Source organism: Vigna unguiculata, chromosome 11 (assembly GCF_004118075.2).
Source record: "Vigna unguiculata cultivar IT97K-499-35 chromosome 11, ASM411807v1, whole genome shotgun sequence".
NCBI classification, from domain to species: domain Eukaryota; kingdom Viridiplantae; phylum Streptophyta; class Magnoliopsida; order Fabales; family Fabaceae; genus Vigna; species Vigna unguiculata.
Window position 1 is genome coordinate 13,588,773 of NC_040289.1, and position 144,179 is coordinate 13,732,951.

Genomic DNA, 144,179 nt, shown 5'->3' on the forward strand with positions numbered 1-144,179 from the left:
TTCTTGGTTCTCTATGCTTTGTTCGCTGGTCTGCTCGTCGTTCAACTCGTCTATTGTCGTTTCTCTCATACTGGGGTCTGGATGGGCCTTCCCCTACTTCCCTTACGTAATGTTTGAGATGTCCGGCCTGCACGAGCTCTTCTATTTTGTCCCGCAGGGTGTTGCATTCATCAGTTGTATGGCCGTTATTGCGATGGTAATGGCAATACTTGCTCAAGTCCGCGTTAGGTGGGTTTTGGTACTTTCTGGGTGGGGGGATGAGTTCTGCCTACAGGACCTCGTCTAGTATGCGAGATCTGGATGCATTCAAGGGAGCGTAGTTGGAGAATTTAGCGGGCCTTCGCTCCATAGGACGGTTATGTTCACGCGCGGGGGTTCTTTGTTAGGCCTCCTGATGTCGGCTCGCGCCGGGGGAGCCTGAGCGTTGTTTTGGTATCGCCTCATGTCCTCGACTCTGATAAACATTGCTGCTCTTTTCCTAAGCTCCTGCATGCTTAGGGGGGGCGCATTGCTAACTCATCAGCGAAGGGTCCTGGCCGGAGGGAGGTCATCATATACATCAAAATGAGATTGGGGGTAAGGTCCTTGATTTTCATGGCGATGGCGCCAAATCTATCGATAAAAACTTGGAGGGGTTCTCCCTCCTCTTGTTTGAGGTTGAGGAGGGCAATTGTGGTGAGGTCGTGGCGACGACTTGTGTCGAATTGGGTGGTGAAGGTGGTGGTGAGCGTAGTGAAGGAGTCGATGGTGTAGGGGGGGAGGCTCATGAACCATTCTAGAGCTGATCCTTTGAGGGCCACTGAAAACGACTTACACAGCACGACGTCGTCCGTGGAATATAACCCTACCTGGTTGGTGTAGATAGACACAAACTCATATGGATCCGTTGTACCGTCGTACGTGATAGTGGGTGCCTTCCATTTATGGGGCAGAGGGGTTTCTATGATCCCGTCAATGAAGGGGTGGCGACGGTTCTTCCTCGAGGCGAAGGAACTGTAGTTACCACCCGTTGTTGGTCTGGTGGGTCTGTACTCGCTTTCATCCTCGGTTGGATGGATGTCAACTCTTGAATGAGGGGGAGTGTCGACCCTTGAGTGAGGGGGAATATCCGCCCTTGATCGAGGTTGGTAGGGCTCCCCAACTGCTTGGTCTGCTTCTATCTTCTGCCTAAGGCGGGAGTTTTCCTCTCTCAACGCTTCCATCTCGTCTGCGTTTCTCTTTTTGTACTCAGCAAACTCTTGCTACATCCTGGCTTGGGCCTCCAGAATGCGGGAAATCTCCGATGCTGGTCTGGGGTCCCCAACTTCAACAGTTGGGACCACGGGGGGGACATCCGATGTCTTGCTTCTCGTGGAAACCATCTTGTCTTCCTGGGTGGTTGTTTTGGACCTGTGAAGTACTCTTCGGTCCCAAGGTGGGCGCCAGATGTTCTTACGGAATCGAAGGTTGTAATTCACAAATCACTTGAGGGCTTCGGACGGTTGATCTCGGCTGTTCTCCTGTTGCTTCCAAAGGGGTTCCAGGGGGAAGCAAGGGACCTACAAAAGACACTCCGATGCCTAAGTCAGCACTGGTGATGTCAGAGTATTAGAATAATTTAATGTGTAATCAATGCATGGAATAGTGTGCTATTTATACCTTTTTTACCTGTGGGTCTTACCTGGAATGGGCTTTCTGGCCCAACATTCCCTTTTTGGCTATTCTTGGATCTAGTGTTTAGAAGGGAAATTACGAAGGGATCCTTCAGGGGTTGGCGGTATTCGGTACTCGGTCATAAGGATCTCTATGGGTGGATGGTTTCATGTTGTTGGTCGGAATGGCTACATCACAGATCTGGGCTGTCTCGTGGAAGGATACTTGCAATGCGGGGTAGGCGGCCTGTAGTGCGGGGTAGGCGGCCACCAGGATGGTCGCCAAAGACCGCGTAGTTGGCGAGATTGCCTTGTGTGAGTATACGGTCCCCGGTCTTGCTGTGGGTCGTGCTCTTCAGGGAGGGTGTTTGGTGTGATGTATACGGCTAGTGGGACTTTGGTCGAGTAGGCGGCTCTAAGACTTTGCTGGGGGCCATATATCAGGGGCTGGGATCTTCCATAGCGAAAGGTGATATGGGCGGCCATAAGCCTTGTTGGGTGCTATATGAACCAGGGGGGCTCTGTTAAGGTAAGCGGTCAGCGGGTGTGTCTGGTGCCGCATATCTAGGTATGGTTGGGACAAAAATATAAACTATATATATGAATATGAAGTTATGTTATTATTAATGTTCTCTAAAGGAAAATCTTATGGTAAAAAAAATTAATTCCATATCTTTTTATCAAATAATAATTATTTAGTATTACAGTCAGTGCGTCACATTTTTGAACCAGATCCCAAATAAAGTGAACATCTATGGCAGAGTGTTTAGTTTCGGAGTGCATAATTGGATTAGAAGTGAGAATAATGGATCCAAGATTATCATAATAGACTACTGGAGTTGAATGTGCGAGTCTTAAATCACGAAGAAGGGTTTGCAGCCAAGAGATTTCTGTGGTGATAGAGGCAATACTACGTGATTCAACTTCATTGCTGCTCCTAGAGAATGTTTTTTGCTTTTTGGAGGACCACGAAACTATGTTGTCCCCAAGATAGACACAATACCTTGTTGTGGATTTCCTATCATCTATGTCAGCCCCCTAATCAACATCAGCGAAACCATGAATCGATTAGTTGGTGGAGGAAGTAAAGCGAATACCAAAGGCACGTGTGCCGACAACGTATTGAAGAATCCTTTTTACTGCTTTCTAGTGGTGGATTTGAGGATTATGCATGTATTGAGAAACTTTGTTGACAACATACGTAATGTTTGGATGGGTGAAAGTTAAATATTGGAGAGCACCAACAGTTTGACAATACAAGGTTGAGTTGTGAAAGGCTGTAGAACCATCCGCAGTGAGTATAAGAGACGTCACCATGGGAGTGGGTTGTGGTTTGGCTTCTATCATTTTGGTTTTGTGTAACAATTGTTGAGCATATTTGTCTTGATGGAGAATAAGCAACCCATTTGAGTTCCACTGTGTTTCAATGCCAAGAAAGTAGTGTAGTTTCCCAAGATCTTTCAAGGCGAAGGTATGGCTAAGAGTGGAGATCAAAGACCTAATAGCAGTAGAAGAAGACCTTGTAATTAAGATATCATCAACATATATAAGAATAATGATAGAGGTAGTATGAGTGGAATGAATGAAGAGAGAGGGATAAAAAATAGTAGCTTTAAAACCAAGGTTAACAAGTGTGCTACTTAGCTTATGATGCCAAGCACGTGGTGCTTGTTTTAAGCCATAAATGGCTTTGTTGAGACGACAAACTTTTGTAAATGAGGTAGTGAAATCGTACGATTGCTACATATAGACCATCTCTTGAAGATCACTGTTTAAAAAGGCATTGTTTACATCAAGTTGGTGCACTGGCCACTTATGAGAAACAACAAAGGCTAAGATGGTTCAAATAGTAACTAGACGAACCACGCGGCTAAACCTATCAAAGTAGTCTACGCCTTCTATTTGATCAAATTCATAAGCTACAAGATGAGCTTTTCGTCGTTGCAAGGAGCCATCGGAATTGTACTTGTTTTTGAATATCCATTTGCAAGCGATGATGTGAGCATCATAAGGTGGATCTACCAAAGTCCAGGTGTTGTTTTTAATGAGTGGATCATATTCAACATCCATATCTTTCTTCCATTCAAGATCGTCGATGGCAGTTTTGGGATTAACAGGAACGAAATCACTAACAGTGGTTGTCCAAACTTTGGGTTTGAACACACCAGACTTGGCTCTTGTTTGCATGGGGTGCATGTTGATGGTTGAAGCCCGAGCTGCATTAGGAATATTAGGAGAGGAAATGGTAGAGGAAGATGATGCAAGGTAGATGTTGGGAGATTATTTATAATGAAAACAACAGCTTTGAAAGCATAACTCCAATATTTTAAAGGCAAGGATGCATGAGCAAGTAAACTTAAACCAGTCTCTACAACATGTTGATGCTTTCGTTCCACAATACCGTTTTGTTGATGTGTATAAGGAAAAGTATATCTGTGATGAATACCAAACAAGGCAAGAGTTTTATCAAAGGAAATAAACTCACGAGCATTATCACTTTGTATGTTTTTTATTTTATGTCCTAATTGGTTTTCAATAAGAAGTTTAAACTTGAGAAAGATATCTAACGCTTGAGACTTAGCATGCATAAGATAAAGCCACGTAAATTTTGAACATGCATCAACAAACGAAATATAATATTGATGACCATCTATAGAGTATTCATGGGCAGGGCCCCAAATATCAATAAAAATCATTTCAAGAGGTTTCATATATTGAGTATTAGAAATAGAATATGGTAGTTCATGTATCTTGGCAACAACACATGAGTCACAAAAAAAGGAATTCATTTTTACACCAATATTAGAAGCGTAAAGGGCACGTTTTACAGTGTTGAGAGTTGCATGCCCCATTATGGCATGCCAAACATCCAGAGGAACAGTTGAAGAAGATCCTGTAGTAATGTGTTGAACGGTTGGTGGTGCAGACCTTTGCAAAGTAGGAAAAACGTAGATGCCTTCCTTAAGGGTTCCTTGGAGTAAAATCTCCTTGGTTACCTGATTTTTAACAGTGCAATGATTAGGATAGAATTCAAAGAAAACATGATTATCTTTTGCAAATTGAGAAACACTAATAAGATTCTTGGTTATGTGAGGAATTTGAAAGAGACGAAAGAGATGAAAAACCAATGTGGGTTATGGATAAACCTGTTCCATTTCCTAATTTGACTTGTCCAGCACCATTATACTTTGATTTAGAGGTATAATTTGTAGAATCATTCGTAACATGGTGAGAAGCACCACTGTTTGGGTACCATAACGAATTAGGCATGGATGAAATGGTGGAAAATTGATCAAAGATATTAGTATTGGAAGATAAAACCTAAATGTTGTTGGTTTGTGTGGATGATTGTATTTCTTGATTGAATATGTGCCAGCAGTCCATAACAGTATGTCCCACCTTGACATATATTTGGCATTGAGGTTGATTGTTGGACAATTGTTGATACTGAGAGGGAATCGAGTTTGATCTAGACGATTGTCGACCAAAGGAAGGACGTCCACCTCGAGTTGAATTTGATCTTGAACGTGCACGACCACAATCATAGGACTTGTCATTATTTGAAGAATTCCAAGAAATGGTGGTGGAATGCAACTATGGCGATGAGTCGACCTGACAATGCCTTACCAATCTTTCTTCTTGATCAAGAAGTAAAGCCTCGACCTCTTCCACTGTATAAGGTTCATGGCGTGAGAGAATCTATCAAACTGTATAGTGATGACAAAAGGATCATATTCTTCAGACAATCCATCAAGGATATGTTCAATGTGTTCTTCCTCTGAAACAGATACACCTGCAGCATAGAGAGAATCAACGATTTTCTCTATCTCAAGAATGTAAATGGAGATGGAGCGTTCTTTCTTAGCGCTCTTGAGTTAATTTTTATGTTGTTTAATTTTTGCTCGTGACACTAGAATAGTAGATCTTGAGTTTCTGCCAGACTTCGTAGGATGTGTTTAATCCAACCATTTTTGTGAGTAACGGGGAAGACATTGACGAGAGGAGCCATGCAACAATTAGGTGATCTTGCTGGTGATAATGCACATATTAAGGATTTATGATATCACTGGCTCGTGACTCTTTGTTGAGATACTTGGGTGGGGCTTCTTTGCCTACAAGATATTTGAGGAATCGAAAACCATCAATGGTGGCCATAACCTGATGTTGCCAAACCATGAAATTGTTTTCATCAAGTTTGACGCTGACAAGAGTGGTGAACAAATGAGGAGTAGGTGTATGCATTGTGGAGGAAGAGGACTGGAATTCCCAGCAGGTGAAGAAGACATTGCGGAAGCAAAAAATTACGCTCTAGATACCATGTAGAGTTTTAGAGGAGAGAGAAAAAGAAGCTTTTATTATGATTATGAAAAGGTTACATACAAAGGTTATGCATGCAAGGTTATATAGAGACCTGTAGAGGCACAACAGAAAGGGAAACTAACTAATTGAAATACAGTAGTTAGAGTAACCACTAACAGAACTTAACACCGAGTCACAATCGAATCGTGGTGCTTGGGCTGTTACACTCTTAAGTAAAAAGAGTTCCACCCTGACTAATAGCTATAAGTTTTGGTCTAGTGGTAAGCGCTCGATCTTAACAACTGTAAAGGGTTGAAACGACACCAAATTCTTAAAAGTCTATGATATGCCCTCTTCAATTTCTGAATGGTCTTTCTGAATATGACAGTTTTGTTACCTCGATTTTATCTGTATTCATCCTTACATTGTTGAAGAGATTGAAGCCTTACTTTTGTCTCAAGAAAAAACATTTTGACAAACATAAGATCACTAATTAGATTCCTATCCAAGCTAATCTTTCCTTGTGACCCTGGTCTTCTAACCACATACAACTCCAAAATCAAAGGTTTTCATTCTCATAACATAACCTCTTCAAACAAAAGCTTTCGCACTTTAGGATAAAAAACCTGAACAGAGGTTCTTGGAGCTCTACTTCTTCACAAAATCACAAACAACAGTGTCAAATTTGTAACAAGATTGGTCATATTTATCTTCACTGTTGTTGGCATAGGTATGAACCTAATACTTAGACTATTGTCTTGGCTAATCTTCACAATTTCTTCCTTCAAAAGCTGGTGATACCACTATTCTTGGAACACCTTCAACCATTCATGATCCTTTATGTTATCTCGATACTAGTGTTTGTTATCATGTCACTAATAATCTTTGATGCAATGACTTTAGATACGCTCAAAATACGTGTTTATAGAGTGTTAGTAATTGGTAATTGAAAGTGAAACAATACTTATTATGCCTAGAAAAAAGAATGCTTGGATGTAGGAAGTTAGCATAACTAGATGTTCCATTTTCTCTAATTTATTGGCAACAACACATTCTATCTTCTTTAATTTATTAAGGATTCTACTTTTGCGTAGGGTGTCAAAGTGAGTCAACCCGACTCACCATGGGTTAAGCTAAAAAAGGGTAAGCTCAACCCGACTCACCTTTTTGGTGAACCAGAAAGTTTGCAACCCGGTGCGATTCACCATGAGTTGGTTGGTTAGTAGGTTGGGTCAGTTATGAATGTTTTTTCTTTCTTTGCAATTTAATTTATATATTTATTGAGTGAATTGACTTAATTTATTTTTAATAATAGTGGAATTAAAGTGTTCACCTAGTTATAGAAATTATATTATAAAGATATAGATTAGAGATTAAAGTATCAATGTATATAACTTGACAAACAAATTAATTAAACATTCCAACTATTCAAATATTATTGAGTAATATTTTAACATTTAAAAATATGAAATTGTAAACATATATAATTAGAAGTAGTAAATAATTATAACAAAATAAAAAATTTAAAAATTGTAAAAAAATGTTGGTGGGTTAAGTGGATCAATCCACCTTCAACCCAGCTCAAACCCATTTAACTCGTGGGTTAAGTGAACCGGGTTGACTCACGGGTCAGAATCCATTTTAACATCTTTACTTTTTCACATCTAAGAATCCATGGTATTTGTTATTCCTAACATTAAAAACCCCATATTAAATTTAGGTTTTGTTTTCTTTAGATTATTAAAGTTTGGTTAAAATATCTTTTTGGTCCCAATTTTCGTCAAGTTCTGTCAAATCAGTCTTAATTTTGTTTTTGTGCTCAAATAGGTCTCATTTTTTGTCAATTTTGTTTAATTTGGTCCTTTTTTGCTAACATCGACAGTGACTACCACGTGTCATTTCATGGTTTTTTAAATTTTTTTATTTTTTTTAATTTTTAATTTTTAATTTTTTTTAAGTGTCCACGTTAATGAAGTTCTATGGTGGAATTTGATTGTTGATTGAAGCTTCCTTGCAGCAAAATGGATGAAGCACCGAAAGTTGGAGATGTAGTGGCAACGAAAGTGGTTTGGTGAAGGTTCCTAAGAGGTTAGGCCAACTTAGGGAGAAGGGCTAGAGGAGACATCTAGGAGAATGCTCTAGCAATTTGGACTCTCAAAAATGCAAGTCATGGAGTGATCTCAACATGTATTTGCATTAACAATTCAAGAGTAACCTTACAAAGAGTGTGGAGTCTCTCATTTATAGTAGAGAGCATCTCCTAAAATGAAAACCAAATGCAAGACTAAATGAAATGAAAATACAAGGTGGCCATGTGAAGCACATATGTTAAATCTAGATCTAAGATCCACAAAAAGTGGATCACATGCCATGTGGCATGTCACACTTTCCTCATTTAACACATGTGCTAAATGTGCAACTCATGGCTAAGGCTAGATGCAAACTTGGTCTAGACTTTTGTAATTGGGCTTGAATGAACCTAATTACAAAAGCTAGATCAATTATGACCCAAAATTACTTCTAGTAATTTTACAATTTATTTTTAAAGCATGGCCTAAACAATGGGCCCAAAAATAAAGTTTAATCTTATGTCTTGACATGTCTCTTGTTATTTGGCCTTTGATTGGACTTGGGCATTGAGGTGCATGTGGGCCATGGAATGGGCCTTGACGTTGGCCCAAGCTATAAGCCTTGTTGGGATCACATCACACGTGTCAACCCAACATTGTGCCATGTTTCTGAGTCAATGTTTTATATTCAATTTGGTCCCTATATTGGTTATTTTTATTCAATTTAGTCCTAATTTTCTTTAACATAAACCAATTTTGTCTCTCTCGAAATTGAGACCAAATTTAATTTTTATATTAAAATTAACAATTTTTATTAAATATATTAAAATTCATATCATTATAACTTTTATATAAAAATTACATTTGGTCTCAATTTCGAGAGTGACAAAATTGCTCAATTTTAAACAAGATTGAAACTAAATTAAACAAAAATAATAAATATAAGGACCAAATTGAATATAAAACATTGATTCTGACATGTGGCACGCGATTGGGTTGACACGTGGGCATTTAAAAAAATTAAAAATTAAAAATTAAAAAAAATTAAAAAGACCACGAGGTGACACGTGGAAGTCACTATTCATGACCGTTAATGATATAAACGGTGTTAGAAAAAAAAATGATTAAATTGAACAAAATTGACGAAAATCAGGATCTATTTGAGCACAAAAACAAAATTAAGACTGATTTGACTTGATGAAAAAAAAAGGTATTTTAACCATAAACTTTATGTTAACATCTAACAATGATATATATTTTAAATAATTTCTAAACTGAAATTTCAAATAATAATTACAGGAAACAAAAATAGTTTTAGATAAGGTATAAATTAAATTTTAAAATATTAATAACAACAAATAAAATATTATAACAGTTTAAAAGATCATAAAAGTTATAAAATTAAATATTTATACGCACTACAACAAAAATATTAATTAAAATCCAAAATATTTAACAATTTACAAAAATTTAAAACATGCACAACAACTTAAAAGTCAACATCAATGCATATGATTTCAGAATAAATGGTAATTTTAAAATCAAAATATATAGTTTTTTTGGTTTTGAGTATTTATTTTCTTATTTTGTTTAGGTTAAGAGAATATAATATGTATTTTTGGTAAAAAAGCTTGTTAAAGTTCATACTCTAGGATAAAATCTCACTTATTGAAAATTCATGGATTTGAAATTTGGAATCAGCATGTGCTCAAATGTTAATGAATAATATTTAGTTGATATGAAATCAGTTGTTGAATTGAAAAAAAAAATAGAATAAAATCTAAGCAAATCTATTGCCCACCCAAGAAGACTTGAGAATCGTTCATTAAAAAAGAGGAAGAAGAGTGAACCTTTAATGAGGGCATTCAACATAGAGAGAGACTCAACACTCTCATAGTTAAAACATTCCACTTTTTTGGATTGCTTTTAAACCTTGTAACAAACCTCTATGATACGTTGTTACAAGAATACAAGATATTAGAGTCTAAAATATTGTGTGTGTCGATGAATGGAACGCTATTAGAGTCGGTTAGATGACTAATAAATTCACTAATGTAGGGTCCCATTGACCGACACAAATGAAAAAAATGGGAGTTTAAAATTTTATATTTTATTTTACATAAATATATTTATACTTAACCCATTATTTGTTATTTTTATCTTTTAAATAGACAACAAAATTAGAATCTATATGTTAGTAAAAGTAGGCGTTTGATTTTTATGAGTTAGATTAATTTTTGTTAATTAAAATATGATTTGTATTGATTTGTATTTATTTATGTTTATAGTAGGTGTGCATGGAGGATATTTATTTATTTATGACATAATGAAGCACTGCACTGGAAAATAGCTCCCGCCACTGTGAAATGGGACTCATGGAGGATATTAGTAAAAATTTGATAATATAATAGGAGGAATGAATTTATTTCTTGGTTTTAGTAACCAAAGCTTTTAATAAAAAGTTTTATAATCCTACATAGTGTTAAAAGAAGTTTTATAATATATTATTTTAAAAATTAAATAGTAAGCGATGCTTAGGCGAACTCTATGTATGTGATTAATTTTAAAACATAAATTAATGTAGTGTGGGTCTTATGTTGGCCTCATCGTCGTAAGTTGAGTCGGATACTACAACCCACTCAAAACTACCATAATTTTTCAGGTTGAGAGGATGAGCCATATTTTCATGCAAAGCGAATGTAATTGCGTTTGTTTTATGCTTTTGAATGGATTTAGACAGGAAGTTATTTTAATGTTTTATTGTAGTGCGTGAATTCATATTTGTTTGTTGCAAATCATATTCCTCCTAGGTATAATGCATTAAATAATTGTATTACAACAAGAAAAAACACATGTTGAGAGATTACTTAAACCAATTTTATGACCTTTAATTGTATTACTTAAGACCTTTAATTAATTTTATGATCACTAATGAGAGGATTCCTATTTTTTTAAAAGTTGTTGATGTTTTGGTGAAATAAAATATAAGCATTACATAGCTAACAAAGTGATTGATATTATTAACGAAGTAGTTGAATATAAAATGTTGTGCAAGTTATAATAGATAATGCTCTTTGTGTGTAAAACAGCTAAAATATCATTGAAGGTTTGTTTCCTAAAGTTTTTGTACATCTTGTGTTGTGCACACATCGATTCATGCTTTAAAGAACATATATGCAACTAGGGGTGGACATGGATTGGATTTTTAATGATCCAATCCACATCTATTTTAGATCCAAATAATTGGATTAGATTTTTGACCCAAATACATAATTTTAGCAAAAGTAGTTTGGATTTTTTTAAAATCCAGATCCAAATATTTGGATCAAGATTTAAATCCAATCCAAATATTTGGATCAAGTTCAAAATCCAGAATTCATTTTTTATAAAAGAAATTTAAATTAAATTTGTTAAAACTTGTGTCATTAAGGCCCGGATGACCCGGATGGACCCGACGACCCGGACGACCCAGATGGGCTCGACGACCCGGACGGGCCCGACAACACGAACAAGCTCAACGACGCGAACGGGCCGAACGACCCGAATGAGTCCGACAACTCGGATGGGCCAGACAAGCCAGATGACCCGGATAGACCCATCCAAACAGTCGGGCCAAATCAGGTAGTCGGGCACGTTCGAGTCGTGGAGCCCGTCTGGGTCGTCGGGTACGTCAAGGTCGTCAGGCCCGTCCAGGTCATCAGACCGATCCGGGTCGTCGGGCATGTCCAGGTCGTCAGGCCCGTTTGGGTTGTCGGCCCATCCGGGTCGTAGGGAGCGTCTGGGTCGTAATGCCCGTCTGGGTCTTCGTTTCGTCGTGTCATCTAGGTCGTAAGGCCCGTGTAGGTTTTCAGGCTCGTCCGGGTCATCGGGCCCATCTAGGTCGTCCACCCCATTCAGGTCTTTGGGCCCGTTCGGGTCTCTAGGCCTGCTTGACCCGTTCGGGTCTTTGGGCTACCTGACCTGTTTTCGTCAGTAGTCCCGCCTGGTCCGTTCGGGTCTTTGGGTCTGCGTGACCCTTTCGGGTCTTTAGGTCCGCTTGACACGTTCGGGTCTTTGGGCCTGCCTGACCCGTTCGGGTCTTCAAGCCCGCTTGACCCGTTCAGGTCATCGGGCCTGCTTGGCCTGTTCAGATCTTCGAACCTGTCTGGCCCGTTCGGGTCTTCGGGCCCACCTGGCTCATCTGGTCATTGGGCCCGCCTGCCTCGTTCGGGTCATCAGGCTCACTCGAATTTTCTGGATCGTTGGGCCCATTCGGGTCATTGGGCCCGCCTAGCCCGTTCATATCTTTAGGCTCGCCCAACCTCTTATGGTCGTCGGGCCTGCCCGATCCGTATAGGTCGTCGAGCAAGGCCTATCCAAGTCTGAATTTAGCATAGTCCATCTCAACCTTTAGTCTAACCCAACTAAAAATTTAAATTGAAAATTTGGATTGGATTTTTTGGATTATCCACATTTAAAAATCTTGATTTATAAAATGGATATCCGATCCATAAGATATATAAAATGTAGATTAGATTGAAATCCAGATCCATTAAATGGATTGGATTTTTAATAAAATGGATTATAAATGGATTGGATTGGAGCAAAAGTGGATTGGATCAAGAAAATTAGATTTTTTGCCCACCCCTATATGCAACAAAGAATCATTACAAAAAATCATTAAATATAACAATCAATTTAGATATTGGTTTGTGAATTAGAGCTTCAATTCAATTGGTGTCTAATATTAGCTACTAAGATTTTAACTTCTAACTATTATTAGATTCTAAATTAGTCTCTTTGGAGTCTTTAGAGACTAATTGATGAGTTCAAATTTTTACCCTCATTTAATATTTAAATTTGGGGATTTAATTGAATTTTATGTGCTTAAAGATTGATTTAATTAGGATTTGTGATTATTGGATTTATTGAGTAAGTTTGGTAAAAGTGGCGTAAAAATTGATTTTAGTTGCATAAAATATTATTGGATATTTTAACGTTTGTTAATGCAGCTGGAATTTATTTTTGGTCAATTAATAATGTGATTTTGAAATATTCAAAGTTACAAAATAAGTCCAAAATCAAGAAATTCTGAAAAAGAATAAATCAGGAGCTAAATGCACCCCCAGTTTTTACTTGCACACTCCTTTTAAAGTGGACCACAAAAAAAAACCTGTTCTGCACCCCCAGTTTTCACTAAGTTGCACCCCTCCTACCACTTAAACTCCACTCAACCAGATCATGCCATGTGGCAATCCCCACCTTTTAAAATTAGCCAACCATAAGCCGTCACGTGTCATAATCCTCCACTCACCAAATTGACCACTCAAATTCTGCCACATCATCATCTCCTCCATCTCACACATGAAACCCTAACCCTAGTTTCCCTTCCATCCTCCACGGCAGCCGCCGCCGCCAACCTCGCCGGCCACCACCAATTTTCAGCAGACCGTGAGTTATTCCTCGCGCCTCAGCCATGGCATCCCCTTCCACCGTCAACTCGCCGCGCAGTTCACCACCTGTTCTGCAGCACCACGCTGCTGCAGCAGTGCCGCCACTGTTCCGTCACCACCTTCACGCCGGAAAACGCAGGAGCAAAACCAGCGGCAGCAAAAACCAGAACAACAACCACGCACCACCAGAGGAGAAGAGAAGCTGCAACCTCCGCGCGCCACCACCATCTTCTCGCCTTCGCGCCGCCGTTTTCAGCCACGACGAACCAACCAGCAACCACGCACCACCAGAGGAGAAGAGAAGCTGCAACCACCGTGAGTCCCGCTGCCGCCATTGCATACCACGCCGAAGAAGAGAAGATCTGAAACCTCGAGTCCACCTTCAGATTCACGGCCACCGCGAGATCTTCACGTTCTCTCCACCTCGCGCATCTCTTGAAATCGCGTCATCGTCAACGAAAACCTGCATCTCGAACAAGCAGCCATGGTAGCCACTGCTCGCAGCAGCACCCACTGTGACCAGCAACGTTTCCGAACACCACCATCGCGAGTTCTTCTTCCCGCGAGCGCGTCAGCCACCACTGCAGCAGCACCACCGCGTCGCGCCACCACGCCGGAAAACGGCAGCAGCCGCCGTCATTGCACCTGCGCAGCCAAGGGAGGAAGGAGCAGCAAACCCTAATTTCTGGAGAGAGAATCTACACTGACACGTGTCAGCATCTGATAGGCAGTCAACTGGTCAAACTATGGCCAAATTCTGGTCAATTTTGTAAAAATGCTTAAATAAGAGGGGCGGAATTGGAAATTGGACAGAAATTGAGTTGCTAATTAATTAAATAAAAAATGAAACAATTTAGCGACTGACAGATAAAGCCCAAAGTCCAGTTGAAGCCTATATAAAGAGACTTAAGGGAGCAGAAACGGCGACTTACAATTTTTACAGCTGACAGCTTAGACACTTAGAACTCTCTGGTTTTGGCAGATACCGTCTCCACCACATCTCTCATTCTCTTCTTTTATTTTCTTTCCTTCATCATATCATCATGTATTCCATCAAAGCCATGGAGGGCTAAGCTTTTAGGGTTGATTCCACTGTAATTTCTTAAATGGATTCTGAGGTTAGATGAATTTATATGTTTTGTTATTTTGATTATTGTTGTGGTTTTTGTTTATCTATGTCCTTTGCTTCTTAATCGAATAGAAAATAATGATTTTGAATCTACATGCATGCTAATCATATGAGTTAAAAGGTTTTTAAATTAAATTGAGACTTTACTTTGATTTTGTTTAGAAACTTTCATTTGATTAAATAAGTTTTTGCCAATAATTGAGACTTTAATTTGATTAGAGGTAATTACTTTAACTAAAATTAGTCAAGACTTTACTTTGATTAATTAAGTTTTCTATTTGGTAAAGAAACAAAGGAATAGACATGATTAGGCATAGTAAAATTAATTGAGACTGTACTTTGATTAAATTTACTATGGACAATCTAAACAATTCTCACTTTTAATTGAGACTGTACTTTGATTAAAAGTGAGGATGCCAACAAATGAATTGAGTCTTTACATTGATTTATTTGTAAATCAACAACAATAATTAATTTAACAATAATCTCTAGATAACCAATGAAGAATCTTATTTAGAAAAAGCAGTGGAATTAACCTATTTACTATTACTGTGTTTACAATCTTCCGTGTCATTTTCTTTGCATATCAAAACCCCCCTATTTTTATAGTTGCTAGTTTTAAATTGCATTTTTGAGAATCAAATATTTGAAATCAATTCCGTATTCGTTGTGAGACGACTCAGGGTTATCTTAACCCTAACTATTTTCTTCACTACAAACTGGCAATACTGAAGTTGCTAAAGTAGTGGTAATTTGATCGCCTAACGACAGCGATATCAAATTTGACGCCGTTGCCGGGCAGTACGGTTAGTATTTCTTTTATTTTGATTCTGTTTTTATTTATTTATTTTATTTTATTTTATTTTTATTTTTTATTTTTATTTTTTATTCTATTTTACGCATATACGTTTGATATAGTTTGTTATTTTGTAGTATCTAGTTTTCTGTTAATATATTCCAAGCAAAGTTCTATTTTTGTTTTGATTAAGAATTTCTTTTAAGAAATTTTTGAGACTAGTTTGGAAAACTCTGTCTAGGAAAGACTTGGTATTTAAGTTGTCCACTGTGACGCACCTCTCTTTCCTGGGAGTAGACCCAACGACATCTTAACTTATTTCTTTCTTGAAATCTTTCTCCAAAACAAGAATAGGAAGAAAAAAACACACAGGGAAACACTTTTCAGGTGGACTGCATAGTGCATGACTCGGGCCAATCCGGGTCAATTTTATCAACTTGATTCAGAACTTGAAAGGAACTTGCGTAAATCACGTAGGAGACTTGAACTCAGGTGTTCTACTAAAGGAGCACCATCATCATCTGAACCTACCACTGAAAGTGTACCGCTAGAATCACCTCCGGTGATTAACATATCTTCTGATCCATCACCTGAACCAGAAATTCAAGAAGATAGAATGGAAGAAAGAACAATAAGAGAGTTGGCTTCACCGGATGCAGCCATTACACAAAACATGTGCATCCAATATCCAGATGGAGAATGCGAGCTTAAGTCTGGGTTAATCCATCTTTTACCCAAATTCCATGGATTAGCAGGAGAAGACCCGTACCATCATTTGAAGGAATTTCATGTTGTTTGTTCATCCATGAGACCTACGACAGTAACAGAGGAACATATCAAGCTTAAGGCTTTTCCATTCTCATTGCAAGATGCCGCTAAGAATTGGTTATACTGCCTTCCGCCAGGATCCATCAATACTTGGGAGACTCTGAAAAGATTATTTCTGGAAAAGTTTTTTCCAGCATCTAGAGTTGCTGCTATTCGCAAAGATATTTATGGGATAAGGCAACAGGAAAGAGAAAGTCTTCACGAGTATTGGGAAAGATTCAAAAAGTTATGTGCTTCATGTCCTCATCACCAAATAAACGAGCATCTCCTCATTCAATACTTTTATGAGGGATTGAGTATCATGGATAGACAAATGATAGATGCTGCAAGTGGAGGGTCATTGGTGGACAAAACGCCAACAAATGCAAGACAATTGATTGAAACTATGGCATCGAACCATCAACAATTTTCCACAAGGAGTAATTCTATAACTCTATTGAAGGGAACCCATGGAGTAGAAGCTTCATATGTTGCAGATCACAAGAAATTAGAAGGGAAGTTGGATGACTTAGCAGCCATGGTAAGGACCTTGACAGACTTACAGAAAAAGCCTATCCCTTCTACTTTATGTGGAATTTGTGCTTCTACTAATCATCCTACAGAGGCTTGTTCTATGTTAAAAGAGACAGGGACGTTAGACAATGAACAACCTCAGGCATATGCTGCAAACATCTATGGCAATAATAGACCACCTCGGCAGCAATACAACCATGATTTGTCCTCCAACAAGTACAACCCAGATTGGAAGGAATATCCCAGCCAGAAATGGGGAAATCAACAGCCTCAACACCAACAAGTCTATGTTCCACCTCAACAGAGGCAACAACCACAACCAGCTGCAACCTCTGGTGATTCAAACATGGAAGCAATGATGAAAATGATGGCTGACATGATGAAGGGACAAATCAATGAGTTGAAACAGACGATGGAAGCAACCAATCAAAACTTGCAGAACCAGATTGGACAAATGGCAAATGAGTTAAATCAGATGAAGTCTCAACAAGGCTCAAGCAATTTGCCTGCACAAACTGTAATCAACCCGCGAAATGTAAGTGCTATTACTTTAAGATCGGGTAAGCAAATACAAGGTCTTGGGGATGCCCAAGAAGATGAAGATAAGGACAATGAAGTTGTACCTAATGATGAAAGAGGAAGATCAGATGAAGCAACACAAGCAACATCTGAGATGCCTGCACCCAGTGATAACTCCAGGTTGGTATCCCCTAATACTTCCTCTGAAAATCCTTCTCCTTATTCTCCTCCTCCTCCCTATCCAAACCGTTTGAAACCAAAAACTAAAAAGATGGAGGAGTTAGACAAAGAAATCCTGAATACTTTCAAGAAAGTGGAGATAAACATTCCTTTGTTGGATGCTGTGAGACAAATTCCTAAATACGCCAAGTTTCTCAAAGAATTATGTACACATAAAAGGCGTATTATGGACAAAGAGGTAGTGAACATGGGAAGAAACGTCTCTAGCTTAATCAAGAAGCCTGGAGTCAGAATGCCGCAAAAGTGTAAGGATCCAGGTATGTTTTCTGTTCCCTGCATTATAGGAAGTACTAAGTTTGACAATGCTATGTTAGATTTAGGAGCTTCCATTAATGTAATGTCTTTATCTGTTTTTACTTCACTTCATCTTGGACCTCTTAAGTCTACTGGTGTGGTCATTCAATTGGCAAACCGTAGCACAGTTAACCCTGCAGGTGTGCTAGAAGATGTGCTTGTCCGTGTGGACAAGTTAATTTTTCCTGCAGATTTCTACATCTTGGATATGAAGGATGATGAAGGAATGGGTTCAACCACAATTATCTTGGGAAGACCATTCATGATGACAGCACGTACCAAGATAGACGTGCATGCAGGATCCTTGACTATGGAGATAGGAGATGAGAAGGTGCAGTTCAACGTGCTAGAAGCCATGAAGCACCCAATTGAAGACCATTCTTTGTTTTGCATTGATTTATTGAGTAATGTAGTGAACAATTATGCTTTTGGACTTTTGGACGTTTTATCTAGTTTTTCTTCTTCTTTGGATTTTTCTTTTTCGAATATTTCGGGCTCAATTTTAGACGAAAGAGAAAATTGCAAAACAGGTGATGTTGAGGACGCGGTGTCACTATTTGATACCTCTGTGGCGTCCAAGTGTGATGCTGAGGTGGCTGAAATTACCTTAGGCAATAAAATGTTGCCATCTGTGGAACAGCCACCCACTTTGGAGTTGAAACCTTTACCATCTCATTTGAAATATGTTTATCTTGAAAGGGATGGGAAACTCCCTGTTATTATATCTGCCTTGCTTACTGACGAGCAGGAACAAAAGCTATTGCAGGTTATCAAAGATCACAAGCGAGCAATAGGCTGGACTTTGGCAGATATTCCTAGTATTAGTCCTTCTTTCTGCATGCACAGAATACTCTTGGAGGAGGATGCTAAGCCAGTGAGGCAACCTCAGAGGAGACTGAATCCTCAGCTGATGGAGGTTGTGAAGAAAGAAGTCATCAAGTTGCTACAAGCAGGTATTATATATCCCATTTCTGACAGCACTTGGGTGAGTCCTGTACATGTGGTCCCCAAGAAATCTGGGATCACCGTGGTCAAGAATGAGAAGAACGAGTTGATTCCTACTCGTATTCAGAATAGCTGGAGGGTCTGTATTGATTATAGAAGACTAAACCAGGCCACCAGGAAGGACCACTTTCCTTTACCATTCATGGACCAGATGTTAGATCGATTAGCAGGTAAGTCTCATTACTGTTTTCTTGATGGATTCTCTGGGTATTTTCAGATTTGTATTGCCCCAGAGGATCAACATAAGACTACTTTTACTTGTCCATTCGGTACATATGCTTATAGGAAAATGCCATTTGGCCTTTGCAATGCTCCTGGAACATTTCAACGATGTATGATGAGTATTTTTACAGATTTGTTGGAGCATTGTATTGAGGTTTTTATGGATGATTTTAGTGTATATGGTTCATCTTTTGATCACTGCTTGTCTAATCTTGCTAGAGTCTTGGAGAGATGTGAAGAAACTAACCTTGTTCTAAATTTTAAAAAATGTCATTTTATGGTGGAACAAGGTATAGTTTTAGGTCACGTTGTTTCCAAGAATGGTATATCTGTAGATCCTGCTAAAATTGATATTATTTCACAATTGCCTTACCCCTCTTCTGTGAAAGAGGTTCGATCTTTTCTTGGACATGCAAGATTTTACAGGAGGTTTATCAAGGACTTCAGCAAGATAGCCAACCCTCTCTCCAACTTGTTGCAAAAGGATATAGTATTTGACTTTGGAGAGAGGTGCAAAGATGCGTTTGATACATTGAAAAAGGCGCTTACCACCACTCCTATCATCCAGCCACCTGATTGGACATTACCATTCGAGTTGATGTGTGATGCATCAAACTTTGCAGTAGGAGCGGTGCTTGCACAAAAAGATGGAAAGCTATCACATGTGATATATTATGCTTCCAGAACATTGGATACAACGCAGGCCAACTACACCACGACTGAGAAGGAATTATTGGCTGTTGTGTTTTCCTTGGACAAATTCAGACCGTATATACTTGGTTCCAAGGTAATTGTTTATACTGATCATGCAGCATTAAAATTCCTTTTGAAGAAAGCAGATTCGAAACCAAGGTTGATCAGATGGATGCTACTACTCCAAGAGTTTGACATTGAGATTCTAGACAGAAGTGAAGCACATAACTTAGTAGCCGATCATCTTAGCAGGATTGAAAATGGAGAAGATAACATTCCTATTAAGGATGACTTTCCTGATGAAGTCCTCCTAGCATTGACTGCTGTGAAAGGTATGTTTCCTGAACCTTGGTTTGCTGACATTGTTAATTATTTGGTTGTTTCTGCTATACCTCCTTCCTTCTCCAAATATGAAAGAATCAAGCTAAAAAGTGAGGCAAAGTACTATATCTAGGAAGACCCAATCTTATGGCGCATTGGTAGTGACCAAGTCATAAGGAGGTGTGTTCCAGATATCGAGATACCTCATGTGCTTGAGTTCTGCCATTCGTCTCCTTTTGGTGGACATTATGGCACACAAAGAACAGGTAGGAAGGTGTTGGATTGTGGATTATATTGGCCTACCATTTTTAAAGATGCACAGAGGGTATACGAAAATTGTGAGCAGTGCCAAAGGGCAGCCAAATCCATTACAAGAAGGGATGAAATGCCTCAACAACCCATGCTATATTGTGAGGTATTTGATATTTGGGGTATTGATTTTATGGGTCCTTTTCCTCCTTCTTTTGGGTTTTCTTATATTTTGCTTGCTGTAGACTATGTCTCCAATTGGGTGGAAGCCGTAGCTACAAGGACTAATGATTCTCGAGTTGTTATGAGTTTTGTCAGGTCTAATATTTTTTGCAGATTTGGGATACCACGAGCCATCATCAGTGACCAGGGGACTCATTTCTGTAATAGGCTACTTGAGAACATGTTGAAGAAGTATGGGGTGACACATCGCATTGCTACACCATATCACCCCCAAACCAATGGACAAGCAGAGATCTCTAACAAAGAGATTAAAAAGATACTAGAGAAAGCAGTGAAGCCTAGTCGAAAGGATTGGGCCACAAGATTGGATGAAGCACTTTGGGCACACAGGACAGCCTACAAAACACCTATAGGTATGTCACCTTTCAGGGTGGTTTTTGGAAAGGCTGGTCATCTACCTGTGGAGATTGAACATCGGGCCTATTGGGCCGTGAAAGCATGCAACTTGGATTTGGAAGAAGCAGGGAATGAGCGAAAACTTCAGTTGCAAGAACTAGAGGAGATTAGGCTTGCAGCCTATGAAAATTCAAAGTTCTACAAAGAGAAAACCAAGAAGTTCCATGACCAAAAGCTTGTGGCTAGAAAGGATTTCAAGATAGGCCAGAAGGTGTTACTATACAAATCCAAGCTTGGTCACATGAGTGGTAAGTTGCGTTCTACTTGGGAAGGACCATACATTGTTACAGAAGTCTTCCCTTATGGAGCAGTGGAGATCAAGGAAGAATCTTCAGCAAGAACTTTTAAAGTTAATGGGCATCGTCTTCGGATATTCAATGAAAATCAAGATATGCTGAATAAGACGATGGATGGGATGAACTTGACTTCTCCCTCATACCTTCCACCTTGAGGAGGTAAGTACACTTCATACTTTTTCTTTGCATTTTATACATATTGAATACATTGAGGACAATGCATGGATAAAGTGTGGGGGTGTGGGGAGATTTCCCCCTTTTCTGTTTTCGTTTTCTATTTGTTTTGTTTTTCGTTTTCTAATTTTGTTTTCTGTTTGTTTTTATTTAAAAAAAAAAAGTTTCTGTTTTCAATAAAACATATTGACATTGGATTTTTGGATTTGATTTACTAATTGGAACGGTCATAATTCTGGGAAAATAAGAGTCATGTGCTATGAATGGATTGTTTCTGTGATTTACTTGATTGAGTTGATTTGAGAGTTTCTGGAATAAATCTTTTGTGAAAGAGTTTTTGACCTTGTGAGTTTTGAGCTTTATTGTAAGGATGAACTACCATGTGTCATTCCTATTTTTCTTGTGTGATTTGCTCATGTCTTGTTGGTACTCAAATGTTTAGCTTGATTTTTTTGTTTTGCATCTTAGGTGAACATGCATGATTTGATATGACTGAGGCATTTCTTGTTTTTAGCTACTTGGCCAAATAAGCTAACCATAACATTGATCCATTGGTAGCCCCTTGAGCTTAAACCTCTTTTTCTTGTTTTGAGCATACTGTTAAACCTTAAAAAGAAAAAGACCATTTTTTTTCCTTACCTTAGGGAGAAAGAAGGAGCTAGTGGATTATGTTGAGATTGGTTGAGGAATAAAGTGTGGGGGTGTGTATTTCCCCCACAAAGTTGTAAAAATGGCAAAAAGGAAAATAATTGTTGATGACAGAGTGTTGAAATGAAAAATGATTGCTGTCTGAAAAAGAGAAACAAAGGATAAAAGAGAAAAAAAAGAAGAAGAAGTAAAGATTGTTTTTGAAACTGTGCTCCATAACTCTTTCTTCCTTACTATTTCAAAAACACACAAATCCTAAAGTTTTTCCTACCTTTGCCTTGGCCTCATTATAACCTGTTAAAAGTCCTCATGATTTTTGAATGCATGTTTTCTGAAAGCTGTGAATATTAGAGTCTTGCTAAGCATTGAGAGTGTTTACTTGCATGGGTATTTTGAGTGAAAACACAAGCCAAAACACTTGAGCGAATCTTGGTGAGAAAATATATATTTAACTTGAGTGTTTCTCTTTCATATTTGATTAACTTGTAAACTCAAAAGATTAACTCATGTGTGAAAAACAGAATTTTGTCCATTTGTTTGTGCATGACAACATGATTTCTAGAAGATTGATCTGTTTCCATTGGTATTCATTTCTTTAATCCACTGAAAATATGGAATACAAGACCTCAGAAAAAAAGTTTTGAAATTCTTCAATTTTGCCCAGGAGTGCAAAAGGATAAGTGTGGGTGTGTGATGAGTTCAAATTTTTACCCTCATTTAATATTTAAATTTGGGGATTTAATTGAATTTTATGTGCTTAAAGATTGATTTAATTAGGATTTGTGATTATTGGATTTATTGAGTAAGTTTGGTAAAAGTGGCGTAAAAATTGATTTTAGTTGCATAAAATATTATTGGATATTTTAACGTTTGTTAATGCAGCTGGAATTTATTTTTGGTCAATTAATAATGTGATTTTGAAATATTCAAAGTTACAAAATAAGTCCAAAATCAAGAAATTCTGAAAAAGAATAAATCAGGAGCTAAATGCACCCCCAGTTTTTACTTGCACACTCCTTTTAAAGTGGACCACAAAAAAAAACCTGTTCTGCACCCCCAGTTTTCACTAAGTTGCACCCCTCCTACCACTTAAACTCCACTCAACCAGATCATGCCATGTGGCAATCCCCACCTTTTAAAATTAGCCAACCATAAGCCGCCACGTGTCATAATCCTCCACTCACCAAATTGACCACTCAAATTCTGCCACATCATCATCTCCTCCATCTCACACATGAAACCCTAACCCTAGTTTCCCTTCCATCCTCCACGGCAGCCGCCGCCGCCAACCTCGCCGGCCACCACCAATTTTCAGCAGACCGTGAGTTATTCCTCGCGCCTCAGCCATGGCATCCCCTTCCACCGTCAACTCGCCGCGCAGTTCACCACCTGTTCTGCAGCACCACGCTGCTGCAGTAGTGCCGCCACTGTTCCGTCACCACCTTCACGCCGAAAAACGCAGGAGCAAAACCAGCGGCAGCAACAACCAGAACAGCAACCACGCACCACCAGAGGAGAAGAGAAGCTGCAACCTCCGCGCGCCACCACCATCTTCTCGCCTTCGCGCCGCCGTTTTCAGCCACGACGAACCAACCAGCAACCACGCACCACCAGAGGAGAAGAGAAGCTGCAACCACCGTGAGTCCCGCTGCCGCCATTGCATACCACGCTGGAGAAGAGAAGATCTGAAACCTCGAGTCCACCTTCAGATTCACGGCCACCGCGAGATCTTCACGTTCTCTGCACCTCGCGCATCTCTTGAAATCGCGTCATCGTCAACGAAAACCTGCATCTCGAACAAGCAGCCATGGTAGCCACTGCTCGCAGCAGCACCCACTGTGACCAGCAACGTTTCCGAACACCACCATCGCGAGTTCTTCTTCCCGCGAGCGCGTCAGCCACCACTGCAGCAGCACCACCGTGTCGCGCCACCACGCCGGAAAACGGCAGCAGCCGCCGTCATTGCACCTGCGCAGCCAAGGGAGGAAGGAGCAGCAAACCCTAATTTCTGGAGAGAGAATCTGCACTGACACGTGTCAGCATCTGATAGGCAGTCAACTGGTCAAACTCTGGTCAAACTGGTCAAACTATGGTCAAATTCTGGTCAATTTTGTAAAAATGCTTAAATAAGAGGGGCAGAATTAGAAATTGGACAGAAATTGAGTTGCTAATTAATTAAATAAAAAATGAAAGAATTTAGCAACTGACAGATAAAGCCCAAAGTCCAGTTGAAGCCTATATAAAGAGACTTAAGGGAGCAGAAACAGCGACTTACAATTTTTACAGCTGACAGCTTAGACACTTAGAACTCTCTGGTTTTGGCAGATACCGTCTCCACCACATCTCTCATTCTCTTCTTTTATTTTCTTTCCTTCATCATATCATCATGTATTCCATCAAAGCCATGGAGGGCTAAGCTTTTAGGGTTGATTCCACTGTAATTTCTTAAATGGATTCTGAGGTTAGATGAATTTATATGTTTTGTTATTTTGATTATTGTTGTGGTTTTTGTTTATCTATGTCCTTTGCTTCTTAATCGAATAGAAAATAATGATTTTGAATCTACATGCATGCTAATCATATGAGTTAAAAGGTTTTTAAATTAAATTGAGACTTTATTTTGATTTTGTTTAGAAACTTTCATTTGATTAAATAAGTTTTTGCCAATAATTGAGACTTTAATTTGATTAGAGGTAATTACTTTAACTAAAATTAGTCAAGACTTTACTTTGATTAATTAAGTTTTCTATTTGGTAAAGAAACAAAGGAATAGACATGATTAGGCATAGTAAAATTAATTGAGACTGTACTTTGATTAAATTTACTATGGACAATCTAAACAATTCTCACTTTTAATTGAGACTGTACTTTGATTAAAAGTGAGGATGCCAACAAATGAATTGAGTCTTTACATTGATTTATTTGTAAATCAACAACAATAATTAATTTAACAATAATCTCTAGATAACCAATGAAGAATCTTATTTAGAAAAAGCAGTGGAATTAACCTATTTACTATTACTGTGTTTACAATCTTCCGTGTCATTTTCTTTGCATATCAAAACCCCCCTATTTTTATAGTTGCTAGTTTTAAATTGCATTTTTGAGAATCAAATATTTGAAATCAATTCCGTATTCGTTGTGAGACGACTCAGGGTTATCTTAACCCTAACTATTTTCTTCACTACAAACTGGCAATACTGAAGTTGCTAAAGTAGTGGTAATTTGATCGCCTAACGACAGCGATATCACTAATTTATAATCTAATAATAGTAAGTAGATAAAATCTTGGTAGCTAATGTTAAAGAGCGATTTAGACTCTAATTCACAACCAATTATAAATTTTTATCAATAATAGAGATTATTTTAGATATCAATAATTTTTAGCTTTTAATTGGTCAATATAGTAACTAATTATTTTTAGTCTCTACTTGGTTATTATTTGTTGATTTTCTTATAGTGAATATTGAAGGAAATGATCTTGTTCATGATGAAGGTAGTTTGATTACAAAAATTATTGATGATGTTTCTTTTATCATGAACTACTCAATGAGATTGGTCATTTTCAATTGTTTATCATGTTTTAAGTTACTTTTTGCATATACACACTTTGTATGTACTATAATGATGATGAAAATATTTAAGTTTTTAGATCTAAGGTTTTTAGTGAAGAATGGAATTCTTATAGAGAGGATGATGTGCGTAAATCCTAATCTATTAAAGATTTTTTTTAATAATATACGGTGGGACAAAATTACAATATTTTGACTTTGATCGAGCTTAGTGTCTGTCATTCAAATAGTTATAGTGTGTGATACTATGATGAAAAAGTGAAGACAATTATATACATGCAAGAAGAAAAGGAAGAAAATGATATACATCAACATTTTTTGATCTTGTTTAAAGTATACTAATAACAAGGTGGACTAAAAGTTTCACCCTTCTCCATTGCATGACTCATTGTCTAAATCTTATGTAAATGTATATTATCAATACTAATTTGTTTTTAATAATTTATTTCTAAATAATTAGAAAGTTAATAATTTTTAAGGTTAAATATGTTTTTGGTCCCTCAAGTTTCAGTGAATTTTGAAATTAGTCCCTCTTCAAAACTTTGTACCAATTTAGTCCTTCATCTTTAGAAATGCGGGGATTTAGTCCTTCTTACCAACTTTTATTAAGTTTATTTGACATTTTAAGCACATTTTATGATAATATTTGAGTTAAAATTGAAGCAAAAATGTATCAAACAATGTAAATAACTCAAATACTATCATGAAATGCGCTTCAAACGTCAGATAAACTTAACAAAATTTTGTTAAAAGGACTAAATTCACACATTTTTAAAAATGAAGGACTAAATTGGTCGAAAATTTTGATGAGGGACTAATTCCAAATTTCGCTTAAACTTGAGGGACCAAAAACATATTTAACCCTAATTTTTATAATATAATTTTTTTCTTAATTTGTATTTATAGGTATTATAATGAAAAATGACTTCAAAAGACTTCAAATAGGATCCCCAAACATGAAGATGAAGAGATTTATAAGGAGAGGAATAAGTTCCTAAAAAATAATTTCGCAAGTGGTGAGGATAGAAGAAAGTTTATACTTGAATATGTTGATCTCTCATCAAAAAGAGCGTATGCATATTGTAACAAATGAGTTGAATGAGATAATATTAGAAGAAGCACACAAGAGTAGACTTAGTTTCCATTTTAGTTAAACCAAAATGTATCAAAATTTGAAGAACTTATGATGATATGAGATGAAACGAGTGGAACATCAACTTATAAAAAGAAGGAGAAAACCTCTTGATTTTCAAGAAAGAGAGCACATATTCATGAAAGTAGCTCCAATGATAATAGTTGGTAGAGCTCTAAAATCTCAAAAACTTACTCCCATATTTATTATTCCTTACCAAATTTTAAAAAGGGTCGACCATGTAAGGCCCACTTCTTTTATCTGCCCTTTTTTTTTATCTTAAAAGTTGCCCTAAACCTTTGGGCCTTAGGGCTGGCCCAAAAGGGGAAGACAGACCCTAAGTCTGTCCTAACCACCCTTTCCCCTCACTTTGCTGAAACAGATCTCCTACCACCTTTGAGCTGTCGCAATCATCTCCGCTAGGGTTCAGTCTTTGGTCTCCGCCGCGCTTGTTCGAGCCAGTTCCGTCCCACCTCGCTAAACTACTCTAGGAGCTGCTGTAATCTCTGTTCGTGCCCAAGCACCCAGCTGTTAGCCCTTTTTTCAAGGTAAGGGGAGCTAGGGTTTTGAGTTTTTATGTCATGCTTGGCCTGTGTTTGAGTATGTTTACTGTTGTATGGATTGTACGTTGTTGTGAACGTGTGGGGTACCTTGTGTGGGTGTTTGGATGCAAAAACGTGCTTGTTGCAGGTGAGATCAGGGGCGGGAGCTGATAATCTCGCCTAGGCGAGTCAGACTCGCCTAAGCGAGGCTGGCAGAGACTCGCCCACTCTCTTTTGCGCGAGCCGTCGCCCAGGCGGATGGTCTGGGTTTTGAGCGAGAGATTGCCTCGCTTAGGCGAGATGAGCTCGCCTAAGCGAGCTGATGCGTGTGTTCCTACCAGGTTTATCGAGCTCTTGCCTAGGCGAAGGGGAGCTCGCCTGAGTAAGATTCCTTCTCACCTGAGCGAGACCCCTTGGCCTGAGCGATGAGCTTGGGCGAGGGTACGTGCTGGTTGGATGGTTACTTCATTGCTTTGTTATGTTCTGCATGTAATGGATAGGGCTATGGTATGATAGCATGTGGGGTGTAATATGAATGTGTGACAGTGTGTATGAACCATGAATAACATTCTTGAATAGACCCTTGGGATGAAATGAGCATGAAATGGTTGGTTGCGGAAGTGGCATGATTATGAGATGTATTTGGATTCTAATTCATGGGTGGAGCATGAGGTGCTCATATTGGCGTGATCTGGAACTATGAAAAAGGGAAGGTTGGTTGCGAGAGTTGAAATATCTGTATGTATGCGCAGTGATTATTAATTGGTTGCTTGTTCATGTTTAGTAGTAGTCAGTGCATAATTCCTTGGAACCTCTAGGTGAGATTCCATGGTCGTGCTTCAGTGGTCGGGACGTAATTCCATGACCCCTGTTAGTGGGTGTTCATGGTGGTGTCCCATCTGTATAACTAGGTAAGGATTCAAGGTAAGGTTGCATCCTGACACTCTAAGGAGCCAGTTAGTCTCACCTAGAGCGGACTGACTCCTGTGGTGAGAGTAGCAGGAGGCCTGAAATTCATTAAGGGCTAACCTTGTGGTGAGGGAAAATTGATCCATCGTAACACCTGTAACACATAGCTCGGGGGTGAGAAGAGGTATCCACCACAAGTGCGGGCATCCGCTGAATCCGACCAAGTTATACCTATCCAAATGAGTCGAGTCAAGTCGTAGTGTATTGATTGAAAAGTCATAACATGCTTGGTTGTTGTATGGATATTGAATGGTGAAAGTATTTTGACTGTATGATGAAATATTGTTGGCTCTAGTTTACCCTGTTTGTCGTATGGTTGTCTTGTATGTGGTTCTTCTTTCTTGCGATGATCATCAATTTGATTGATGGGAGCAGATGGGCGAGGTTCCCGCGGTCAGCAAGGAAATGGCGACCCCGCTGCATAGTCTTTTGGACTGGACTTCACGTTTCTTGGGCTTTGTTAGGGCTAGGGCCCATGTATTGTTTGACTCTTTAATACTCTATTCCTCTTGTCAGACTTTTATCTTGTTCCCTTGGCATCGTGGTGTGCCTAGAATTGTAGGGGTTGTGTATAAGACCCCAGGACTGCGCTATTGATTTATTCGCGTGTGACATTTCTTTTAATTTCGATTAATAATTAAATGGAACGTTACAAACTGTTACTTATCAAACATCCTTACCACATGTTTCAAACTTACACCTTATTTTTCATGTTTCAACTTGGACTATACTCTGAACCCTTCACATATCATGCAACTAGATAAAAGTAATAGTTAGAGATAATCTTACTTATGATGTGAATCTCTAGTGAATTAGGTATTAGAGGATAAAGTTGCTAACTAGGAAGACCATGACTTCGAAGTCAGAGAACAAAAATGAAGGAATTGCTTTCCTAACTTTTCATACGAATTGTTTTTGAACCTTTATTAGATGCTTTCAAACTATTATCGAACTATTTGTCATTGTAACTTGTAGTCTTGACATCAAAGCATTCTATTCTTGATGGGATTGTTAGAGATTCAGCATCATCAAAGGATAATTTTTTCCCTAAAAAGGTATTAAAAAAAAATCTTAAATGGAGTGATTATTTTCTCAAATGGATCTATTTATAATAAAAGGGTGTTTTAATTTTTTTTATCTTTTTTTTTCTATAATAGAGATGTCAACACCTAATCTCATCCGGGTAACAATAATAAAAATAATAATAGAAAAAATTAATTAAAGTTCAATTGAAAAAAATAAATAAATAACTAATAAAGTAAAAAGGTAAAAAAAATAATAATAAATATATGTTTTAGTTTAAGAAAGAATGAATATCTATGTTTATTTTATTTTATTTTATTTTATTTTATTTTATTTATTTATTTATTATTATTATTATTACTTATTTATTTTATTTTATTTTATTTTAATTTAATTCTGTTTTTTGTTTTTTTTATTTATTTATTTGTGCTTTTTATTTTTATTATTACTATTATTTTACTATTACATTATTTTTCTTTCTGTTATTATAGGTCCATTTTGTTTTACGACTCTCATTCTAGTTTAATAAAAAAAAAGAAAAAAAATAACAAAATAAAAGAAAAGAAAAAAGAGAAAGAAAGCTAGAGGTAACGTAAGGTCTCTGTTATCAGACCCATGCCTGTTATGCTATCATGATTTCTGTATTGGGAATGACCTGTAATAGCTAGTTGGCCATGGTCATGATGGCTAAAGGAGCAGGAAGCAACATCTACTCTCAGCCTTATCCCACATCTCGAGATTGGAAGGTGCAGAGAAAAGTGAACAAAATAAAGGAGAGAATGACATAATAAAAACATGGAAGATTCATGAAAGGGGGATTGATTTTTTTTTACTACAGAGGGGAGAAGGCACTAGAAATCAGAGAGGGAGAGAATGAGTCAAAATTGAAAACGAAAGCAAAGCTGTTAATGCATTAAGTTTTATTTTCACGGTAAGTGTTCTTAACTCCTTCTTAGCTTATGTTACCGTGACTTGATATTGATGTTCATGAATGTATGAATTGGAGATGCTTTGAGGTGAGCATAGTTACATCTGTTATTTATTTTGTTTATTCCCATAGCATCTGTAACATCCCTAAGGAATATTACTTAATTAAAATAAACAAATATATATAGTGAAATTCAAAAGTTGTAATTTTATTATTCCCAAAGCAGAAAGTTTAAAATGTAAAAACACGCACCAAAATTTATGTGAAAGTAAATCATAATGTCGTTACAATTCCCAAAATTTCAAAACTTAATGAAAGCATAATAGTAATATCCCTAGCTCTAATCCCGACTAGCCCTCACTCCGTCGCCTGAGCACCCTCAGCATCACCTGCTCCCGTGTAACGAATTACACGATCATCGCCAATCACAAGACAAAAAGGGTGAGCTCAAAAGAATATAAGAAACATATCAATTAAATAATGTAAAACACCAGTTATATCATCAAAGCTAGACCATGGTCAAATCCTCAATAACCTCAAGGCTTTTCCACCTCCAATTCAACAACAAAGTTAGCCATGGACTCAGGATTTATGATGCTCACACGAACCTGCCCACTCGTGGTCCTGCCTCTACGAACATCCCCGTTCGTAGTCCTACTCTACGGACCTGCCCGCCCGTAGTCCAACACATGTGATCCACCAACTACGTACCTCCCCGCACGCAACATCTCTCAACTGTGAGCACGGAACATACGAACGTACCTCGCTCGTATCCCCACAGGAGAGTAAATATGTATGAACCTCCCTGCTCATACCATCACATATTAACCACCTCCATGAACCGACCTGCTCATGGCACAACATCTCCTGATCCACGTTCTCATCAATGCGTACTACACACACAAACTGCACTAAACTCGCTTAGGCTAGAAGTCTTAGCTTGAGCGACCAGGCCTGTCTCACTTAAGCTAAATTTCCTCCCTTGAGCGAGAGTGCTATAGGGACTAAATGTGAGGTCTCGCTTGGGCGAGCCCTTCTCGCTTGGGCGAGCTCGCCCTTCGCCTAACACCAAAACTCTCGCCTAGGCGGCGAGATAAACAAAACCACCAGACCCTGCACGACTTCTCGCTTAAGCGAGTACACCTCGTCTGAGCAAGATGCTTTGCTGCCCAAAGTAAGACTCTCTTCCTGAGCGAGGGGCTCAAGCAGAATCACACAACGCTTACGAGTACTCGCTTAGGCGAGATATGCTCGCCTGGGCGAAATGCTCGTGCACAACTGGTCTCACATTCCTGATATTCTCGCCTAGGCGAGCATTGCTCGCTTGAGCGAAAATATCAGACCTTTTCATTGTTATGTGCACAGAGACCCAAAATTTCATGCCTAAAACTGCTTCAAATCATTCCAAGCACTTCACCACAGAGTACAAGCATTATCAATGTGATTTAGACCCCAAATTTACCATAAACTTCGAGATTTAACAATAAACCATATGGGCTGTTTTTCTCAACTCGGTTGCCCAAGGCCCTAGGATTTTCCCAACCCTTTCACATTCAGACCACAATTATATTAGCAAAAAAAAGAGATTAATTTCATTCTGAACAAGATTTGAACACACACCCCTGCAATTCCAAAGTAAAGGCACAACTAATTCAACCAAGACATGTTTGTGTTAATTCCTCTAATTCTATAATTATGTTATCACCCAACATAATCATGCATATTATTAAAATTAATACTAAATCAAATAACAAATAAATGACATACATAGGACTTGAACCCAAGTCCTTTCACACAATCAAAGTACTCTCAACCACTTAAGCTAATACTTTTCCACATCACAACAATTAACATTAAATGCCATAAAGACTTCTTCTACCCGCATTTATTAAATAATTACTTATTTAATTATTTAAATTTCTCGGGTCTTACAGCACATGTGTAAAAACAATAAAGAATAGAGCACGAATTTTTTTTTTATATTTTATCTTCCATTGTTAAGACATGTTTTTGTTTCGGTTTTGCTATTGTTTGGGTGTTACTATTGCCCGAATGAGTGTTGGAAACCAATTTACTCATCAACCTCATTCTCAACCATTCACGTGTGTATTTCTTCTCCTTTCCTCTCACCGCCATAATCATCATCTCCTTTCCTGCCACATTCAATGCAAATTTTATCCCCTTCTTCCGGCCTTCACTCATTTTCTTCTCCTTTCCATCATTATGTTACATAAAAGCAGAAACACACATGCTTAGTTCACATTTCACTCCACTCATCATCACCCATTCAGCTCCTTCTTCATATTCGACCTTCATCTTCACCTACACAAAAAACTAGAGAGAACAAAAACCCAAAACCAGAACCCACACGCCCAGAACAGTAAAAATAGTGGTCGTTTCCAGAACCTCTTCACCATTAACTTATCTCCCCTCAACTCGCAACACATTCTTGCACCAGTAAAATTACAACGAAACAATAACAAGTCCCACCAGCACAAAATTGCACAATCCAATAAAAGTAGGGAAGAAAGGAAAATCACCACCGGCAATGCCGCTAGTGGTTCGGAGCTCGAATAGGATAAATGACGATGGTCTCCAAGGGACAGGGTCGCGCAGTCGTGAGCGAGGTGGTGCTCGTGCGAAAGCCATTCGATATCGCACCTGAGATGAAGGAGCATGAAGGACGAGCATCCCTGGGTTCTCGTCGACTTCTCCAACATCACCAGCAAGCTAGTCGCGGGATGGCACGATGAAGCAATGACGGAGGTGGTGTTTTGGTGGACGATGACGAGATAGAAGGTCTTGCGATAGAACGAATAAGAAACGACAATGGGAACACTACGGCTTCGACGGTGGCCAGCCATGAGTGAGTGAGGGTTGGTGCCGCTCACGTAGAAGAGGAAGAAACCCTCTTTAGGGTTTTCATATTATGAGAGTTGTTTTGGGTTGGGTTTAAATATGGTCTCGTTAACTTCCTGCACCACCACTTTTAATATTCTCACCCTTCTGTGTATTGGGTTTGCCTCCTTCGCGCACCCCATCTTTAATCTCTGCACACCCCTTTTTTTTATCTCTGTGCACCCCGTCTTTAATCTCTACACATCCCCACATTTTATCTCTGCATACCCCTTTTTTCTTGATCTCTGCACCCCTGTTTTGACTTCATACACCTCCATAATTGCTAACCTCGCACCCTAGCCACACTTGTTTCACATTTTACTCTGTGCACCCCCATTTCCTTTATCTCGCACCCCTGTTTTAATTTTATGCTGCGAGTACCCTCTGATATTTACTAACCTCGCACCCTTGCCTCACTTGTTTCATGTTTACTTCATGCACCCTCACATTTACTTCACGCACCCTGCTTGCTTGCTGCATGCACCTCCCATATCTGATAACTCGCACCCCTATGTCTTTGTTTCTCATTTTTGGGCCTGTGTTTATGCATTACTCGTTGCACCTCCCACATTACTCATGCACCCTACTATTGTTTTTTTTTTTTACTTTTATCTTTTTTTGTTATTAATTTTTTTTTCTTTTCCTAAAAAAGAGAAAATAAAAATGTTTTAAATTATAAAAAATTACAAAAAAAATAGAAAAAAATCTACGAAAAATGTTCTTTTTTGCTTTATTGTGTATGTCTGGTCGTCCGGACCGCGTGACACTCATTTTCAAAAATACCAAAAATAGATTTCTTTCTCTTTTAGTGTCTGTCTGACCGCTCGCGTTGTATGACACATATTTTCATGTAATTCAAAAAACACCAAAATATACAAAATTTTCAAAATGTAAAAATATTAATATTTCCAAACGAAAAAGGTCGTTTTTTAAGAACTACGTGATCCTTGATTCTTCCCTGTGAGATACGTAGGAGCAAGGTCAGTCTATGTCAGGTTCACTTCCAAAAAAATTAAATCACTTTTCAAATAGTTTTCCAAATCGTTTTTCTAAAGAACTATGTAACTCTGATTTCTCATTTTTAATGAGAATACATAGGACCAAGATCAATCCTTGTCGGGCCCAAAAATAATAAAAAAAAATTGTTTCTTTTTAGTATTATTTGTCTCTTTTTTTAGGGAAAATTAATGTTTGAAAACTGCATCAACTTTGCATGTTTAATTAAGGGTACCGCCCTTGGGCGGGCGCTGTAGGGTGCTAACACCTTCGCTATGCGTAACCGACTCCCAAACCCAAAAATTTGGTTTTTTCGTAGACTTGTCTTATTTTCATGGTTTTCCATAGTTTTCCAGAAACAACTATGGTGGTGACTCCAATTCTCTTTTCAAACTCGTTTCCTTTTTTGGTTCGTCGTCTCGTCGCGATTGTAGTTGCGACAAAGAGGGAAAATAAAAAATAAAAAATAATAAAAAAGTAATATAAAATGTTGGATTTAAGTTCTAATAACAGAGAACAGGGTTAAATATGTTTTTAGTTCATAGATTTACGTATTGTAAAATTAGAATTCGTCTCTTTCTCAAAATTCATATAAAGTTCATCCCTAAACTTTCAAAATGTGTGAAATTCATCCTCCGCTTCAAACCATGCTAATTTTTTATGTGTTGTGTGACCAGTGGGGGACCTAAGACCTCTACATCAGTGGAAACAATTAGGAAATAAATGATTCTTGTAATTGAATTTTGTAATTAGAAATTAAGAGGGACCAAATTAGAAGATTACGGGGCAAAATATTTGTTTCAAGATATTTGATAATAATTTTAAACAATTAAGGAGAGATGTTTATCCACGATCAGTTATATGTAGGTTCACCATTGTGTGTAACAGAAAATATGACTCAATTAGAATGTCCACATGAGTCTGACACATGGATGCCACATGTAACTTAAAACAATTATGGTTTATATTTTTTCTTTTCTTTTATATTTCTTTTTTTCTTTTTTTCCCTTCTACATCTTCATCATGCATGGTCATAACAGTACCAACCCTTCCACTCGTTGTTGCTTCTTCTTTGCCAAACCAGGGACGACAGCGATGACATCGACCACCACTAAAGGCCTTGCTAACATCACCACTTCATTTTCTTCCTCTATTTAGGGCCAACTCAAAGGTAAAGCCAGTAAAGTCACTCGCTTTAGACCTCCAATAAAATAAGATCTTAAAAAATATTTTACTACTAATGAGGAATCCACCCCAAGGCCAAATCCTTCACTTATTATTTTAAACCCCTCAAAAGATTTTCCAAAAACAACCTTTGACTTAGAGTTAACTTTTTGGTTTCAATTAAGTCAAAATGACAATCAAAATTTTTGTGAAGTGGGCTGAATATCACATTTTCCAAACTTAAAAGCCCATCTTCACACATTTCGCCTCCATATCTATTGCATGGTCTTTATGATTTTACTGAAATAATGTTTATGACTATTGCAGATATATTTTTTATCCTGGTGGAACCAAGCTTTTGTTGTTGTGGGCCTTGAAGAACCCTCTTGATTTGAGGACAAATCCTCTTCAAGAGGAAGAGGATGATGAATCCACCCCAAGGCCCAATCCATGGCCTGTAACATCCCTACTGGAATTTACTTAAGTAAATAGATAAATAATGATTGAAAACAATACGATGAAATTTTATTATTCCCAAACACGGGAAAATTTAAATCATTATTCCATGTGCCAAAACTATTTAATACCGGTATTAAATTTATTACAATTTTCCAAAATCAAATAAAAGAGTAGTAATATAAATAAATCCTAGCTCAAATTCCAAGCTAGCCCCTCTCTCCGTCTCAAGCATCAGCATCATCACCTGTAGCATCAACTACTCCCATGTAAAGAATTACACAATCATCGCCAAGCACCAACAGAAAGGGTCAGCTTATAATAAAAAAATTAACATATAACTTAACAGAATAAAATCAATACGCCCAATTGATTCATTCTAGTTAGTTCTTGGCCAAGTTCCTAATTCCCCAAGGATTTTCAACCTTCAATTCACATAACATAGTTAGCCTTGGACTCAGGATTTATAATGCTCACACGAACCTTCCCGCTCGTGGTCCTGCTTCTACGAACCTCCCCGCTCGTAGTCCTACTCTACGGACCTGTCCGCTCGTAGTCCAACACACGTGATCCACCAACTATGTACCTCCCCCGCACGCAGCATCTCTCAAGTGTGAGCACAGAACATATGAACCTACCTTGCTCGTATCCCCACACGAGAGTAACAGGATATGAACCTCCCCGCTCATATCATCACGTGTTCACAACCATCCATGAACCTACCCGCTCATGGCATAACATCTCCCGATCCAAGTCTGCATCAATGCGTACAACAACACACATAAACTACACTAATCTCACTTAGGCTAGAAGTCTTGGCTCAAGCGATCAGGTCTGACTCGCTTAAGCTAGGCTCTCTCGCCTGAGTGAGTGCATCACAGTGACAAATTGAGAAGGTTCGCTTAGGCGAGACCCTCTCGCTTAGGCAAGATCCTCTCGCTTAGGCGAGATTACTCATCGCCCAAAACCAAAGCCTATCGCCTGGGCGACGATTCGAGCAAAACACGCAAACCTCTCACGATTTCTCGCTTAGGAGAGGAACTCTTGCCTGAGTGAGATGCTCTGTCGCCCAAAACATTGGGCTCTCCGCTTGAGCGAGAGGCTCGAGCAAAATCAGGGTTGAGCCACTGCTAATTTCGCCTAGGCAAGCCTGGCTCGCTTGAGCGAGATTAGTAGTGGTTTTCCTTGTTTACGCACGCATAACACAGAAACAATGCCAAATCACAATCCAGACATTACCAAGCAACCTATTTCGATGACCCATTTACAAGGACATGTTATAAACCCAATTGGACCACCAAAACGTGGGATTAAGCCATAAACCATCATACATTGCAAAATCCTTCATCATATTCATACAAAACTTAGGGAATTGCTCAAACAACATCCAAAAACAATAAAACTCTGATCACATCGCATAGAGCACGAAAATTCAACAGAAATAGGATCTAATCATGCATTCCATACTATACATCATGCAATTTTTCACAAAAGTAACCATTAACAAAACTCAACTCCCCTAACCTGGAAATCACTGCTTAACAGTTGAAGAGTGATAGTTCTTCTTGACCCAAAATTGGCTCCTCTTAGTGCTCTCACAATTACGCTCCCTTGATTCACTCCAAACTCACTTCCATTCAGAATTTCGTGCTCCTTACCACACTCTCAGTTTTCAATCTCAAAAACCAATCTATAAAGCCCCTCTATTTGCCTTAGTTTACCCTGTCGATTGTGACTAGGGTTTCCCTACCCTTTCACATTTAGGCCACAATTATATTTAGCAAAAAAATAAAGGAGTTAATTTCATTCTCAATAAGGTTTGAACTCACAACCACTAAATCACAAAGCAAGTGCACAACCAATTCAACCAATCATGTTTCATGATAATTCCTATAATTTTAGGATTTCATTATCACTACTCCCATTCAATCATAACCTTAAAATAATGCACATAATAAAATATCATACAATTAGCATACATAGGACTCGAACCCAAGTCTTTTCACATAATTAAGTACTCTCAACCATTTAAGCTAACACTTTTCCACATCATAACAATTAACATTAAATGCCATAAAACTTTTACTACCCGTATTTATTAAATTATTTAAATTTCTCGAGCCTTACATGGCCCACGTGTACCTTAAGGCCCAACCCAATCAAAGGCCCAATAACAAGAGAATACATGACTGGAGCATTAGAATAAATTTTATTTTTTGGGCCAAATGTTAGGCCATGATTTGTAGAATAAAATGCCAAAGTACTTTATAATTAGCCTTCAAAATTGGGATAATCCAAGCCCAATTTGAAGCTTGGTCGAGAATGCTTGGAGGAAGCTATAGATTGGTGCACATATTTCACATGGAGCAAGGTATGGAGAGTGTCAGTGGACACAAGACTCTTGATCCCTAACTCCTTTGCATCTCACAACCACAAATTGAGCTTCTTCTCCAAGATACATTTTCATTACATTTCATGCTACATTTCCCATTTCATTTGGTCAACCATGATTCCTATAAATGGGGCCATTCTACTCTTGTATTTGGTTACTTTTGAATGGTAATATACTAGTTGTTGAGATCACTCCACCTTTATTACCATAAGAGTAGAGCTGTCAAAATGGGTAACCCAACCCGACTCGGCTCAACCCACCACAAGTTGATGATTTAGTGAGCCAACCCAACCCAGCTCACTTTTTAGCAAGCCAAAAAAATTTGAACCCGACCCAACCCACTACAGGTTGGCGGGTTAAACGGATTGGCTCACGGATTCACTTAATTAAAAAAAATACAATTTTTTTATTTATTTTTCAGTCAAAACTAAATTCTAATTCTAATTCAAATTTAAATAAACTTTAATACAATCCAAATACAAACCAAAATTAAAAAATACAAATTATTTATGTGTTGGCTAAAAAAACAACCTAACATATGACCCAAATATAAAGTCCAACTTAATAAAAAACACTTGTGTGACCCTCTTATTTGTGGGTTGGCTCACCAACCCGGCTCACCAAGGGTTCAACCCGGATGAGCCGGATAAAAAATCAACCTATATTGAAATTTGTAAAAAATTTTCAACCCAACCCGACCCGAACCCGTGGTGAGTCGGGTTGGCTCGCGGGTTCCAACTCATTTTGACAGCTCTACTCAAGAGTCACTTGCTAGACTAGTTTCTACTCTAAAATCCTCTAGCCTCCTTCCCTAGAATGGACCTCTATTCTAGACTTCATCTCCACTTCATCTCCATTGCTTCAAGGGCCTTCAAAGCTTGACTCCACTCCTCCATTCCAGCTCCATTTCCGCTGCAACCATGGACCTTCTCCTCTTCAATTTCGTGCTTCAAGGTCCATAAACTAATATTTTCATATTAATTAATTAATTATAAAATTAAATTTAAGAAAAAAAAACCTCAAAAAAATATTTTTTTACTAATATACCTTTATTAAATTATGTTTAAGATAAAAAAGGCCTAAGGAGAATATTTTATTATTAATATAGCTCTATTACATTAATTATAAGTTTATGTTTGAGAATAATGTGTAATTAAATTATTATTAGTGTATGTTAATTTTTATTGGTATTAAAAATAATAATTATTGAGTTAAAACATTTATTTAGTAAATTATAATTTTGTTTACGAAGAAGAGAATGATTATCTATTCTTATTCTCTTATAATTCTATTTTCTTCTTTTATCTTTTTATCTCTTTGTCACTTCTCTTGCCCCTCCTTACTTTCTCCTCTTATAAGAATCATTTTTTGAGAGTCTTGGTAGATTACATTCCTTCAATCTCATATTGTCCATGTGTACCAATTTTTCACCCTCATCTTTTTTTAGTATGTTTTTTCTTTCTATTTGTGTTGTTGTAGGAAAGAAACCATTTGATGAAAACATTGAGAGTGGAATTATAAAATCTCTTCAAGAATCATTTAGAATTGATTACTTTTTGTATATTGTAGATAAAGAAATTACCACACTTTAGAGTAGATTTGAACAATTTAAAATATATGAAGATATATTTTGTTTTTTATGTAGTGTTAAAAATTAAAGTCATTAGATTATACATTTTTGCAAGAAAACTGTTTAAACTTTGAATAATCTTTAAAACATGATAATTTGTTGGATAATGATGAATTTGATTTTTTTTTTCATAATTAAATATCTTAAGAGAAATTATAGGTTTGAAAAATGATAAACTAAATGATATTCTTAATTATATAAAAAATTAGATTCTTTTCCAAATGTATATGTAACTTATAGAATAATGTTAACAATTTCAGTGTCAACCATGTCTCAAGAAAGATTAAATGGATTAGCCTTATTGTCTATTGAAGAATAAATGTTAAATGAAATTAATTATGACAATTTAATAAATAATTTTACATAAAAAAAGCTCAAAAATATATTTTAAATAAAATATCTCCATTTTTAAGTTTGCTTTTAAGCCTTCCAAACTCTTGAGGTGCTATGCCTCTCTCTTTACTCCTTCTCTTCCAAAAACTCGTAAAGTCTTCTATTTAATCTTTTTATATTTTCTAAATAAGGAGGAGAAATAAAAATAAAAAATATTAAAAAACTAATTTAAAATGTTGGGTTTAAATTTTAATAATTGAAAATAATATATGACCTTATTTAATATAATTTGAAATTAAATTTGTTATTATTATTTTTTTAAACATTAAAACACTATATATGATTAATATTATTATTATTATTATTATTATTATCTTATAATAACAAATTATATTACAAATTAATATTTTTAAATTATTTTTCTAAATAATATATTTTCTGATAAATCTCAAACATACCAAATAGAATATTATTTCACCAAATGTATCTTGGGAATTCGATTCTCAGCTTAATTTTTTATGTCCAATATCATAAATTTCTTCAATTAATAATGTTTTTGTAACATGAAGGGAGATATAACCGTAAGAAAATACTATGTTATTGACGAAATGTTATCGACAGAAAAAAAATCATTAATAAATAAGATTTATAGATGGAAAAAATGTATCAACCAAATAAATTTTATTGACAAATTTTAAGATTTAAATTGTCAATAAAAATATTTGTTTACAATGAATATATTGATAAAATTTATCGGTTAATACTTAAATTTTATTATTGATGGATACTTCTATCGATAAAATCTATTATTAAAATGGGATCATATAAGTTGTGGTGTTTATTTTTGTATATTACAATATTTTCAAACATTGTTATTTACAAGTGTGACGTTTTTCAAAAACGTCGTAATTCCTATTACAACAACAAACGACACTTTATATATTGTATATAGTGCCGTTTTAAAGGGACAATTAAAACTTAAAAATATCACAATTTATATTATATTACGATATTTATAAATATCACTATTATAAATAATTTTTAAATAAAATATTTTATTGTTTAGTGTTGTCAACTATGTTTATAATTTCATAATTCAATAATATTTTATTATTTACCTATATTTATAATTTTATAATTCAATATATTTTTTGGTTAATAATGACAATTTAAATTATATAAAAAATATAAAACTCTAAAAAAATATGGCAATATAAAAATAAAAATGAACAAAAGCAAAAATTTCTCTGATTGTTCAACAATTTCAAAGTGCCCTAGAGTTGAAAGATCCAAACACAAAATAGACAATATTAAAAGTCATTGTGAAATCATAATATTAAAAGATCCAAATTAGTGAGCCTATTTCTATACAAGCAGAATTTAAACACTTAGATTTCATAGCTTTCACATGTCACAAATCATTTAACACTTCAGATAAAACAACCAATCACATTACAACAATTTTTTTTTGATTGGCAATTGTTAGTTGTTAGTTTTTGTTAGCAGGGGAATTGAACCCACAACCTCTCTCACCCTCCCTTCTAAACCCCTTCAAAGACACCTTATTTATCGAACTCACAACCTTCCCCTCCCTTCTCTTCCTTCTAACAACTAGGCCACCTTATCACTCCCACAATAGAACAATATAATCTGTAATTCTAACATTTTTGTAACTTAAAAAAATGAAATTAGCTTTTCTTATCTGATAACAACTCTATAAATGTCAATCAATTAAGTCAAGGTGACCTGACTTGACTTGGCCTAACGGGGACTTAACTTTATTTTATCAACTTTATTTGATCCGATATAGGCTCGATTCTAGTTTGACTTGATGTAGACCAAACTCTATTAGGTTTGACATGAGTTCAACTTAATGTAACTCGACTTCATTAAACTCGACTGGGTCATACTCAAGTTGATATGAGGTGTGTCCAATTTGCCTCATCATGAAGTGTGCTCATCTTGACTAATCCTACGTGAATTTGACTTGACTAAACATTTTGTGGACCTAACTGGAGTCGATAACCAGCCTCATTTAGACACAACCTAACTTGGACTCGACCTAAATGACCTACTTAACTTGGATCCTACCTAACCTTGTCTATCTTAACCTAAGACTAACTCAAATAGACGAATCCATGGACTTGTCCCATAGGATTTTTGTTGTCATTTTAGTTTTGTGGAATTTCTTTTAATGAGTTTTCTAGTTCTACGAACTTTTTTGGCCCTAACCTGTGTATGTTAATCATCTTGTAGATTAAGCCAAATTGACATATCAATAAAAAATAAATGATTGAAACAATTTTTTAAGAACACTGTAACAATATTTCTAGTCATTACATCTTATTAATAGTTTTGATCTGTTATATCTTTTATTGATGACAGTCCGATCTTTATTTTTTAAAACCTTCTATAGCCAACACAAAAAAGAAGGTATATTACTAAATCCGAAATGGGTATATAATAATTGGCTTCAGTTCTAAATTTGGGATTATACATAGGTCGTCAGTAGTAATTTGTTTGTTTACATATTCTATGCAAAACTTCTCTGGTTGGGAATGAATACAGAATCTTAATGATAAGATTGCAAAAGTAGATTATGTTTACTTATATTAATACATACACAACTAACTTCTCTACAAGCTTTTAAAAAACATAAAAAATAAATTCACTTTTTTTCTATAAATTAGAACCAACCACCAGACTTCTAAATACATACATTATTTTTATTTATAAAACTTGTTTAATGCATTTTGTTATTTTTTTTCTTTAATTTATAAAGAACTTTATTTAAACAACGGCACAGTTAGTTTTTTGAATCCATACATTTAAAAAGAGTGCATTTTAATCCTCAACTAACACAAAATAATCATCACTTTTTTAGATTTTAAAGACCAAATATATATATATAAGGCTAACCATAAGAAACATAATATCTTTTAACCTTATTTTCCAAAACTAACTTGAATTTTAGTTAAACATAACCACTTATTTTGAAAGCCACATTTCTCATCTTAAAACTCCGTTTCAACAATACAAACGTGAAAACAGAAGTTCTAAAACTTACCCCCTGATTTTCTTCTGCACAACATATTCTTCCAGCTAGTATTACACATCGGAGGTAATGAAGCAATTCTACTAAGAAGCAAACCTTTCATGGATGTGTAGAACCAATCAAGGAATTTGAGAAACAATTATCATATTATACAAGTACAAGTTAGGCACACAGGCCCTCCAGAAAAAGAAGAAAAAAAAAATAACAACAGTGATGTCCTCTGTGGGGTGGGGTATATGTAAGTACTACTTCTACATGAACACAAATTTGAATAGATGATACACTCGGGGGAACAGTACCCCTCTGTTTACAAATTCTTCACCCCTCTCTTGGACTGTCATACTTCTCTGTCATGAAATTTCATCTAATTTTCCTGTGATTACATAACTGATCTATGACTGAAGACTTTTATTCTAAAATTGAATAATCTCACTAGTCAAGCCTTCAAAAATCCTCTATCTCTACCAGCAAATCAATGATCTACGAAAGTCTATTATATACAGACTTTGCACCCCAGAAGAAGAAAAGAAAAGTCCAAGCAATTCTTTTGTAAGGGTGTTGTTCTATAGCACAAGGTTTCATTTGAAGAGAAGATGCAGAAACAGCTTATGGTGTTTAACAAGTAATTAAGCGGTTCCTCCCACGGCCTTTTCGAGAATATGCAATGTTAGCTACTAATGTGTTACCTGCTGAAAACAAGGCACTTGGTCCCATGAGCTTCAAGCCAAGGCTTTTGACCAAAAATGAAAGTCTTCTTTCATCTCCTCCCTCAACTAGTTGTAGCTGCTGGGCTTGTTCACGGGATAATACAGTGTACAGCTGCAATGGCCACTTAATCGAATTCTGATAGTTGTATAACAGCTCCTCATGGTTTTCTTCGGTGTCACCAAAAGTGACCTGCAGAAGACCCATTGAGGGTAGGCTTTCTGAGGAAGAATAAAAAATGAAAGCAAACTTCCCACATTCAAAATCGGGTCTCTTGAATAATTCAACTAGAATATCATGGTTTGGTCCAATATTCTTTGGCCCATATTTCTTAGTACTGTTTTGCAGACGTGATGATCTGTATATGCGTGAAGCTTCCCTCAAGCCACTCAAGAAAGCACCGTGCATAGTTGCTGGATACTGCCTGCTTGTAGCCTCACCAGCAAAGAACAGTCTGTTTCCCACGTTTTCGGCTAGTATATCATAATCATCACCAGATGAATGCACACTAACATGAGAGTAGGAACCGTAAGAAAGGGGGTCGCTTCCCCATCTTGTACAAATTGACTGAATTGGATCAGGCACAGTAATGCCTTTAGGATGAAATATTCCTGCAGAATAAGTAACATTTGAAACAAGGCAGATGAGGTAGTAATTAGAAATATCCATAGTATTCCACTAGCAAGTGTCACGAAATGAGAAAAATACATTCAGCATATATACTATCTATGCTATTATATAAAGAGAATTCGATTTTTTATGTATACTTTTTTTTCAATTTTATCCTAAAGTGAGTAATTGTTCACCAATTTTATCTTAAGTGATTTTTTTTTAATTTAACCATTTTTTTTAAAAATAATTTTTTTTTTAACTTTAACCCTTTTTAATAAAAATAAGAAGTTATTTACAAAATAAATAGAAATTATCTACAAAAAATTATAATTTTATATTTATTTTTATTTTTATAATTATAATTTTATTCATTTTTATTATATAAAAAGAAAGTGAACACGTATGCATGTAGGTGCACGTGTTTTCAAGCACAAGGACCTTAATATTACATATGTAGCATTTGACACACAAATAGAACATAAAGAAACAAAATGGAATGGAGTGAGACAAAATTGTTCCATTTAATGTTTTTAGTGTCAAGATATTGTAGAAAGTTTTAGATTCTGTTCCTATTGGTTTTAATTTTGCATATTTGTTGTATCTCGATTTTACTTGAGATTAAACAGTGAAAATATTTTTGAGGTCTTGTTCAGATCCCTTTATTGTTCCTTATATTTATATAAATGATAAAGGAGATACAAGGGAAGTTGAAACATTAAAGGCTACAACTAGGTATTAAGTGTAGAGGTTATCCAACACTCAACCTCCTAGCTTACACATAATGATTGCCTAGATATACTAATTATTTCTACACTCCCCCTCAAGCTGGAGCATACAAATTATATGTACCAAGCTTGAAACAAATAAACTCAATCCGAGGTCCCCTTAATGACTTGGTCAACATATATGCGAGTTGGTCATTCGATCCCACAAACTCGGTACATATTTCCTTTGCCAACAACTTTTCACGAACAAAATGGCAGTCTATTTCTATATGTTTTGTTCTCTCGTGAAACACTGGATTTGATGCAATGTGGAGAGCAGCTTGATTATCGCAATACATCTTCATAGTCTGGATGTCACAAAAATTAAGTTCTTGAAGAAAGTGCTTCAGCCATATAAGTTCACATGTTAGTGATGCCATGGCTCTATATTCAACTTTAGCTATTGATCTAACCACTACACTCTGCTTCTTACTTTTCCATGAAATAATATTACCTCCAAGGAATACACAATATCCAGTCTGTCCATAGGAGATCCTGCCCAATCCGCATCACAATATCCAGAGACATGAAAGCTTCCTCTATCTTCATATAACAACCCTTGCCCGAGAGCCTTTTTTAGGTACCTTAGAATGCGGATGATAGAATTCCAATGGCCAACACATGAAGACTGCATAAACTGACTAACCACTCCAACTGCAAAGGATAGATCTGGCCTTGTAATAGTGAGATAAACTAGTTTCTCGACCAGCCTCCTACATCTTTTAGGGTCAAAGAATAATTCACCTTCTTTAGTTGTTAACTTTTGATTTGGGCACATAGGACTCTACTGGTTTACAATCAATCATACCAGTTTCTTGTAGTATCAAGAGCATACTTCCTTTGAGAGATTACAACGTCATGTTTAAACTGTGCCACTTCAATGCCCAAGAAGTATCTAAGGCTTCCCAAATCCTTGGTTTGAAAATGCCTACATAGGTGCTCCTTTAATTGAGATATGCCAACAATATCATTTCTTGTAATGACTATATCATCAACATATACTATTAGATAGATACATTTTCCAGGAGAAGTATGTGAGTAAAAGACCGAGTGATCTACCACATTGCGTCTTAAACCAAAACTTTGAACAATGGAGTTGAATTTTTCAAACTAGGCTTGTGGTGATTGTTTGAGGCCATATAAAAAGCGATGCAATTTGCACACCATACCAGACTCCCCCTGAGCAATAAACCCAGGAGGTTGCTCCATGTAGACTTCCTTTTCAAGATCACCATGAAGGAAAGCATTCTTGATATCCAATTGATGAAGTGGCTAATGACGAATGGCAGCCATTGCAAAGAAGAGGCAAATAGTAGTGATTTTCGCCACAGGAGAGAAAGTGTCACAATAATCAAGACCACAAATCTGAGTGTACCCTTTGGCAACTAACCAGGCTTTGAGCCTATCAACCTGACCGTCAGAGCCAACCTTAACTGCATATACCCATCGACAACCAACAGCCTTCTTACCCGATGGGAGGGGCATGAGCTCCCAAGTATTGTTGTGTTCAAGAGCTTGCATTTCTACAATCATGGCTTGTCGCCATCTAAGATGATCAAGTGCTTCCTTCACATTTTTGGGAATAGTAACAGAAGACACTGAAGATAAAAAAGTACAATAGGAAGGCGTCAATCTGTGATAACTAAGAAAATTATAAATGGGATGGGGGTTTCGAGTGGAACGAATACCTTTTCTGAGAGCAATAGGCCAACCGGAATCACCTTCATCAGGAGGCAAGGGAGCAAGAGACGAGGGAGAAGAATCTAAAGTTGAGGATTCACCATATTCTTGGATAATTGGACTATCCATCGGAGTCCTGTGTTGAAGGTCGGGACTCGGGAGGGTATTAGTAGGTGGGAGTGGGGGCTCAGGAGGACTTTGATTAGCACTCGGGTTGACAAAGACATCCGAGATAGGGGACTCAACCACTGCAATAGGGAGGACCTACTATATGACATGAGCGTCTTAAACAGAGTAAGAGAAATAAGGGGTTTGTTCAAAGAATGTGACATTGGCAAACATGTAGTATTTCTTGGTTTCAGGAGAGTAACACCGATACCCTTTTTGAAGTCGGAAATAGCCCAAGAAGACACATTTGAGAGCACGAGCAGAAAGCTTATCTAGACTGGAGACAAGTCATGAACAAAACATACACAACCAAAAACCCGAGGAGAAATGTGAAAGAGAGGGTTATCTGAAAACAAGATGGAGAAAGGGACTTTATGATTGAGAGAGGAGGATGGCATCTGATTAATAAGAAAACATGCAGTTAAGATGGCATCTCCCCAATGATGGATAGGAATGTGGGCACCAAGTAAAAGTGTACCAGCAGTTTCAACCAAGTATCCATTTTATCTTTCTGCTATACCGTTTTGCTGTGACGTATGTGGACAAGTGGACTGATGCAACATACCATGTGAACTTAAAACCATAGACAAAGTACTCTTTGGCATTGTCACTTAAGATTTCGATTACTCGACCGTATTGATTCTTGATTTCATGTAAAAAGGATGTGAAGATGGATAACAATTCAAAAAGATCTTTCATAAGATAAACACAAGTACATCTTGAAAATTCATCAATGAAAGTAACAAAATACCTAAAACCAAAAGACGAAACACGACTAGGTCCCCAAATATCGGAATGGATGATAGAAAAACTAGAATTACATTGTGATTGAGACCTTTTAGGAAAGGCAGATCTAACATGTTTGCCTAATTGACATGACTCACATTCTAAGGTCTGGAGACCACTAAGTTCAGGACATATTTTTTTTAACTTGGACAGATGAGATGACCAAACCGATCATGTAACATTTTAAGACTAGGTGGTTGCAACACATGACACTCGCAAACGAGATCCAAAATGATATAATCCTCTTGCTTCATATCCTTCTCCAATCTGTCCCCCCGAACCACGCTCGTGTATAACAAAATATTTGTTATCGAAGGTTACTGAACAGTTCAACATTTTGGTCAACTGGCTTAAGGAAATTAAATTGAAGGGGCAATTAGGGACAAAATGGACAGATTTTAGATTTAAGGGAGGAGATAGGATGACTCGACCGACTCCCTTTGAGGAAGTTTTAGAGCCATTTGCAAGGGTTATAAAATGAGGTTTGTCTTGAAATGAAATGGTTGAGAACGAGGAGGTATTATCGGAGATGTGGTGAGAAGCACCGAAATCAATTACCCATGAATTGTGACTTTCCATAGATTGAGAGATGCAAGCTGTTGATGTACTCGGAACTTGAGATGACTGTGTCAAGCTGTTGGACTTGAGGCGTAGGTACTCTTGATACTCGTCCTCAGTGAACTTGGACTCAGTAGTTTCAACCTGAGAGACATTGGCAGTTTTGGAAGAAAAACCATGTAAGGAGTAACAGTTTTCCTGAGTGTGACCCATCCTTTTGCAATACGTGCATTGAGGGCGCCCGCAACCTCCACGTCCACCTCTTCTAGGTCCACGTCCTCCTTTTCCTCGAGTTGCGGCCATAACAAATGATTCTACTCGAGCAGGAGATTCTAGAGTTTCATGTGTTGGGACTTTTGGGACACGAATTATGCGTTGGATCAAGATGTCCATGGAAGGGACCTCAAGAGAGGTCAGAAGTTGATCTCTGATGTGATTGAAGTCTGGATGAATGGCGCGAAGAATCATCACCATATAGTATTTGTCCAGCTTCTTCATTTCATCTGAAGCGTCGACTTCTAGAAACATCTGTAGCTCTTCCACGACTGATTGTGCTTCATTCATGAAGGAGATCATGTCATGGTTGGTCATTTTCAGATATGCCAACTTGTCTGCTGAATCATATAGGCGTTAGATATCGTTGGCATATATATTCTGAGTCCTCTTCCAAAACGAGTGACATGTCTTAAAGGCCCTAAGAGACATTAAAAGTCTTGGCTCCACAGATTGCCACAAAAGGGCACACAACTGAAAATCTGCTTACTTCCACTATTCGACTTTTTCTTCAGGAACATGGCTTCCATCTTTCTCAAGATGGTCATGATATCCCTGACCAAGGAACCACATCTCGACAGCAGCGGACCAGAAGAGGTAATTTTGTCCATCTAGCTTCTCGAAAGTAATGCAGGGGCTTCCAGAGAATGAAATAGCACTCCCAGTACCTCCCGTGGCCATATCTGATCAAAGGTGGCGCGATGACGAATCGGAGACTGGATGGCGGCGCGTAGACGACACACGCCTAGCTACAACGGACTGATATGACGTGCGTGGAGGCGCGTGGCAACGAGTCTGCCTTCGGCACCACAGAATTGGCTGTTGCTTGGAGAGGCGGTCTAGATCCGATGGTTTCCGGCGAAAACTGAGGTGGCCGGAGACGGCAGCCGACGGTGAACAGTGGCGGACGGCTACGAAACAGTGGCAGACAACAACAATTTAGTGAACAATGGCAACTGGTAGCTTTGGATAGTGTTTAATGGCAGTGGGTAGCTGTAGACAGTAACGACTAGTGGCGAATGCCGGCGGACAACTGCAAACAGCGGCAACAAATGCCGGTGGATAGGACCAAACGGAAACCAGAGCGAGATCAACCCGCTCTGATACCAACTTGAGATTAAACAGTGAAAATATTTTTGAGGGCTTGTTCAGATCCCTCTATTGTTCCTGATATTTATATAAATGATAAAGGAGATACAAGGGAAGTTGAAACATTAAAGGCTATAACTAGGTGCTACGTGTAGGTGCTACGTGTAGAGGTTATCCAACACTCAACCTCCTAGCTTACACATAATGATTGCCTAGATATACTAATTATTTCTACAATTTATTATTAGCATAACAAGGGATTTATTTCCTAGAATAGATTGTACTTGTTTTCAAAATTATCCAATCAATTTTTGTATATATATTGAATTGAATGTATGTAGTGAAATAATAAAGGAGAGATTATTTTCTTCTAAACTTGAGATGTAGCAGAGCCTTGTGAGCCTATGATCATGTGATTTAATTGCAAGGTTTACTCTCGTGTAAACCTAATTGCAACCTTAAATCTCATAAAAAACTAATTGCAACCTTCATTGTTGTATAAACCTAATTGCAAACTTCATTGTTGTGTAAACCTAATTGCAACCTTCATTGATGCATGTTATGCATCCAATCAATCCTTCATTGCTGCATAAATGTAGACCTCCATTGTTGTATGTCTCCATGGACATGCCAAAGAGAAATGCTATTCCCACTACCAAGACATAACTTTACGTTGTATGTCTCCAATGGACACGCGGAAGAGAAATGATATTCCCACTCCGACCAAAACATAACTTTACTTGTTCAAATAACAATTAAGGTGATGCAGAGCGTCTATGTCTAGTTCACTTATCAATTTATTTCTTACATATTGCTGAACAAGAAATTGGAGAGGGCGATTGAACGTGTTAGAGAATAGAATGGTCATAGAAGGTCTGAACCTGCCCATCTAGAGTAAATTTTGATGTCTAAATCCTCCATTACCAACATAGAAAAAATTCAATTGTTTCATTGTCGTCTAGAACATCCTTCATTTCGTGTCATAAAGCTATTATTTCCTATTCTAAAATTGAAATATGTGGAGTCTACATAGTGAGATGTGTGAACTGCCAAAGCACAAATGTATACCTTTTCCCATGAGTAATAAAATAAGCACTTCTCCCTTTTTCTTGTTAATATAGATGTGTGGAATCAGCATACCACCTAGAATAAAGACTTAATGGGTGCAAATGGGAGAATTGAGAGGTATAAGGCTAGATTAGTTGCCAAAGGGTTCACTCAAACTTGTGGAGTGGATTACTTGGACATCATTGCACCAGTTGCAAAAATGAAAACAACCACAATAATTCAGTCTTTGGCAGTTTCTTTTAAAAAAGGTTGTGAAAATAATAAGAAACTACGTATAAGATTAATTCCCTTGTGAAGAACATACATAGGATAATGTATTTATCATTAAAAATCATACTAGAAAATATAGACTAAACCCAGATACACATAATATTGCAACTAACACAAGATATTATAACTAACAATATCTAATGATATCTTAACAATATGTAACTCTACCTGAGGTTGATGCATATAAATCATATGTACCAAGTTTGTTACAAAATATCTGTTAATTAATCACTTGAGTAGACAAACTCAGTCCTGATGTCTCCAGATATCATCTTTTCTCAAATCAAATAACAATCAACCTCAATGTGTTTGATCCTTTCATGAAGTGTCATTTGAGTGTCAATCTGAATATAACATATAAGTGTCATTTGAGTGACATCTTCAAATTGCAACTCTAAGGCAATTGTTTCAGTCAAACAAGTTCACAAGTTACCATAGCTTGATATTCGGCTTTTGCACTAGATTTAACCACAACATTTTGTTTTTTGCTCTTCCAATAGCTAAAGTTACCACCAATAAAGACACAATAATCGAAAGTAAACCTTCTATTAGAAGGAAACCCTATCCAATCAGCCTTTAAATAACTGACAACTTTAGTATGGTCATTGTAAACATATAGAAAACATTTTTACAAGAGAATTTTTAATGCACTTTAATATATGAATGACTGCATTCCAATGATCTACACATGGAGAATTGAGTAATTGACTTATCACATTGACTACAAAGAAAATGTCAGGACAAGTAATAGTAAGATAGTTCAATTCGAATTAATCTTTTGTACTTCTCGATACCTAAGAAAAGCTCTCCCTAATTATATAGGAGTTTGGTATTGGGATTTTTGTATTGAGATCAATAGATAAGTCAACAAATTTTGAGTTCATCAGCCTAGTTTCCACTAAAATATCCTATGCATATTTCCTTTCATAATCATTTTTCAATTGTGCTACCTCAATCCTCAATAAATATGAGTTTTCCAAGATCTTTGATTTCAAAAGTGATGACAAAGGTGTTGTTTCATCTAGGAGATGCCATGGTGGCCATTACCTATAAGAACAATATCTTCAACATATAATAGATACACTAACACTTGAATGACGATAAGAGACTAAATGATTTGTCTCACTACGAGTCATACCAAATTATTGAACATTGTTAAATTTTCCAAACCAATCCTTAAGAGACTGTTCCAGACATTATACCAATTGAAAAGACTCTCACTGAGCAACAAAACATATAGGTTGCTCCATATAAATTTCTTCTAACAAATCTCCAATAAAAAGCATTCTTAACATTTAGTTGCTAAAAAGGTCATTGTTGAAGAACAATCATGGTTATAAATATTGAAATAATTATTAAGTCTACTTTTGTTGTTGTAGTCAATAGGACTAAGTAACATAAGTTGGAGTGGTTAATCAATTTATGCAGGCTCCATGTCTTGGCCATTGGAATGTCATCATACGCATTAAGGGTGTCAAAATAAGATGACTCACCACAGGTAGGTGGGTTAGTGGGTTTGCTTACTAACGAATGTTTTTCTTCTTGCAATTTATTTTATATATTTATTGTGTGATAACAATGAATTGACTTTTATTTTTTATAATAGTGAAATTAAGTATTCACCTGATTCTCAAAATATTATTATAAAAATAATAGTTAAAGAATAAAGTATCAACGTATATAATTTGACAAACAAATTAATTAAACATTCAACTTTTCAACTATTATTGAACAACATTCTAGCATTTAAAAATATGAATTGTGAACCTATATAATTAAAACAGTAACTAATTATAACAAAAAAATTAAAAATATCGTAAAAAATCTTGGTGGGTTAAATGGGTCAACCAACCTTCAACCCAACTCGAACTTATTTAATCCATGGGTTAAGTGAGTTGGATTCAATTCAACTCACTTGTGAAAAAATTGAATTTTTCTCAACCCAACCCGGCACAAACCTGTGATGAGCCGGGTTGGCCCACAAGTTAGAACCCCTTTTGACATCTCTAATTCGCATTCTAAGGTACCTCAAAAAGGCTCTCAAGCAAGGTTATTATATGAAAATAAAGGAAGCTTTTAGGTCTCTAAGTATTGTGATGCAAATTGGACAAGTTCGCTTATTGACAAACAGTCTACTACTGCATATTGTGTTTTCCTTGGAGGAAACATTATTTCATGGAAAATTAAGAAACAGAAAGTGGTGGCCGAAGAAACAGTTGAACTAATGTGTGACCTTATACGGCTGAAGTACTCCCTTCAAGAGATTAACTTTTGTGACATCCAAACAATGAAGATGTATTGCGATAATGAAGTTGTTGTCCACATTGCATCAAATCCAGTGTTTCACAAGAGAACTAAACATATAAAAGTTGATTGTCATTTTGTTCGTGAAAAGTTGTTGACAAAAGAAACATGAACTGAGTTTGTTGGATCAAATGACCAACTCACAAATGTGTTGACCAAGTGCTTAAAAGGATCTCAAATTGAGTTTATTTGTTCCAAGCTTGGTACATATAATTTGTATGCTCTAGGGGGAGTGTTGGAATAATTACTAAGTCTACTTATGTTAGTATAGTCAGTAGGACTAAAGTACAGAGTATTGTGTTGGGTTATCTCTACTTACTTTACCTAGTTTTGTACTTAGCAGTCAAGGACAATCCTTTGATCTTCCATCTCCCTACTGCATCAACTTTTTATCAATATAAATAGAAGAACATAAGAAGGCACATGAGACCAATTTAGGCTTCGGGATCGGTGGTCATAGAGAGAAACTACGACAGATGGTGGCGAACAACGATGAACCGCAGAGAACAGTGGTTGACAACGTTGGACAGCGTAAAAAAGTAGTGGATGGCGGGAGATAGTGCGGGACACTAGTCCTGAAGCCTAAATCGATCCCACATGCCTTCTCATGTTCTTATATTTAAATTGATAAAGAATTGATAGAATAGGAAGATGGAAGATCAAAGGATTGTTCTAGACTGCTAGGTACAGTAAGTAAAGATAACCCAACACACTACTCCCTACTTTAGTCCTACTGACTATACTAACATAAGTAGATTTAATAATTTTACCAATATAAATATGCAAATAGAAGTCATCTTTACTACTGGAGAAAAATTATCAACATAATCCAAACAACAAATTTGTGTATAACCTTTGGCCACAAGGTGAGCTTTGAAACGATCAATAATACTATATGCTAAGGTTTAAGCAAGGAGAAAGGTAGATTTGACAAACTACGTGAGACTTAGCTTTGGATCAATTGGCTTAAGTAATAACATGAGGAAATTTTGGATGAGATATAGAAGAGAATAATGAAGCAATACATAAAATATGATTAGAAGCACTTGAATCAATTATCTAGGAATTTTGACACTCCAAGGTTTGAGAAATGCAAGCTTTTTACAAAATAGAATGAGTGAAAGATTCTGCTTGGCTACCAAATTTTAACCTAGAATATTCCTTACATTTTTCGTTAGAGAAATTGGCTCAGAAACTTTAGAATTGAAAATATTGGCTGCCTTGTGAAGGAAACCATGTAAAGAGTAATAATTTTTTTGAGTGCGACCCAGTCTTTTACAATATATGCATTGAGGACATCTTCCACTACCAGAACACCCTCCTCTATTGCAACAACCTCCGCATTCACATGTAGAAATTATGACAAAGGAGATTGTTCCTGAAGACATGTTAAGCAAGGTATGCAACAAGTAAACTTAGGGTTTCAAGAGAGAAACTAGGGTTTCAAGGAGAGAAACCATGACTATTTATTCTAATAAGAGCAAACCATGATTGGAGCTTCCATCAATTTGATGTAAAAAATAGATTCCTACATGGGGATCTTGAAAAAAGAAATATACATAGAAGTATGACTTGAGTATACAGGACAAATTAAGGTCAATACTATTTGCAAGATGAGAAAAGCATTATGAATTGAAACAATCATCTAGAGCATGGTTTAAGAAATTGAGCAAAGTCATGATGAGCCTTAAATACAAATGAAGTCAAGGGAACCATGTTTTATTTATCAAGCATTTTAATTCAGCGGGGTAACAGTTCTATTGGTCTATGTGGATGATAGCATTGTTACTAGAAATGATGAAATGGAACAACAAAGGATGAGCCCATTCCAAGACTTTAGGGAATATATTAATGACTTGCTACAAGAAATAGGTAAAACAGCCTGCAAGCTACCAAGCATACATGTTGATCCAAATACAAAGTCAGGCAGTGCAAAGGATGATGTTTTTTGGATAAAGAAATGTACCAAAGACTTGTGTGAAGACTTATTTATCTATCTTACACTAGACTAGATATTGCTTTTTGTTGTGAGCCTAGTCAATCAATTTATGCATCAACCAAAGGAAGGGCATTTTCAAGTTGCTCTTAGAATTGTCCACATTCAAAAGGAACACTACGATGAGGAATTTTGTTCAAGAGAAACAAGAATGCTAGTCTTGAGGCATATATTGATGTTGATTATGTTGGTTCAGTTGTGAATAGATCAACTACTAGATATTGCACCTTCCCTGGTGGAAGCCTAGTAAATTAGAACAATAAAAGACAAAGTGTGGCATCTAGATCTAGTGTTGAAGTAGAATTTCAAGCAATGACTCAAGGAATATGTAAATTGTTATGGCTAAACACTATATTATAAGACTTGAAGATAAAATGGGATGAACCCATGAGGTTATATTGTAACAATAAATTTGCAGTCTACATAGCTCACAATCCAGTACAACATTATAGAACTAACATATTGAAGTGGACAAACATTTTATCAAAGAAAAGCTTTATAGTGGCATGATTTCCACTTTGTATGTGTCTACTAAAGGACATCTTGCAAACATACTCATCAAGGAGTTCAATAGCAATAATTTTGAGAGAATTATATCCAAGCAATGAATGGAGAACACTTATTCACCAATTTGTGAGGAAGTGTCAAAGATATGTCGAGATATTTTAAGAACTTTTAGATTTAATTCCTATTGGTTTTAATTTTGTATATTTTGTATCTAGGTTATATTACTAGCATAACAATCCTGCGATCTCAAGGATTTATTTCCCGATATATATATATATATATATATATATATATATATATATATATATGAAAAGTTACTTTTTTTCTAAACTTGAGATTTAGTACCTACAAACCAAGCATAACCTTGTATACACACCAGAACAAGATCGTACATTGTCAAATCAAAGGTTTCAAAGAAAATTACATATGAATTGTTAAGACTTTAAAAGATTTAATTTTTTGTTCTCAAATTTGTTAATCATTAGTTGTTACAGATTCTAGGAAAAAAATTAAACAATAAGCATTAAATTGAAAAATATAAAGATTTTGAATACCCAATATATAGAAAAAAAAAATTAAAAGGAACTCAACTAAAAATACACAAATTTATAAGGGATTTGAAATTTAATTAAACCTTAAATTTAATTATTTAAATAAGTGTTTGTATCTATATGAATATTCGAAAACCTTCAAATATAAAAATTTTAATATTTGCAATAGAATTAAAATATTAAAATATTTGACAAGCATAGTACAATAGAACAAAAGTAGTGTCAAAATTAATATATAAATGAGTACAAGTACATCTCAAAGAGCAAGGTTACAAGTTGTGTTCCTTAGCCTAAAGCTACGTACTCCAAGAAAGGCTAATGTAAGTTGTACAATACTACATCAATCATAAATTTAACACTCTTCCTCAAGCTAGAACATATAAATTATATGCTCCAAGCTTGAGACATATAAACAAAATTCTACATCGTCTCAAAATGTCTATAAGTTGGTCCTTACAGTTTATAAATCCAATACATAGAGTTCCTTGGACAACAACTTCTCCATGATAAAATGGCAATAGATCTCTATGGATTTGGTCCTTTCATGAAACACAAGATTGTTAGCACTATGAAGGGCTTCCTGATTATCACAATTGAACTGAATCTATTCAACTTCACAAAATTTCAACTCTTGAAGGAGTTGTCCAATCCACACATGTTCACAAGTGGCCAGAACCATAGATTTATATTCAACTTCTACATGAGATTGACCATAATATCCTGTTTCTATCTCTTCCAGAAGACAATATTCCCTCCAATGAATACACATTAATAAGTGGTAGATCTTTTATCAATGGGAGAGTCAATCCAATATGCATCACATCGCAATAACCTACAATTTGAGTATTTCCTTTGTCCCCATACAATAATCCTTGTCTTGAAGCCTTTTTGATAATATCTGAGAATGATCAATGTGAGGAATTTTTGTGAATTAACTAACAACTACTACATAAGAGATGTCTAATCTTGTAATATTGAGATAAATGAGTTTTCCAACCAGCCTCCTATACATTTTTGGATATGAGAAAGTGGTAACTTCATCCGCATCATTATTTGACTTGGATATATGCTCCTTTACAATGTTAGGAGCATATTTTCTTGGTGAAATGACAACAACGTCCTGTGATTGAGCTTTCTTGATAAAAAAAATAAATTCCTCCAATTGAGCCACTTGGATGCCTAGAAAGTATTTTAGAAAACCAAGATCTTTAGTTTGATAATGGATGAATAAATGTTCCTTTAGTTGAGAGATCCTAGTGGTATCATTTCTTGCAATAACTATATTGTCAACATAGACCAAAAGATAGCACACTTTCGAAAAGAAGTATGATAATACAAAATTAAAAGGTCAGACTCACTTTGTTTCAATCCAAAACCTCACATAATGATGACTTTACCAAACCAAGATTGGGGTGATTGTTTCAAACCATAGAGAAAGCAGCTTAAATTACACACTAAACAAGACTCCTCTGAGCAACAAACCCAAGCGGTTGTTCTATGTAAGTTTCCTTTTCAAGATCACCGTGAAGGAAAGCGTTTTCAAAGTCAGGATGATGAAGTGGCCAATGGCAAATAGAAACCATGGCAAGAAAAAACCTACCAAAGTTGATTTTGGCCACTAGAGAGAAAGTACCATAGTAGTCAGACTCATAACTTTGTATACATCCTTTGGTCATCAGCTGAGTTCTAAGGTGAACAACTTCACCACTAGGTCCAATTCTAACATCATAAACCCAGCTAGCAACAATAGCCTTCTTTTCAAATGGAAGAGCAACAAGCTCCCATGTGCCATTGCTTGTAGAAGCCTACATTTCATCAATCATAGTTTATCTCCATCCAGGATGATCAAGTGTCTCATGAACAATTTTAGGAACAATGATGGCAAACAACAAAAAAGAAAAGAATATAATGGAGACAAACAATGATAACTCAAAACTATAAATAGAATATGAACTACAAGTACACTGAATATCGTTCCAAAGAGCAATAGACCAATTTGAATTGGAGCCATGTGAAGGAGTTGATGAAGATGAAGGAGGATACATAGCAAGGGAAGTTGATGGAGGAGGATCTAAATGACAAGAGATTTCACGAAGAATGGGAGGAGCTCTTTGTGTCTCGCATTCGTATGTAAGGGAAGGTGATGGGGGAAATGCCAGATTGGTGTACACTAAGGTTGGACGCAGAAGTCGGAATCAATAAAGGCCAAATGTTGGAAACAGGGAGAACTTGTTAAATGGATACAAGAGCTTTCATGGAGGATGAGAAAAAAAGTGTCCTCAAAAAAGGTAATTTCAATTTACAAATAGAATCTTCTTATAGTTGGAGAGTAGCATTTGTATCCTTTTTGAAAACGAAAATATCCTAAAGAAACACATTTAATAGCCTTTCCAGATAGTTTGTCTTAACTAGAAGAGACATAATGAACAAAACAAATACAACCAAGTACTTTGGGAGAGATATGAACTAAAAGGATCATTTAGAAAAAAGAGGAGTGAGAAATTTGATTTTCAAGAGAGGGAAAACGCATTCTATTTACTAAAAAACAAGCCGTGAAAACTATATCTTCCCAATGATGCACAGAAACATTAGTATGCAATATAAGTGTGCGTGAAATTTCAATGAGATGTTTACTTTTCCTCTCTACATTGTCATTTTGTTAGGGTGTGTGAAGACTAGTGGACTAATAAAAAATACCCTATGAGGACAAAAATATTCTTTAGCATTTTCACTTCGGAAAACTTCAATTATTTTTCCAAATTGGTTCTTAATCTCATTAAAGGGCATAAATATGGACATAAGTTCAAAATTGTCTTACATTACATAAACCCAAATACAAGAGAAATCATCAACAAAGGTTATGAAGTATCTAAAGCCAAAATATTTGACACGGCTAGGTCCCTAAATATCTAAATAAATGGTAGAGAAAGTTGAGTTACATTTGCTTTCATTTTGTTTTGGAAATGATGACCTAACATGTTTTCCTTGTTGACATGTTCACATTTGAACACTTAATGTTTCTCAACACTAGGAACTATTATCTTCAACTTGCCAAGACTTGGGTAACCAGGAAAATCATGCAAAAGCTTTGGGGTTATGGTAGCAAAACAAGACACAGGTGGGCTTACTTTAAGATAATATCCTCATGATTCATGTCATTCACCAACCAAATGACCCATACCATGTTGTTGTACGACAAAGGAATCAACATCAAAGGCTAATGCACATTTAAAAGAGTGGGTTAATTGGGTTAAAGATAGTAAATTATAAGAACAGTTTGGAATGTACACCACAAAATTGAGATTTAAAGGAGATAAAGAAACTTGACAATTCCTTGAGATGCAACTTTGGATCCATTAGCTACAATAACAAGGTAGGAAATTTTTGGAGAAGAGATAATGAGAATGAAGAACTATTACCAAAAATATGATTAATTGAGAAATATAAGTTGTTGAAACACTAGCACCAGAGAAGATTGACCTAGATGAATAAATTTTTCAAATATGTCTAAAATACCCTTGGTACTCCTCATCAAAAACTTGCCATCTCTTTTTCTAGAGATAGACATGAGTTTCCTTGTTTGCAAATCGTGCAAGGAGTAGCAACTCTCTTGAATATGACCCATTCTATTGCAATATGTACATTGTAGATGTCCACTCAGACCACCACATCCTCCTCAATTGCTATGTCCTCCTCCTCTTCTTTATGGTGCTACAACCATTGATGTTTCAATAACTTTAGCTAAATTTTCATCTTTTAAGGCACCCAAATTATTCTAGTGACTAAGTTGTCCATCAAAGGAATTTGATCACTAGCTAAATTTTGGTCACTTACATAATCAAAATTTTTTAGTGTAGATTTCTCAAAATTAGGACCATGTATAATTCATCATTTTTTTGTCAACATCCTCCAACAAATCAACCACAAGAAATCTCTTGAATTCTTTTACTACAGCCCAAGCCTTTACTACATGTGAGATCATATCATGATTGGTCTGCGTGAGACGCTACTCTTTAAGTTGTGCATCAAAGAAACTTTGTTACATGTGGGATCATATCATGACCAGAACTAATACTTTTGTATTACATGTCAAATGATTCATGTTTAAAACTTTGGTCAAGGTGGGTTAAGTTGGCCCCTTTTGACAACTATTCTAACAAGCTAACTTATTAAAAAAAGTTAAACAATTATGACAAGAAGAAAAGAGAGAGAAGGGGTCGAGCAAGTGGATTCCAGACATGCTAGATGGTGAGTGGGAAAATAGAGCAACAAATGCGAAGCAATAAGAAGGTGAAAATATATTAACAAAGAGGATTCTCGCAAACTTCTATGTGTTGGCAAGAAAACAAATGTGATCACTAGAAAATGTAGGTGAGGACAAGTAAAGGAGATAGAGGGTAGTGCAAAAGGCCATCTATTCAGTCTTCAGTAATGACAAAAGGATTGTCTACGCTCTTCCTCTAAAGAAAACCCCTATTTTACATTCAAACCCCCAAAATTTGGTTCTACAATGTTAACACTTATAACTTAAGAGCATTTTCTTGTTGATTGCTTTATCAAGACCAATCTATTCACAACAAGCAGCAATCTTGTCTACTACAGCAGCCAATGACCATGACACCATAACCCTACACTATAATCTTCAAATAGCAGATCAAGCTTCTAAAGCATGCTATTTTAAATCAAAGTAAGATCCCATGAATATAAAAGTACAACTTACCAAAAAGTACGAGAATATTATTAAATAATGCATGTAATACCCTTACAATTTAAGCAAGTTTATTTTGTAGTATTAATAAATCACAATCTATTTATTTGGTAGTATTATATAAAGATAAAAAACATATCCAAATTAAGGCCCAAAAGGAAAGGTTTAATTTCAAATGAATGCAAGCCAAAAGAACACTATTTCATGAGTTTCCAAAATAAATAAATAACATCTTTAATAGTGTTATGATGCAAGGGGATCAGCAAGTAAGTTGCAATAAACAAAGACTCAAGGGTGGAAAGGGACAAATTGGTGAAATCATCAAGGGTGTCTTAGAGATTGAGGCAGCCAAACGACCAAAACAAAGAAAGTTTCATGTGCTGAGTGAAAAGAACACCTAGATATGAAAGCTTCGAAGTCTGAGGGTGTTACATGAAGAGAAGATGAATTTGCGGAAAAATAATCCGCAGTGAATGAGTTTTTTCAATTTCAGATGGCACAAGTCTTGCCAATGGCTGATAGCATTGAAGGCAAACAGCAAGTTGCAAAGTAACTGAAGTATATGATATGTATCAATTACATATGCATAAAAGGTGGCATGCAAATAAAAATAAATTGCATAACAAATTGACATATTAAGTCAGTTTAATTTGTCAGATACCAGCTAGAGATGACAGCCAAATGAAGAATGCAAACCGCAACCACAACACTATAGTGGCCGCTATCGCATATCCAAGCAATTCAGTAACGCAATTGTTATTAAGGCTATTTCATAACACTGCTTTTATAATTAAAACAATATTGAATGAAGCTATTCTATCCTATTTTAGATAGTTCCCCCTTTTTAATAGAACTATGTTATATCACTCTATAAAGTCTATTTTCAGTTTTACTATATTTTTAAGACAGAACATATATGTTAAGTTTCATCCAGTTCAAATATGCCTACAAAACACCACCCTAATTGGATAAATTATACAATAATAACACAGGCATTCAATTTTTCATTAAAATTCATAAAATAGATCTGATACCTTTTAAAACAGTCAACACGCGATGGAGCAAAATGGAAGGATTTGTGGATTCAAAGACTTGTGCAGCTTCCCCAGCCACCAGCGCAACAAGTGCTGGGCCTCCAGAAACTGTGTGGTAACAGTAAAATAGGAAAAACTCCCCACGTTGATGACTATATTCATTGAGACATCCAAATGTGTCTTGATCTTCCCCCCAGAATACATAAGGAAAAACCATAGCCACTTTGTTCAGCAGCCCAAACCCCATCCTCTCAATTGCTGCCAGTTTCCTTGCAGGTAATTCTGGTTCAAAATTGATGGCCTTCTTTTTCAGAACTCCAAGGGGCACAGTACATAAGGCAATATCTGCTTGAAAGACTTGGTCCCCAGCAATGACCTCAACACCCTCGTCTCCATATCTTATAGTATTGACCGTCTTTCCATAGAAAATAGGAACCCCTTCACATAGAGCTTTTATCAACCTCGTATTCCCTCCAGCAAGAAAGCAGTGATCACCACTCATTTCATAAGGATCATCTTGATCCCAGTAGGCAGCCGAAAGATTTGAAAGGCACCCAGCATTTGCGTATTCCAAATTTGCAAGATGCCAATCAAGCAACTGCCTCTCGTCAGTACTTTTGGTCACACTATACAACTGCCTGAGCGTCTCCAAGACCGAACCAAGTGAGGTATCACTTGCAAACCCACCCATAATTTGCCTCAGCTCCATAACTTTGTCAAGCAACCTATTGAATACAAATTCAACCCTTGCATCCATTTCTGTATCAACCGGTGCCCCATTTGGCTTATATAAAGGGCAATTATCTCTGACTTTATGAAGTGGTATAGAAAGTTGTCTAGCCAGAACCCCCAAAGGGTTAGCATGAATGCCAGTGATAATACTCCCACCAAGATCAATGGCAGAAAATTTCCCCTCACGCCCTACCTTCTGAGTATAAACTCGCCCACCAGGCCGACTTCTGCCTTCCAAAACGACAACCTTGTAACCAAACGACAACAGCTGCCTCGCTGCTGCCAACCCTGCCAGGCCAGCACCAATAACAATAGCAGTCCCCTCATTTGACTCAGGCAATTGAGAAGTAAATGCTGGGGAAACCCCAAAATTTATGTAGCCATTGTACAAAAGGAAGTCATAAGCAGAATTAATCAAATGCTCATACTCATTGCTCACAGTTTCTCTAATCATCCCTTTACTCAACCACAACCTCACATTTCCCCTCCTCCACAAAGCCAATATATGATTCCTTATGACTATGTAATCATTCTGCTCCTTCCCACCCAACTGCCTCACAACCCCAGCCCTAACCTCCTCCTCAAGCAAAGCATCAATTGGGAAACCAAGCGACATCGCAATCATAGCCTCAGTCTCAGTCTCCTTTTCCAAATCCTCTTTGGTCCTACTCCTCTTCTTCAAACCGCCCCCCAACTGCTTCTCAAACAACTCATCCATCAGATCCTCATCATAGTTCCTCAAATTCACTTTCCTCCTCAGTGAACGCTTCGAAACCGATCCATTCGAAGACGGAGTTTCCATTATTATAACAGAAGTTCACAAAAAACACCAGAAACCCGAACACGATAACGTGCCTACCCCTTATTTCAACTGTTTTCAGAACTGCATGGAACAGCAAACTACGCTAGATTTGAGAAAAAGGGTATCCAGCATTCACCAACCAATACCAATCAACGTTAAACAAAAACAATCCTAAAAAAAAAATATTTCTACTCTTCTTTTTCTGGAAGAACCTTTATAACAGTTTTACATCATTCTTCTGCGCAGCAAAAAGGTAAAGTTCTACATCATAACGTAAGTGTCTGAAACCCCTGAGAAACAAAACGAAATCAATAACAGAAAAGGGAAGAAAAAGATAGGAAAGGGGCATACAGTGATAGGGCGTAAAAGCTCTTCTATGGAGTCACGACCTGCAACTGTGGGAAGGGCACTGTTGTAAAGGGGCATAGAAATGATATAACTGCTTATTAAAATGGATAAAATATATATATATATTGTATTGGGCCTATTGGGCTACTCTAACACAAGACTAAAGACAATTACTTTTTGTACCTCATGCCTTCTGTTTGCAGTCCGTCAAAGTGCTGGAAAGGTATAAAATGTTCAAGCTTTAGATTTTTAAATAGAAGAATTTGAAAATATGTTATAGATTTAAAACTCTAAATTACGCAATTTTCATATCTTGTATTCTTGATGTGGAATATATTTTCATATATTTAGACTACTAATTTAAAAATGTATTTTAAATTATGTAATTTAGAATTTGGAATAAATTCATAATTTAAAATGTATTTTTAATTTTTAGATTTTATAATTTGGAATGTATTTTTAAATTTATATAAAATGAAATACACTTACGAATTAGGAATTTTATAATATATTTTTAGATTATGTAGTCGACATGCATTTATGCATTTTGTGACATGAAAATATATTTTAGGTTGTACAATATAATGACTCTTTATATTACATAATCCAAAAATATATTTTGAATTATATGATGCAAAATGTTTTTTTTATCATGTTGCATGAAATATGTTTTCAAATCCATAATGTTTTTCAAATTGTATAATCTTTAATTTATTTTTAGATTATATTATTTGAAATACACTTTTAAGTTTGAAATTGTACGATGTAGATCAGATTTTCAAATTATGAAATCACAAATGTTTCTAACATATGGATAATTTAGTTTTTTTCTTACATATGAATAAGAATGTTAAAGTCAATAAATCCAGCTCACGTGACTAATATCAGACACTTATGTCACATTGAGTTAAAAGTAAATAAACTTAATCTCACTAAAGTTTGGGTGAATAAAAAATTTTATAGATACAACATATAATCCATAAAGGAAACAAATCAACTTAGTTAATACAAATATTTACATAAAGAGTAATGAATCATATGAGTATCAATCATATGAATCATATGAGTACATGTATCAATTCAATGGACAATCATTAATTCATAACACTCCCCCTTGAGTGTCCATTGATAAAAGAATGTGCCTTGTTAAAACCTTACTAGGAAAAACCCTTTGGGATAAAAACCTAGTGAAAGAAAAAGAGTACATCATTTTATATAATATTGTTCTTTGCATCTTTTATTTCTCCCCCTCATGTAAACTTACATCATCAAGATGACGAAGTCCAATCTTGTGAACCAATTGCTCAAAAGTTCTCCTTGACAAAGACTTTGTAAATAAATCTGCTAGATTTTCACATGAGCGAATCTTTTGGATCTCTACATCACCATTTCTTTGAAGATCGTGAGTGAAAAAGAATTTTGGAAGAATATGTTTTGTTCTGTCTCCTTAAATATATCCTTCTTTCAATTGAGCAATGCATGCACTATTGTCTTCATATATCGTTGTTGGTTTCATTTTTTCCAAGGATAAACCACAAGTTTGTCGCACATGTTGAATTATAGACCTTAGCCAAACGCATTCACGACTTGCCTCATATAATGCTAAAACTTTTGCATGATTTGATGATGTTGCTGTTATTGTTTGTTTCACAGATCGCCATGAAATCGTTGTGCCACCACATGTGAACAAATATCATGTTTATGATCGACCATTATGAGGATCTGATAAATAACATGTATCTACATAACCCATTAGATCTAGTTTTGAAATCATTCGGGTAAAATAAGCCCATATTCATAATTCCCTTAAGGTAACAGAGTATTTGTTTTACTCCATTCCAATGTCTTCTTGTAGGTGAAGAACTATATCTTGCTAACAAATTTATAGCAAATGCTATATCAGGTCGAGTATCATTAGCAAGATACATTAGTGCTCCTATAGCACTAAGATATGGTACTTCAGGACCAAGTAGTTCTTCATCTTTTTCTTGAGGTCTAAAAGGGTCTTTATCAACATCTAATGACCTCACCACCATTGGAGTGCATAATGAATGTGATTTGTCCATATAGAACTTTTTAAGCACTTTCGTTATATAAGCTTCTTGATGTACAAAAACACCTTTGTTAAAATACTCAATTTGTAATTTCAAATAAGACTTTTCCCTTCAAAAATCATTCATCTCAAATTATTTCTTTGAGTAATCAATTGCCTTTGTGAGCTCATTAAGAGTTCCAACGATGTTTATGTCATCTACATAAACAATAATTATGGCAAATTCATTTTTGGATCTTTTCATATAAATACAAGAACAAATAGGATCATTTCTATATTCTTATTTTAATAAGTACTCAATAAGACGGTTATGCCACACACATCCTGATTGCTTTAATCAATAAAAGAGCATGTTCAATTTTATTGAATAACTCTCTTTAGAATTTGTCTTGTTGAACAAATAAAATCCTTCAGGGATTTTCATATAAATATGATTCTCATTCGCAAAAGAACTGTACGAATAGGTTGTAACATCATCCATTAGATGTAAATGCAAACCTTGTTGTGCAAGTAGGATAATCGAATATTGCAATGTTGTTGCATCCAATACTAGTGAATATGTTTTTTTCACAAATCAATACAAGGTTTTGTGGACAACCTTGAGCAACCAATTGTGTTTTGTATCTAACAATTTCACCATTCTTAATTTGTTTTGTATCTAACAATCTTCAATGATCATTGCTTATTGATCCTCATTGTCATTCATAGCATTCATTGCTATGTTATAAGTAAAAGTTTTGTCAATGTTGACTTCATTTTGGTTCCACTATTATATGATTCATGACATAATTTATTGGGATCTCATCATTTTCAACAATTTCAGGTACCCGAGGTTCTTCTGGAACCAAAACATTATGTGAAATGAATCTTTTGGGATTTCAACCTTTTCGATTAGGTCATTTTGTATTTTAGCTCCTATTCTCATTCAAGAGTTTTTATTTTTGGAACCAATAGGTCTACTACGCTTCAAACGTGTCCACATGAGTTTTTCAACCTTTTTCTTTTCGCATCATAATAACTAATCATGTCAAACAAGGCAATCATTTTGATTTGTAAATTTCTGGTTTACCATGACATGCATTTCAATTGTACTAATAAACTTGTAGTACAAACTATAAGAGAATGTTGATAATTTCTCCAATACATTTTCTTTTTCAACTTAATCATAGAGATATAAAGATATTTCACATCTTTTTCATTGTTTGTCTCAATATAATATCCATTTAGACAAATATCCTTGAAACTTAATAAGTTTTTATTCAACTTCTTGGTAGAAGTATAATAGCTCTTCTAGAGTCTTCAAATATATTTGTAGTACTATAAATAATACAAACATTGATGTCTCGCATTATCAAACAAGAGAAAAATGTATTATTCTTAAGAATTGTATAAGTTGTTGCACTATCAATAAGACATATTTGGTACTAGTGCAAACATTCGTTTTTTATATAAATGTAAATTTTAATATGAGATTTTTTTTGTAACACTCTCATAATCAATGAGGTGATCAATGCTTCCATTTGCTTTAGCAAAGAAAATAATAATATCAAGATGAGTAGCATCCATATGGCCATAATCAGAATCATCATCTTCATGAGCAAAATGTGTTTCTATGTTCTTCTCGTTATTTGTAAGATGCTTTGGTGTACAATAAGTACAACTCAAATGGCCTTTACCACCATAATGATAATATATACTTTCATCTTTTTGTCAATATTTTCACATTTTCATTTTTCTCTTTTTCACATTATTGTGCCACTTCTGGTGACAAAACGTGTCTTTGAAATTTTCTTTATAACCATATCCATAATCAATATCACGATCAGAATCATGAAAATATAAATCAAATGTTACTGCATTCACTTCTAGGAATGGAGCAGAACCAATTTGGACAGGTTTCATGATTTTCTATCAATTGCTTTGTTAAGCCATACAAAGGCATGAAATAAATTCATAACATTGATTGTTGCATTCACTTATGGGAATGGAGCAGATTAGGCGGATCTCATGATTTTTCATCAAAAGCTTTATTGCTTTGTCCAGCCAGCCATACATAGGCATGAAATAAATTCATATTATTTGTGAAATCTTTTTTCACAATATTTTTGTCGCATGAGCAAATTAGTTGCTTAGATGCTTTATTTCTTTATTTAATGGTTTCCCAATATCCATTACATCTAAATGTATTTCAACATTTAAAATCCAATATAAGGAATTCTTTCTTGCAATATCAAGGGTCACAAATCCAAAATTTTGCAATGTTTTGCGTGTTTAGAACTAGCACATAAAATAATAATATTAATAATAATAATAATCACCGTCATAATAAAAATAATAAGACGAAGATCAAAATTGATAAAGTCAAACAATTCTTATCACAAGAGGAAGAATATAAGGTAAAATTATAAATTGAGGAAGGATTAGAAAGAGTCTGGATTGAGACACACAGAGTAATGTTGTTAGAGAGAAAAAGCTTCCACTAGTCCTCAATTGATTGGAGCATCGTGCTGATAACGTGTTATGAAATAAAGCGAATAACAGAGAGAATAATAGATAATAGAGAAGAGAAGAAACAATATAGAATAGAGAATGAGAGTATATGGAGCAACTCATATATATTATTATTGATAGGAAAAGTCTTATTTATAGATACAATATATAATCCATAAAGGAAACAGATCAACTTAGTTAATACAAATATTTACATAAAAAATAATGAATCATATGAGTATCAATCATATGAGTACATGTATCAAATCAATGAACAATCATTAATTTATAGCAATTAAATATTTAAATTATTCAAAGAGTATTATACGAACAAACGATATGTAAATTACATACGTAGAAGTAATAAATATTTTTAATGAAAATAATAATAAAAATAATAAGCAATGCGTGATGCGTGATAAATCAACTTAACTCAAACTCATTTAAAACAAAGAGTAAAACGAATCACATTCAAGAAAAAAATACTTACGAGGTAAAATTAGCAACAAAATAAGTGTATAAAAGAGGAATCATCTTTTGAAATAGTATAAATAGTATATAAATAGATAAAATTGGAATTAGTTTCTACTATCATCCCATGAAAATAAAAAATTTGCATAAACATTTTAACAGTTTATTTTTTATGATAATTTTGCTATTTTGAATTATTTAAGTAAATCTATTTTAATAGATTATCCCGGATAAATATTTTCATACTATTAAAATTATTATAAATAAATATTTTAAAATATACATGGTAAATAATATATCTACATTGTTTTTTTAATTATAATATTTTAAATTTATTAAAAATTAATTTAAAAAATCGTAATATTGAAATAATTGATAGAAACTTTTTTAATCTAATTACAAGATTATATGGGGTAACTAACTTCTAAAATCTAAAATATTTAAAGCATTTAATTGAAGAAATTTGTAAACTTTTAATGCGTTCTTTGTGAAAAAAAAAATGGCAGGATTCAAAATTTGCACATCTACTCTACTATATCTATAACAATATAAGAAAGAAAACTTGTAAGACTAACTTTTATCGAGTGCCCTAATATTAAGGGCTGCCACACTTTTGGACCTAAAGGGCTGGCTCATAGGGTGCCAAGGTCCCTAAAGCAGCCAAGGTCCCTCAATTGCAAGTTATTATGAAAAATCAGTGTCCTAACTCACCCATTTTCTCTCCACAGAACTTCTGCTAGGGTTTGGAGATCTACCCAAGTTCAAGTGAGCTCAACCTCCATTTCGCGTTTAGTTCTCAAACCTAACATTTCTAAGTTGTTTCCGTGGTTTATGTCGGGACTCATTGTGTGAATCTAATCTCCTTTGTTGTGCCACTGTTTCAGTTCATAGATTTGTCCTTGGAGCTACTGGTTTCGTTGGCTTAAGATTCGAAGTCCAATATTACCCCTTTTCCAGGTAAGGGAAGCTAGTATTTTCTCGTTATTTCTATTTTATGTGATTAATGTTTTGAGAAATATGAGAAAAGATTGGGGGATTTTGGTATATTTTTGAGTTAGGGGTTCAAATATTCATGAAACTGTGATATTTGACATTATTTCTCGTATTCTGATGCGTCGCACAATCACTAGGCGAGTGCCTTGGGTCGCTGGGCGACTGTGTGTTTTCTGATATGTGCAGTTTTAGTAAAATTGACTTTCCTAACTCATTAACAGTTGGATTGAGCTCAAATTTTGACATGTGGTTCATAATATGCTATTGTATGGTTTGACCGGTTGGATCGTCGATTAGATGTCTGTAGTTTGAGAAATATGTCATGCATTACTACAATGATTTTGGTTTTGTGATAATAAATTTTCTTGGGAATTTTGGTATAAGAATTATGGTTGTGGGTTGTGCTTGATTGTATGGAATTGCAAGTACTTAAACGTTGGCACTCATTTATTTGGGATGAATACTATTTTGTGATATATGTATGTATTGGTATGCATTTATAAAGTATGAGATGAATGAATTTGCATGAGTGATGTGATTCATGGATTGTGAATGATGAACTTGGATAAATCTTGGCATGCGATTTCAATGAAATAGTTGGTTATATATGTGGTCACGAATTCGGTATGAAGAATAATGTTACATTGATGGCATGGTATTGGTATGAGGTGAAGTTCTATATCCCCGAATTGGGAAGAATGGGATGGTATGAAATCAACATGGAATATGAATGAGGATGGGTTACAAAGGATGGCGTGAGGTGTTAAATGCATGATCAATATTATTTGTTTGTTTGGAATGTGATTGGTATGTTGTCAGTACGTAAATCCACGAGTCTCTAGGTGAGACTTCTTGGTCGTGCTTCAATGGTCGGGACGTAATTCCATGACCCCTGTTAGTGGGTGTCCATGGTGGTGCCCCATCTATATAACTTGGTAAGGATTCAAGGTAAGGATTGCATCCTGACACTCTAAGGAGTCAGTTAGTCTCACTTAGAGCGGACTGACTCTTGTGGTGAGAGTAGTAGGAGGCCTGAAACTCATCAAGGGCTAACCTTGTGTGTGAGGGTATTGATTCATTGTAACACTTGTAACACATAGCTTGGGGGTGAGCAGCTCGAGGGTGAGTAGAGGTATCCACCACAAGTGCAAGCATCCGTTGAATCCGACCAGGTTATATCTATCTGGATGAGTTGAGTCGAGTCTTAGTGTATTGATTTGAACGTCATAACATGCTTGGATGATCTGTGTATATTGGACTGTGAAAGTATATCTGATTGCATGATGAAATCTTTTTGGCTCTAGCTTACCCTTTGCTTGTTTGATTGCCTTGTATGTTGTTCTTCTACCTTTGCGATGATCATCAATTTATTGATGGGAGCAGATACGAGAGGTACTCGTGGTCAACAGGGGAGAGATGATTTCGCTGCATAGTCTACTTGGGCTGGACTTCACGTTTTATTTGGGCTTTTCTTTAGGGCTATGGCCCATGTATTGTATTATACCTAAGGCTTTATTTCGAATATTGGCTATCTCTTACTCCTTTTGGGTTGTAGGCATTGTAGTGAGCTTTAGTATTTTCTTTTAAGTACCTTGGATAACTGTAAGGAGTGACCTTATGCTCCGCAGCTTGGCTCTTTATATTATTCAGTGTAAGATTTCATTTAATTATGTTATTATTTAAATGGGATGTTACATTAATGGTATCAGAGCAGTTTGTCCTTTGGATGACCTGAGGTTGTGGGTTTGTCATGCCTCGAGGGCGTAAGTTGTCAAGTATAGTCAAGTTTGTTAGTGAAACCAAAAGTTTTAAGAACATAAAACGTCTTGATAAAGTGATGAGGGTGCACACTCATGACTAGATCAAAGGTTGTTTTTCCTTTCTTAATTCTAATGGTTTAGGGAAGGAAGGGTAACAGAAGAAAAGTTTGGTTGTCTGTAGATGATGGAGTGTTGCCTTGTATGTTCTAGTTTTTCCTGTTACGCCTCTGTGTTTTGTGTCTCGTGTCTGTAGCGATGAGGGAATGCAAATTTAAGCTCAACTTGACCTACTCACCCTTACTAGGGTTGGTGGGGCCTATGAGAAAATCTTTTGTCTCAAGGGTGCGAAGATGTAGAGGATTGTATATTGATAGATGATGAAAGTTGAGTCTTGGTTTAGAAGGCTGAGAAATGATGTTGAAAGTTAAGAAGCAATGCTTTGGACTGAGAGAGAGGTACAAGATCAAGTTCTAAGATCGTACACCACAAGTTTTAGGAGAAGAGTTGAGTTCAGAGATTAGTATATGAGAAGATATCGGGGCGTGCTCATGCGACAGGGTGTGAGAAATCAACTTGGTTTTACACCTTGACAATGTCTAAGGTTTGAAGTGTAATAGTGTGGGAGGTTTGAGGTTGAGGGTGGAGGCCATGAACTGTATAGGGAAAGTAGACGTGTAGTTGGAAGCTTATGAGAGGCAAAGCTTTGAAGATCAGCCAAGTGTGATGATGTTATAGGAGAAGGGAATATATTAGGAGTTATATACTAGATCAATTCAATAAGTAGTAGTCGGGTCTTCTCAGCAGTAGCAGTTACCCAAGTTAGGAGGAGAGTGGATATTCTAAGTAAAGTGGGCCACAAAAGAGGAAGGTTTGACATTGGATATGAGATGGACGATTTCAAGCATCAGAAGGAGAAGCACATGGTTAAGTTTGTTCTTGTAGGGAAGGACAATTAGTAATGTCACAACACGAGGAAAGGGGAAAGGAAAACAAAAGTTTTGAGTAGCTATGAGAGTGTTTGCGATGATTAGCACTAAAGTGGCTAACACGGGTAATCTAATTTAAATGATACATGTTACAAAGGTGGTGATTGGATTATGGGCTTTGGCTTCGCTTAGGGTTGTACACTCTTCGATGTCGCTAGTATGGTATAGGAGTCATGGTTGTCTGCAAGAAGGAGCTGAGTTTGAGAAGGTGGTTTTTGTTATAGTAGCGGCCAAGTGAAGATTCGCTCAGGTGTGTGGTGCCTTCGTGGTGATCAAAATGTTTAAATTCAAACCCAATTCGAATTGTTTCCTTTGCAAGGTTGGGACATAGTCTCAAGGGTGAATTGGTTATTTTCTCAATCCCATTCCGATGAGTTGAGACGACCAACAAGGTGATGTTCTTTGATTAAAAAAAGGATAAGTCAGTGATTGCGTATGAAGTACGAATCAAACTAAATAGTGGGGGGCAGAGTGTCACGTGAATCAGAGTCATCTGACAAAGGAAAGTGAATAATAGACGTAAAGGATCCCGATAACAGAAGAGTTTGTAGACATGTTCTGAAGCAAGTATTAGAATTTTAACCTTGGTGTGGTGGTTTTCACTTTTGCATTGGTGTTTGAAGGAGGACTTGTGCCAATAATTTCTAATTGGATGGTTCCTACTGAGAATTTGAAGTAAATATAGAGTGAAGGAGATGTTGGAGAAGTAGTGGCTTATACTAAATATAACGACAAGGATGACTATGAGTTTGGTGAATCTTAAAGGAGAGGTAGTGGGAGGATAGATTGTTCAAGGGTAAACGTTGGATAAGGGAGGATAGACTTTTTGGCCTATGGTTTAAAAAGGGTGGATGCGATGTTGAAAAAATAGGGGGTTAAGGCTATAAACAAGGGAGTCAAAAGGATTTTGCAAGTTCCATAGAAGTTTTGGAGGAAGGTTCCTCAGCGATGATTGATTCCTTGTCACATCAGACATGAAAGGAACATCATTTTCAGTAAACAAATAAGTGACTTTGTGTGTTGATCGGAGTAGCGCAACGGAATAATAACAAGTGATGCTTATAAAGGGTAAGAGGTGCGTGAAAAGAACTATCTTACTCACGACCTAGAGTATTACTACGACAACCAGTTCTTGTTGAACATCAAAAGTGTCGTTCTTATGAGTATCAATTAAAGATGTTTAAAGAATCAATTAGAGTCGGAATTATGGGGTTACTCAGAGAAAGTTGTGCAAGAGTAGTAGGAGATTTGAGTTATGATTTCAAGTTAGAGTGCCAACTTGGAGTTGATAAAGTGAGAGTAGATGTTTAGCCAGGGAATGGAATTCAAGATCCGTGATTTGACGAGTTAAGAGTAAAGGTTGATTAAGAAACCTAAGTGTTTGGGGTGGAAAGAGAATATGTGAGGAGATTTCATTAGTTTAGTCATTCGACTAGAACTAATGAGTCTCCCAACAAGGTTGGGGAAGATGCAATTCAAAGAAATCTTAGTTGAGAAGTATCTTAGAGTTGATAGGTAATCAAACTAAAAATTTCCAAGTCAAGGAAAGACATGGTTCTAAGACTTTTGTGGAAGGATGGTTACAAGTTAGTAGATCAAAAATGAAGGTGAGATGCCAAAATGAATTTGGTGGTTGTAAAAGAGGGAAGCTTAATTTGGGAATGGAATGACTTGGTTGTGGATTTTGTTACCATTGGTTGAAGTTAGTACAGGAGGCAAGATGTTATAAGTGTCGTTATGCATAAAAATGGTCAAGGGTGTTGATGGTGAGGTAGTATGCCATAACTCAATAGTGATCAAGTTAGTGGAGTGATGTATAAAGGGGTGAACAAGATGACGGGAAGTGATAACGAACATGCTTTGGTTTGAGAGTTAAAGTGATCTGAGACTGTGATAAAAACCTACAAAAGGTAGGGAAGAGCATATGGTGGGTGAGTCAATATATCAGATACAAGTTAGTTGGGCAAGTATGAAAGAGCAATTCCAGTGTTAAGGTTGCAAGTTAGAAGTTAGTTCGAGTGTAGTGACTAAACCAATTTACATTGTTGGAAACATATCGCATAGTACAAAGGTAAAGTTTCCAGTGACTATAGGTGTTGGAGTCATCAAATCTGTCATGTCTAGTGACTATAAGTGAGGGAAACGCGATTTTCTTTCTATCCCATCGGTGAATTTTCGAGGAAGAAAATTTTCTTGTTGGGTAGAATGTAAGACCTATTTTTATTGAGTGCCCTAATGTTACGGGCTGCCACACTGTTGGGCCTAAAGGGTTGGCCCATAGGGTGCCAAAGCCCTTAAAGTAGCCAAGGTCCCTCAATTGCAAGTCATTATGAAAAATCAGTGCCCTAACTCACCTATTTTCTCTCCACAAAATCTCTACTAGGGTTTGGAGATCTACCCAAGTTCAAGTGAGCTCAACCTCCATCTCGCGTTCACGTAAGTTAGTTCTCACTGTGTGAATCCAATCTCCTTTGTCGTGCCAGTGTTTCAGTTCATAGATTTGTCCTTGGAGCTACTGGTTTCGTTGGCTTAAGATTCGAAGTCCAATATTACCCCTTTTCCAGGTAAGGGAAGCTAGGGTTTCCCGTTATTTCTATTTTATGTGATTAATGTTTTGAGAAATATGAGAAAAGATTGGGGGATTTTGGTATATTTTTGAGTTAGGGGTTCAAATATTCATGAAACTGTGATATTTGACGTTATTTCTCGTATTCTGATGCGTCGCACAATCATTAGGCGAGTGCCTTGGGTCGCTGGGCGACTGTGTGTTTTCTGATATGTGCAGTTTTAGTAAAATTGACTTTCCTAACTCATTAACAGTTGGATTGAGCTCAAATTTTGACATGTGGTTCATAATATGCTATTGTATGGTTTGACCGGTTGGATCGTCGATTAGATGTCTGTAGCTTGAGAAATATGTCATGCATTACTACAATGATTTTGGTTTTGTGATAATAAATTTTCTTGGGAATTTTGGTATAAGAATTATGGTTGTGGGTTGTGCTTGATTGTATGGAATTGCAAGTACTTAAACGGTTGGCACTCATTTATTTGGTATGAATACTATTTTGTGATATATGTATGTATTGGTATGCATTTATAAAGTATGAGATGAATGAATTTGCATGAGTGATGTGATTCATGGATTGTGAATGATGAACTTGGATAAATCTTGGCATGCGATTTCAATGAAATAGTTGGTTATATATGTGGTCACGAATTCGGTATGAGGAATAACGTTACATTGATGGCATGGTATTGGTATGAGGTGAAGTTCTATATCCCCGAATTGGGAAGAATGGGATGGTATGAAATCAACATGGAATATGAATGAGGATGGGTTACAAAGGATGGCGTGAGGTGTTAAATGCATGATCAATATTATTTGTTTGTTTGGAATGTGATTGGTATGTTGTTAGTACGTAAATCCACGAGTCTCTAGGTGAGACTTCTTGGTCGTGCTTCAATGGTCAGGACGTAATTCCATGACCCCTGTTAGTGGGTGTCCATGGTGGTGCCCCATCTATATAACTTGGTAAGGATTCAAGGTAAGGATTGCATCCTGGCACTCTAAGGAGTCAGTTAGTCTCACTTAGAGCGGACTGACTCTTGTGGTGAGAGTAGGAGGAGGCCTGAAACTTATCAAGGGCTAACCTTGTGTGTGAGGGAATTGATTCATTGTAACACTTGTAACACATAGCTTGGGGGTGAGCAGCTCGAGGGTGAGTAGAGGTATCCACCACAAGTGCAAGCATCCGTTGAATCCGACCAGGTTATATCTATCTGGATGAGTTGAGTCGAGTCTTAGTGTATTGATTTGAACGTCATAACATGCTTGGATGATCTGTGTATATTGGACTGTGAAAGTATATCTGATTGCATGATGAAATCTTTTTGGCTCTAGCTTACCCTTTGCTTGTTTGATTGCCTTGTATGTTGTTCTTCTACCTTTGCGATGATCATCAATTTATTGATGGGAGCAGATACGAGAGGTACTCGTGGTCAACAGGGGAGAGATGATTTCGCTGCATAGTCTACTTGGGCTGGACTTCACGTTTTATTTGGGCTTTTCTTTAGGGCTAAGGCCCGTGTATTGTATTGTCCCTAAGGCTTTATTTCGAATACTGGCTATCTCTTACTCCTTTTGGGTTGTAGGCATTGTAGTGAACTTTAGTATTTTCTTTTAAGTACCTTGGATAATTGTAAGGAGTGACCTTATACTCCGCAGCTTGGCTCTTTATATTATCCGGTGTAAGATTTCATTTAATTATGTTATTATTTAAATGGGATGTTACAAAACTACCAATGAATATACGAAAATACCGTTTATTGACATGCTGACATATGTCTATTTTGTTGGTTTTTCAGTGTTTTGCCAAATTATCACTAGTGCAGTTTCATGTTTAGACAATGCCCTATATGCCTCGGTTCTCTCGCAAACGAGGTAGATAGAGACGCAGTGGCATTTTTGTGATTTAAAACAACTTTTATGCCTCAGTTTACATAAGAATTGAGGCCTATGAGTGTTTATGCCTCGGTTATATTTCCAACTGAGGCAGTAATACAATCAAAAAATTCTAACGTTCCCGCTTTTTTAAAATTCAAAAATAATGACGTAGTTTTATGCCTCGGGTCCCACTGAACCGAGACATATAAGTGTTACTGCAGCGGGCTTCTTCACCCGAAGCCTATAATTGGCAGAATTCAAAAATAATGACGCAGTTTTGTGTTTTTTTTTTGTATGTTGTTGAGTTTTCATAGTTGAATTTGAGTTTGATGATTTATGATAGAAAGTGGGTTTGTATTTTGATAGAAATTAAGTTTGTCAATTTTTTGAAGCTTGTAAAGCTTGATAGAAATTAAATACTTTGCTTTTAAAGATGGGAATGATGATGATGAACTATGCAATATACTTTCTTTGCTTTTTGAAATTATGCAAAATTATGGTATATGAAAAATTATCAATTTTGCTTGCTTTTCCAAATTTCATAAGTTAGTTTTGAGTATATTATTTATTTTTTGTATGTTACATGCTAAAATAAATGTATGTTGTTGTATGTTTACTTAATTATGTATGCTTTAATAAATTGATTTATTTTGTTTATTTAAGATTGTTGTTACATGGAGTTAGCTTTAGTTTCTCGTTTGAGATTGAATACGAAAATTATTTATTGTCTCCAAGTTGTTTTTATTGAAATAAGATGTATTTTTTTAAAAGGAGACATTATAAATAATTTAAATGTATTCAATCTTGAATTATCCGGTTGGACAGTTTAAGAAGATTAATCACTTTTTAATAGTTTATTAGTGCATTTGTCTATTTTAATATACATATCTCAATATTCATGAATATTTGTCAATTGTGTTTTATATTGATCACTTGCATTTCGTGTAACCTAAAGACCAATGCGAAATGTTGGCAAAATTTCGTGAAATTTTAGATATGTGTTTTAAAATTAATATGTACCAATAAACTAGAAGAAGTGAATCTTCTTGAATGAGATAGAGTCACACCTTAAATACAAAAGCGAGGTGATCATTCATGTAAAGATTACTGAAATTGTTCACACAATTTACTCACCACACATCAATGTTGAGTATGAGAAAGGAGTAGAAAAATTTATACAATTTGTGCAACGTCATGAAGGTAGAAGTGATGATGAAGTGAAGTTTAGATGTCCTTGTGTGAACTGTTTGAACGCAAGAAAGTTGAATGCAACCGCAATTAGGGAACATCTTATCTGTGATGGTTTTCTTCCAAGTTATACAATATGGACATGGCACGACGAATTAATAGACTTCCCAACTGTCTCCCCAACTGAAAATGTTGTGGATTTCATCATGGAAGATCGACGTGAAGAAGACAAATTAGAGGACATGATCCGTGATGTTGGTGCTGAAGCTTTTGCCCAAACGCATGTGTATGAGACATTGTCTACTGATTCAGAGACTCCATTGTATGTTGGTTCAACTAAGTTCACAAGGTTATCAGCGGTGTTAAGATTGATGAATTTGAAGGCGACTAATGGATGGACCGATAAGAGTTTCACATAATTGTTGGTGTTGTTGAATGAAATGCTTCAAGATGGAAATACACTACCCACTCGCAACTATGATGCTAAGAAAATTCTTTGTCCGATGGGTATGGAGTATAAATGGATACATGCATGTCCTAATGATTGCATACTCTATTGGAAAGAATTTGAAGGATTGAAAAAATGTCTAAAGTGTGGCTTATTATGGTACAAGGAGAAAATCAACAATGAAGATAAAGGTGGGTTAGAAAAGGATGGGCCCACTTTGAAAGTAGCACTAGTGCAGTAAGGGTTTTTGGCTCCGGTTGTTTTTTGTATTCTACCTCGGTTCTAGAACCGAGGCATATTGGGGCGAGGCCAAAAGGGGTGGCTTTTGACCTCGGGTCTCTAGAACCAAAGCCATAAATTCATTTTTCTGCCTCGGGTCTCTAGAACCGAAGCCATAGAGCAACAGAGTCCGACCTGTTCCTTCTGTCATTGTGACACCATCGTCGAAATCAGCGACAACCATATTGGCAACCACCGTAAACACACAACCAAAATCGCTAGGAACAGTGTGCACCACCTACAGAAAACCAAAACCAGCGAAATGTAGGTGTGAAACCCTCGTGTGAAGAACACTACACATCGCGCCTGAGCCACTGTCGCCTCCACCGTCACGAGAAGATGCAACCACCGCTACGAATCCGTTACCTGTAGATGAAACCATAATCAGAAGCTCTAACACGAAGCGAGACCTGCAAAACCCAAACCAGAGGTTGTCTACATTACGAAACCAGGCCGCCTTGACGAACCACCATGTTGCAAAGCAGACATCGAGCATATGTGCAAATGTGGTGGTTTCGTGTGGCTACAGCGTCGAGCACGGCCGTTCCTGCGAGGAAAAAGGTGTGACGCGCATGTAGGTGCTGATGCGTGCTTCAAGGTCTCGTGCTCCATCAATGGAGGTTGTCGCAGGTGCTGGTGCGCATTGATGCGATGTTGTCGGTGGTTTTGGGTTGCTTCGGCGAGTTGCAGACACGGAGCATGAAGGCTTTGCAAGCTCAAGTGCCGCATCAAGGAGGTTTTCCGGTAACGTGAATGACAGAGGGAGAGGGAGGTGCGACGAAGAGGAAATGGAGGCCGTTTGGTCTACGACAGATGACCTCGATGGTGGTGCGACAGAAAGAAGGTTGTCCTAGCGAGTTGCAAGCGCGGATGAGGAAGCTGATGGCAGTGTGTAAGACCCGAGAAAAATTAAATAGTTATTTAAATAATTATTTAATTATGGCGGGTAATAGAAACGTTTAAAGCAATTAATGTGTGGGACTATGACGTGGAAGAGTACTAGCTCAAATGGTTGAGAGTACTTAATTTGTGTATGAGGACTTGGGTTCGAGTCCTATGTGTGCCGTTTGGATGTTATTTAAAATTATGCATTTTTGTTACATATTGAATGCTTGACGTGATGGTAAATTCCTAAATTTGTAGGAGTTATCATAAATGTGAATTGGTTGAGTTGGTTATGTACTTGACTTGTTAATTGATTGATTGTGGGTTCAACCCTTATTAAGAACAAAACTAATTTTCTTTTTGGCAAATTTTTGGTTGCATGGTATTGAAGGGAGGTAGAAACCCTAGCTGCATAGGGAGGTAGTCTAATGGGTTAGAAACCATCCAATAATGGGTCATGAGTAGTCATTAACAAGATGCTTAAGGTATTTTCGTTTTTAGCATTAAGCACACTTAATTGGGTAGTAAGTGAGAGAGAAAAGGCTAATTGGAGAGGCAAAGGGTACTGCAATTGCGTGCAAGGGTTGGATACTGAGTTTTCAGAAGGGTAATACCGATTGTAAAGGGGTGGAGAGGCTGGATAATGTATTGGACGTGCAAGAGGGGGCTAAGAAAGCTTTTGGATTAGAGCTACATCAAGAATTCGTGTTTTAGCAAGGAATTCCAGGTTAGGGGAGTTGTTTACTGTGTTTATATTTCTTAATCGATTGATTATGTACTGCCATGTATAAATGTATGAGTTTTTTTCTGTCTGACGCTGTTTTCACGAAAATTTTGGGTTCTCACCCAGAAACCGCCTGGCAGGCATGAAGGTGCCGCCAGGCGGCACATCTGTTTGACAAAAAAAAACGTTTTTTCTGCTATGAACTGCCTAGCGGTGAGATTGAGCCGCCAAGCGATGTATGTTGTGTTGACACTATTTGATTGAAATGTGGTGTAAGTTGTATTGTGTTGATTGGCATTAACTGCTATAACTGCGAGGTTGTAAAAGACCATGATATTCCTAATGTTGGCACGAGTTGAATTGTCATTGGGGTAGAGAAGAGAGGAATTGTGAGTTAAAGGAAGGAATTCAATGGTTATTGAATTGTGTATATAATGATGTGTCTGGAAATTTGATGGGATACAATGAGTGATATGATTGAGAGCGGGTCTAATAAATTACGTAAAACTGATGGTGTGTTGTTAGAAGTCAAAGAGGAATCAAATTCTGGCATTTTGGTGTTGAGCGCGGGTGCAGAAATCTGGGTATGGTACCCATGATCTGATGCACCGCTTGGTGGCAGATAATTGGCCGCCAGGTGACAGTGTTTTATCAGAGTGGTTTTGGGAAATCTAGAGTGCATCTGACGGAGAATAAAACATAAGAAAAATATAAGGGAAATGTAGGATGGATTGCAGATCGAATAGGTGAAAATTTGAGCAAGAGTTGGGATTAGGAAATTCTAGGTCTTGGTATGATAGTTAAGAAAGACGGAAGGATGAAAGAATGCAAAAAGAGGGAATAAGCATATGAATTGGGTAAGAGAGAAGTACGTGACCGTGGAGTCAACAAAAGTATGTGGTATATTTAGGGGTGTGATTTCAGGTAGTGAGGTGCTAGCTGTTTTCATAGGGTGGGTGAAGTTGCTATTTTATGATAATGTTCTTATTAATTGAGGAAACTTGAATCTGATGGATTGATCATTGTAAAGTATAGGTATTTGATTACATATGATAGTTGTAGACTAACCATAATGAGGATTCGATATTGGAGTCTCTATTTGGTCCATGTAAGTGAGTTGTGTAGTAAATTGGATTAACTAAGGTGCCATAAATCAGTAAAGTATTGTTCTGGTATGGCGCCTGGCGGTATACTGATAACTGTCAGGCAATAGGTTTAACATGGGAGAGCGCTGTACTGAGGAGCGCTTGGCGGCACATCGAGCTCCGCCAGGCGGTAACTGGAAAACAATGGCTCTGGAAGAACGCTGGTGCCTGGCGGTGAGGGGGTACCGTCAGGCGGTCTGGGCAATTTTCCCTGGCGGCGTGTGGGCCGTGCCAGGTGGAAATGTTGTTGTCCTTTGGTTGTTTTGAGTGTTGTTTGAGCACTGACACTACACTTGGGTCAAGAGATGCTATGCCATGAGCGGGTAGGTTCATGGATGGTGGTTAACATGTGATGATATGAGCGGGGAGGTTCATATCCAGTTACTCTCACGTGGGGATACGAGCGAGGTAGGTTCATATGTTCCGTGCTCACAGTTGAGAGATGCCACGTGCGGGGAGGTACAGGGCTGGTGGATCACATGTGTTGGACTACGGGTGGGCAGGTCCGTAGAGTAGGACTATGAGCGGGGAGGTTCGTAGAGCAGGACCACGAGCGGGCAGGTTCGTGTGAGCATCATATTCCCGAGTCCAAGGCTAACCTGTTGTGTGATTTTAAGGCTACAAAGCCTTGGGGTTAAGGTCTTGGCCAAGAACCATGTAGATTAAACAAGATGGGTGTATAATTTATCTTATGTATTATATATCTGTTATTTTAATTTTCTCAGCTCACCCTTTCTGTGTGTGTATGGCGATGATCGTGTGATTCGTTACACGAGAGCAGATGTTGATATAGGTGGTGCTGAGGATGTCCAGGCGACAGAGTGAGGGCTAGCTTTGGGAGTAGAGCTAGGGTTTTTCTCATATGTACTTTATCATGCTTTTATTTACAAACACAAATCTTGGGAACTTGTAACACTTTAATGTTTAAGTTATGAGTTTTGGCGCATGTTTTCATAAATTTAAATTTTCCCGCGTTGGGATTATCATCGAGATGACTTTTGATATAATTTATTTCCTTTATTATTTTTTTTAAGTAATATTCCTTAGGGATGTTACACAGTGCGATGACGGCTGGCCTTAGGCACGGTAGTTGCGGCATGGTGAGGGTGAAAGAGGAGAAGAAATTAGGGTTAGGGTTTTTGATGGTGTGAATGAGAGAAGATGATGAGGTGTCATATTTTGGTTGGGTATTTTAGTAAGTGGAGGATTGATGACGTGGCAAATTGTAAGTGGTTATGTTAGTGAGTGGAGGATTGAGGACGTGGCAAACTTTAATTGGTTATTTTAGTAAGTGGAGGATTGCCACGTGGTAAAGTCTGGTTGAGTGGAGGTTAAGTGATATTGGGGGTGAAAATTAGTAAAAAGAAGGGGTGCAGAACAGAGCTAGAAGACGCAATTCCAAGAGGGGTGTGGAATAGAGCCAGAAGACCCAATTCCAAGGGAGGTTGGTAAGTGTACTTATTTGCCTTCCGTATGTTACACTATGTCTAGACAAGAAAAGATAAGTTTTTGCCTTTGTTTAAAGAGTGTCAAGGTACCACAAGGATACTCTTCAAATATTAAGAATTTAGTGTCAATGCAGGATTTGAAGCTTGTTGGCCTAAAGTCTCATGATTGTCACGTCTTAATGCAACAATTGTTACCGGTGGCTATTCGTGGAATTTTACCAAAAAATGTTCGACAAACTATAACTCGTTTGTGTTCATTTTTCTCTTCAATTTGTAGTAAAGTCATCGATCCTTTAAAGTTAGATGACCTTCAAAGTGAGATTGCTATCATCTTGTGTCAGCTGGAGATGTTTTTCCCTCCATCCTTTTTTGATGTTATGGTACATTTGCTTGTTCATTTAGTAAGAGAAATCAAGTTCTGTGGGCCAATATACTTAAGATGGATGTATCCTATTGAACACTATATTAAGATTTTGAAAGGGTACGTGAAAAATCAATATCGTCCAGAAGCTTCAATGATTGAAAGGTATATTGCAGAAGAAAGTATCAATTTTTGTTCAAATTACATGACAAAAGAAAATCCGATATGAGTTACTCCTAGATCATGGTTGAACAAGTGTTTTATAAGTAACAACATCTGGGGTGTGAATGTGGTAACCAAAGATCGTGTAGAACTATTGCAAGCACATCTATACATATTGAACAACACTGATGAGGTGATCCCTTACTTATCTGCACATAAAGCCATTGTAAAGAAACAACATCCGAGACAATTAGAGAAATGGCAATTGATGGAGCATAACAAAATGTTCATGCCTTGGTTTAAATATGAGGTTTTGAGAGATTCACAATCTTCTAAGACTTTGATGTGGCTAGCAAATGGATTGAAATTTGATGTCGTAACTTGTACATGTTATGAAATTAATAATTGCACATTCTACACAAAGTCTTTGGATGATAAAAGCACAGTACAAAATAATGGAGCGAGTCTTGAAGCTGAGTCGCTGCAATTTTCCACATTCAAAGATCAAAATTCGGTAATTGGGTCAATGACGTACTATGGTGTAATAAAAGAGATATGGGAGGTTGAGTATACTATGTTCACTATTCCACTATTCAAATGTAAGTGGATTGATAATAAGACTGGTGTCAAAATCGATGAATTGGGTATGGCTCTAATTGATTTTTGAAAGGTGGGTTATCGAGACGAGCCTTTTATCATGGCACATCAACCATCTCAAGTGTTTTATGTAAAAGATCCTGCAACTGAACATTGGTTTGTTGTTCTTCATGGCAAGAGACAAATTGATGTTAATGAAGAGAATTTGAGTAACCTTCATATTGCTGACACTCATCCATTTAAAATAACGATAAATTTTGATAAGGCCCCAGTACTTGACGTTGTACAGGCAATTCGGGAAGATCACGATGAAGGAATATACATATGACCAATCCATAACTTTATGTATGAATCTGAATTTTTTGTATAAATTAACGAGTTTTGTTAAATAATATGATATTTGTTATTTTAAATATTTGTTATTAATCTTTTGTATTTTTTTTTTCTTTTAACAACAAATATATGGCTGACCATCGAACTTCATCATCGGAGGATGAAGTGCCCAAAAAGAGAACCACCAGAGCAACCACTAGATTGAGGAAGCTCTTATTGAGAAAAGCTAAAGGTAAGAAGACTCATGTCATTATTGAGGTCGTCACTGGTCAAGCTTTAGGTTGTAATGGAGACCTCTTCATAAGCTATTTAGGAGTACTAGCACGTGACAAAATATCCATCCTTACTCCTAGTTTCGATCATGTATCTAAAGTTCAATGGAACATGATATGGCAGGATATAATGGTAAATTATGTCACATAATTTTTTTAATTTATATTTTTATGATATTGGTAAAGCACTTATTGATGTTCATTTTCTTTATTACATATGACATTTGATATTCCAAATGTGGCGACTGCTGTGGCGACACTTAAACATAGATGTTTGTCAGCGGTCGCCGAAGATTTTTGTGGTTTTAAGACAAAACTGACGTCTAGGTATATCTATGGATCTAAAAAGAATGAAGATCCACGTGAGCTATACAAGGCAATTGATGAAGACACTTGGTGTCAATTTGTTGAGTCTCGTACATCTGAGGGATGGAAGGTTAGTTTACTTGAATTCGAAAATTTGTTGAAATTGTGTACAAGTTGAACTAATTCATAAAATGAATTATATGTTAAAGGAAAAGAGGACAAAAGCCCGAGCAATAAGTAAACAAAATAAAAACCCACACGTATTGTCTTATGGTGAGTATAGAAAGCTTGAAGAAAAGATATTGAAGGAAAAAGAAAAGTCTAGGCCCTCACCTTCTGAAGATGATTGTCTTGCGCCTCCTTCACCATCATCTCATCATCAAAAGTGGAAGTTAGCCCGCCTACGATCATCGGGCACCTACACTTCTGAAATTGCACGAGAAATCTCTAAAAAATTGTAAGAGTTAACTTTACTTTAAACATTAATATCATTTTATACCGATTTTCTCTTAATTTTGTTTTGTTATATTGTAGGACTCCTTAGTTGAGCAGAGCTCTGAAGGTACTTTCATTCCATAAGGTTGTCATGATATTCTTGCTATTGCAATTGGACGTGTGCGTGTGCGTGTTGTTGGATTAGAAGTCGGCATTCGCCAATATTTTGGTGGCTCCTTTAGTCAATCTTCATCGACACATAGTGCTAAGTATGAAGAAAAACTAACACAACGGTTGATAGAACAAATCACCGAAAAGGTTATGCGTCAGTTTGAGCAGCATTTTGGTGGTCATGGCAACCCTCCACAACTAATGAGAAGCATATGATATTGTAATGAGTGCTACATCTACTATATATCTAAGAAATTCTTAGTGTAGGTAATTTATTGAGATAAACATCGTAACTAATTGACACCTGTCTCAAATTGAGGGTAATTTAGTATTTTGAGTTTTCTTTTTTTCCCGCTGAAAGCAGTAAATGGTGATTGATGTTTGCTGACAATCGGAGGCTTCTTCTTCAAGGCATTGCATTTGGTGGAGGTATTTGATTTTTTCTTCTCCTGTTATCTTTCTTCAAACACATCTTTTGCTTTCTTTCTTCTTCTTCTTCAAGTTCATTGCTTCTTCTTTCTTCTTCTTCATACCAGCGTAAGTTTTTTTTTTATGTTTTTTTGCCTGCTTATTTTTGTTGGCTGATTGTTGTTATTCAAGGTTCACAAAAGTTCTGCATCGTCGATATTTTTTTAATGCTTCTTCTTTTTGTTCTTCACAGTAGCTTAAGTTTTAAATTTTTTTGTTCATTTTTTTTATTATTTTGTCATTGTTGTTGTTGAAGGTTCACAGAAGTTTTGTTTGGTATAGGTAATTTATTGTTCTATTTCTTTTTTTTTTGTCATGGATATTTTTTTAATGCTTCTTCTTCTTTCTTCTTCTTCATAGCAGCTTAAGTTTATAATTTTTTTGTTCGTTTTTTTTTTATTTTTGTTGTGATTTTTGTTGTTGAATGTTGACAGAAGTTGTTGTTGGTGTAGTTAATTTTTTGTTGTATTTTTTTATTTTTTTTCTTCTTCTTACTCTGCTCATTTATATTTGCTTCATTTTGATTGTAAAGTTCAAAGATACAATTTTTCCACTATTTTTGGTGTCGAAGAAAAGGTTTATATTTTTGTTTTTAGAAACAAACATGTTTTGTTGTTTTAGATGTTGTTGGGTTTTGCCGCTTGAAGTAATTAGTGATTGACGTTAGCTGTCAACAGATAACATCTTCTTCAATCTGTTTTGAACCATTTGCTTCGTCAAGGTTAGGTTTTTCTCTTCTTCCGTCTTCTTGGTCCATCATTCTTTCTTCTTAAGTTACATTTTTTTAACTTCCTATTTATTGTTCTTCATGCAAAACAAAATGTTTGCTTCATCAAGGTTACTTTTTGTTGTTCTTCTTCCTTTTTTTTCTTTTTTTCTTCTTCTTCTTCGTGGATCCTTCTTCTTTCTTTTTCTTCGTACTCTGTTAATTTTTTTTCTTCGTGTTGATTGTTCTTCATGAAAGGTTTGGTTTTTTTAGATTGAAGTGCTTTGACATCGAACAAAATAAGGCTCAAGGATAAGGATCTAATGCCCTTTGCAAAAGCATATTAAAAAAGATTCAATTTGTAGTTTTTCTTTTCTTTTCTTTTTATGCTTCAAATGATTTTCTTTCTTCTTCTTTTTTATGAACTTTTTTATCGATTGTTAGTTGTTTGGATTTAACTTTTTTATGAAACTGTTTCCAACTTGAAGAATGTTGGATTCGACAAATGGGAGAAACTAATTGCGAGGTTAGTTTTGTTTGTTCTGATGAATCTTAAACTAAACATGTTTTTCATATGTTGTAGTGTTTGATGAAAACTTTTGTTGATCGAAAGAAAAACTATTTGATGAACACTTTTTGAAAAAATGGTTTTTGGGTGCAGGGATCCATCCATATACGTCATTGTCTTTATGCTTTTCTTTGTTGTTTCCTGCTCCTATGCTGAAAAAATCTGGCCGTGAATGTGCATTTAAGTTTTCCCGCTTCTTCCTTTAATGGCTGATCAAATCTTTAAATGATTCCATATTTAATGCTTGATTAAAATATTGATTGACGTATTGATTGACATATTGATTGACAGACAATTGTTTTTCGTCTTCTTCTCCCAAAAAATCTATTTTCATTCTTCTTCTTCTGCCATAAAACGACAAATCTACATGATCAGAAGAAAACGCTTTGGCCTTAAGGTTAGTGCTCCTTAAGTTTTTTTTTTCTTTTTTTTACTTCTTTTGCGATGAATCTACATTGAATTTTCTTTCTTTTTCTCCATGGTCTTCTTCTACTTTGGGTTCATGGTAATTTTGTGTTTTTGGTTTTTGGTCATTCCATAATTTGCCAAATATTGATTTTGTCTTTACCTTCTATCTCCTATATCAGAACTTGGGTGCATCAGACGGTTATTTGGTTAACACAATCCTCACACGATCCTGAAGGTTATTACTTTTTTCAAAGAACTTATCTTTTTTGTTTCTTCATCTTCAAATACCTATACATTTTTGCCATTCTTAGTTTTTGGGTTGAGATTATTGTAGGTATGGGGATGTTATGTTTAAACACTATGGTTGTTGGATTTGTTTTTGTAGTTGTAATGTTACTGTGGAGGGGAGTTCGTTATATAGTTATGTTTTTGTTCTGCACTTAGGTTTGCTATATTTTGTTGTAAAATATTGGGTTTGTGAATTTCGATTTTTGTTATTGTAAATATTTATGTTCAAAATCTTTTATATCTTTAAAACTTTCATATTATATAAGTTATTGTTATTATTATTATTGTTATTATTGTTATATCAATTTTTTTATTACAAATTAAAAGAAATAAATTCAATTGAAAAAAACTAAAACCAGTATCTTATATAACTACAAATAAATACAATAAATTTAATACAATAAAGTAAAACAAAAGGTCTATTATTAATTATTGTTTATAATGGAATCGCAATAGAATTTCAAAAAAAAAAAAAACTTATTATATATTGCTTACGGAATCAGTTGCATAAGATACATACAATTAACTATAACGATAACAACAAAATATACAATTCATTTTAATATAGTATATAACTATTCATTTTATTATTATTTATAATAATTGTGCTATTAAATGTAGAACACATCTTTCTTATTAATCGACCTTTCTATAATAAGTAATATTATAGAAGGTAAATGACTATTTAATTTAAATAATAATTTAAAATATTCTTTTTAAATCCTTTAATTAATTGATATTTTAATAAAAAGTAATATTATACATTTTATAATTATACCTAATAATCATTTTAATAACTGTATAATAGATTTCTTTTATTAATGGAATTTTCTATAATAGTTAATCTTATATCAGGTAAATTATTATTTTTATAACTATTAAATCGATCATAATATCACAGAAATATAATTTAAGCATTGAAAGTAAAATAAGTTTATTATAGTTAATCAATAGTCACACTTTATAATAAATAACGTCAAATTTGAATAGAAGGATTTATAATGGATTTGACCATACTTTATCATGAGAAGAACTATTTATAATTAATTTCAATTAATTTCACAATAGTTTATAATGGAACAAAAAAAAAAAACTACTTTAGACTATCAGTGAACCAAATTAATAGACATATTGAACCAAGTTAATAAACATACTAAATATAGTATTAGAAAATTGATTCACCAAATCTAAAAGGGTCTCCACGAAATCAAACTGCAGAGGTATTAAAAAGACACCTAATAAGTATTGCTTGCCGCCAAAATCAAATCCTTCTTATTGATTCTGAAAATGTAATGATTTGACCACTGTGAAATAAGTTTACTTCATAAAGCTTATTTAAGCTGTGTGAAATATGAATTATATTAATAATTAATTAGAATAGTTAATAGTTAAGTATTGTCAAACATTAAAAATTAATCATCAATTATACAATACAAAATAACTAACAATAATATATCATTTCATGTTAATTATACGAAATATATTTTTCCTAATATAAATTTATTATTTTCAATTAACACAAATCTATATTTAAATGTAAAAAATAACTAACAAAAATATATAATTATAAAAAATATATTTGTCCTAATATAAACTGATTATTTTAAATTAGCACATATATATTTAAATATAACAAATAACTAACAAATACTATAACAAAAACATACCATACCAAAAAAACTCATATTTCCTACCAATTTTGTTTTGAAAATCTTTCCGTAAGAAATACTTATAAATTTTGTTGTGAAAAAAATTTACAAGAAATTTCTACCAATTTTTTTTTTTGTAAAATATTTTGTATAAAACACTTTTTGCAACAAATTTTGTAGGAAATACTTGTAAATTTTATAATTTTGTAAACAATTATTACCCACGAAAGAATTGCTTGACAATTAAAATTTTTAGAAAAAATGGTAGAAAAAAATCTTTTCTTTCAAATTTTTTAAAAAAATTGTAAGAAATATTTCATGTAATATGACAATTTTTAGTAATAATCTTACAATGTCATATTTAAATATTAGTTACTTAATCATATTATTATTACTAATTGTATTGAATAATTTAGCTAATATAAATTTATTATTGTCAATAACCAAAATGATTATTTAAATAATATATTTATCACTCTACATGACATAACGAAATCAATAAATACACAAGTTAAATTATTATTCTCATAAGTTAATAATAAATTTCTTAGTTTTATTGAATTTCATATATATTGATTTACAATATATCAATCATAATATTACAAAAAATAATTTACACATTTAAAATAACAATATTATAATTACTATTTTGTTATTATTATTTTAATCGATAAATATATTTTGTTTTAAATTATTATTTTAATTATTATTCAACAAATTTTGAATCAATATGTATTGAATATATTTATTACATTTTATTTACAATGTCAGTTTTAATATTACTTTACAAGGTTATTGGTATAATAAACATTTTACTGCATGAATAAGCTATCTTTTCAAGATTTGTCCAAAATTTGTGGTTTCAAGGAAATATTATATGGTAACAAGTAAAATCAGGATATACAGTGTTAACATACCAAAGTGTTATATTGGTACTAAGCTATCTTACACTTTTATTTTAAATTGGGTTGATTGCAAAAATATTGGTCCATTCCACTCCTACTTTTATGATTTTTTGTTGTTCATATTGCCAAAATGATAGAGCTGAATTTAGTTATTTCTATTTTAAATTTGTATCAATTTAACCTTTCCAAAGTAATAATTAATTTCTTTTGAAATGGGATTGGGAATATTTAAAGCATTAAAACATTTATTTGTTGACTTATTTAAATATTTTAAATTTCTTTAAAGATGTCCAAAAATTATTTGTAGAATTATATTTTTTCAATATATTTAATTATATTTACATTATCTTCCTTAGTTTCCATATATTTATCATTACATTATTATATTATAATTTTATTCAACAATTTTATTTCATTTTAATATTTTTGTTCAATTATTAATGTTATTTTTATTATTATTATTTGTTATTATAAATATAATGAATTGTTCTATTTTATTTTAATTTATATCTTTATTTATTAATATTATTATTTTTAATACTTAGTGGAGGTTGAATTTGTATTTATTGAAGATTGGAAAGATTTATTATATTTTATTTTTGTATGGGATCATATTATACAATATGTCTACATTTTACTTTAGTAGCTACTGGTGCATATACATTTCATTTTAATATAATTCTATTTAAAAACTTTATTATCAATTTCACATTGTATTTATTTTATACAGGAACCTATTACATATTATGCCTAAATTTTATTTTAACAACAATACGTGCATATGCATTTCATTCTAATGTAATATACATGTGTTTGTATCTACATGTGCTTCTATTTAAAGATGTTAACATCAAATTCATGTTATATTTTTTTTATGGGACCATATTACATACTACGACAACATTTTACTTTAGTAGCGATCTGTGCATAAGTATTTCATTTTAATATAACATTCGAATGTTTATATGTACATGTGTTTCTATTTTAGAATTTTATCATCAATTTCACCATGTATTTATTTTATACAGGACCATATTACACAGTATGTCTAAATTTTACTTTAACAATAACTCATGCATATGCATTTTATTTTAATGTAATATACATGTGTTTCTATTTAAATATGTTAACATCAATTTCATGTTATATTTATTTTCGACGGGACCATATTACATTTTACTTTAGCAACAACCCATGCATACACATTTCATTTTAATCTAATATACATGTATTTATATCTGTATGTGTTTCTATTTAAAAATGTTAACACAATTTCATGTTGTATTATTTTATACAAGACACTGTTATATAATACGCCTACATTTTACTTTAACAAGGACTCATGAATACACATTATATTTTAATATAATATACATGTGTTTATATGTGTTTTTATGTAAAAATTTTGACATAAATTTCATCTTTTATATATTTTGTACGGGACCATATAACACAATATGCTTACATTTTACTTTAATAACAACATGTGGATACGCATTTTATTCTAATGTAATATACATGTGTTTATATCTACATGTATTCATATTTAAAAATTTTAACATCAATTTCACATTGTATATATTTTGTACATGACCATATAACACCATATGCTTTTATTTTACTTTAGTAACGATTTGTACATACGCATTTTATTCTAATATATCATACAAAGTAAGCATCTTATTTTAATATAACATTCAATATTTCTTTTTAAAAATTTTAAAATCAATTTTATATTATATTTAATTTATACAATACCATATTACATAATATATCTACATTTTACTTTATCAACGACCTCTTATTATTACAAATTGTTATAGTTAAATAAATTAATAATATATTTAAACAATAAAATTAATCATTATACAATTAAACCAATAACAATAATAATTATTCAAATCATTAATTTATATATACTAACAATAAAATCTGTTTTTAATATTAAAAAATATAAAACGAAAAAATACACGACCCGTGCGTATGCACGGGTCTATTGCCAGTTAATATGAATAATATTTAAGTATTGTAATGAGTGTAACATTCCGTCAGGATATTACAGATTTTAATAATAAATAAAGAAAATAATAAAACAACTTCATTTAATAATACCTCATTTCCCAAAATGCGGGATTTGCACTTTTGTTATATTCCAAAATAGTTCAACAACCATAATTAAAACCATATTATAAAATCCAAAGTTGGAGAAATACAGGATTACAGCTCATTTCCAAAAACAATAAATATAAAGTTCCCCATGCTATCCCCGCTCCGTAGCTAAGTCTCACCGGAACCACTTGCAACAACATCATCTGCTCCCGTGTACCGCATACACGATCATCGCCAAACACAAGCAGATAGGGTGAGCTTAACAAATTAAACATATAAAACACATATACATATAAAACACCTCTACACACACACACACACACACACACACACACACACACACATATATATATATATATATATATATATATATATATATATATATATAACACCCAATCACATCATAGAAATTTCCTCCTTTGATTCCATCTCACATGGCCACAACCATTGTACCGTAACTGTCCAACTCAACCAAATAATAACAATAAACAATCACCACATCTATACCGGAAACAACCCAGGTAGCCAGCTTAGGCCGACATAGGCATAACCGGCCTAAACCCATAACCAAAGCCGCTAAAGGAATGGTCAACCTAGGACAGTATACGAACAATGACGACATAAGCCAACTAGGGAAGTAACCAAATCACACCGACCACTCTAAAAGAACTTGACGAAGCCAAAACACCTAAGAAACAGCAAGCCCACGATAGTCAGGACTAGGGGCCTGGGCGGAGGCCCAGCCCATGGAATGGTCAAATACAATTAATAATCTATAAATACACATGGACCCCACAGATTAAAGGTACGCATTCATTACTTCATTAATCACCTGATTTGACTTTTGAGAGCTTTAACTGACTTAAGCTTCAGAGTCCCTTCTGTAGGTAACCCCTCCCGGGTCCAAGCCGATATATGCGAAATGGGAAGAGGCCAACCGAGGAGATAGCGGACTATATGGGTAAGGTAATACTTGTGCCTAATTGATCTTATTTGTTCTCTGCAGGAACAATTGGCGCCCACCGTGGGGCACGAGATAAACACTTTACTACCTGTTCTCTCCAAAGATGGTTTCAACCCGTAGCAGAGCAGGAGTAAACAAGCAAGTTGACGTTGGCCCCTCAGGAGCTGGCGGATCTGAAGAAACGCAGCGCTGATGAGATGGAAGCACTACGACAGGAAAACTCTCGCCTCAGGCAAAAGATCGAGGCCGATCCCAATCAAAAGGGAAAGGCCAAGGAAGCATCTGAAGCTGCAAGGTCCCCGATTTTCCAGCCCACGGAAGAAGAGAGCGAGTACAATCCTACCCCACACACCTTCACCACCACCCAACAAACTCCCATCCTCTCAACCCATCCCACGCACTTCCCCTACTGCCACCCTCCCCACCACTCATGTTCCCTACAACATGCCCACAACCCTACACACTACTCATATCCCACCCTATAACCCTCACCACCTCCCTACAGCCTACATCCCCCCTTATAACTTCAGCTCCACCTTTCCCACCCTTGTCCAGCATCCCATCCCCCCTTTCCCACTCCCATCCCATCAACCCAAACGTTGTCATCTTTTCACCGACTTCATTGCTAACACCCCCCTCCCCACCTAGTGGGAACCCTTCACACTGGAACATTACAGTGGTGAAACCGATCCCGACGAACACCTTAAAGTCTACATCACCCATGTCGCCCTACACACCTCCCAAGACGCCGTCTTCTGCAAAGCCTTTCCCACCACCCTCAAAGGCCCCGCTCTTGAGTGGTTCACCACCCTCCCACCTTACTCTATCGACAGCTTCGACACCCTCTCACACATGTTTACAACTCATTTTGCTGGCAGCCGCCGACACCAAACTACTACAATCTCCCTCCTCGGATTCAAACAAGAACAAGGTGAGACGCTCCGGACATCATCGATCGCTTCAGTAGGGCTGCCCTTTGCACCCCACACCTCAACCAAGAAATGATTCTCTAGTGCATGGCCCTCACCCTTCAACCCGACCCCTTCGCCAACAACGTCTACCTCCATCCACCTGCCTCTATGCACGAGTTGAAGTTGTCTGCTACCGACTACGTTTGTATGGAGGAAATGCAGACCCTCCATACTAAATTCTGCAATGATTACACACCCACCACTGCTAACCCCACCCCACAACCCTCTCGCCCTGATCCGAGACCACGAGAGCCCCAACAACCCCGCTTCACCAGATACGCTCCCCTTAATGTCCCTAGATCCCGCCTCCTTGATGAGGCCTTACAAGCCGACCTCATCCCACCGCCACGCAAGACCACTACTCCCCCCAACGCCGACATGACCAAATATTGTCGCTATCACCGCAACCATGGCCATACTACAGAAGACTGTAAAGCACTCCAGGATAAAATCGAAGAACTGGTGCGTGCTGGCCACTTTCGCCGCTTTATCCGCAGAGAAGATCACTCCTCTCGATCCCGCCATCCTCCTCGTCCTGACCACAGATTCCCTCCCCATGACTCTCATAACGATAAACGCCTCACCCAATCCACCAACCAAGACCCCCAATCGGTTCGCACCGATGTTACCCCGCCGATCCTCCCCTACACAGCACTATCAACAACATCTCTGGTGGTTTCGCTAGTGGAGGATCTACCTCTTCTGCCAGAAAGAAACACCTCCACCATATCCAATCCATTAACCATATTACCCATTCCCATCACCTACGCCGCATGCCTCCTATCACCTTCACGGACGACGACTTCCACGGCCTAGACTACCAACAAGACGACCCTATGGTCATCACTGTTGAAATAGAAAACTACGCAGTTAAAAAAGTCCTCGTCGACCAAGGCAGTTCCGTCGACATTCTCTACTGGGCAATATACCAGAAGCTTCAACTCCCAGACACAACCATGGTCCTATATGATGAACCAATTTATGGCTTTTCTGGAGAACAAGTTTCCACCCGCGACTACATTGACCTCCACACCGTCTTCCGTGATGGGGCCCAAACCTAGAATATTCTTATCTGCTTCCTCATCGTTGACGCACCCACATCTTATAATGTCCTCCTTGGCCGTCCCTCGCTCAACACCCTTGGCGCCGTCGTCTCCACCCTTCATCTGGCCATGAAGTTTCCCTCCCCATCTAGCGACATCCTCACCATCCATTACGACCAACGCCTTGCATATGAATGCTACATGGCCAGCCTACGCCCACAACTCCCTATCCAGCAAACCAATCACATCGAGCGGCCACCCGGCTCTGGGATCGCCTTGTCGGGTGACGATCTAGACCCTAGAGTGGGCCGAGATGTTCGCCTCGAGCCTGTTGAAGAAACCACCGCCCTGGAACTCCCAAATGGCCACTCCATCAAACTTGGCACCTGGTTGGAATCTGAAGAGCGTGCCATCATCACACTTGTTCTAGTCAGCAACATAGATCTTTTCGCTTGGTCAGCTGTCGACTTACCTGGAGTGGACCCTCAAGTAGCATCCCACAAGTTATCCATCTACAAGGAAGCCCGGTATATCTCCCAGAAAAAAATGCAAACTCGACGAGGAACGACGCCTAGTGGCCAAAGTTGAGGCTGATAAATTATTGAGCGTAGGGTTCATTGAAGAAGCTCACTACACCACTTGGCTTTCTAACGTAGTCCTGGTTAAGAAAGCCAATGGCAAGTGGCGGATGTGTGTCGACTACATGGATCTTAATAAAGCATGTCCTCGAGATGCCTACCCCTTGCCCAATATTGATCGACTTATTGACGGTGCGGCTGGGAACAAGGTCATTAGTTTTCTTGACGCATACTCCAGTTACAATCAAATCCCCATGGCCGCATCCGACATGAACAAAACCTCTTTCATCACAGACGACGCCAATTATTTTTACAAAGTTATGCCTTTTGGCCTCAAAAATGCCGGAGCGACCTACCAACGATTGATGGACAAAGTCTTTAGTCATATGATGGGCAAATGCATCGAAGTATACATCGATGACATGGTTGTCAAGTCTCCAAGCCATCACCAGCACGCGCAGGACCTCTCAATAGTCTGCTCCGCATTGCGGCAATACAACCTTCGCCTCAACCCCGACAAGTGCGTATTCGGCGTCGACCGCGGTAAATTCCTCGGATTCATGCTCACCCAGCGCGGCATGGAGGTCAATCCTGAAAAGTGCAAAGCGATCATCGAAATGCGAAGCCCCACCAACGTCAAAGAAGTCCAACGCCTCATAGGCCGCCTTACAGCCATTTCCCGTTTCCTGCCCAAATTAGCTGAACAAACCTAACCCATCGTACAACTCCCCAAAAAATCCGCCAGGTTCACATGGAATGACGATTGTGAACACATTTTCCAAAGGCTGAAAACCACCCTTACCTCACTGTAACATCCCTAAGGAATATTACTAATATTTAATATATAAAATAAGAAACAAAAATAAATGCCTCATTTAATATAATACCATTTCCCAAAAAATACACGGGAAATTTAAAACTTTAATACAATGTAATAAAAACAGGAGTCCATAATTATAAAATTGAAGTAATATTCAAATGGCTCCCAAAAGAAATTACAAAGTTATCTCCAACACCAAAATAATAATTATATACAAAATTCCCATGCTATCCCTCGCTCCGAGTCTATGCATCTCCTGGCCCACCTGTCACATCATCTGCTCCCAGATAACGAGTTATCCGATCATCGCCACACACACAGAGAAAGGGTGAGCTATGCACAATATATAAAACAGATACATGAAATAAATATGTCCCCCATCCCAAAATAACAACTAAAATTTCATGATTTGCAAATTACCCAACCATGACCTCATAGTCCTTCTTGAGTCATATACATGAACTAGGTCTTGGGACTCCACTATGCTCCCACGAAACTAACTCATTTGTGGTCCAACCCTATGAGCCTATCCCGCTCATAGTCATGCCCTATAAACTCCTCGCTTGTAGTAAACCATCCAAGCCTCATAACTTGGACCCTGGCACGCACACAATCACCATACTATGGACTCCTCGCCCAATAGTAGCCGACGGGAACATAACCGTTCCTTGCCCATCGTGCGCTTGACACATGTAATCACCATACTAAGGACTCCTCGCCCATTGGTAGTTGACGGGAACTCAACCAGTTCCATGCCCATCATGTGTCCAACCATCAAGCACATCCCAGACCCCTATTGGAGTTAGTCCTTCAAGCCCAAACACCACACCACATGCATATACTTCCTATACTTAGGAAAAAGTAGCCAAACCAACACACACAAGCATATACAAACATAGTAATTCGCATAAACTCGCTTAAGCCAGGGACTCTCGCCCAAGCTAAGCCCTTAGCCTCGCTTAGGCTAATTTACCTCGCCTGAGCGAGCTTAAAACAACAGCCTCATCACGTTATCTCGCTTAGGCGAGATCCTCTCGCCTAGGCGAGATCATCTCTCGCCCAAACACCCAATTCAATCTCGCATGAGCTACAATGCAAGCAACACATCCAACTTGATCAAGACATCTCACTTAGGCGAGACCATCTCGCCTGAGCGAGACACTGGTTCGCTTAAACCCACCAAACTCCTCGCCTGGACGAGGTTTCGCGCTCAAAACAAATCCAGGTTTCCTCGCGACCTCGCTTAGGCAAGTGTCTCTCGCTTGAGCGAGAGACTAAGTCGCTCAACCCCATCCAAGGTCGCCTAGGCGAGTAACGCGAACCAAGACCAAAAATGAGACTCTACAACTCTCGCTTATGCTAGATAGACTCGCTTGGACGAGACTTGCAGGGTTTCGAGTCTGATCACGCGCACAATGCACCAAACCAATACCAAAACTCTACTCCATCATTACCAAGACAATGTAATGGCAACCAAACATCAGAGTCATGCATTATATCCCATTAAGCTACCAAAACACAAGATTTAGGCTTCCACCACCATTCCTTTACCAAAAACCCTCATTCCCAAAAATATAATGCATTACAGGATTATGCGCACAACATCAATCAATTAAGCTTTCTATCACCACCCATAATGCACGAATTTCATGCCAACAGAAATCAATTGAAAACAGAATTGACCCAAAACCATAACACATGTCAATCAATTTAAGCGCATAAGGACAACCCCTTGACCTGAAATCTTGGTACCAAATTAGTAGCCTTTGAGGGTTCTTCTCCAATCTTCCAATCTGCCTAATTCTTCCTCTCAAGTCTTCTCCCAATAGCACCTAATTCTCTCCTCACCCACTCAGAATTCGTATTCTTCTCACAAGAAAATTGACAGTAGTGCCAAAACCCCATTTTTTCTTCAAAATGACCTTTTATATGCGTCTCATTTAGGGGTTTAAATGTTAAAACGAAATTAGGCTTTATGGTGGGATTAATTTTTATTAAAGGATCATTATACAATGGTTTCCAGCCCCTTCTAGGTTTACTGTTGCCCTCTCATATTCCCTCCAAAACTAAACTAAAAAAAATAAAGTTCCAATTTCATTCCTACCCAAGTTTGAACCCATGACCACTTAGTCACCATTCAAGTGCATAACCAATTCAACCAAGTCATGTTAGTGATACACTCCAATCATGATAAGCTTACAATACCAATTCTATACTCATACATATTATTAAAAATCAATAATAAACAACAACACATAATTGGCATACATAGGACTCGAACCCAAGTCCTCTCACACAACCAAAGTACTCTCAACCATTTAAGCTAGTACTTTTCCACATCACACTAAACAATAATTAATGCCATAAAGGCGCTTTCTACCCGCATTTGTTAATTAATTAATTATTTAATTAATTAATTTTCACGGGTCTTACACTCACCACCTATCCTCCACAAATCGGATACTCATCAACCATTGCTGGCTTATATCACAGCTACAGATCACACCGTCAGTGCCGCGCTGGTTCAGGATGTAGGCGGTACTCAGCATCCTGTTTACTTCGTTAGCAGAACGCTGCAAGACCTTGAAACCAGATACCAAATGGTGGAAAAGTTGGCCCTATCCTTGGTACACGCAGCCCGTCGCCTACGCCCATACTTCCAAAACCATAACATCATCGTCAAAACCGATTACCCAATTCAGAAGATATTGCAGAAACCAAACGTGGCAGAACGAATGTCGTCCTGGGCCGTTGAGTTGTCCGAATTTAACATTCGTTATGAATCTCATTGCCCCATTAAAGCTCAAAGCCTCATAGACTTCGTCAACAACCTCCAACAGACACCCACAGAGGACCAGTGGACACTTCACGTAGATGGTTCTTCAAATCCGAAAGGTACAGGTGTTGGCATCGTGTTGGAAGGCCCCAACGATATCCTCATTGTGAAATCCCTCCACTTTGCCTTCAAGACATCCAACAACCAAGACGAATACGAAGCCATCCTCGCCGGCCTATCCTTGGCCCGCGAGGTTGGCATCAAATCCTTAACATGCAAAACCGATTCCAAGCTCACTGTAGGCCATCTGAATGACGAGTTCCAGATCAAGGACCCCACCCTTTTACAATATTATCATCTAGTCTGAGCAGTCATCCAATCCGCCTTCGACCAAGTCCGCATCCAACACATTCCTAGGACCGAAAACATCAGGGCCGACATCCTATCCAAACTAGCCAACACCAAATTAAAAAGCTGCCACCGATCCCTATTGCAACAGATGCTATCCACCCCTTCCATCACAAATACTTGCCACAACCTAACCCAATCCCAAGCCGACAACTAGACCACTCCTTACATCCAATATCTCCAAACCGGTAACCCCCCCACCAAATGCCGATAAAACTTGGATAGCTAAAGCCGCCAGATATACCATGATAGGCGATGATCTGTACAAACACGGATACGGCCAACCACTTCTCAAATGCGTCACTGCAGAACAAGCCCAGTACATCATTAAGGAGTTACACGAAGGCATATGCGGCTACCATTCTGGCGCACGCACCGTGACCACCAGAATCCTTCGCGTCGGTTACTTCTGGCCGACAATGGAAGCAGATTGCCAAAACTTCGTCAAAAAATGCAAACCATGCCAAAAACATGGCAACTTCATCCACCAAAAACAATAACAACTTCATTCTATACTATCCCCGTGGCCCTTCGCAAAGTGGGGAATGGACATCCTCGACCCCTTCTCCCCCGGAAAAGGTCAAGTAAAATTCTTGATAGTAGCCGTCGATTACTTCACCAAGTGGATAGAGGCCAAACCACTAACCACTATCACAGCCCAGCAAGTCCAACAATTTGTTTGGAAGGATGTTATATGCCGATACGGTGTCCCACATACCATCATCACCGACAATGGCCGATAGTTTATAGATAAGGAACTGGCCAAATTCTACATTGGTCTAGGCATCAAACATATAACCAGCTTTGTTGAACATCCACAAACCAACAGATAGGTCGAGGCGGCAAACAAGGTTATCCTAGTAGCGCTACGCAAGCGGCTGGACAACGCCAAAGGCCGATGGCCTGAAGAACTAGTAGAAGTGCTATGGGCCTACAGGTGCACCCCTCAATCAGCAACAAACGAGTCTCAGTTCAGCCTAGTATACGGTGCAGACGCCATGATACCCGTTGAAATTGGCGAACCATCCCTGCGCCGAAAACTATATGACTCAACCCACAATCATCAAGACATGGCCACTCACCTCGACCTCCTACCCGAGCTAAGAGAAAAAGCTCAAATCCGCAACTTAGCCGCCAAACAAAGAGTTGCCAAGAAATATAACGCCAACCTATGCCCAAGATCGTTCATAAAAGGAGACTTAATTTGGAGAATGGCCAGCAGTGCAAGAAAGAAGGATGGCAAGTTCTCCGCCAATTGGGACGGCCCATACCGAATACTTGAAGACGCTGGGGGAGGAGCATATCGGCTGGAGCAGTTGTCTGGGGAAGAAATACCCAATACATGGAATATGTCCCATCTCAAGTTCTGCTTTAGTTAAAAACATGGATTGTATCACACTAAACACTTGTAACCTTGGGTGTACTCTTTTTTCTTACCTGGTCTTTTTTCCCTAAGGAGAGTTTTGGCCAGGGAGGTTTTAACGAGGCACCCCAGATTCAATGAATAATACGAAGGGTTCCCAACTTCACGACCATTCTTTACTTCACTTCTCACATTCGTTTAAGTTTCCCACCCTTACCACAAGTAAGCGGCCTGGGTCGAACACCTCTAACTTGTTGTTAATTCGTTTAAGTTCCCCATCCTTACCACAAGTAAGCGGCCTGGGTCAACACCCTTAACTTGTTGTTAATTCATTTAAGTTCCCCACCCTTACCACAAGTAAGCGGCCTGGGTTGAACACCCTTAACTTATTGTTAATTCGTTTAAGTTTCCCACCCTTACCACAAGTAAGCGGCTTGGGTCGCCCTTAACAAATAATAGCGTTCGAAAACATCCCATACATCAAACACCCACTCACAATCATAAAAGGCAATTAACCCACAAGTAATCGGCCTCAAACAAACACAATATAAACATAAACGGGCATTCATATGAAGCACGAAAGTAAACAATGTACGGGTTATTACAGACTTAGAATCATTAAGCAAATTGGAAATAGTAAATCAAAATTCCTAAGCCGCCTCCTGCTTAGCACCCTCTGCCACCACTCCATCACCACTTATATCGGCATTCACCGCCTCCTTCTCTCCATCCCCTTCTGGACTAGATTTCACCTCATTTACAAGTACCCCATCAACCACATACTTATTTACATCAAACCTCGTGTCATTAACGTCAACATTCTCATAGAAAAAGGTCGTTTGCCGCACACCTTTCTGAAAGCCGTTAATGTGTTCTTGTATAATGCAAGTCTTTAGGTCATTCAGTTCCACTTCCAGCCCATCATGTTTTTCCTTTATATCATCATAGTCGGCCTCAAGATCTGCAATCCGACCCTTCAACTTTTCTTTAGAGTCAAGGCAACGCACCCTCCACGTAGCAAGCCTCTTCCTCTCCACTTCCCAATCCTCATTTTCCTTCTTCCAAGCCTCTTTCTCCTCTACATGCTTTTCCACCTTTTCTTCCAGCTCTTCAACCTTTGTCCGGGTCCCTTCTTTCAACTCCCTCTGATATAAGGATCCAACACGCTGACTCAGTATTAATGTCTTGCTGCTAAACTCGACCATAGGCTTCACCAAGGCATTCGGCTCCATGTTGTCAATGGAATCTATCAACGACTCCGGCACATTAATCTCGATATCTTTCCGAACAATAGTCTCTGGAAGCTCAATCAATCCAGCTTCCGGTCCCTTCACTCCACTTGACGAACCCGCCCACATCAAGACAGCCCGCACCTTCTTCACATATTTTCCCTTGCCAAGCCTGCCCGACAACTCCGCCTTCCTTTTGGTCCCACCGTGCACATGAACATCTATCAATGACTCCTGCAAGTTGGGAACCTCAGTGCTTCCTGTAGCTCTAGCCCTTGCCACTTTCTCCTTGCGCAAAGTTTGGAAAAGTGTTAAGTTCTTCTCTCCCATTTGTGCCATATGTCCTGAAACACACAACACACAAACCGTCAAAATACTCGAACATATAACAATGCTCAAAATTACAAAAAGATACCTTCAATACCCATAATCGGGTGAACCGAATTATACACCCATACTAAGCCCTTAGTGGGCATCTTATTGCTAAACTGCATCAAGGTCTCAACCGATAAAGCAGAAAAATCCTCCCTCGATATCACCTTATACCTCCAAGGGTTGCCAGTCCAGAAAAATGGAAATTTAGTATTATCGCCAACTGTGTAGAAGTGTGACCGACCAACCGGTTTCACCACCACCTTGAAAAATCCATCTTTGAAATGTTTGAATGACTGAGTGAAAGCGTCAAGTCTTTTGAGACCAGGCTGACTTATTAGCGACAACCATGTTGTTGGACTTTTCGGCCTCGTAACAAAAAAGTACAATAATGCTCAAGGGCACGACTCCAAATACAACGCCATGCACAGCAACCGGAACGCTTGCAAGTATGCCCAACTATTTGGGTGAAGCTGAGTAGGAGCGACGTTCAACAATCGAAGCACTCCCATGGTGAAATCATCGAATGGCAGCCGGATGTGTAGCTGCGAGAAATGGCACATATACATGTAGAAAAACTCTTTGGCTGCTCTCGGCCGTGGCAAACACATTCCACAGCGGTCACCCTCTCCGGCACCACTATGTCCCTCCGAGCTCCTTTCTCAAAAAGTGGTGTGCAGTTCAACCACAATTTCAGTAAACGCGACCACCGAAACAACGATTGTTGTGTCCGCAGTCTGCCGCCACCCATTCATACTCGGCTTTCACCGGCCAACTGCTCTCCGCCAACTCCTCGGGTGGGTCTTCCTAACCTCAACCACCCTCTCCAATGGAATCCTCCCTATATTTCCCATTTCCTCCCTATCACTAGTATCGTCTCGACTACTTCCACTATTTCTAGACCGCTCACTACCCGAACTTGACAACGAAACCCTATGACTACTACTAGACATATCTGATTCTTTTAAGATGACGGAGGAGGTAAGGAAGATATCAAACAGCTCTAAAATGCACGCGAACAGATTTTTTGCAAATGAAACAAAGTGAATGCACTGCCAACAATATCTTCATTTATAGACACAAATCTCAAACGTCACAGCTCCTTCCCGCTAAAAGACACAACTTATTTCAATCGTCATAAAGTATCAAAATGACAACGTCAAACCTCTCTAGATTAGACTTCTGACACCCCTTCACCTGCCACAAACCCCTTCACCTTCCCAAAATCCCTTCACGTCTTTAGCCTTCACACTGTTCATCACATTTAAAGGCTAGGGGACTGGTGTATCACACCTAGCCGGTCGTGCTAGCATATCAGCACATATGATCCTTCACCAACATACTTATATCGGCAAAGGCTGGGGGGCTAGTGTACCGTAACTGGCCAACTCAACCAAATAATAACAATAAACAATCACCACATCTATACCGAAAACAACCCAGGTAGCCGGCTCAGACCGACATAGGCCTAACCGGCCTAAACCCATAACCAAAGCTGCTAAAGGAACGGTCAACCTAGGACAATATACGAACAATGACGACATAAGCCAACTAGGGAAGTAACCAGATCACACCGACCACTCTAAAAGAACTTGACGAAGCCAAAACACCTAAGAAACAATAAGCCCACAATAGTCAGAACTAAGGGCCTGGGCGGAGGCCCAGGCCCACCTACGGCCCAAGCTACGGCCCAACCCATGGTATGGTCAAACACAATTAATAATCTATAAATACACTTGGACCCCACAAATTAAAGGTATGCATTCATTACTTCATTAATCACCTGATTTGACTTTTGAGAGCTTTAGCTGACTTAAGCTTCGAAGTCCTTTCTGAAGGTAACCCCTCCCAGGTCCAAGCCGATATATGCCAAATGGGAAGAGGCCAATCGAGGAGATAACGGACTATATGGGTAAGGTGATACTTGTGCCTAATTGATCTTATTTGTTCTCTACAGGAACAACCATGATATTCGCGTTCTACATCTCCTAGTGAATATTTCAAGATGACCTGCTGCCATACCTATCAGCCACAACCGATAGAGCATGTGCGGGAAACCATTGCTACAGATCATACACCGTAATGCCAGGTGGAATTCCCAAATACAGACATAGTTTGCAACGTCCCAAGACTACCAAACTCATCAGTTAGCTACTAAGGAGGGAAATCTATCTGGACCCATCCGTACTGGCCACAACCAGCACACTCACACCGGCAACACTCGTCAACCCAAGCTCAACTCAAGGGTTCCTTGTGTTCATCCGCCATCCCAAGCTCAACTCGAGGGATGCCATTCCGAGCTAAACTCGAGGAATGCTATGTGCTTAACCCCTATCCCGAGCTCAACTCAAGGGATACGTTTTGAGCTCAACTCAAGGGATACGTTTTGAGCTCAACTCAAGGAACACCAACAAACCCACCTTTGAAGCATCACCAACAACCTTGTAGATCACACCTGCAGAACCAACAACCCAAAGTTGTAGCATCAAAATCGCCTGGCGGGGGACACGTACCGCCAAGCACTGCCGCTTCTGGACCGCCTAGCGGGGGACACGTACCGCCAGGCTCCAAGCACCTTAGAACACTTACTGGTTTCATATACCGCCTGGCGGAACCCTCCTGTCCGCTAGGCGCCACACGTTAATTGCCTCTCTGAAATTGTAATTCTCGCCTGGCAGTTTGCACTACGCCGCCAGGCGCTATACTAGAACAACCCCTATTCTGATTCTTCTGCACTGTTATTCAAACGTTGGCCCTCCATCGAGTCCTTGCACACTTCCAGAAAGTCAATTTCTCTTAATAGTTGTATTAATGCCACTCTCTATCCTCTACGAAACCCTATTCTCATTATATCCCCAAGTTAATTTACTCCATATCAATTGAATCACTAACATGTCCATAGTTTGGAATTTCCTCCAAGTGTGCCAATATATTCCCTTAGGTTTGTCACTTTTCACTATGCAGTTTTTCATACCATACCCAACTCTTAACACACTTAGGTCTTTGCCACTACTCAGTTACTCAACTCCCAACTCATTACTCAACTCCTAGAAATGTTGATTACATTCTGGGTGGATTTGGTGCCTAATATCACTTCCAATACCTCAATCTCTTCCTTTTCTGTTTCCTCCCCCCAAACTCCCTTATTAGTACTGGTTTAGGCAGAAAGTTGTATTGTGCTAAAGTCCCAATTCTTCCTATCTCAACTCAATCCCTCGCTTCACATATGCCTAATTCCCAAATTACATTTCCCAAGTCCATTCACTTCCCTATCTGAACATCAAAATTACCCAACAACAGCACTGTCTCTTGCAGGCACGCAAAATCAATGTTGTTGCGATGGCGCCTGACGGCAAGCCCCGTGCCGCCAAGCGACACATGTGTTTCTGGGCAATTTCCCAGACTTTCAGCACTCGCGAAGAATCTCCCACACCATTTGGATGCTCTCCTATTTCTATCTCAATCGATTCCCTCCAAGAACATGATGCTAGTGACACCAATAATCACTTTGCCTAATCCCAACAGAATTTGTTTTAGTATAATTAACACTATCAGGCTTAATTCTACCAAACCTCCAATATCAAAACCCTAAGACTTCCATTATACTATTCCATCAGATTACACCATCACTTACACTAAAAATCAATGAAATACACGTTATATCATCCCTTAACAACTACCACTTGGCTTTTCCCTGATCAAACTCATTCCAGAGCGCACAAAATCACAAAATCGAGCCCAACAGACTCACGTCGCCTGGCGAAAATTCATCACTGCCAGGCAGTTCATCATAGAACCCAGAAATGGGTTACAGGCTTGTGTCGCCTAGCGGTACAGGGCTTCACCGCCAGGCAGTGCCTCTAGGAAACTCAGAAAACTCACAAAAGGGTATGAGCCGCCTGACAGCTATGTATAGCCCGCTAGGCGGTTTCTGGAAAATTTCCAAAATTTAGAAATTCATAGATATAACAGGGATCATGCATTCAAGTTATCATACTTTTCATGTAATTATTGAGACGAATAAAGAAATCGGAGTTCGGCTCCCCTAACCTGGAATTCCTTTGCTTAACAATATAGAGCTTGAGTCCTTTCCTTGATTTCCAATAATTCCTTTAAGTTCTTCCACTGTCCAGACCCTCAATTTCACTCCCTAACCACTATTTCTCTCTGAATTCGTGCAGTTCTCAATACCCTCAATGTCCAGACTCCAAAAACCTTCATCTCTCTCTCAATTAGCCTTTTATTGGTGTCCTTAATGCTTGATTAATTACCAAAACGAAAATAAGTTTAATGGTAAGGTTAATTACCATTCAATGGTTTTTTATGGTCTGTTTTTCAGCCACTTCAAGGCTGCCCATTCATCTAGGGTTTACTTCAACTTTTCACATTCAAACCCATAATAAAAATTTGCAAAAATAAAGTTTAATTTGGGTTCTCCAAGGCTTGAACCCATAACCATGTAAATGCCAAGTCAATGCTAAACCATCATGCCAATTCATGTTTCTTGCTAACTAATATAATTCAAGTATTATATCATTCCACAATATGATCACATATATAACAAAACAATGACAAATAAATAACACACAAATGGCATATTTAGGACTCAAACCCAAGTCCTATCACAATATTAAAGTACTCTCAACCATTTTAACTAATACTTTTCCACATCATACACTTAAGAATTTAATGCCATAAAGGCTTCCACTACCCGTATTTATTAATTAATTAAATTTCACGGGTCTTACAATGAGTCCATCAATTGTAATATGATATTGTTTCTAGCTAGTTTTCTAGTTCAAAATTTGCAGGTTAAATGTGCTAGATTTGAATGAAATAAGACCAGAATTAAAAAAATATATATATACCTTTATGCCTGGGTTGTAACCAAAACCGAGGCAGAAGATTATTCGAATTTTTCTTTTTTTTTAAATGGTCATATGCCTCGGTTGAACCAGACCCGAGGCAGTAAATGTAGCTTTCTACCGCGGTTAAAATAGACCCGAGGTCATATTCAATTTTTTTTTGAATTTCTGCATTAGGCCTCGATTAGGCAAAAATCGAGACAGTAAATATTAAATATGCCTTAGGTTTGTAACCGAGGCATAAAGTACTACCTTTTTACCTCGACAATATATGTCTCGATTGCGTACCCGAAGACAAAAGTTGGAAATAACCGCTGTTATTTCTCTTCCCTGCACTAGTGTATATTCTCCTTTTACTAATGTACCCTTGATACCCCTGAACGTGTGAATCAAAAATTTTGGTTCTATTGTAATTGTTGATTTCCTGCTCTTCTGTACCGATGACTTTGGTGTTCTGTGATTGATTGATGGATGGATTTCTGAAAATGCAACAATAGAAGAAAATTAAAGAGGCTTCGAGGTTTCTTCTATATTTCATTTAGGATTTCAAAATTGGGTTTTTGTTTGAATTTCTCTCCATCTTTAGACTTTTGTTTGTCTTCTATATACTTCTTTATCTTTTTCTTTTTCTTCTCCAGTTTTGGTTCCGAAATAGATGTGTAAATCTTCTTTCTATTTCATTCTTCTTTTCATTTTTGTTTTTTCGGATTCTCTTCTCTACATCTTTGGAGTTTGTTATGGTAAGTCTCAAGTATACTTTTTTTTCTTTTGGTTTTGAAATAATTGTATAAATGTTTATGGGTTTATGGCTTCTTCTCTGTTTCATTTAGGGTTTCAAATTTGGGTTTTCATTTGAGTTTCTTTTCATCTTTAGACTTTCGTATGTCTTTTACGTTTCAGGTATACTTTTTATCTTCTTCTATTTCTTTTTTTGTTCTGGTTCCGAAATAAATGTGTAAATCTTCTTTCTATTTCATTTAGCTTTTCATTTTTGGTTTCTTTGGATTTTCTCCTCTACATCCTTTGAGTTTGTTGTGGTACGTCTCAAGTATACTTCTTATCCTTTTTTTTTTCTTTTGGTTTTGAAATAATTGCATAATTGTTTATGGGTTGTGTGATTTGTATTATTATCGTCTATTGTTGTCATGACTGATGTGGTCTTTTGTGTTTCTTTAATAATCATGTTTTTTTGTTACTTTTGGTCTTGTTTCCTCTCAGATGTAGTCAAGTTTTAATTTTTTGTTGTGTATTGTATGTTGGTCTTTTGTTTTTCTTTCTCGGTTAGTAGTGCTTTTTTGGGACAATTTTATGTTATTTTGTCTTTGTTGTAGTGAAGTGAAAACATTGGCAAACTCAGTAAATTGCATAGATTGTATATAGGACAGGTAACATGTTTCTATTTTTGCACTTATTATTGTATCACTGATGAAGTTGTACTTTTTATTTAAGGAGTTAAGGAGAAAAGGAGGGGAAGTCTCAAGTACTCACTTTTCCTCAAAACAAAAACTGATACAGGATCCAAGTTTGTATAAAAAACCATAATTTATCTGTTTTTTATTTTCTGTCTTTACTAATTTCTGCAAATTCTATATTTCTTTGTTGCTACAAACTTTGATTAGAATGTACAATGTTATTGAAACAAAAAAAGCTAGAGTGAAACTGAAGCACATTTTTATCTCCTTTTTTTACTAATTTGTTTTTGAGTTTTTTATTCAAGTGCTCCAGAAGATTCACATTCAACTACATAAGTAAAGGTACTCTATTTATGTAGGAAAATTATCTTTTGTTGTAATACTATTAGTTCTAATTTTAACTCCTTTTGAATCCTATTTTTGGTCAAACTAATCCTTCACTTTCATTGCTTAGAGATATATCTGCTGATCAGTTATATGACAAGTACAAGGGTGAACTACATGATTTGCAAATGCAACTTGATAATAAGTTTGAAGAGCCTAAGGAGTTAAGGAGAAAACAAGGGGAAGTCTCAAGTACGAACTACCTTCAAGTGTATGATTATCTTGAATTTGTTTGTACTTGCATCTATTCTTAATATAGTAATACAATGTATAAGAAAAATTACCTTATTAACCCATCTAAATGTCTGACATGTGTCCAATTTTCCATTGCTTGCCCTTGCTTTAGTGAGCAACACGTGGTAGTGCTCTTATATGGTTTGATGTAGTGATAGACTAAAGATACATATGGTGCCAACACTGTAGCTCGTGATGGTTTCTTTCAAATCTTCTTGCATATTGTCATTTAAAAACAATTTTCTGCTTTCCTTTTTCCTTCATCAGCTGCTCCATCTCAATTTTCATTTATGCTTCTACTTCTTCTTCTTCTTCTCCTTCTTCTTTTGTGTACTACATTTGTTGTCCAAGGTGAGTGGTTTTGGTTGTGGGATTTTGTATGTTTTTTAAAAGTTGATTTCTTGGAAAGGGGTTGTGTTTTAGCGCTTCTATGGAATGCGTTTCGGTGCTTTTATGGAATATGTTTCCGTTTGGTTGTGGGTTTGCAAGAATATGTGGTTCTGCTTTTGGCGTTGTTTGTGATTCCGTGTTTGGGTTGAGGGTTGTGGGTTGTGGATTCTATATTTTGTTGTTGCTTATTTTAATTTTGGAGTTGTTTATTTACACTATTTGTAATTGCTTCAAATGTTCTACTGTAAGTTTGCTTTCTATTCTCTTTCATTTTTGTAGTGTATATACAAACGGGTATGGTTTTTTGTTTTGGATTTCTGTTTGGTTGGAATGTGTACCGTGTTTCTATTTTATTTCATTTTTTTGTAGTTTTTTATTTTGGTTCTCGATCTCGACTATTCCTATGGAAAAAAATTTTGTCTTATGGGTATTTTATTTTTTTACTTTTGGTTTTGTTTGGAGTGTTGTTTGGTTGGAAGAAATTTTGGTGTTCGTAAGTGGGTATGGTTGGAATGTGTGTTTTACTGTTTGGATTGTGAATCTGCGTTGTGTTGGGGTTTTAGCGTTTAGCATTCAATATTTGTGGTTTGATGTTTTAACATTTACCATATGGTTTATGGGGGGTTTTAGATGGTTTGATGTTGATTTTTTTCTTTAAGTGCATAACCGCATTTGGCAGGGTTGTTATGTTCCATTTTACTTTAGTTGATTTTTTTGGTATTCAAACCCTTTGTATTTGTTTTCATCTAGCAAAATGGTTAAATTTTGGGATTCTTTTGTGTAGTTATGTTCATCTTGGAATTGGGTTTGTGGTTGTCTTTCATTTTATGATTGTGTTCATGTTTGTGTGCAGCTATTTTTTATGGTTATGTTATTAATATTTACATTTTATGTTATATGGGTAAGTTTGGTTTAGCTTAAATATATGCATTTAATTTGTTATTGATACAACTTTTCTTATTTTTAGTTGCTTTAGTTGAGCTTTGGGGTAGTTAATTTTTGCTTTCCTGTTTGAATATTTTCTGTAACACCTTGGCCGGATATTACTAAATTAAATAATTAAAATAGGGATATAAGTATAAAATCGCATTTATGATAACTTCTTTTTCCAAAACGCGGGAAAATTTAAAACTTTATTTCAACGCCCCAATCATAAAATCCATACGACATTCAATTATTACAAAAATTATTTGTTCATAATATTCATTACCAAATAGTTCATGAAGAAAAATGGTAAAAAGTCCCATAATGGCCCCACTTCGAATTTAAGCATCCACGTGCTCACCTGCATTCACATCTGTTCCCATGTAACAAGTTACATGATCATCGCCAAACACACACAAATAGGGTGAGCTCAAATACAAAAAAGATAAATACAACATAAGTATAAAGCAATTCAAACTATGACCCAGGTTAGCACCCCAATCTTCAATCCTCAACTCTTAAACCTTAGGGTGGACGCATCTTGATTCTACACCCTTTGATGAGTACACTAATCGATCTTTGTTGCATGAGTGTCTACTCGCCTCTCCGACTACAAGCCACCATCTAATAGTCCACACGCGGGAATAAATTGCCACGACCATAATCTGCGACACCAAGTGGAGTTCCCCAAAACGAACTGCAGTCCGTAGTTGTCCTCAGACTACCAAACTCAATTAGTTACATTGCAGAGGGCAATATTCCGGAATCTCGTCGTACGAGCCATAATCTCGCACACTCCACTAGACTTCCAAAACCACCAGGCTACAACCTAGAGTGGCCACGTGTTACCCCAATACAAGTTACACTCGTAACTAGGGCCCCCAACAAAGCATCGCCTCATGACCTCAATACAAAGTGGTGCAGGAATCCTCCTCGCGATCCAACTCTGTACCCAAAACCGCCTGACGCACCTCTCGCGTCGTTAGGCGGAACTTGAATCCAGACCACCTAGCGGACACCTCACGCCGCTAGGCGCCATACGCTTTTCAGAGCCTCTACCAGATCTTTTTCGCTTGGCAGGATCACATTTTCCGCTAGGCGCCATGCGTTCTAAGCTTCTCTGGTTTTCCCTTATCACCTAGTAGCACACCCCAAGCCGTTAGGCAGCACACCCCAAGCCGCTAGGCAGCACACCCCAAGCTGCTAGGCGCCATACCAGTAGTGTCACTGCTATTGGTTTTTGGCACTTTGAAGCAAGTTCCAAAGCACCCCAAGTACTATACATACAATCCATAACATGAAATATGCTTATCCAGTCATAATTACATGATTGGATCATAATCCAACACAATCCTGACCAACCAAACAATATACAAAACTAGGAAAAATACAAAACCATTGTCCCAAAATATCGCACAGACAATAAAACAATAATAATGATAATAATAAAAAAACAACAATAACAATAATGATAATAATAATAATAAAATAAACAATACAAATCGAAAAAAAATAATGAAAATAATAATAAAATAAAATGAAACAATAATAATAAAACAATAATATTAACAAGATAAAATAATAAGATAAAATAATAAAAATAAAATAATAAAAATAAAATAAATAAATAATAATAAATAATACTGATAATAAAATCATAAATAAAATAAAACAATAATAATAATAATAAAATAATAGTAAAACAAAATAATAATAATAATAATAATAATAATAATAATAATAAAGATAAAGATAATTATAAAATAAAATAAAATAATAACAATAATAAATAAAATAAAAATAGTAATATTAATAATAAAAATAATAACAAAATAATAACAAAATAATAATAATAATAATATAAATAATAATAATTATTATTATTATAATAATAATAATAGTAGTATAAAGAAATTTTAAAAATAAAAATAATAATAATGAAAATAATAATAAAATAAAATAAAACGATAACAATAAAACAATAATATTAATAAAATAAAATAATAATAATAAAACAATAATAATGATAATAAAATCATCAATAAAAAAAACATGATAATAATAACAATTAATAATAAATAATAGTAAGATAAAATAAATAAAATAATAATAATAATAATAATAAAGATAATTATAAAATTAAATGAGAATAATAGTAATAATAATAATAATAATAATAGTAATATAAATAATAACAATAATAAAAATAAAAATAATAAAAATAATAATTATTATAATAATAATAATAAAACGAAATTTTAAAAATAAAATTAATAATGAAAATAAAAATAAAAATAAAATAAAATAAAGAAATAATAATAAAATAGTAATATTAATAAAATAATAATAATAATAATAATAATAATAATAAAATAATCAATAAAACAAAACAATGATAATAAAAATAATATAATAAAATAATATTAAAATAATATAAAACAATAATACTAATAAATGAAATTATAATATAAAATAAAATGAAATTAATAATAATAATAAAAAAAATACAAAATACAAAATAAAAAATAAAAAGAAGAATCATGATAATCATAGCAATTATTAGGTCACAAAGAGAACTCAATACAACGTGAACCACAAACACGCACATACTCTCTCTAAAACCACATACAACAACCATCAAGAAGTTAAACGATACAAGAATTTGATTCAAGAGAAAGCTTTCATGCATCAATATATAACATAATTGCATATAATATCATTAAAACAAGAAATTACAGCTCCCCTAACCTAGGACTCCTTGCTCAAACTTGATGATTTTAGAGTTTCTTCCTTGATCACTAATGACTTCCTTTGCTCTTCCTCAATTCAGCTATCCCTCTCACTCGCTAAACACAATTGTTGTTCTCCAATTCCTCTCTTCTCAGTACTCACCAAATGCATCCTCTAAAACACACTTTATCCCTCTTAATTTTCCCCTTAGCTATCCCTTAATTGTGGTTTCTGATCCCCTCATTCATGCGAAAAATAATTTTAGCAAAAAGAAAACTTAAGGTTTGAACCTATAATCATGTCAAAGCCAAGTCAATGCACCACAATCAAGACAATTCATGTTTCTTGACATTTCATGCGCACCATGCCTTATAACCACTTATCCAACAACCATGCTTGTATGCAAAATAATTAAATAATAAAAATAATCCACAAATGGCATTCACAAGACTCAAACCCAAGTCCTCCCCACATCCTCAACATACTCTATCACTTAAGCTACCATTATTCCTTGTCTTCTCTCTCCATATTAAATAACTCAGGGATTCCCGCTTTCACATTTATTAAATAAATACTTATTAATTTATTTAATTTCGTGAGTCTTACACTGTCCAAGTTAAGCTTGTGGTTTTTATTATGTGTCATTGATTCTTTTGTGTGGGTTTTTAGCAGGTGGGGTTTTGGAGAGGTGATGAAGGAGAAGAAGTGATTAAAGTTGAAACTGAAAGTAGTCAAAAATTTCTTTGTGTTGAAGCATGAAAATTTTGTTTAGTAGCTTGGATATTGCATTGATGGAATTCCAATATTCTCGCTTTTGGGTTTGCATCTAATGGATCCCATCATGATATTTCCACACCTATAGGGTGCTAAAATAATTGGCAAGACTTAATTATTGTGTGCTATTAAATGGGCTTCACTCTCCAATTACCATTCACTTAACTTGGGTACGGCCTTCTAATTTAACACATTGTTTTTTCTAATGGGTTCTTTTTTCTTTGTCTACATACTTTTTCCATGGAGTGTCAATAAAGACGAAAATATTCCTTTGTTATATCTATATAATTTTTCCATGTAGCTTATATTTCAAGTAATGATTCAAAGTTATTGTTCTTTTAGTAGCTATACATTTTAATTATCTTTATACTATTATCAACAAATTTGGAAAATTTTGAATATATTTCCTCTTCTACCTTTACATTCCTCTTACTTTATGAATTCGTTTGTTTTTTAAGTCATTATTGGAGCAACAAAAAAATCACAATAAATCATTGTAGAAACACTTCCAAAGCTCTGTGGTAATTTTTTTAATATGTAATCTTTTACTTTTTTATGTAGTTTAGTTTTCATTATGCAATTGTTACTAATTAACAAATTTGATTTTGTCTAACGCTACAACAGTTAACCAGGTACCTGCTAGATTATTTGGGGGGTAAGAAACATATGTCATTGGTATGTATGTATGTATTGCTTTCAAACTTCATCTTCTCCAAGCTGATCAAAGTTATACTTACTAATATGGGGTTTTCCTTTCATGACAATGCTATGTATTTGTGGTATAAATTTAGTTTTTCTTTTTTCAAAATCATGAATTTTACTAATTCCTTTTATTAACTTTTACTTATTATGTTGGTACATTTCAATAGCAAAACCTGTAATGCTTTTTAGGGTTTGTAGTTTTGTTTCATTTTTCAGTATGTGATAATGATTTTTTCTTTGAATTGTTCATGACTTTTGAATCCTACGGGTAAGGCATGCTTGCTTTTAAGGTTAGTGTTTTCTTTAGCCATGTTTGATTTTTTATTTCAATTCATGTTTATTCCATTTTCTAGGTTTTCTTATTCCCTTTACGATTTTTAAGTTATGTTGTTTTTAGAGATGAGGATCATGTTTGTATGTGCTAAACTTGGGAAAACTAGGTAATACTATGGACTTTCCTTTTGGATGTTCATTATTTGCATTTAGTTACATTAAAATTGTTGCTTTCTTTTAATTTTTAACCATAAGAATAAAAGTTTATTTTCTTAAAAGCCTAATGGTAAGTGTTTTCTTCATTCATGTTTGATTTTTATTTCAGATAAGAATACCCTATTTGTGTGTTCTAAACTCAGAGAAAACCAGGTAATAGTATGGGCTTTTGTTTTAGTTGTTCTTTATTTGCATTTAGTTATATAAAGCGTCTTCTTTTGGTTTTTAACCATCACAGACCATTGTGGTTTTATATTTATTTTATCCATGGAAACAGAGTAAATGAAGAAGAGATAATATGTGGTTGTATAATGTAGCTCTTAAAGGTCTTTGATGATAGTAGAATTGTAAAAACCCATATCATGCAAATTTCATGATAGTTTTGATCTCTTCTCTGATTTAATCTATTCAAATGCCCACAATATGGAATATTATTATAACTATGATTATAACTAATAGATTCACTTACTAAAACGTTTATAGTGACCAACTTTGTCCACTCTAAAAAGCCTTCCTTTGCTAATCCTTTTTCTAATTGTAGTTTGTGATGTATGATTTTGTTCTGCTGCTTACATTTAATTTAATAAATATTTTGAATTACATATTTGAAATTCATTTCACTACTTTACTTCATCCTGCTTATATGCAAGATCATGTGTCAATTATAAACTTCAATGATTTGTTGTTATGATTTTCAAATTTGAGAGACTTGTCAAAGTTATTATCTTAATCCATGATGGCAATTTCTTTTTGCCTTTGTAGTATGACAACAAGAGAAGGCAATATGTGTTCTCTATTGCAAATTCAAAGTTCGTATGGTGTATATTTAATCCCCTCACCTGGAATCTTCATTGGTCTTCATATTTTGTTTAAAATGGTGAACAAGAATTCCAAATGATGAGTTACTGTTGATTTGTTTCACAGTGGGATTGGGGTGGTTTTGCATGTTGGTTCCATTCCATAAACCCAAGTCTCAAACCAAGATCATCTTATCGTGCTTATCTTCAAATGGTATGTTTTTCTTTATATTTTTATCATAATGTTGGTATTTCATGCAACTAACTACTTTGTACTAAGTAATCTTATGGTCAAGATTGTATTTTTTTATGTTTTTTATTCTATAATTCCACATTTTATACGCCTTTCTGTTTTTCTGCTTTGCCACTATGTGTTTTAATTTTGGAAACACAACTTAACATGGCTCTTGGTGTTTTATAAGTTATTAATATTTTATTAGATATTCTCTCTCATGTTTTGTACCACACCTAGCCGGCCTAGCCAAACACGCCAACACTTATCATCCTTTATCGTCCTAGCTATACCGGTAAAGGCTGGGGGACTGGTGTTGCACACCTAGCCGGCCTAGCCAAATAATTACCATAAAACCCATCTATGTAACCACCAAGGATGTAAATAATAACAATCACCATACATATGCTGAGTGAATAAAAGTAACCGGCCTAAGCCACTAAAAGAGCAACAGCGGCCAAAGCCACTAAAAGAGCAACAGCGGCCTAAGCCGCTAAAAGAGCAACCGGCCTAAGCCGCTAAAAGAGCAACCGACCTAAGCCACTAAAGAGTAACCGGTCTAGGTCGGTAACTCTAGGAAACTAAGCAAGAACTTGACAAATTCAGAACATTAATGGTAAGTGTAACATCCCTAAGGAATATTACTTGATAATAAATAAATAAAAATGGAATTACAATAAATTCCACATTTAATATAAACTATTTCCCACAAACGCGGGAAATATAAAAACTTTAATTGCAGCATAACTCAAATATTCGCAATTATGTTAATACACAATATACCAAAATTCAACATATTTATAAATTACATCAAAATTCTTTAAATGAAAATCCTCTCAAAAGCCCCAGGTAGACCCTGCTCTCCGTCTCTAAGAAGCTCCTGGCTCACCTGTTACATCATCTGCTCCTGGATAATAAGTTATCCGATCATCGCCATACACACACAAATAGGGTGAGCTATGCACAATAACAATATAAACAGATATATGAATTAAATTTGTTTTCCCCAATCCCAAAAATTGTTAAGAATCCAAGTGTGAGTCTAAGTCCCACATTGACCAAAAATGAGAAAGTAGAGCACTATATAAGAATCAAGACCCATAAACCCATTGCCTTAAGGTTTTGGGTTGAGAGTGGTGTCAGTGTCTTATGTGGTTAGGCTCAGATCTCATTGGTGTTGTTCTCCCCAGTGAAACCCCCTCTGTAAAACCTAGCAAGTGGTATCAGAGCCGATGGTTAATACCGACTCAGACGAGTGCAGTATGGTCCTAGTATCGAAAGTCTTCCTGGCAAAGGTCCCAGGTAAGGGTTCCAGGTAAAGCGTGTCCCGTTAAGAATAACGGCGGTAGAGAAAAGGGCAGAAAAGGAGTACTCGTGGTTGGGCAGCTTCCGCTGGAGAGGGAGTGTACCAATGTGGTTGAAGGGACTCACCCTTGAGGGGGAGATTGTTAAGAATCCAAGTGTGAGTCTAAGTCCCACATTGACCAGAAATGAGAAAGTAGAGCACTATATAAGAATCAAGACCCATAAACCCATTGCCTTAAGGTTTTGGGTTGAGAGTGGTGTCAGTGTCTTATGTGGTTAGGCTCAGATCTCATTGGTGTTGTTCTCCCCAGTGAAACCCTCTCTGTAAAACCTGACAAAAATACATAATTAAATCCTCATACTTTTCAAATCACCCAACCATGACCTCATAGTCCTTCATGAGTCATATGCATGAACTAGGTCTTGGGACTTCCCTGTGCTCCCACGAAACTAACTCATTCGTGGTCCAACCCTATGAGCCTATCCCGCTCATAGTCCTGCCCTACAGACTCCTCGTCTGTAGTAAAACATCCAAGTCTCATAACTTGGACCCTGGCACGCACGCAATCACCATACTATGGACTCCTCGCCCGATAGTAGCCGACGGGAACATCACAGTTCCTTGCCCATCTTGCGTCCGACACATGCAATCACCATACTAAGGACTCCTCGCCCATTAGTAGCCGACGGGAACTCAACCAGTTCCATGCCTATCATGTGTCCAACCTCCGAGCACATCCCAGACCCCTATTGGACTTAGCCCATCAAGCCCAAACATCACACCACATGCATATAAAGTCGATCCTTATGGTAAACATCCAAAACACGCTCGCAAGCACATAGAAACACAATAATTCACATAAGCTCGCTTAGACTAGGAACCCCTCACCCAAGCTAAGCCCTCTGCTTCGCTTAGGCTAGTTCGCCTTGCTTGGGCGAGCTTTAAACAACCACAATTACACGTTATCTCGCTTAGGCGAGATTTCCTCGCCTGGGTGAGTTGCACCATTGCTCAAAGCAATACGCTCCCCTCGCCTAGACGAGGAACCACTTAACCATGTCATTTCACATCGCGACCTCGCTCAGGCGAATGTCTCTCGCTGAGCGAGACAGAGTCGCTCAAAACACCAATACTTCTCGGTTGGGCGAGATATCGCGCTCAAAAGCGCTCAAGTTTCCTCGCGACCTCGCTTAGGCGAGTTGTTCCTCGCCTGAGCGAGACTGAGTCGCTCAACATCAAACCAAGGTCGCCTGGGCAAGCAGCGCGACCCCACATCAGACGTGAGGTTCTGCAACTCTCACCTAGACGAGATAGACTCGCTTGGGCGAGACTTGCAGAGTTCCCTCACTGTCACACGGATTTTACCCAAAACAGTGTCAAACCATACCCAAAAACATACCACAAAACATGCAATCGATACCAATGTTATTGTAATGGCAATTAGCGCCCAGAACCATGCTTTTCACACGAAATTGACAACCACATTCGAACATACAATCACCAATAACCTGAAAGGTCAAAACCCTTCTCCCACAACACATTACCCATACATGATCATGCATCCAAACTCAAAATACCCCAATTCCCAATCACAATACATCAGTGATTCGAAATCCTCGGTCTAGCCCTTCTGCTAGGGTTTTCTTTACCCCTTCATATTCATGCCACAACCAATAATTAGCAAAACAAATAAAATGCTTTACCCACCAAGGTTTAAACCTATGACCTTCCACTCCTAAGGCCAAAGCACAACCACTATGCCAAATCACATTTGATAATATCCTCCCACCCAAACAGTTTACATCATCATTCCCATACTCATACGTATTATTAAAAGACAATAAAGGCAATAATAAAATAACAACACATAATTGGCATACATAGGACTCGAACCCAAGTCCTTTCACACATTTAAGTACTCTCAACCATTTGATCTAGTACTTTTCCACATCACATTAAACAATAATGAAGGCCATAAAGGCGCTCTCTACCCGCATTTATTAATTAATTAATTTTCACGGGTCTTACAGTAAGACCCATAGGGCCCATGACGTGGCCAGACATAATTAATAATATATAAATATGCATGGACCCTACGAATTAAAGGTACACATTCATTACTCTCCTAATTATGAGATTTGACATTCTAAGAGATCTTGTTGACTTGAGCATCAGAGTCTCTTCTGCAGGTAACCCCCCTCGGGTCCAAGCCAATTCATACCGAGATATCCACAGGCGACACGTATCGGCCGGGAGGAAGCCTACTGAGGAGATTACGGACCGGAATGAGGTAACGCTTGTGTCTGACATATCTTATTTGTTCTCTGCAGGAACATGTTTGATATTCTTTCCTCATCATTTAAACATAAGTTCTTTTAGTCTTAATAATTTATGTTTTATCTGCTTGAGAATTCTACTTTCAAAGAAGAATGTGAATTCAATATTCTTTTTTATATTCGGGAATTAAACAATGTTAAATGAATTACAATTATGTTAGATCATTTCAACATCATCCTTATGCCTACTATAATGGGTTGTAACCCCTTACTTGATTCCACGAGTGTTTCAGTAAAGGAGCTTAGAGGTTGAGATTGTTGTTACCTCTTATGAGATCTGGCTTCTTGGGCCTATTCGCCTTGCTTCCATTGCATCATCTTAAAGTTAAATTAAGATTATTATAACATGCAACCTCAAGAGTTGATTTAAACTCAATCAGTAAGTGACAATTAGAGAATGTTGGTATATGATGTTCTTTCTTCATTGCATTATTTCCTGTTTTGATGTCATTAATAACTTGAGGTAGCATTTTAGAAAAGGATGTTGAAGAAGCTCTTCGTGAAATCAACAAAGTAAAGCCTTGATCCTTAGCCTTCACATGAATGAGGATTCTTTCATTAAAAAAAATTAACAAAACTCATAAATATGAAAACACCATGATAGTTCATAGTTAGGTAGAATTTAAAGGTTGTTTTTATCTCTTTAGAGTATGTAAGATTTATATTGTCTTTTCTAATTCTTAGTCTCTCAATTTCACCATCTTTGGCAAGCTATATGGTCCATTCATTTTCATCATTATAAAGAAACAATGGTATTACGAAGTATTGGATACAGATAAAAAAATTTTCAAAATTTATATATTTGTATTGATTTGACTTTTTGTGCTCAATATGTGTAGGGAGAAATATCAAGTAGGATTCACTGTTCAGGGTCAACTTTAGAGTGATGTATGATTACTTTAGTTAGGTTCTGTCATAGCCTTGAATGGGTTATTCTTTAAAATTACTAAGAGACTCAACTCAATAACTTAATTTTTCCTTTATTGCGTCTTTAAATTTATTGATATGTTTACACAATAAAATAATTAATTGCTTTTTTTCAAATCTTGGTTAGGTAGGTGCCACCACTGAGAACACTGAAGAAAGTTTTGCAACCATGAAAATCATGCCTTAGGATTGACAACTTCCTTTGATGACTACTCATCGAATTGATAAGTGCACTAAAGGCTAGTAGTGCATTTATGTTGATAGTAATTACAACTCTTTGTCATTATGTTTGTGCTAAAAGGTAAAGTGTACTGAGTCCTTTGTATATTTAAACACAACCCTCTAATTATATTTCTGCTAATTTATATTTACACACAACCTCTATAATTATATTGTATCTACACTTTTAGATTTTAACTGAAACTTCAAAATGCAATTCCTTTTACATTCTAACCAATTCGGTAGTTCATTATTTTGATTATATTCCACTTTTGCATACATGTAGAATTGTTTGGTTTTTCTCAGCTTTTTTTTCTTGAATTGTTGAACTCTATGGGATTCTATGTAAATTAATTTCAATTTTAACTGCTCTAATTCTTTATAGTAGTAGTTAGTAGTGAGTTTACAAAATTTTAAGCAAATGAACAGAATTTAGCATCAACATGATGGAGGCTAAGGTTATACTGGGTTCTTACGACCAGAATGGATTCTTTTCCGCCACTGGAGTTAAGCCCTGGATATGAAAATTATCGATGATGTTATTGTGAGACTCACTACATAGTGCTTGGGATGATTGTGATTCATATGGAAGTTGCAAAAATTGATGGTGCCCCGAGAATGATATGTTAACCTTATCATTTTGAATCTATAATTAGCAAAAACTTTTGGTAAGGTTGTGGACTAGAGTTATTATTATTATTATTATTATTATTATATATATATATATATATATATATATATATATATATATATATATATATATATATATATATATATATATATATATATATATATATATATATATATATTATATATATATATATATATATATATATATATATATATATATATATATATATATATATATACATGTGTGCGTGCGTATGTGTGAATGAGCGACCAAAAGCCAAATTATCAGATAATGAAGAGATAAGTTAATGTTTGGTTTGATTAGATGATAAATAATTATTTCACTAAGCAAGAATCCAATATTTTTAACCAATTCATTTTTAATTATTTTTCTTTACCAATAACAATGTATAAACTAATTAAATATTAGGTGAAATATAAGGGTATAAATGAAAAAGAAAATATTAATTACGTTGTGTTGAACTTTGTTGAATTTTGAACGTGATAGTTTATAAAAAATAAACTTTTTTAAGAAATGCAATATTTAAAAGTAAACAGAGAAAGTTTTTGTTATACAAATAATACATGACTCTTGATTAAATAGAAGTTTTGAATAGAACATGGTTAAGACAGTAAATTTGAATTCAACTAGCATTGATTTGGCATAAAATGGTGAATTTGAGCAGAATGATTTATTTTTTATGAAAAGAAAATGAACAACAACTTTTTTTGTCAAGAGCAAAATCTATAGAAATTTTTATGTACATAAATGCTTCTAATGCTTCAATTGGAAAGTATTCAACAGGAGAGCAATTGTTTCGTCAAAGTATTACATGCATTTCTATTTAAAAATGTTAACATCAATTTTATATTATATTTATTTTGTACGGGACCCTATTATATAATATGACTACATTTTACTTTAGCAACGATCCATGCATACATATTTTATTCTAATATAACATTCAAGTATTTATATGTATATTTGTTTTTTTTTAAAAATTTTAACATCAATGTCATGTTGTATTTAATTTATACCGGACCATATTACACAATATGTTTACATTTTACTTTAACAATGATTCGTGGATACGCATTTTATTTTAATATGTGTTTATATCTACATCTATTTCTATGACTACAAAAAATCTTGAAAATTATGGCAGTTTAAATATGGCGGTTATTTAAAACAACCATTTTTTACAACATAATATGACATTTTTTGAACTACCATATTTTACGTGTGATATACGACGGTTTTAACCGCCATTTATTAATAATGGAAAACTGCCATATTTTATATGTAAAATATGTCAATTTTCACTGCCATATTTTAATAAATCCCATCATAAACATTTTCCTGTTCGAATTAATTAGATTAGTGAATATTGACTATATTGAAGCCTTCGAGAAAATCAATTTGCACATTGATTGTATTGAAGCCTTTGAGCACACTGCACATAGATCTGAAGCCTTCGAAACCATTTCCCACGTAAATTTGAAAGGTCGTCGTCGCCTTTCGCTCTTCAATTTCTGGAGCTCACTGTTTGGTTCGTTTTTGATAATGTAGATTTTTACCATTATCTAGGCTATCTTTTGCTAAGAAAATCAACTCCTCTTGAGCTTTTTACCTACTTAATCCTCACTTTTACTTTGCTTTTGTGAATAAATACAATATGGGTTACATAGATCTAATTATACCACTAATGTCTATTTTTGTGTCCAATTTAATAATAGGAAGCTTTTATCTCAAGTCAAAGAAGTTGTCAACCAGAGAAAAAAGAAGAAAAAAGCAAAAATTGAAGATATGAATATAGCAGAATTCAAGGCTGAGCGCTAGAACACAAGGCTGAGCGCCAGAACACAAGGCTGAGCGCCATTCTTCTCGCATTTTTTGGCGTTGAGCGCCAAAATCCAGCGCTGATTGGCTCGCATTTTTGGGACGCTGAGTAGTGCGGGGATGACGCTGAGCGGCACCTGTGCTGATGTGGCAAAATTTAACCTATTTCTTCTGGATTCTTGAGGGGAAACTATCTTTGGCAGTGGGAGGCGCGAGCAAACTCATTTTGGAGAGCTTGGAGGTGTGCTAGGGCTTGTGGGAATGGCTCCTTCTTCTCCTTGTATCTCTTTCTCTTCCATTTCTTCCATTTTTAAGCTTGAGCTCTCCATGACAATGGAGAGCTAAACCCATTTTTGTTGGGGTTAGATGTAGCCATTGCACTCTTATGTAATTGCAATGCTTTGAATTTATAAATGCCTTTTTCATTGAATACTATTCTTCTTGTTTCTTCACTTAATGCTTGCATTGATTTAGCCATCCATTACATGATTTTTGGTTCATTGGGTGTGAAAATATCTTTTGAAACCTTGATTTGGAACAAGAAAACTCAATGGAGCTTGTACCTAGGAATGGGGCTTGACCCATTGGTTGTATTAAACCCTAGTGCATAAAGCAAATTTTGCTTATTAAGAGTTTAAGGAATTGACTCTTAATAAGGAAATTTAGGCTCAATCCATTAAGGAATTAGGGTTTGAGTAAAATTGTGGGTTGGCATTAGCATATTAATGAAGAGGATATCAGATTGTAGTTGCATGAGAGCATAGTTGGTGAATTCTAACCCCGACAATACCAATTCATATAATTTCTAATCTTTTCCATTCACTAAGTGCCTCTAACTTCCAAAGTTCAATTTTAATCATTTATGCAAAATTTAATTTCATACATGAAACTCAAAATATGGATTCATTCTTTAGTTTAAATTAGTCACTAATTACGCAAATATTTAGTATACACGAGTCTCTTGGGAAACGATATCTCGGTCTTACCGGTTACTACTTGCGCGACTTGGTACACTTGCCAAAGTCTCAATAGTTTTGCAGAATATAGTTCGTTTATGGAGTTCATTGTTTCGTTCGTGGTCGCGACACCATAACCCCTTTCATTCTTCAATTTCTGAAGTTCGTTCGTTCTGTTCGTTTGCGAAGCTCGTCGTCAACACTGTTCTACGAGGGAAGTTGTTGGTTTTAGGTTTTGGTAAGTTTAGCAAAATAAATGGTGATTTAGGGTTCTGAGTTTTGAATTTCTCGTTGTTCACTTTACTAATTTCTCGTTGTTCTAGTGCTAGGTTAATTTGCTCATTTAGATTTCAGGTTAGATGTTAGTTTTGGTCTCATTATTGTTCTGGATTAGAACCATTGTTTTATTTCTTAAGCATTAGGTAAAATCTTTTAGTGTATCAGGTGTAGCTATATGTAGTGTAAAACTAACTAAATTGATGACATCACATGTTAAGAAATTTTTAGCAGTTTACAAGTTTTGGTATTTTACCAATAATGGTGGACCATTTGTAAAGAGACAAAGGTAGTAGAATATTATGTAAATAATTTGAACATTTAAATTTTACTTGAAATGTATGATAAATGACATGAAAGTAGATACCTTATCTACAAGGACGGTACCATAAATAAGAAAAGTCAAGAATAAACAAACAAAAACATATCATATATATTAAAATGTAAGTACGTGCATATAGAGGTCAAAATAATAGATCTAAGAGCTCAAAGTCAAGTTAAAATAATAAAAATTAATATTAATAACAACAATATATAATATTTTGTACATGACTTTTAGAAGAAAAAAAAATCTTGAGAGGTAGGGCCATGTTAATTAACTCCCTTTGTGTGTCCATGATTGCCTATCATTTAGGCCTTGGATTAAAATCAAAAACAAGTTACAAATTAAAATTAAAGTGTAGTTTATGTGAAATTGATAGAGTTAATCTATTTTATTACTAGGAAGAATCAGAGAACATGGAAAGCAAAAACATGAGAGAGATCCAGTGTGAAATGGTATTTATAGTGGCTATTGAATCCTCAGGGGATCGCTACTTGAACTCTGCAAAAGTGAAAATGGCAAAGAAATATGTTATATCAGTATATAATATATAGCATCTGTTTCTCTCACAGATTTGGGACCAGTAGATACTAAATAATTGGCTCAGATACCACATACACAATATCACCATTTCGATGAAAAAAAGTTGAAACAAACAATATCATGATTATTCTATTTAAGTATATCTATAAGCATTGGATTATTAGGTGTTTTTTTGTATTATAGAAGAATGTTATGTTTCTTGTGTTTTTGATTAAATTTAACCTTTTAGTTCTGAATTCTAAATTTTGCCTGATAATTGTAGATTCCACATTTGAGGCTTGCAGAATATAAGAGGTCAAGGCTACCTAGAAACCGTAGGAGTATAAATCGTTCATATGGAGGAGTTTTTGCTGGAATTGCTATCGGGGAGAGGTTTGTCTTCACTTTTAACAGTTAGTTATATTTATAATAACTTTTTTCATTTATTACCTAGAAATTATTTCATTGCAAGTTGAGGAGTCTCATTAAATATTATAAGTTCTTTTACCTTAAATAATTAAGAATCAAATGTTATAATTGACTAAAAAAAGAAAATGGTGTAAAGAAAATAAATTAGTTTTTCTTTACTGTTAGAAAATGGTGTAAAGAAAATAAATTAGTTTTTCTTTTTTATTACCTTGGGAACATTTACAACCGGGTAGAATTAAATTTTTCAATAGTGGGTCCATTTCTTTATTACAATGTGAATTTATAACGTGTGTAGTTTACATCAATATGATAAAGATGGTTTGGATTAAATTCTTATGAATTGTTTGACATGGAATGGCAAAGGGGAGGGGACTCATTATTTTTTGCTTTCGAAAGTGATTGATACTAATTGACAGACACAAGATTATTTCACAAATTCTTCCGAAAGCTAACTACAAATTAATTTAATCTAATAATATCATCTAACTGCCAAAAGGAGAAAAATGAAGTTGAATAAACATAAAAAAACTTAGTGCATCCTTATTTTTTCATTTAACTTTTGTTTTTTATTATTGCAATAATTTATTAGTTATTATTAATATGTATAATTTACTTCTCTTTTATAAGCTTAATCTCATAACATTAAACCATTTATTGGATCAAAGATAGTTATCTAGGTGATTTCTCACTCTCTATCTTACTCTATTAGTTAAATATTCTTATGTTCTTCGTATTTTGGATTAAAATATTTTTTTCAAAATAATTGGTAATATAATTAGATAGTCAGCACACTCAAAATTTCTCTCTCTCTCTCTCTCTCTATTATTGGCCTTCAACCAGTATTTGTTATATAATTAAATTTTGTTTTTGTATTTTTTTGTGTAGTCATGCCAATAGATAAATCGTGGATTTCTAAACCACGAAACACCATTGAATATTCAAAAGGATTGAACGTCTTTTTGGATTTTGCTTTTGAACATGGTAATGGTCTTGTCATCAAGTGTTCATGTTCAAAGTGTGGTTTTAGAAAATGGCAAACTAGGGATGTTGTTGAAGAACACTTAACATGTAGAGCTTTTCCTGAAAACTACAAAAAATGGTATTTTCATGGTGAAGGATCAAGTGTAAGCGAACCTTTGGCTGCTACAAGTGCAGATGTGGTTGAAGATATTTTAGAATCTCGAAATCCAATGGAAGATATGTTGAATGATGCCTTTAGGTTTGTGGGGCATGATGTTAATGATTTTGACGAGGCTATTGAAGATGATGATGTGCAAAATAATATGGTGCGTGATGAAGGAAATACAAACTTTGATGCTCTTTTGAAGGACAATAACCAACCATTATATGAAAGTTATACAAAGTATTCGAAACTATCATTCATGATTCTAGACTTGCTAAAGGATGCATTTGAACATGCTAAGTTTCCTAACTCCTTGTATGAGGCTAAGAATGTTATTACCAAACTTGGTCTTAATTATGTCAAAATACCAACTTGCTCAAAAGATTGCATGCTATATTGGGGGTGAAGAGAATGAAGGCTAAAAAGAATGTAAAAGGTGCAAGACGTCTAAATGGAAAGATATGAGAAGCAGTATGCAAAGATCTTGCGTTACTTTCCATTAAATTCGAGATTGCAAAGATTGTTTATGTGTTCTAAGACAGCTGATTCAATGACATGGCATGCACCCGAAAATAACCAAGACGAATTAATGAGGCATCCTAGAGATTTTGAGGCTTGGAAAACATTTGATCTATTGCATCCAGAATTTGTAAATGATCCTCGGAATGTACGATTAGGATTAGCTACTGATGGTTTCAATCTTTTTGGGAACATGAGTACAAGTCACAGTATATGGCCAATGGTCCTCATACCATACAATCGCCCTCCTTGGGAGTGTATGAAGCAAACCTCCTTTATCCTCTCTATGATAATTCCAGGTAAACAAATGGTAGGGAATGACATTAATGTCTACTTAGAACCACTAATCTATGGTATGATGGAGTGCAAACATTTGACTATCTGGAAAAAGAAATGTTTACACTACGAGCGACTTTGATGTGGACAACTAGTGACTTCCCTGAACTAGGAAATTTATCTAGATGGAACACACATTGTTCTTGCTTGCAATACTTGTAACTTTGATACAGACTCATGTTGGTTGTACAGAGGCAAATTTAGTTTTATGGGACACCGTCGATTTTTACCAAAAGACCATAGATTTAGGTTGAGTCAAACTCTTTTCAATGGAAGTACTGAATTAAGGGATGCACCAAGTTCTTTGTCAGGGTCAGACATATTTAAACAAGTTGAGGGTGTGAATCTTACATTTGGGAAACCATTAGAAACTATAAATGCAAGTAAGAGGGCTCGAGGAAACAATGTTGATGTTGTTGGACCAGATCAATGGAGAAAGAGAAGTATATTTTTTGACCTTCCTTATTGGGAGACCAATTTGTTACGCCATTGTCTAGATGTCATGCATATTGAGAAGAATATATGTGACAATGTTTTGTACACTTTACTTAATGATCCTAAGAAATCAAAAGATAATATTAAAGCCCGAAACGTTCTTAAAGAAATGGGTATAAGGAAGGAACTTTGGGCAGATGATAAAGGAAGATTTAGGCCAGCTTTGTTTTCATTGTCAAAAGAAAAGAAAAAAACATTTTTGCAAACATTGAAAAATGTTAAAATGCCAGATGGATACTCAAGTAACATTTCCAGGTGTATTGACATGAAAAATGGAAAGATCTTTGGCCTAAAGAGTCATGATTTTCATATTCTTATGGAACAATTACTACCTATTGCGATACGTAATGTTTTACCAAACAATGTGAGTGTAGTGATAGTAGAGCTATGTTCCTTTTTCGACAATTATATGGTAAATCTTTAAGTCAATTAGATCTTGATAAGCTTGAGTCTCGCATGATTCAAACTCTTTGCCACTTGGAAATGTTATTCCCTCCTACTTTTTTTACAATCATGGTTCATTTAACTTGTCACCTAGCTGGTAAGGCAAAACTTGGAGGTTCGGTCCATTATCGTTGGATGTATCCCATTGAAAGGTACTTGTGGCTGGCACACCTTTCTATTTTTTTAAAGTGTAAAGCTTGTTTATCCTAATTGTGATAACATTTTATAGGTATTTGGGACACTTAAAATCCTATGTTCAAAACAAGGCACAACCCGAAGGTTCTATTGCTGAAGGATATCTAGCTGAAGAGGTTTTAACTTTTTGCTCTCACTATATGGAAGGGATGGAGACAAGAATTAATATACCTTCATGTGTGGACGATTATTGTAATACAAATTTTCCCCAATTAAGTACCCTATTTCCACCAATTGGTTGAGTAGTAAGTGCCTTTTCAACTTTTGAGCTATCAACCATTGAAAAAACTCAGGCACATCGATATGTGTTATTTAATTACCCTGAAGTTAAGCCTTATATTGAGTGAGTATTAACATAAACCATACCTCTAATTATTGGGACAATGTGTTTTTTTATATGGTATTATTATTAACATGTTGACATGCTATGTTAGGAAATTTAAAGATCATTTACGAAGGCGGTCTAGAGGGCGAAGAATTTCAAATACAGACATAGAAAAGATTGTTAATAAGGATTTCATAAATTGGTTTCCTCAAAGGTTATGAAAAATATGATTTTGAAAATTTTAAATTAATGCTTTGAAAACCCAGATAATTTCAAGTTCAGTGTCAAATGATCTCAAATATCTAGCTCAAGGTCCAACACCACATGCTAGAAGATTTACTGCCTTCAATGTAAATGGATTCAAATTTAGAACTTAAAGCCGAGAAAAAGGGAAGAAAACCCAAAATAGTGGAGTTTTCTTAACTTCTTCGACATCATGTGTTGCAAGTAGTGCAGACGATAACATTAGGCAAGCGGATTTGGCCTATTATGAAAAATTAGAAGATATAATTGAGTTAAATTACTATGGTAATTTTAAAGTGACTTTATTCAAATGCAAGTGGGCTGACACCACAAAAGATAGGGGGTTTAAAAAGGATCCATGGGGTTTCAATTGTATTAATTTTTCACGATTAATTCACATTGGAGACCGTGAGGAGAATGATCCCTACATTGAAGCTTCACAAGCTGAAATGGTGTACTATGTCAACGATGAGGTGAATAAGGATTGGACAATTTTTGTCCATTTGAAACCAAGAGACGTTTATGATATGGGAGAAAGAGATAACGATGTGTGTGAAGTTGAAGCGTGTCCGCAACAAGACTTAAATCATTTTTTCACTAATTCTGAACAATTGGCACTATTTAGGGATGATGAAGATGATGAATTGTTAAATGGGGACAACAATAATAATGAACTTGATGAAAATGATTCAATGTCAGAGTAATATATAATGGAAATAGTTTGAATACTTCAGCATCATTTTTGACTTGTTTCTACAAGGTAGAATAGTGAAATATAATTTTAAATGGCATTTGATCTCATATTTAACCATTTTTTTCTAAAAGCATTGGTTTGATGTTTTTACTTGGAGTTTTCATAACATGAAGCTTGTTTCATTTTTATTTGCAGAGATATGCCTATACCAAAAAGGATTAAGAATTTGCTTAAGTCAATTCTTGGAAACTCCAAAGATCAATATATTACATCTAGTTCACAACATTATGTGTTACAAGCTACCCATGAGCAACCAATACATGAACCTGTACAGCCAAGACAACAACCTGCACAACCAAGATAGCAACCTGCACAAGTAACTTCTCAACCTACACAGCCAAATTCTGAAACTGCACAACCAAGAAAGCAACATGCACAACCAACTTCTCAAGCTTCACTGCCACTAACTCAATTTGGACAGCCAAGAAAGCAACCTAGACAACCAAGACAGCAACCTAGACAACTAAGAAAGCCACCTATACAACTAAGAACTCAATATACTCAACCAACTGAACCTACTCATCCAACTTCTGAACCAATACAACAAACTTCTGAATCTGCACATGCAACTTCAAAATCTACACAACCAACATCTGAATCTGCACAATCAACATCTCAACATGTAGAACCAAATTCTCAATCTGCTCAACCCACTAATGGATCTGAAGAGGAAAGAGTGGAACCAAAAAGAGGAAGACAGTCAAACAACTATTGGGTTGTTGATGCTATAGGTAAAGAATATGTACTTTTAATATTATAGTTTCCTTTTCATTTCTAATTCATGGATTTAATTTTTTTTAGACAAGGATGGAGGTACACAAAAGCTCAAGCTCAAGGTTAAAGATATTCATAACTTGCCTAATGCATTACGTGTGTTGGTGAACTATGACGGTAAATATCAACCGATTGGAGAAGCATCTGCCTTACTTGTTGGAGTTTGTGGCCAACTAGCTCAAAATCACATTTTCTTTCCTATAAGTTTTGAAAGATGGAAAACTATGCCAAATACTTACAAAGATAAATTGTGGGAGAGTACATTAAAGGTAATTTGACCTACATGTTGACATCTCTAGTATTAATTTATTTATAGAAAAGTGTGGACTAACTTTTGTATTATTTCAAGGCTCAATTTTGTTTCAAGGTAAATGAAGAATTGGCAAAAAGAGATGTCATGTGTAGAATTGGAAAACTATGGAGGGAGTATAGATGCAAGCTTTGGAATGAATTTTATAATCCACTTGTTAGTAAAAATGACCTCATCAAGAATGTGCCAGAAGGTCATAACATGGATCAATGGGCTATTTTTGTTGATTATCGTCTCAAGCCTTCCACAATGGTACAAACTAATTAATTTTATTATTTATTATAATAAAATTTGAGCACAATGGGTATGAATACTATAGGGAAGATATTATTTATTAGCTTTGCTTAGTAAGCTACTGAGTTATTTGTTGTAACCATGGTCAGTAATATATGGAGAAAAATTGAAAATTGTCACACACCAAATGAGGCGATGAAAGCCATTATGGTTAGTGCTGAAATAAGGGGCAAACAAACTCTCTCGTACACACTGTTGCCACTGTTTGGATTATGAGTCGTAACATTTGTATTGAAATATGCATTAAACATTTCCAAAAGATAATCTTTTAAAGTATCTCTCATGGAACAAAGCCTTTTATTGAATAGCACAGTAAACCAAAATATCAAAGAAAGCATTACATGACTAAATTAGATTGATTTACATTTGATAGCCATAATATTGGCTCGGTTAAGTTGTGTTCCCTATCCTAAAAGATTGCAATTTACACATCAAATATGGAGAAAAATTCCACCCCATGTGTTTTTTAAATTTTAATTAATATATTCACTATTTGATTCATTTATTTGATATGACTTGGTATTCTAAAATTTTACTTAGATCTTCATTTTCAATATCAATTTAGTAGAAAATATCATGATTCAGGACATATCAACCAGAGTATTATTAAAATAGAGAAATAATTACATAACAAATAGTTTAATGGAGTCCATGAGGTCAAACTGATGCATAGATAAACTAAACATGTAATGCAATTGTAGCCTTATAGGAAGATAAAATATATCCTACTTTAAGCCAAGTAATTTGATCATGTCATGCGAAGTTTCTATTTGTAAGTTGTTATATTATATATCATTGTATTGTTAAATTTCTGTTTGTAAAAAGTCTCTAGTACTAAGTACTAATCTGCAACATACCAATAAACTTACCTTAATGTTAAATCTAGCCTGAACTACAATTCCATTTTTTGTAGGAAAAAATTGATGATTTGATGATGCAAAATTCAGAAACTGCATCAGATATATCTCCATATGAACGAATTGGTATTATATTTGGAAGAGAGCATGCAGGTCGAGTTAGAGAACACTCACATGGACCTTGTCCTACCCTTGCTTTTAAAAAGTCTACTACAGGATTAAGTGGTATGAATTTTGCTTCATCTAGTGGAACTTCTCCAAATACAAATGACAAGTTTGTGAGGATAGAAAATGAGCTTGCAACTATGAAAATCCAAATGCAAGCGTTACTTGCCTACATTGCTTCTAAAGAAGATGTTCCAGAATACCTAGCCTTTATTGCTGCAAGTTTGCCACGTCCCTTAGTTAATGAGGTATAATTTACTTAAGTAAATGACTTAAAGTTGTTTTATTCTTTCTTAATTTATTTCAATAAAACATTACTTATATGTTTTATTTACAGCAAGTACCAAATATTGGAAGCGGTGTGCCATCTGCAAATGACAACATAGGATCAAGTGGAGCAAGCAAGACAAATTGATATTTTGATGTTGATAATGTCTTGATATGTGTATTGTCTTTATTTTGGATATTGACATATGTATTGTCTTTTCTTTTTTTGGATATTGACATGGATAAGTAATTGTGATCAAATGATGAAAATACTTTGTTATCTAAAATCATCTATAAAATTAATTTTGACTAATTTTTTGTGTACTTCTATAAGTTTATATTTTTGTATTTATTATTGAACAGGTTTATTATATTATGAAATCATAAATGTATGTCAATAATTATAAATAATATATTATTTTCAAATTATGATAGTTGAAAATATCAGAATATAGTGAAATAATGGCATTTTAAGGCACCACAATTTACATTGACACTATGCTTTCAATGAGCAAATTGCGGCAATTTTAAATGTCGTTATTTATGTCTACAAAACGCCATTTTATACAATGCATCACATGGCGGTTGCTAAGGCGGTTCATTACGAACCGCCACAATTTACTTTGTGGCGACAACATGTAAGACGATTTTTGGAACCGCCACTAGCGTAAATTATGATTGTTCAAAATGCCGTATTTAACAAAAAAAAATTGTCGTAACTTACATCATTTTTTGTAGTGTATTTAAAAGTTTTAACATCAATTTCAGGTTGTATAATATTTTGTACGGTGTAAGGCCCAGTTTTCTGCCCTAAAGTTTTAAGGGTTGCCTTTAAGCTATTGGGCCTAAGGGCTGACCCAAAGGATAAAACCACCCCAAGTCTGACCTAATTAACCTATTCCACACTTTAAGAATCTGCTTCCTTGGTGCTTAGAGCCGTAGTCGTCACTCAGCTAGGGTTCAGTCTTGGAATTTCGTCGCACCGGTCTGAGCCAGTTTCGTTCCGCGTAAGTTACATTCCATCCCATACCTCTCTAGTTTAGTACTGTTGCTTCGAGTTCCAACTAGGGTTGTACTAAATAGCTTCGTGTCCTTCTATTTTTGTGTTTCCAGCTCGCTAAACCGCTCTAGGAGCTATTGCGTTTCTCTGTTCGAACCCAAGAACCCAACTATTCACCCTTTTCCAGGTAAGGGAAGCTAGGGTTTGCCCCTTTGTTATGTGTATTCGGTTTATGCTACTATTTTGCCGTTATAATATGCTTGGTGTGCTAGTTTGATTGTGTGAATAACATTATTGAACCATGTGTGGGCTGTTGTGTGTTTGTACACGTGAGAACAGAGGCGAACTCTGGTTTTCTCGTCCAAGTGAGCATGTCTCGCCTAGGCGAGTTTAACAAAGGCTCGCCCAAGCTGTTTCACGCGAGCGGTCGCTCAAGCGACCCACGTCCGTCCTGAGCGAGCGAGCATCTCGCCCAAGGGAGAGGGGTCTCGCCTAAGCGAGATCTCGCGTGAGCTACTGTTCCCCCTTTTAGAGCCCTCGCCTAGGTGAAGAGGGCTTGACTGAGCGAGACCCTTCAGCCTGAGTGAGGAGCTGGCCGAGGCAGCGTGGTGCTTGGTTGTTTATTGTTCTTGGATGATTGGCACTTGTTTGGTATGATTTGTTATGATGAAAAACATGTAATTAACTACTATGTATGAGTGAATGATTTATGGATGGTGAATGATGAGTATAGTATGAACTTGGCATGTAAACCAAATGAGATGGTTGGTGTTAAAGTGGCATGGTATTGGCATGAACTGAAATCCCGTAACTATGTTTTGATAGAAATGGATGGTTATGGAACTACTGGAAAAGAAATGAAAGATGTGAATTATCAAGGACTGGCATGTGATGTATATGTATACGTGTAATAAATCTTTATTGGTTGGTCTGGTATGCTTGGTCTGTGTCAGTGCGTAATTCCTTGAAAATCCCTAGGTTGGAGTTCAGGGTCACGCTTCAGTGGTCGGGACGTAATTCCATGGCCCTTGTTAGTGGGTGTCCATGGTGGTGCCCCATCTGTATAACTTAGTAAGGATTCAAGGTAAGGATTGCATCCTGACACTCTAAGGAGTCAGATAGTCTCACTTAGAGCGGACTGACTCCTGTGGTGAGAGTAGTAGGAGGCCCGAAACCCATTAAGGGCTAACCTTGTGTGTGAGGGAAATTGATTCATTGTAACACTTGTGACACATAGCTCGGGGGTGAGCAGCTTGGGGTGAGCAGAGGTATCCACCACAAGCGCAAGCGTTCGTTGAATTCGACCAAGTTATATGTATTCGGATGAGTCGAGTCGAGTCTTAGTATTTTTGATTGAAAGGTCGTAACATGCTTGGGTGATGTATGTATATTTGACTATGAAGGCATATCATTGCATGATAAATTTGTTTTGGCTCTAGCTTACCCTTCTGTTGTTTATTGTGTGTTATGATGTGTGGCTCTCTCTTTTGCGATGATCATCAACTTGTTTATATCAGCAGATGCGAGGAACACCTGTGGCCAACAGGGAGCCGATGGTTCGGCTACGTAGTTGTCTGGACTTGGCTATTCTTCTTACGTCTTTTGCTAGGGCTATGACCCATGTATTACTTTGTTTTGTGATGTGCTACTAGTTACTTTAAATCTCGTACCTTGTATCATTGGCATCGTGGTGCGCCCCAGGATTATCTTTTGTTTACTTTGGTTATCTTTGGGGAGTGAGTCCCTACTCCGTACCTCTGCTCGTACTATTATATTGTGTGACGTGTCATTTAAGTAAGTTTATTTATTAAATGGGACGTTACATACAGGACCATATTACACCATATGCCTACATTTTACTTATTTAATAAGGACCCGTACATACGCATCTCATCTTAATATAACATGTGTTTATATCTACATGTGTTTCTATTTAAAATTTTAAAATCAATTGTAAATTATATTTAATTTATACGGGACCATATCACATAATATACCTATATTTTATTATAACAATAACATGCGCATACCAGTTATACTTAATTTAATCAATAATATATTTAAATATTAAAATTAATCATTATATATAATTAAATCAATAATAATAAACATTCAAATAATTGATTTATATATAATAACAATAAAAATTGTTTTAAAAATTACAAAATATAAAACAAAAAGAACACTATCGGGTTCCTACTAATTTCTCATTACATCCCTACTGTATAAAATTAAACTTCAAATTCTTAACTATCTTGATTGTTTAATATATCCAATAATTTCATGTAACGATGTTCAAGTTTTTATTATGATTTCATATAACTATGTCTAGAAAAATTACAAAATATAAAACAAAAAGAACACGATTGAGTCTCCTACTAATGTCCTTTTACATCCCTACTATGTCAAATTAAACTTCATATTCTTAACTATCTTAACTGTTTAATATATCCAATAATTTCATGTAACAATATTCAAATTTTATTATGATTTTATATAACTATGTTTAGAAAAATTAATATTTATTTTATTTTGTTCTTATCATCTAAATTTATTATACATATTAAATTTCTAAATATAATAATTCCAATTACTATATATTACAACATCAATTACAAGAAATAAATATAATAACAATCCCTTTATTTAATATGTTCTTAATATTCACATTTCAATATTTTAACACATATAAAAAACAAATTTATTAATTATTTAACTTCATTTTTATATTATCAATTTCTTTCATTTCAAGATTATTATATAAATAAACAATTTATACCAATATAATAATAATTAAATTAACTATCACAAAAAAAAAAACACCACGAAAGCACGGGTCTCAAACTAGTTGTTTATTAAATAATGATGTTGTATTTGTTTTGCTTAGGTTAGTTGTGGAGGAGCTTATAATAGATTAGGATTTAATTTTTTTTCCTTGTCTCACCTTCCGCATTTTCCTGATCTTCATTTTGAGTATATAGGCTAGGCATCACTTTTCCTCAAAAAACAATGTACTGTGTTATTGGAAAAAAAAAAAAAAGCTGAAGCAAAATTTATTGACATTTTTATCTATTTTTGTTACTGATTTGTTTTTGTGTTTTTGGTTGCGGTGATTCAGAAGATTTCGATTGTTACCGATTACTATGTTATAGATTCTGCCAAGGAAACTAAGATAACGAGGAATAATGGAAGGTAAGAATTCAAGTAAGAAGCGCTACTCTGATAATTAGAAGTGTCACAATTCCTTCAATCCTTCTCAGAATTCTTCTTTTTAGAGATTAAAGAAGCAACAATTTTGTCCATCATCCTATTTTAGTTAGTAAGACCCTTTCTTGTGTGGTTGGTTTTGTAATATAAAATATGTTAAAATTAGTTTGGTTGAATCCTGAAATTTGTTAACGGCTTATATGTAACCCAAAATATAGTTAATTTAACTGTTCGAATATTGTAGTTTCGACATCTCATTTCTTTTTTATTTTTGAATAATGTCTATATATTGAGTAATCCCAAACATTAACTGATCTAGATTTATCTATCATCTATTTTAAAGATTATAATTTAAAAAAAATTAATATATTTAAGGGAGATACATCTCAAATATAATTGTACTTTCTATTAGTCATTATTAACACTAATCTATTATATATTAAGAAAAGAAGATACTTCCAAAATTATTACATTACTCTTTTTTTTATTGACACGTGTCATAAAAATTAGTTTTTTCGTCATTTTAAAACTCTGGTACAAAAGGACCCGGATTCAAGTTCTACAAAAGTCAATTTGTTTTTATTTTTTCATTTATTTATGATTTGAACTATAATATTAATTATATATAATATTATTATTTGGAATATTTTTATAAGTATTAGTATTTCTAATTATCAATAATATTATTATTATTATAAATATTATTTATAGTAATAGTAGTAAAATTACAACAAATATTAGTATTATTATAATAATAATTGTTATTATTATTATATGTTACTATTATATATTATTACTATTAGTATTATTAACATTATTAGTAGTAAAGATATTACTCTTTTTTGTAATATATAATATCATTACTATTATATATTTTTGTTAGTAATTATGTCTCAATTTTTATTAGTTTATGATAAATTATTTCTCTGTCTTAAACTTAAAAAAAATAGGTATATTGATAAATATATAATTAGTTTAAAATTTCACTCCAACATTTCATTGTTGATGTTCATACCCATTCAAATTTGAAGGATTTGTCGACTATTATTATATTATGTCAATCTTTGAGAAAAACAAACAAATTAAAGATATTTTACTTGATTGATTGTCTAATTCATTTTATTTAACTCTTAATGTTTCATTTTCTACAACGAAGATTATCAAAACAAAATTCGGAATAAGATAAAAGATGAATTTCTTGAACACAATATGGTTATTTACATTCAAAAAGGAATAACTAGAGATTTTTAATCCGAATAAATGACTGATGAGTTCAAAAGTTTTTACTATAAATTATTTTGGCTCCTCCAAAATTATTGGTCGTTATGGGTTATTATTATCAACTATAATTAATAATCATTATTACTATCAACTATAAATATTATTATCATTATTATTAATTATAATTATTTATATTATTATATTACTATTATTATTATTATTAATAAGAACTATAATTATTATAATAGTTATTATTATTATTATTGTTTTTTATTATTGTTAGAAACACATTTTACTTTTACTTACTATGTAGGAATCATGTTTCAATTACTTGTCATTTTTATTTGTTTTTTTGTTCATTTACCTTTTCATTTGACAATTATTTCAATTTAAAAAAATAGTTACTAAAATTAGTAAAATAATAAAACTGAAAATTAATTTTTTTATTATAAATAATTATTTAAATTTAAAATATAATAATGAAGAGGATAAAATTGATAAAATAAAAAGAAGATGTTTATCTCTTTATATATGTAGTTATATTAATATTAATATTATTATTAGTAGTAGTATCAATATTTTTTTATCACTACGCAATATTATTATAGTGGTATTGTTATTACTATTATTATTATTATTATAGTTAAACACATATTTTATTTTTATTTACTAGGGGATCATATTTCAATTACTTGATTTTTTTTTTTTGTTATTCATTTTATCTCTATATATTGGTATTTTTTGAATTGAAAAAAAAAAGTTAGTAAAATTAGTAGAATGATAAAACTGAGAAATAATTTTTTACTATGAATAATTATTTAAATTTAATAAATAATAATTAATAGGATAAAATTGTAAAAACAAAAAAAGGTCATAAAAATGTGTATCTCTTTATATATTTAGTTAGTGGATTATTATTATTATTATTATTATTATTATTATTATTACTATTATTATTATTATTATTATTATCACTACGGGATATTATTATAATGGTATTATTATTATTATCACTACGGGGATATTATTATAATAATATTATTATTATTACTATTATAGTTAAACACACATCTTAATTTTATTTACTACGAGATTATATTTCAATTAGTTGTCATTCTTAATTGTTTTATTGTTGATGTATATCTTTATATATAATTATAGATTATTAGTATGTCAACATTAGCCTTGATAATTGCATTGACATTAATATTTATAGCATAAAAATTATTATTATTATCATTTGTTTGTTATTATTAGTATCATTATTATTATTATTACTATTCGTAGTGATATTATTAGTATAAGTGTTTTTTTTTTAATTATAAAAAATGTTATTATACTAAATGCTTTTGCTAAATAAATTTGTAATCTTTTAAAAATTTTATAATTTATAATTTATATTAATATTAGTATTATTATTTTTAATGGTTAAATAAATATAATAACAATAATATTATTATTCTAAACATATTTGAAATAAATAAAAAAATGTGCGTACACGCACGAGTCATATGCTATTATAATTATTTTGTAAAATCAATTAACTGCACTATATTGTGATATTAATTTTATTTATTATATTTAAAACTGAATTTACAACTTCATTTATTAATAATAACATTTACAACAGTATAACCTAATTTTTATGGTATTTATTATTTTATTTTTATATTATTGTTATTATTATCAATTATAACTCTAATTATTGTTATTATTATTATTATTAGCTCTAATGATAATAATAATAATAATTATTATTAATTATAATTATTGTTATCAACTATAATTATTATGATCAGTATTACTATCAACTATAAGTATTATTATTATCATTATTAACTACAATTATTTCTATTATTATATTACTATTATTATTATTATTACTACTATTATTAATTAAAACTATAATTATTATAGTAGTTATTATTATTATTATTGTTTTTATTATTATGGTTACATACACATTTTACTTTTACTTACTTTTTATGAATCATGTTTCAATTACTTGACCCTTTTATTTATTTTATTTTTTATTTATCTTTACATTTGAATAATTATTTCAATTCAAAAAAATAGTTACTAAAATTAGTAAAATAATAAAACTGAAAAATAATATATTTTTTTATTTTAAATAATTATTTAAGTTTAAAATATAACAATTAAAAGGATAAAATTGAAAAAACAAAGAAAGGATACCAAAGATGTTTATATTTTTATATATGTAGTTGTATCTATAACATAACAATATATAAATATAAAGAGGATTCCCTCTTTTGTGTTCACATTTCATAATATTAATTATACCTTTTATAATATAATTATTTATTAATTTTTTTTATTCATCAACAATTATTCTCTATATTCATTTCATTTTATTTTTAATAAAATATAAATTTATTTTATATATTTACTTAATAACATTACTAATATAATATCATTCGTATTTAAAAATGCCTACACACAGGCGCGGTAGCGCATATGTTTACGCTAGTTATTATTATTAATATTATTATTATTATTATCATTATGCGATATTATTTTAGTGTTATTATTATTTATCTATTATTATTATTATAGTTAAACATATATTTTACATTTATTTACTACGGGATCATATCTCAATTATTTGCACTTTTTATTTATTTTGTTGTTCATTTTATTTTTATACTAGTCTCTGATCCGTGCATATGCACAGATTTTTTTTTTGTTTTTGTTTTTTTAAATAATATAATTGATATTATATTTATTATTTATAGAAAAATGTGTAATTAATTTTTAAATAAAAATTTTTAAAAGGAAAGTAATAAAAAATATACATTTTTTAATAGTAAACTATACGTACTTTTTTTATTTAAACATAATATATAATTACGTCGTAAAAATATGATAATATATTTATATAAATTTAATAATAATATTTATATTTTATGGTCATTATAATAGAAATATTTAAATAAAAGAAAAATAAATATTATCAATTTTGATTAAATAAATATTTAAAATAAATATTTTTAAAATCCTTTGCATGTTTAAAATATTTATGATTGAAAAATATTTATTTTGCCATGTATTAAAATATTGTTGATATCATAATTATGGTAACTTTTTAACAAATATAATTTATAGAAAAATTTTAAAAGAATATAAATTTGTTGTGAATTAAAACTTTGAATGAAATAAAATTATATAATAAATAATTTTTTAATAATTTTTGCATGAAAATCATGTGAAAATAATAAAATGAAAATCAGCAGAAAATTTAGTAGTAAATTTAGTAGTTTCCTCTCGAATTTTAAGATATATTTGAATTAAAAAAATAGTTACTAAAATTATTAAAATATAAAATGGACAAATAATTTTTATTATGAATAATTGTTTTAATTTAACAAATAATAATTAAGAGAATAAAATTGTATAAAAAAAAGAGAACACAACAAATATATATCTCTTTATATATGTAGTTATTGTATTATTATTATTTTTATCACTACAAGATATTATTATAATGGTATTATTATTATTATTATTATTATTATTATTATTATTATTATTATTATTATAGTTAGACGCACATCTTAAATTAATTTATTACGGGATCGTATGTCAATTACTTGTCATTTTTATTTGTTTTATTGTTAATATATATCTTTATATATAATTATAGATTATTATAGTTGAGACTAGTCTTAGTGTTAGCATAAATATTAATATTTATAGCATAAATATTATTATTATTATTATTGGTATCATTATTATTTTTATTATTATTGTTACTATTCGTAATGGTGTTATTATTATAAGTGTGTTTTTTAATTATAGAGAACGTTGTTATACTAAATACTTTTGCTAAATAGAGTTTTAATCTTTTAAATTTTTTATAATTTATATTAATATTATTATTAGTATTTTTAATGGTTAAATAAATATAATAACAATTATAGTATTATTTAAAAAAATTAAAATAAAGAAAAACAAAAAAAATGTTTGCACGGATCATAGGCTATTATAATTATTTCGTAAAATCAATTAATTGTATTATATTGTGATATCAATTCTATTTGTTATATTTAAAATTGTAATTATCATTGTGTAACGTCCCATTTAATTATTACGCGAAATTAAAGGAAACGTCACACAAAATAGTACTGTAGCGTAATCCTGGGGTCCTTAACGCAACCCCTACAACTTGGGCACACCACGATGCCAACGGAACCAAAAATACAAGTCTAGCAAAAGAGAAAAGAGTAGCAAGGCGTAAAACAATACATGGGCCATAGCCCTAACGAAAATAATGAAGGAAAGAAATATAAAATCCAGCCCAGATGGCTAAGCA

The 144,179-nt window shown here is 35.3% G+C and overlaps 1 protein-coding gene across 5 annotated transcripts; it reads right to left on the reverse strand.

The window, feature by feature from the left end:
* Window positions 1-43,154: 43,154 nt before the first annotated feature.
* On the reverse strand, window positions 43,155-64,120 carry LOC114169059 (lysine-specific histone demethylase 1 homolog 2). Of its 5 annotated transcripts, none has more exons than XM_028054077.1 (3): window positions 64,046-64,120; window positions 62,161-63,984; window positions 43,155-44,403 (listed from the first exon to the last, which is right to left on the reverse strand). In XM_028054077.1, the coding sequence occupies exons 2-3, from the start codon at window positions 63,692-63,694 to the stop codon at window positions 43,703-43,705; spliced, it is 2,235 nt and encodes a 744-aa protein (XP_027909878.1). In that variant the 5' UTR covers window positions 63,695-63,984; window positions 64,046-64,120; the 3' UTR covers window positions 43,155-43,702. The 5 variants fall into 5 exon arrangements, with proteins under 5 accessions (XP_027909878.1, XP_027909880.1, XP_027909881.1 ...); XM_028054079.1 differs by having other exon boundaries at window positions 62,161-63,932; window positions 64,046-64,118; XM_028054080.1 differs by having other exon boundaries at window positions 62,161-63,775; window positions 64,046-64,108.
* Window positions 64,121-144,179: the final 80,059 nt, after the last annotated feature.

What these genes read in the sequence shown, in the direction of transcription:
- LOC114169059 (XM_028054077.1), bottom strand. Translation starts at nt 63,694, where the DNA reads ATGGAAACTCCGTCTTCGAATGGATCGGTTTCGAAGCGTTCACTGAGG. An exon ending in CGTGTTGACTGTTTTAAAAG is followed by an intron (nt 44,404 to 62,160) that starts GTATCAGATCTA and finishes CTTATTCTGCAG; the next exon opens with GAATATTTCATCCTAAAGGC.